Source organism: Coturnix japonica, chromosome 7 (genome assembly GCF_001577835.2).
Source record: "Coturnix japonica isolate 7356 chromosome 7, Coturnix japonica 2.1, whole genome shotgun sequence".
NCBI lineage: Eukaryota > Metazoa > Chordata > Aves > Galliformes > Phasianidae > Coturnix > Coturnix japonica.
This window is the reverse complement of record NC_029522.1, coordinates 23307634-23451254: the sequence shown is the minus strand read 5'-3', so window position 1 is coordinate 23451254 and position 143621 is coordinate 23307634. Positions and strand designations below refer to the sequence as shown.

The 143621-nt window shown below is 44.2% G+C and overlaps 3 protein-coding genes and 4 long non-coding RNA genes across 9 annotated transcripts; 1 reads left to right on the top strand and 6 right to left on the bottom strand.

Annotated features, from left to right (window-relative positions):
• Positions 1–3893: 3893 nt before the first annotated feature.
• RPL37A (ribosomal protein L37a) lies at positions 3894–5554 on the bottom strand. The gene is made up of 4 exons (XM_015868824.2): positions 5436–5554; positions 5125–5253; positions 4243–4325; positions 3894–4070 (listed from the first exon to the last, which is right to left on the bottom strand). Exons 1-4 carry the CDS (start codon positions 5436–5438, stop codon positions 4007–4009), a joined length of 279 nt encoding a protein of 92 aa, XP_015724310.1. The 5' UTR covers positions 5439–5554; the 3' UTR covers positions 3894–4006.
• Positions 5555–7586: 2032 nt separating this feature from the next.
• SMARCAL1 (SWI/SNF related, matrix associated, actin dependent regulator of chromatin, subfamily a like 1) lies at positions 7587–42174 on the bottom strand. Of its 2 annotated transcripts, none has more exons than XM_015868825.2 (17): positions 42061–42174; positions 40586–41497; positions 39893–39943; positions 38010–38270; positions 37096–37146; positions 33284–33467; positions 32039–32189; positions 29318–29476; positions 27536–27601; positions 20774–20914; positions 15360–15578; positions 14509–14579; positions 12819–12921; positions 11633–11815; positions 10757–10857; positions 9121–9217; positions 7587–8665 (listed from the first exon to the last, which is right to left on the bottom strand). In XM_015868825.2, the coding sequence occupies exons 2-17, from the start codon at positions 41409–41411 to the stop codon at positions 8465–8467; spliced, it is 2865 nt and encodes a 954-aa protein (XP_015724311.1). In that variant the 5' UTR covers positions 41412–41497; positions 42061–42174; the 3' UTR covers positions 7587–8464. The 2 variants fall into 2 exon arrangements, with proteins under 2 accessions (XP_015724311.1, XP_015724312.1); XM_015868826.2 differs by having other exon boundaries at positions 42057–42130.
• A 15534-nt stretch (positions 42175–57708) lies between these two features.
• On the bottom strand, positions 57709–58259 carry LOC116653665. The gene is made up of 2 exons (XR_004307927.1): positions 58177–58259; positions 57709–58095 (listed from the first exon to the last, which is right to left on the bottom strand). It is a non-coding gene; the product is annotated as an uncharacterized LOC116653665 (long non-coding RNA).
• Positions 58260–58526: 267 nt separating this feature from the next.
• MARCHF4 (membrane associated ring-CH-type finger 4) lies at positions 58527–135850 on the top strand. The gene is made up of 4 exons (XM_015868615.2): positions 58527–59858; positions 111357–111512; positions 118009–118201; positions 135194–135850. Exons 1-4 carry the CDS (start codon positions 59397–59399, stop codon positions 135553–135555), a joined length of 1173 nt encoding a protein of 390 aa, XP_015724101.1. The 5' UTR covers positions 58527–59396; the 3' UTR covers positions 135556–135850.
• Positions 60324–66158, bottom strand: LOC107316853. Its single transcript, XR_001556607.1, has 2 exons — positions 66116–66158; positions 60324–65908 (listed from the first exon to the last, which is right to left on the bottom strand). It is a non-coding gene; the product is annotated as an uncharacterized LOC107316853 (long non-coding RNA).
• On the bottom strand, positions 72386–78850 carry LOC107316855. 2 transcript variants are annotated; one of them, XR_001556611.2, is made up of 3 exons: positions 78785–78850; positions 76591–76670; positions 72386–74482 (listed from the first exon to the last, which is right to left on the bottom strand). It is a non-coding gene; the product is annotated as an uncharacterized LOC107316855 (long non-coding RNA). The 2 variants fall into 2 exon arrangements; XR_001556610.2 differs by lacking the exon at positions 72386–74482 and adding an exon at positions 75558–75903.
• On the bottom strand, positions 120667–133878 carry LOC107316857. Its single transcript, XR_001556614.2, has 3 exons — positions 133566–133878; positions 128844–128974; positions 120667–121670 (listed from the first exon to the last, which is right to left on the bottom strand). It is a non-coding gene; the product is annotated as an uncharacterized LOC107316857 (long non-coding RNA).
• Positions 135851–143621: the final 7771 nt, after the last annotated feature.

Sequence of the window (143621 nt, the reverse complement as noted above, 5' to 3'; positions counted from 1 at the left end):
GTTGCAACTGAACACATCACTGGTCAGCATGATGAAAAAACAGAGCTGTATGATCCAAACCATCATATAGACTCTGTTCAGATGAAGAGGAACAGCCAGTGCTCAGTCTTTGCACCGAGAATCAGAAATTCTCAGTAGTCCACACTGAAAAACATCCCTAGGGAATGTGTCCCACTGGTTAATCACCACCACTCTTAAAAATTAATAACAAAACAATAATAGTAGACAGCTGTGCCTTTCATGCCTTTTATAGCCAAGTTTCCAGAGCAGGACATTGTTTTGTGCTCACAAGTATTTTTGGGAGCCACATTTGTCCCTTCATCTCTTTTTTTCCATGGCCTACCACTCACCTGCTGGACACCACCCACCAGAAGGCAGCCAGTGTCCCATTGGCACTGCAATAAAACCAGCCAGCCAGCAGGAAATCACACGCACACAGAGCAAGATTGGTCCTAGCCTGAGTGAAGCTCAGCATTCCTTCACATTCTGGGTTGTGGAAAGAGTTGTTCAAACCGGGCTCATAGCAACCTATTAGACGCTGCAATTGGAGTTATGTAAAATATTTTCCCTGCTTTGGTAGTTGGCAAACTCTGTTTTATAAGACAAATGGAATGTATTAATGCAAAATATTTATCAAGTCTTTGTATTATTATTTTTCTTTTTCCAAGGGAGTGGAGAGGTTGACCAGGAGTCTTTCATCTTTGTTAGCTTCTGAATGTTAAAAATGCAGCTGATTTAGAGCAAGACCACAAACCAGAGTATCTTTCACTTCCACATAACCCCTTTCTCTGCAAGTGATGGCAAGTTCTCCTTTTGACAAATGTACCCTCCTCCTGCAGTTATGGCAGGGAACATTCAGGAAGCATATTCTCAAAGGCTTGGGTGATCTCTACCCTGCAGGTGAGCAACAGAGGTAAAAAGCAGCAGGCAGTTCCTCTGCGCTCAGCTCTCCACAGAGCAAAATGAGATGTTTCATACCCTGCAGACTCGCCCTCCGGGAGAGTGGAAACAAGGTGGGACCACAGGGAAAAAATGGCAGTATTTGGACAGGGAAAGAAGGTGCATTGACCAGACCAAGTAGTCTGATCCCCACTTATCAATTCTGACCACTTCAGTCAATCCTTTAGAAATAAAGTGACAATGCAACCGGCAGCTCTGCTACCATGTCTAACATCTTGGAGTCTCCACATGAACAGCGTGTAATGCCTCATCATTGCCTAAGGTCCATATTGTGAAAGCCTCCATCATCTTAAGCTGCTAAGAATGGCTTCCATGATAATCCAAGCCAAGGTGCTTAACAACAGTCACGTAGCTGATGGGCTTAGGTCACAACTGGCTTTCTTTATGCTTCCATAGCTTCCTGATGGTCTAGCTCCTTCCTCTACCTAATTTTCTGATAGGCATCAGCATGATTTTCACCTGAGCTTCATAAGGACTAATAAGACATATGTAACATTTTGTCAGGATGGATCCATGTTGGAATAAACACCCTGCCTATGGGAAGTTGTTATTCTTTCCCCCGTCTTATTCTCCATGCACAAAGAACATTACAGCTTCAGCAAGCTAAGGTTAAAAAATCAGTTTTTTAATGTCTGTCCTATTTGTTTCCCCTTCTTCCCTTTCATGACTTGGGTCTGCTCTGCATTTAAGGTTTTAAATGTTCCTTTTTATCCCAAATTCAATCCATTACAGTAAAAACAGTTCCACATCCAACAGCTTGAATGAAAACAGGATCCTATCTTTAGGCAATCAGTTCATCCTCACAGAATCAGAGAATGGCTAAAGTTGGAAGGGACCTCTGAATCCATCTATTCCAACACCAGCTCAAGCAGCGACACCCAGAGCAGAGCATGCAGGGCTGTAACCAGGCAGATCTTGAAAATCTCCAGGGAGGTCTCCAAGCACTTCACAGCCTCCCTGGGCAGCCAGTACCAGTGCTCTGCTACCAGCATAGTAACAAAGTGCTTCCTGATGCTTAGACTGAACATCTTGCATTTCAGTTTGTGCCCATATCAGGACATCAGGGACAATCTCGTTCTGTGTCTAATCTTCTCCCTTCAAAGGTGAGGCCCAGAAGTAAGCTTGGTGGCCCCATAACTCAGCCTGCTCCGCAGCAGCTCCTGTGCATCGCCTTACACCGCTCCGCTGTGAACTGCAGGTAGGACTCTGAAGATGAGGGTATCTGACATCCCCAACCTGAACAGAAACACACTCCCAAAGTACATCTGTAAGATGTCTGAAGGCTAGAAGAGGAAGTTGGAGTCTGAGCAAAGCCAAGGGAATCTTTTACAGAATTTGCATCCCAAATGTCCAACTCAAAGCCTTAGCTGGTGTAAGCTAGCAATAACATGCCTGTAATTGCACAAAAATAAGAAATAAATCCACCATTACCGTGCAAAGATATCGCCCAGATTGCTAAAAACAGAGAGCAGAGAAAGACAGGGAAAGGGATGGGAGGAAATGGATTCAGTTTTTCAGATGCATCCCAAAATCCAGACCTCCAACTCACAGGAGCCCCAGGAGGCTGAACAGAGCAGTGACTCCAGGCTGCCCAGCACCAAGCGTTTCAAAGAAACCCTTCCCTGCAGAGCTGCCACAGTTGACGTGCTTGGAGCAGCACTGCACAGAAAGGGTAAGGGCTGGGTTGAGTTTTTCTTTGGGGGGGACATTTAGAAAAAAAGAAAGAGAGAAGGAAAGAAAGAAAGGGCACAAACTCTGTGCTGGGAAAGCCACACCGATGAGCTTGTTAACATTTGAAGAGACTGCCTGGCGTGATTCCGTACACAGTTTCCTGCCAAGAATTTGCAAGAGGAAAGTATATTTAGCAATCCAAGGCATGCCAGAGCCTTGTCAGGAGAGAAAAAAAAACCCAACACTTTGAATATGTGGAACAGCAATTAGACAGTTTCTAAGCAGCCATTTTCAGAACGCATCCAGGCATCTAATAAGGGCACCTGAGGCACATCCACAACTCCACCACACTCCATGCCTTAGAAGACATCCGCTAAGGATCAAATAAGCAGAACAAGAATGTGTTACTGATGGCAGCTGCCTGCTTACAAAGCATGAGGGCTGGTTTCAAGCCTGTGGTTCCCTGCTACCCTGAGAAATACCCTGAGAAATTGGAAGCACGCGGCTTCTTACTGCATCACTTTGTAGCATCCTTTGAGGAATCATTCTGCCAAGAGCTATGATCCATGCTGGGAATTATAGAATCATTAAGGTTGGAAAAGATCATGTAGTCCAACCCCAATCCATCCCCACCAACCATGTACTCAGTGCTATTATCACCACAGTGCCTGAATGCTTACAGGTATGGTGACCCCAGCACCACCCTGACTCCCTATGAGGAGCCTTTTTCCTAATATCCAACCTGAACCAACCCTGGTGCAACTTCAACCCATTATCTCTTGTCCTGTCCGGTGTTTCTGCCTGTCCACTACATGTCTATTTTATGGACAGGCTCATGTGCCGTGAGCTCTCAGCAATGCTTTGTGTCCCCAAAGGGAACTGGGACCATCCAGGTGAGATGAGCAGCAGCTGTAAGTTGGAACAGTAAGTGAATTCAGACGGTCTTCTCTTGGAAGGAAGATCTCGGATACACAGAGCGTTCTCCTGACAGCCACCCACAGCCCCCCATCCCGGTCCCGTCCTGCAGGTCGCTGTATGGGAGCCCCCAGCAGTAATATGACGGCGCCCCCAGGCGGCTGGCCACAGAATCGCAGCGAAGAAGGTGAAGATCTCCATCCTGCCCTATATTAAAGATGTACGTCCAAGTTCCCCAGCCCATACATGAGAGCCAAACCTCAGAACCAGAAAGAGCAAACCAGTGACAGCATTTGAGAATGACAATGGCTGCTCTTTTACCATTTAAATCAATGTCTCCAAGCCAGTTTAACCCGACTCCACTCCATATCACCTTTTATTGTTGAAGGTACAGATCTTAACAGTGGAGGGAAAGGATAAAAAACCAAACACATCTCACAGGGAGAACAGGATGGAGCATCTACTGATCTTTCAATTCTTTCAGTCTTCTGATTGCAGATTTGACCGTCACCGCAGAGGTGGTACTGAAAGAAGAAGCAGAGTCATTTGCAAACTGCGGCAGCAGAACTCACACCAAAAAGCACTAATGACAGACCCACTTAATGGTTAACAGATCGTCATTAAGCCATATCTTAAAAGTTTAATTATGTTCCAGCTGTATGAACATTAACGCTGATAGGAATTTCACGGCCTTACTTGTAAGTCCAGGCACCGCCAGCAACTGTCTTCATGCAGGACCCACAGTGCCAGATACCAACTGCCTTCCTCTTCATTTTGGTCTGCAATAGAAGTAAAAAAAGAATGATTAAAACAGCAATGTGCTACTCTCAGCTGGTGTGATAAGTGACACAACACAGCAGTGCTACTATTATATGCTGGCTCTGAGCATTCTATTACTACAAGCAGGGAGCCCCTTGAACAGCATCTAAGAGTGACTGCAGGGTACTCAAATCCTTCCACATGAGGAAGCCTCCATCCTCTCACACAGACGACACCAGGTTTGCCTACACCTATAGGCAACCTACCTGTGGGACGTGAGACAACTGCTTAAATGAAGCTGCCAACAGGTATTGGCTACTGACAACACAGAATCACAGAATTGTAGGGGTTGGAAGGGACCTCTAGAGATCATCGAGTCCAACCCCCCTGCCAAAGCAGGCTCCCTACACACGTTCAACAGCAGGTCGGCGCCCAGGCGGGTCTTAAATATCTCCAGAGAAGGAGACTCCACCACCTCCATGGGCAGCCTGTTCCAGTGCTCCGTCACCCTCACCGTAAAAAGTTCTTGCACACATTCGTGCGAACTTCCTATGCTGTATTTCATCCCATTACCCCTAGTCCTGTCCCCATGCACTACTGAAAAGAGACCAGCCTCACCACTATGGCTCCCACACCTCAGGTATTTATAAACCTGGATCCAGTCCCCTCTCAGCCTTCTTTTCTCAAGACTAAACAGACCCAGTTCCCTAAGTCTCTCCTCATAGGGGAGATGCTCCAGGCCCTTCACCCAGGTCCCTCTCAGCAGAGCTCCTGTCCAGCCGCGATATTAAGGCCTCTGTATGGCACGAGCCCCCTCACCTTGCCGCAGAAGGAGCAGGTGTACTTGGCGTGTTGGCTGATCTCAATCTTCTTCACCATCTTCCTCAAGGACGCACCGTAACGTGTCCCATATTTCCCCACGATCCCAACCTTCTTGGTGCGCTTGGCCTGTTAGGAGGCAATATACACGGCTGCCATCACACACAAGGCCTCCCGTACAGCACGCAGACTCTCCCATTCCCTCCCCTCTCCGCAGCCCCCTCGCCATGCCCCACAGCCCGTGCTTGGTGCCTATGGGGCGGATGGAGGCGGATGGATGCGGACAGGCCGCAGCGCTGCCCTACGCTCACCATCTTCCTTCACGGCGCAGCTACAGAGAGAGGAAGCCGCAGTGCGCAGGCGCACTATGAGCCGTCGCGCCGGATGTGACGCTCTGCGGGCTTGTCTACCCATGGAGGTGCGGAGCTCTATGGTCGGCGGGGTCCTCCTCCGTTCCCTGCGTGGTTCCGGGGTGGGGCTCCAGGCAACAGTGTTTATATCTGTCTGTGCTGAGTCAAACTGTGATTCCACGCATCCCGGGAATATATTTGTCCTTTGCAGATCTCCATCATCACGCTGACTCACAGTATCTTCAATACCAGTGGATTAAAAACAACAAAAAGTTGCTGCTTTGAGCCTGAGTGTATCCAAACACACACCGTGATCATGATGGTTGTCCTGGAATATCCTGTTAATGACAGACTAATGGTATAACTGGGCTAAGCCATGCAGTCTTTCTCACCCACACAGAATCACAGAATGACCCGGTTGGAAGGGACTCAAGGATCATGTAGTTCCAACCCCCCTGCCCTGGCAGGGCCACCAAACATACACATTTACTAGATCAGGTTGCCCCATGGCCCCGTCCAACCTGGCCTTGAACACCTCCAAGGACGGGGCATCCACAACCTCCCTGGGCAGCCTGTTCCAGGGCCTAACCACTCTCCTAGTGAAGACTTCCCCCTAACATCCAACCTAAATCTTCCCTCTTTTAAACTTAAAACCATTTCCCCGTGTCCTGCTATTGTCAGCCCTTTCAAAGAGTTTACTCCCCTCCTGGGAGTAAGTTCCCTTCAGGTATTGAAAGGCTGCAATGAGGTCACCCCGCAACCTTCTCTTCTCCAGGCCGAACAAACCCAACTCCCTCAGCCTGTCCTCATAGGGGAGGTGCTCCAGCCCCCTGATCATCTTCGTGGCACCCCTTGATGTAATGACTGAAAGCACTTTCCTTCGAGATTCTTCTCCCCTTTTTCATCTAGTACGGATAAACCAAATCTCAAGTGTACCTGAAGAGCCTTTGTCATCCTGCCGCAATCCAGCTGAGATTTGATGGGTCCTAACAAAGAAAGAGTGAGTACACCTGGCATTCCTTTAACAGAGCTGGGACTATTCAATATGTGGGTTAGATAAATGGAGTTTACGAGCAGCAGAATTCTCCAAGGGCACTTTCAGCAGATTTCAGAAAAAAATAAATAAATACTCTTTTGAAGTAGTCGTACCTTTACAAAGAAGAGAATTACTTCTACAGGAGATGACAGTATGGTTACACAAATAATGCCTCCCATTTGTTTTTCACTAGGAAGATGGCAACATTTCTCACCACTTAACCCAGAACAAGAGGAAATCTTTTCTCTTCAAGAGGAAAGATTGCATCCTAGAAACAGATTAAACACTCCCATGTTCAAGAAGAAAGCCATTTAAAAGCATTTTAAAGTGTGTATTTGTCTCCTGGCCAGTTGTCTGAGCAAGAGAAATGATGTTTAGCATCGACTCTCAAATCTAGAGACAAAACATTTCCCACAGTTGGCCAGTTACTCAATCTTCAGTCCTACATTTCTTCACTTGCACACACATCAGAGCACCATTTCTAGTTATGAATGGAAAGCAAATCTCTACCCAGCACAACTGCAAACACAGCCAGGGTATTTCCATGACGACACTTGATGAAAATGGAATGATCAAACCCTCTGAAACAGGAAAAGAAAAATATATCCCAGATATTATCAGTCTGATCCTGTAGCACAAACCTCCTTTTCCTCCTTTGGGTCCACCATGGAAGAAAGGGCTTTTTGCCACTGCCTGGTATCTGCACAGAGCTAAGCGTGTTCCTTGCATAGCACAGTCTCATTGTAAACCATACAGAGGTGTAAGGGAGTGAATTACAAGTCTTAACCAGCCTGAATACCTTATGGAAGTAGCTGCTGATGCACCTCCAGGCAAAATAACACAGGTGATTCCCTTCTGAAAGCTCATGTGTTTTAGAAAGCCCGAAAAGAAGCATCACTAGATCACCTCTGTCCACTGTAAATACGCATACTTATTTTAAATCAACAAACAAACCAACCCCACTAATATTCTCACTGCATCATGTTTCTCAAGCTTAAGGTTCAAATGTAAGATGAAATTCTAACACAGGAAAACTTACAGCTTGGGAACCATGCTGTTCTGTTGGGAACCATGAATTAATACAACCTTTTTATTTAAGTTGCTCAGTCCAGAATCAGCTTCCTACAAAAACTGAACAGCTTCCTCATGAACCCCTCACCTCATTGATCGATGGAAATAAAGTCTTGAGCCTAAAAGAAAACATAAATGCACACTCCTTCCCCTGAGTAGCCAAGCTTAATCTCTGTCAGTAAGCACCATCTTCATTGTTCCCTGAGACAGCAAGTGCTGTGGAGCAGGTCCTAAGATTTAGAGGACAAGGCCAGAGACAACAATGCTGAGGCAAATGTGTGCCTAACAGGCAATACACGCTTGCTGGTAGGCCATAACAATGCTTGGTTTTATGGTATTATTGAGATTTCTGGGGCTCTCCTTCCTCTTTCTCACCTCCAGAAAATATCAAGAACTGTCTGTATCTCTATTTCTTTTCTGCTCACTGCCCAACTGAATAGGAGAGCTAGTTTGTGCATGACTCACAGAAGGACTTCAGTTCTGCCTGTGTGAACCAGCTCCTCATAATACACGCTAAGCTTTTTGGAGATGACTTTTGAAAGTACTCTGTTGCTGATACACTAATTCTCAGAAGAGCTCTTCTGTGCGGAGAGACAACAGTTATCTGCTTTATAAATAAAACAACCATGGAAGCTGAGCTGCCAAAACAAAGCAGCATGCTACCTTCCCATGTCCACTCAGTCATCAGCAAAGGTAAGACCGCAAGACCAGCAGGCTGCCAAGTGTGCAATGTTTATTTGATATGCTGTCATCCTTTGAGATGAAATACACTACCAGATACAGAAAATCTGAAGTATTTCATTTCTGAAAACCCAAAAATAAACTCATATTTTTAACTTTAAAAAAAAATAAAATAAAATCCATGTTAGCCATTTTCACTGTTTTACTCTTGAATAAACTCCTCAGTACGCCGCTTTTTGGGGGAACTCACTGAACACCTCTCTTCTGTGTCTCTAAAGGCACTGTCAGAGTCAAACTCACAGCAGGCATCAGCTGCTTCCAAAAGCGCAACATCAGAGTCATCTTGGCTGTCAGAGAAGGTCCTCTGGAACAGTTCATAAATGGTCTTCTGCTTTGGATCCGGCTGAGAAATTAGAACACATAAAAGCTGTATATGCACTGTCATATAAAATCGAAGTGAGAAACAACCAAAGTGTAATCTCATGTTTCTAGCTTCTTCCCAGCTTTACTACCCAATACAGAATCCAAGCCTAGAGGGGATCAGCTTTACTTGGGTGATTCAAGATCTGTCTTAACCTGAACTCTACACAAGGTCATATTCCATTACTTTCTGTCAATAAAAGGTAAATATTCAAAATACCATGATGTCCATGATGTTTTTAATGAGAAGAAAAGAAGGGTTGTGAACTCAGTGGAGAGTAAATAAAGGCATGAATTCAACAGGCATTTGACGTTCTGATCTGTGATACTGAAGGCAGAGCAGGTGTAAGGTCAGCCTACATGCCAATCTAGATGTACACAAGCCAAAACCCATCCAGCCTCTCCTGGGGACCACCGACATTCTTTCAGGTCAGTTACCTTAGGATAGTAATTAGTAGATTCAGCTGTATTGGAGAAATTGGTTTCTGAAAGCCCCGCTTCTCCCAGCACTTTTATTTTCTCTTGAATCATTGGCCTAGAAGAGAGAAACAGTTATTACTGAAGGAATAAAATGATATGCAAGACTCCATGGTCCCGTGAGAAGGATACCTGGTCACTTACTATGTGTAGATATAAAAAAGAAAGAAAGGAAGAAAGAAAAAAAAGATATAGCAGGACTGTAAAGATGGCTTTCCTATCAAAGCTTGTTAGCTTCTTAATCTCTGCTCTCTTGCTTATGATGGTTGTATGCTGTTTTGTGCTATCAATTAATCCATCAAAGTATCAGTCCAATTTAAATAAGTAACATATAAGAGGATGTGATCTCAGGCTATAAATACTTGGAGGAGTTGCATATTCAGGAGGGAAAGTAGTTGGCTATGGTGATACTGATGGTATGAAGTCAGAATAAGAAGATGCAGTTAAAGGGAACCCTAATAGCTTATGTGCTGAGTCTCCAAGGCAAGCAGTAGTAACGCCTGTCAACAGCCACATAAGCATTTCTGGGGTATCTCCCATTGTACTGCACAAGTAAGAATCCATTGCTGGGCCAAAATGTGTAGTAATATCCCAGCAGCATTTCCACAGTGAACACCAAATATCCTTTTGTTCTTTTTCTTGCCTTTAAAAACTATGCCAATATCTGTCTTTGAAGAGCCACATTTCCTTCCAGCTAAGCATTAATAACTACACAGACAGCATTTCACAATACAGGCAGAATTACTGTTGTTATATTTCTGTGAAATGTGGGCAATACATCAGTTTCCAGATCCCTGCATTGTAGGGTTATAACTATTTGCCATCGTGATATTCTAGAAACTGGACAAGTTCATTTATCCCACTCGTTCCTTTAAATGAGGTAATAAGTAATTTCGGACTTAAAATGAACCAGCTGGTGGATAATTTATTTTGGTTGTTTGCAGGTCAGTTCCCTTGCAGCAGAAAGGATTCCCCACATTCTCCACTGCCCCAGGATGTCAGATTCCCTCACCCCAAGTGCTGCAGTGACAGCTAAGACCCATTCACCCAGAGCTGGATCAATAGCATTTCTTTAGTCTCTATCAAAGGGCTTATCACAGAGCAAAACGAAAGCAACAGTGCAGTCATCCTCTACATCCCCCTGTCCAAGTGCTCCCCAACAGCCAGACTGCTCCTAACACTTGATCCACGATACTCACAACTGACTCACATCCATCTCCAGTACCTGGTGGATTCACTGGAAAGTACTCAACACTTTACAGTGTCCCTGCATCAGAACCTTTACATTATATGTGAGAAACTTTCTTGTCTTGGAAGCTGTGAAGGTTTTAGATGTATCACCCCTCCAATTTTTTCCTCAGCAGCCCCTTTCTTTGCCAGATAACTACTTTTATTCCTCCTGCTTATCACCCACTTAGTTGTAACCACTATAACACTATGCTGACTGTCACCATCTCACTGCAGCCCTGGCTAGCAATTGCTGCTTCTCCCTTGCAGAGTGTGGAGACCATCAATATTATTAAGCAACTTCTGTGTTACATGTGACACGCTGAAATTAGGCAGGAAGGCAACCAAAGAGACTCTCTCTGCTTCCTACCATAAGAAGTCGTCTGCTGTGCCTCTAGCCACCAGGTAGTGAATATTAACAGAGCTGGTCTGTCCAATTCGATGAGCCCGATCTTCTGCTTGGATCAAAACCTTTATGTAAAAACATTACAAAGAAAATCAGTTGAAAGCATCTAAGGAATAACACACACCAGAGAACTTGTGCTGTGACTACTTCTTGTCTGTATCCCATAAACATCCTCATCCTTCAACACAGACAAAAAGTCACCTACTGCATCAGGTTGACTAAAAGACAACAAGCATTTTTCGAAGTATGCCCTAAATCCTCCTACTGAAATTCAGTAATCTGGGGCTGAGGGACTCCCAGAAGACTGAGTATACAATAACAGAGATAAATGCTTGTACTGCATATGGTATGGGGTGCAACTTGTGTTGTCCACAGTCTACATACGCGCTCTGTCAAATACACTGCTAACATACTGAGATGATGCTTGAAATACAGAGCCCTTGTTCCTAGATGTTTGCTGCCAGATGGAAAGCTGTACAAATGTGGCTGAGATTAAGGGAACTGGATAAACAAGGCAGGAAAACCTGCACTCCCTGCACTTTCAAAGTGAAGTGGGGAGTCAGCATTGATGATGGACTCATTCAGATCTTGGCTGAGCTGCAGGAGCTGTGAAGAGTTGTCAAGAAACAGCAGCCTGTTTTCCTTTCATGCTATGTTCTCCAGCCAGCAAACAGTGTAACCAGACACTATGGTTCAAAGCCCAAGGTGCTTGAACAAATAGCCACTAGAGAGATAACAGAAAAGCCCTAGAAGAAAGTTCCCTTCCCTCACATCTCCCAAGAGCCAGCATTTCTGCTCTGCAGGCAGCAACCAGCACCCATCCCACTCCAGGATTTATACCCCTGGATTCCAGAAGAGCTCTGCAAACACCACCAGGTCCGCAGCAGACAGTGTCAGGCCCATGTTTGCAGCAGTGAGGGACAGAACAGCCACAGCCTGTTTCTCTGAGAACTGGAACTTCTGGCACAAAGACTGCCGTTCAGCTGACGGTGTAGAGCCATCAATGCGGATGTAGTCAAAATGCTGAGAAAAGGCAGAGAAAGATCCTACTTAGCAGCCTTTCCTGCATTCTACTTCCAAATTTCAGTGGATTCTATTTCCCTTCCCCATGCCAGAAACAGGAAAGTAAAAATTGCAACTATTGTCTTTTAAAAAGTTTTCACAAATTTTAAGACACATTAGCTCAACATATAACATACTTCTCTGCTAACAATGCCTGGCTTGCTTCTGCGTCCACTGCTCCATCAGCCCTGAGCAATAGGAAGAACATTGCCCAACTGGCAAGTATAGCAAAAAGGGAAATAGCTTAACAAAAAGATTAATGCTGTATGTGTGCATATCCTACAACAGCTACAACCTCCTTAAGTCTTCCTCTGCTTACAAAAGGAGGAGATGAGATCCTGGTATCCCAAGTATAAACTTGGATGCTAGAAGGCTATAACTTTAGGGTTCAGCCTCCTTGCTCTGCTGTGGAATGCTGTCACAAAGGCAAAGTCACCGCTGCCACTGTATTTTAAAGCCAGGAATATCATCATTCACACTGCCCCAATGTGAGCAAGAACTCTTTAGGAATACCCACAGAAATCTTTCATGAATAATTAGTGCCAACATTTTTGAATTAAGAGAAATTATCGCCCATGTACAGGGGTTCTAATACCATAAGAGTACTACAGTACAAAGGAAGGCAGCCATAGCTGGGATTGGGTTGTAACCTTTTCCCTCTCTGAGGAAAGCTTGGAGGAAAAAGCAGAGATGGCCACATGGGTTAACTACTCCAAAAATTTCTCTGGGACAGATGATGGAGGTCAGCAAAAAATAACAAAAGCCATTCAGCTAATTCAGCGTGCATCTCATGATGCTCTGCTCAGCTCTCTTGGAGAAGGGCATGCTCAGACACACAGCAAGTACAAATGATCTCTGTCGATATCTTTCGTAAGATAGCTGACTAGCCCTAACTCTGGGGAGCTCTTAAACAGCTTTGAAGCTGTAATAGTGATAAAGTTGGGAAAATTTAGGCATTACTTACTTTCCTCTCCACCTCTTCAACTATTGCATCCAGCATTATTTTGTGATGAGCAAACACCAGGAATTTATCTTTCCCACTTTCTAGTAACTCCAAGATGTATTCTCTATATTAAAGACCAGAAAAAAAAAGAACACAAGTTCTGAATTATCTGCTGAGAGAATACAGGCTTTGCTCAAAACAGATATCAAATCAACTTTTTACCTAACATTAATTAGAAACTCAGTTACCATTTGACAATCCATTTATCTCTCCATATTTCTGACTTGTGCTCCATCGCAGATGATCAAAATTCCCTACCTTCTACGGAATAGCAAGTAGTTGTTCTAGACCAAGAATGTCAAGTTCTTTGCCAAAACCAACACAATTTAGGTCAGCAGCAACTGGCAGAAAACACCAAACAAGATTTCCAGCAAGTGTATTAAGATGGATCAATGCTTTCCAGACAGCTCACTGAATTCTGGTCCCAATTATATGATAATATCATTTAAGAAAGAAATCTGGGAGTGAGATTGCTGAATTTTAAGCAAAACGAATATCAAAGTGAATTTTCAATAAAATGATTTTATACCTCATCCCCATATATCCAGTTACAAAACGTCTGCTTTTTCAATGACTGCAGAGTAGCCATGGACAACACTGTCATCTGAGGTAAGACATGGAAGGTGACAGCGATCACAGGACAGTACCATTAGCTAGATGGAACTGTACATTAGCAGCTTACACAAAGTAATAATTTAAATGCTATTAAACACCAGAAAAGGAAGTGGGCAAGCTGTTATATCTCTCAGTGTATGCAGAGTCAGGTAAGCAGCACAACACAGTTTATTTGGTTCATATTTGCAACTGAATATATAAGGAAGAAATTACTAACTGTTCACTAACACAAAAAGCAGAAAACCCTCTATAGAAACAAGAGCTGGGACTCTGAAGTGCAGTTCTGTGCCAAACAGGCAGATTTTGCAGCAAAGTCTGGGACTGTGGAATTACAGAGTGCACTTCAGCTCGTCCTTACATTCAAAGGGCTGTGGAAAAGTAAACTGTTTTCATGTTATCAGTACACTTATTAAAAAGCCTAAATGAACTACAACAACTCCTTCGCAGTCCCAGCAGAAAGACTAAGGATAAAAAGGCTTTACAAGGCACAGGACATTCAGAAGCACATCTGTGAGAGAAAACATTTGCTACTGACTTTCAACATTAGCTCTGTGAAAGAGCCAAGAACTTCAGTAGTGACTTCAACACCCTCAGAGAATGGTATAACTAAAGCTCAGTCCATCTCATAAGCTTTCTGACTCAGGGCTCCTGCTGCAGCACTACATATACTATACTACAGCAGTATTTGACCTCTCCAATTCTGTTGATGCTTTTGGTTTCATTGCTAACCTTCCCTTAAACTGAAGTAGGGTCTGGAGCAGGGAGCCTGATCCAAGTCCCAAACATCAAATAATTTTCAGTGGTTCAAATGACACAGTTTAGATCCATATCTGGAATGAAATCAGAAAACTTGTTAATCCCAGGGAAGCCAAAAGAAGAAAACCTTTAGTGCATTGTAATTAAAATCAATTTTTTAAGCTTGTCTTGAGGCTATTCTTCATGTCCCTACACTGTTATCTCTAAGGCACCATTTTCCTGTTCTCAGCAGAAAAACACATTTTACTAGTCAAGAATGTAGCAGTGACATGCAGCTTACACGACTGAGTGGATTTTAGCTTCTGCTGTTCTGCTGTAGAAGAGAAGAAGAGCTTCCTTCTCCTTTTGTTTCTGCAGAGAGAAAGAAAAACAAATGTGAGACCCAGGAATACCTTCTCTCCCACCTTGCTTACAGATTTAGGTTGGCTACTGTAGTTTGTACACACTTTGCTAGAAAAAAAAAAAAAAGAACCTAAGATATAAAACAAAAGGAGATTGGATGGGGAAGTCTGCTCATCATTGGGCATGGCACCTAGCCAAACCCATACTTCTGACACCTCCCTACCTCCTACTCAACTCCTACAAGTTGCATGACAAGCATATCACAAATGCAGTTTTAGCTGATATAGCACTTCCTGACTGAAATGACAAAGAACAACTCCCAGGTTATTACAGAACTCTGTTAGAAACTTATTTGCTAGCCAAAATAGAAAAAAAAAAAAATAAATCACAAAAACACAGTCTTCAGCGTTTTGGCTACTTCTGTGTTTTACAACTCATCTTCAGCAAGGCTGTGTTTATAGCCTGAATGGGATTACAAGGCAAGATGGAAGAGCAGACAGAGGCAAAAGAGGCACAAATGATAATTAGAAAGAACAAGAAGAAAGAGAGAAGAAATAGTATTTGATGCAGAAGGAATAAAAGTATACCACTTCAAAGGAAAAGAATAAAATCTGTTCTCAGTGGCCTTCCGCTGTGCCTTCACATGGGGTGCAGTTCTAACTTTCATTGGAACACAGGACAGATTTTTCACTGATTTTTAATTCAGTTTAACCAAAGAAGAGTTCTAATCTGAAAAATAAAGGCACCTGAAATACCAACAGCTCATCACAAAAATCACTTCTGACTTACACTTTCATATCCTCTGGCCATTTTCTCTGCTTCAGCTGCCAACATAGCTTTGGTCTTTGCATTAATGCCTTCAGGAGCCACCACAACCATTTTGCGTTGCTTTGCTGGAAGCTGGGATAGCACATCTGATTTAAGACGTCGGATCATGATGGACTCTTCCAGCAAAATTTTCAGTTCAGCTAAGTTGGATGATCCAGAGTAGTCCCAACCCCATGGCATCTATGAAAGATCAAAGCAGTTATCAGTGTCACATTTACAAAAGGCTGATGCTTCTGTTCTGCAGGTGATCCAGCAGTGGAATAAGTTTTACCAAGTTTCTCTGGAGCTAAGAACTTAATGATTACTAGGAAAAGAGATGTGGCAAATTTGGTGTTAAGACAGGATACAAACTAATCCAAGAGAAGGTTACTCATCAATTTCCCCTTTTCCAATCTACAAGTATTCAGGAAGGTACAGGAAAGAGGATTATGGAAAAATAGAGGGATCCCTCTCATAGCATTGTGCCTTGGTATACATCCTTACCCAGCCGGGCGTTTCTGCTCTTTACTTGTAGTTTTGGGAAGACCTACGCAACTCAATGCAGTTCTGTGTACATGAATTTACTTCAGCACTAAGCAGTGACAAAGAAAAACACCTCCAGCAGCATGATCACAGGCATCCTTAACCAAATGCCTTCACAGAGATGTTAGATTTGTCTGACATACCCAGTAAATGCTAAGTAAAAACTGCCTGTTTTCCACCATGACTTGTCTCTTGGCTCTGCCATTATTGTTTTTTGCTGAGACTTGAGTAAACCACAAATTCTGGTAGAAATACATCATTCAAAGTATCACCTTTTCAAAGCTTCACCACTTCAAAGATCCTCTAAATAAATCCTTCATTTAATCCACTTTTAAGCACTAGTCTCTGAACCTGCCCTATCCTCCAGCACCCTACACACAGACATCATCTATCTGTTCAATTCATCATAGCTCATAATTTCTCCTACCAGTAACCCCACAGCCACTCATTTGTTCTCTGGGGAAGCTAAGGTGCCAACCATTACCCTTTCCAAATGAAGCATCTTTCAACAACTTGTACTCAGACAGGAGACCAATAAGGTTTTTACAATGATGTAAAAGAGTTTTGTTGTTCGTTTTTAATGCTGAAGATTCACAAATACATATATGAAATAAAGCTACAGTGATCTGAAAACCAAATGCTGGTGATCTTCCTCAGCTCCAATTTCAAGTCTTGCTGACAGCGTCTCCAAAATCCACCACAAATACAAGCTCTGGTCCTCCAACAATCCAAAGCAACCCTTATATATGTATATATCCTGAACTGCCTGTAAAAGAGACATGAGGTACCTCAGCACCAACCCCTTGAATCTGCTGCTCTACTCTCATTGTATCACCTTAACTGCTAAGATAGATTTAACTTGAAAAAAAAATCCATATTCCCTTTATTTGCCTTCCCCAAGAGAAATTTGCTGCAAAGCAGTATTGGAAATGAAACAGGAAAAACCTCTGCAGCATTCACTGCACCCTCTCTATCTTCCTGCAAAATGGAGGAGACAAAAGTAGCTGTATTAGACATGAGGTTAACCACATCACTTACTGTATTAACGGATGGTGCTTTGATAGAGTAGGGACAAGAACAGGTTATGAGACAGAAAGGGGAGGAATCAAACAGGTCACGAGCAATTAAGACCTCTTTCATATATTAAAACAAGTATTCTTATTTCAGGTTGGGACATAACAGGGCAATGTGCAATTCTATTGCCATATTGCAGTGATGAGAACCATTAACTAACTACAGATTCTGGCACCTGTAGCCACCATTAAAACTCATTTGACTTAATGTATTCCTATCTAATTATGGTACTTTCTGATTATCTGTAATAGGTTCATTAAAGCTAGAAATAATTCAAACCATATATACAGAACCAGATAAACCTACTTGGATATAAGCTAACATAAGTATTAATGCTCTGCTTCCCTGAAACCAGGGGTGCAATGCAAGTCCCTCAGGACCATGAAAAGCTGGCTCAAGTCTAACTAGGTTCATTAGCTTTGGACATGCTGCAGGACAGCTAACAGCGCTCAGCCCCAAGTCTCTGCACCCTCCTTCTGCACTGCTTCAGAATTCTTACTCAGTGGAATAGATGTACAGAGCCAAGAAGGACCTGGTGCTGCATCCAGCCTGGTCATGCTGCTCAGTGCTCTGGAAGTTAATGAGCAGGGATCAGTGCTGAGTGAGCAGCTAAACAAGACCTTCCACGCAGCCTGGATGCTCTACACAGGCTGCTACATTCTATTCACACAGTACACCTTCTTCAGCTTTTTGCTGCTGTCACAGACAAGTGATGTATATATTGTAGATCCACGTAGCACAGTTCATTTCAGAAGACTAATATCATCGTGGTCAGAAGAACAAGGCAGAGACAGAGCCAATACGATATCTACTGTCATGTTAAAAAGTATATACAGGCAGAATGGTGTTTTCGGATTACTGTCTTTCTTTTACAGTAATTGTGTTGCTGGAACAACCTGCAAACAAGAAAGCATACTAGTTTTGTGTTGTACCTAGTTAATGATAGATAATTATTCTTGGAATTATTAAAGTATGTTTTATTGTATACTATTATGAAAAAAGAGAGGGGAAAAAAAGGATATTTATTTTGCCAAAATACACATCTGACTTTGATCCATCACATTCCAGAACAAATGCATCTGTGATTTTCTTACCGAAGTGTTACAACATTTTACATGAGTCAGTAACCTTAACACACCGTTAGCAGGAGCTGCCAAACTCTCACAAATTCAGAGCATGTGCTCAGATAAAAATTATTTAATATTTGCCAGCATCACCGAGTTGGAAAAATGAATTTGCAGCACGTACTTTGGGAAACAGACCTGCGCTGTTTTGTAAATACACAGGTGACATTTCACTCACTACATTTTTAAGAGTGTTGATGCTGGGAGGTTGAATTACAAAATGACAAACTTTTATATCTTTTCTAATCACACCTGCCAGGATCCTGCAATTTTCTGTTAAGTAATCTATTCTCTTCAAATGGAAAGTTGTCAGGTTTTAGTTTAAAATTGAATGGTATGCAGGTTTGTCAGTTTTTTCTTAATCAGATTTATTACTAACACCAAAACATTTTTACACAGCACCTTTCATTCTGATAGATCTCCAACAGCTCTGCAAAACCTCTCTGGTTCTATGCAATTCCATCCTCCTCCTTATAGCGCAGCCACTTTCAGGACAAAAAGAGCCACCTACTTGAATAATGGCTGTAAAGGTACTACAACAGTTCTTAGGAGAGGCTACAGCTCAACACTATCTCATGTTAGAGCTGCAAAAACAAACATGAGGGATACACTACAATCACCCTTTAAGTTCGCTCATAGCTGAGAGGATCTCATGCAACTCAATATGTGGTAGACCCATTTAACTTGGCTACTATCCACATCCCTTCATTTCCAGCAGTCCCACTTCCACTCTAAATAAGCAAATTCTTTCTAGGTTCACTCTATAACTTATTGATATTGACTGTAGCAAAACATCCCAGGAGAGCACCAAGAAGACCAGTAAGGTTCAACTGCCTAGTAGAGATGGGTCAAACGGAAATGAAATTGTACTACAAACCCTAGAGGCTTTGAAGAGGAATTGATACAGACTGTGACCCACACACTGAGTTTCACTGAGGGCTGAAAACTCATTTATACAGAATACACTGCTACAACCTGAATAGTGCAGAACAATTTTATTTCTTTAATCCAATTACACATCTTACCTGAGGTCCATACACCTTGTAATTGAAGTAACAGCAAGTCATGCAGAACTTTACTCTCAAAGGGTTTAAGAAACTCCAGACTTACTTAGACCCACAGTCCAACCTGCCTTTTTACCGCAGAAAGCCAGAAAGATTAAACTGCATCTCTTCATTTCCCTCTAGAAAGCACGCTGGACACTGTTCAGACAGGAACCTCTCAGCAAAGATAATGAAACTCAGCAGAATAGCTGCCCTCTTCCTCTCTCTGAGCTCTTCATCTATACAACTCCTACGATGGATGAAGAAATAAGAAGTTTCCATCCTCCACTAAGAAAGCAGTGCTTTGCCAACATGAATGTTGTTACTTTCTAGAACTCGTGCTCTGTGATTATGCACATTAAATGGTCTTACTTTAATCAATGATATCAGTATTATCATTACCAAATCCAATGAACTGCACATCTTTCTTGTACATCTGGACAAACACAAAATAGTGCTAAACTAGCCTCAAAAGCTGAAGTGGACACTGAAATCTAGAGAAAATGGGCTTGTCAACTTCTGATGAGACAGCATCTTCCTGATGCAAACTTCCAGCATGCACTGATGATTTTTATTCTTCTGTAAATATTTTTGAGCATACACATGGTCATTTGGCATTTCTAACCACTCTGCTGAGATTAAGTTTTTGCCCAGTCTTAGACAAGATGAAGCACAAGAATGGCTTACTTGAGAATAAAGTACAGAGAGCAATTTTATGCAACACGTCCTTTCTCACACTGCCAAGCCATTGTAACTGCTACATGCTTGACCTGTAGAAGCTAAAGAGCAAACCAGATTAGAAGGCTCTTGTTCCAAATCAGAACTCAGTTGTAAATTTGGCTCTCATCTTTGCATCTACGCAACTAACACAAAAGATTCCAGAACCTTGCTGTTCAACAGGCAGAAGCAACAGCTCTGCTTATAGCAGTGTATGTTCCAACACACACAGCAGCCTGAGAGATCACAAAGCCAAGGGCAGCTGAGTTTCCTGTATGTAAAAGATCGAGTCCCACCATCATAGCTGCATGAACTATCTGGCCACAAAGCCAAATTCCTGCAGTGGTTGCACTTAGTGACTGCTTTTTTTTTTTTTTTTTTTTTCCTTTTTTAAACTTCATCTTACCTGGAGTCATTGCACTGTTAAAATGTATGTAAAATTTAAAATGTTAAAAAGAATTCATACGTTGTTCAAACAGTCATTAAACCAGACAATAAATTGCTTTTTAACCAATTAGCTGAATCCTGCAGCTGCTTAAAATGACCATACTGTATCCACTTAGAACTCTTAGCAAGTTCTTGTCAGAACAATCTCTTTCCCACAAGCTATGGCCACTTTGGCTTTTAGCTTTTTATTTCCATGCTCTTTCACGGCAGAACTTGACAAGAAGCTTTATTGCCTCTTTACCTGAGGCCTATTTTTCATTTGCAGTACCTACAGCTTCTAAGGTTGAAAGCCTTCAAAATACCACTGCGGAGCAAGACCTCAAAAAGTAATATCAAAAAGGGGAAGGAAGGCAAGAAAGAAACACTCTGATTAAAAATAAAGTAAAACAAATAAAATGCTGTTTGGGGAGTCCCACTTTGTCATTTCCCCACCATCCCTCTGAATTACCTTTTTTGCATCACAGTAGCGGAGCGCAAAGGTGTGGAACTGTGGAAAGAAACCTGGCTGGACAGCTGCAATCTGTGTGTAGAGCTCTGCAGGCCGTGACATGGCAGGGGTTCCTGAAAGTAAGATCACTCTCCTCGCTGCCTAGAAAAGCAAAATAGGACATCCCTTATACAGGTGACAATATAGATGACAACTGCAATGAGGTTGTCCCTGGCCCCAGAAGAAAGCCCCAGGGCAATTGTCCTATCACCATAAAGAGAGAAACGTTTCACTTTTCAAAGATACTTTTATCCTTCACTTTTGGAAGGCTCTCAAGGACAGCGCTTAAAACTTCTAGGAAGCAGGACAAACCGTATCATTTCTTATTCATCATGCACATGCTGGAAGGGGACATCAATTTTTATGACAGTTCTTTTTGAATTGGCATTTACGCACAGTATGTGTTAATACCTTATGTCTGGCTCAACGTTTCATCTGGCATTAGGATGTCACAGGAGCATGACACACATTCCTCTCAGGTATATCTTACCTCCAAAATAAATTCTCTTGTAATAAACCTGCCACAACAAGCCATGAACAAACTGCCTTACTCACAAAAGCAGAAGGGGGACCTAGAGAAGTAGAGTTTTTCATGTTTTTAGGGCATTTTCTTTTTAATTCAACTAGGAAGGAGAGAGAGATGATGCCGCCTGAAGAAAGCTGCCCACCTAGCAGCCATTCTGAGTATACGCACAGCTTGCTGGATGCTAAAACATGAGGTAATCAATAAGAAATCACTTAGGAATACTGTTAAAAAAAGAACAAAAAACAACACAAAAACCTGCTTTTATGGGATACAGGAGGGAGGGTAGACAAACAAAAAGAACCCACACAGTAATCTGAAGTAGGTGCTCACAAAAAGTGAGAAAAAAAATAATTACACCATAGACATCAAAGCCTCCAAAATGCATTTCTACCCTCTTATATTCAGTGTTATCTAATTCTATTATTAGACAAGAGCGATGAATTTCTACTGCTGTAAATTCACATATAGTAGTTAAATTACAACTGCCTTGTAATTTCCTGCATAGTTTAAAGCAAGTTCATTAAAATAACAAAAAGATTCTTGAGTGACATCTGTACCAGCAGCTCATTCATATTTAAATGAAAAAGAAAATGAAATTCTTTTATCATTTCACTGAGATCTACCAGTCACCCAAATCTATTCGAGATGATTCATCCACTCATCAACCAAATGTGGTGGGGGAAAAAGAAAATAAGAGTTCACAGATCAGCTACCGGAAATTAATTTCAGGACTTTATCAGATATTTATATACAGGTTGTAACCAAGGTGAAACTTGCCTTCCCCCTCTGTTAAACAGATCAGAAGGAAGCGTGACAACCCATAGGATCGCACAATTCTCACAAACCTTAAAAAAAAAAAAAAAGCAGGATATTTATCACAGCAAGTAAGAAGAAGCGTCCAACCTTCTGACATATCAAAAAGGCATTAAGTTCACACAAGACAGAGGTCCCTACACTAAGAAGAAGGAAGGGTGACAGCCAGTGCTGGGGAAAAAAGACAACATGGAGGCATGGAGGTCACACATACTTGCAGAAGAGAGCATATCAAGGTCAAGATGAATGGGAGGGAACAACAGCTGGGACATTTGCAAGCAATGTGTACACATAACAGACCAGGAACATACTAAATGCAACATAAAACCAACTGTGTTGAGAGCTATACCACTCTCAAGGCTCTTCCTCCATGGATGGTGCTCCTCAGGAGCTACACAAGACAAGGCTGGAATGCTAATTCCCTGGTAGTTACAACACTTGGTTGGTCTCCCATCTCCTTCAATAATCCTAGAACAAGTATCAAAATGAGGAATCCAGAAGTTACAGGTCATGTGAACTCTATACATGTCCAGCTGTTGCTTCTGTGTTTGCATCGTATTTTTGTACAGAAAAGCACTTGCTGAGGATTTGTGATACATCTAACAATTAACCATTTTAAAAATCAGGAGAACTGAAAAACAACCCATATTACTTAAGCAACAGCTGTGAAGAACTAGAAGAAGTTAATTTCAGAAAGTGGTGCAGAACACAGGTGGTCTGACTCATTATCCAAGAATCCCTTTCAGTATTAAAAACCGTAATAGAAGGAGCCCAAGGGAGAGGGGAAAAAAAAGTTCTAAGGCAGACAAGGTTTCAAGCGTTGAAGACTCACTTAAATGCTGGGTGAAAGAAATGTCTTTGATTCACAGATCTGTTAGTAGTGGCAAATCATTTTCAATACATGCCCATAAAGATTTGCTCCTGCAAATCCTGCAGAGAAGTCTCTGCTGATCACTCTTTACTCTCATCTCTCAGTGAACTTTCTGTAGTGTTAAAAAGTTTAAGTTTACCCTTTTTCTTCCAAGTTCTGTAAGAACAGTATGGAATAACACACATAAAATATGATCACAGTGACAAGCATGGACTCTTCACCAAAAAACAGAATAGTTACCAATTTCTATGTATCTCCACATAGAACAAGTAACTTCAGCTACTAGTCATCATGAAGGCATGAGGAATAACCATGACCAGGAGTACTTCTTACTCTCTCTCATCTGTCCTTGAGATGATTCTCAGAGCTACTTTCCTTTGAAATTGCTTAAAGCAAATCTGACGATGACTTGACTAGTCAAGTCATTGACACTCACTCTGTAGACCTGAGTAACATAAAACAATTGTGGCATTGCAGCACACACCAGACACCAGCAGGAATGATTTCTGCAGCTGTGAAAAGATTTACGAAAATTACTTTTGAAAGTTGAATAATTTATTAAGCTTGATGGCACTTTAAAACCCAGCATCCAACTGACTGGAAGGGGGAGTGGTTATGGGGTGGTGCGGAGTGTTATGCCACAAAGCTAAACATGCAAAGAGCGTCATTAACATACAATGACTGCCTCTATTGTAAATGAATTTCACAGCATGAGCTCTGCCATATGCTAACAGACTTACACTTAAAAAAAGTTTGGCTGATTCTGACTATATAATTACTCGTGTCCCCAGATTTTGCTTACTTTGTCGTTTTGAACTGCTTAGCTAAGAACACATTATCCTGTGAAATTAGAACTCTGAGAGTGGCCATAATGTAACGGGGATAGTAAATGTAGTAGAAGATTTGATAAAGGGAAAATATTGCAGCTGTTTTGGGGAGTCTATTTCCGTACTTGGGTCAGTGTTCTGCATTTCATAAGATGATGTGGTCATTCCTAAAAATATAAATGCCTTTCTCTGTTCTTAAATGACATCCAGACACATCTTCTCCCAAATGGTGACAAACAACTCCGACTAAACCAAATTACCTCCCCACTTAGAGAATCAGCTTCTCTGATTTCAATACGACATTCTTCCTCACACAGCAGGTGACAACAAGTAAAGGTTGCTTTATCCAATCCATATAGATTTGTAATGCCTAAAGATAGCAGCTATTTATTTCCTACAGGGAGATTTTTCTGTTCCCTCCTTACTTTCTACCTTCATTGCTGACCTAATTCCCTTTATTATTTTTAAGCATCTCTTTATTGAAAGAAGCACGCAGAGTATCAGATTCCAGCTACCCAATGTATTTGGACTTATGGAATAGAAACAAAGAGCTTTAACCTTGTACATATCACAATGTGCATTATGTTATTAACGTGCATAGCAGCTCAATAAGAACAATTTCATGAGTAATATTACCCAAATGTTGTGCAAAGAAGCCCATAGAGAAAACAACAAAAATAAGCCCATTTTATGTCACCAGGATCTTGAAATACCATGTATTTCTCAGTTTCTAACTCAGTTCTTCACTAAAAAATTACTGTTGCTCCTCCAGAAACACTTATCCATATTCTACTGGGACCTTTCTCAGTTTCCATTGCTTTGCAATTATAGAACAAAGACAAAATAGCTTTTTGGATAGCTGAAGGATGTAGAATCCTTTTCACCCAAGTCCCCAAGAGATCCTTCTACAGATCACTGAAAAACTTCCATTTCATTGTTTCTTCCTCCTTTACTTCCCTTGGGACTTTGTTGTTTTACGGCTATTGGTAGCATGCCTTCTCTCTCCTCAATACTTAATGTTTCTGGGCCAGTCTAACCTCAGAAGGAGAAAACTAAAATGCGTCTGGAAGAGGTAACATCCTGGGAGGCAGATGAAGGACAGAGGAAAAGGGAACAACAGTTGTCAACAACACACCCAGGAGAGCAACTCAGTCCCAGCCATGACACCAAAGAGAACAGCAAGGCGACAAGCCCTCTGAATGATTGCTGCAGCTCTGAATAAAGGACTGGGACAAGTCAAGTCTGAAAAAAGTGACTGAATCAAAGCCCCACAGCATGAGGCTATTGTCAATTTGATATACATGAAAACTGGACAAAAGGGCCACTATGAACATAGGAACTTCTAGCCCTCACGCGTGCTACAAGAGATGCTGAAGCAGGGGACAGATCTCACACGGTTACTTGAGCAGACTGACCAGCATGGAAGTTAACTAAGCTTGAAAGCAGTGTTTTTGCCATGTGCCAAAACATCAAATAACAGTTTTCCACTATGGCTTTCAATCCATTTGCCTCCATAATTGTGCAGTGTCACACACTGTGTACAGGCTTGGCCACCAAAGTCCTTGCGGGCAGGAGAATCACACTCTCCCCCACATACAGGTCTGCACAACCAAAAGCAAGCACATCCACAATGGGAAGGGGGTAAGAAATCCAGCCTACACACTTTACTGCCACTATTTCAGCTTATTCTATTATATTGCTTACCTAATGGCAAGTTCCTCTCTCAAAGTTCTGCCTAATAGGAATCGTGTCTTTATCCTTATTCTTATGAATCTGTTCAGGTACCTCAGAAGGTAGTAAGCATGGTTATTGCATACAAGACTTTAAATGCTGTAATCAAAGGTTAAGTATTTCAGATACTAAAAATTCATCCTGGCTGTCTAACAAAGCAGATTCAAAGTTAACATCCAAGCTAAGTCATCTTTATTATGAATGTACTGATGCATAATCCTATTATTGTGCAGTTCTGTCTAAACATCCCCAGCAATCTTTATATTTCACTTAATATTCAAATGGAGAAGTCACAGAAGCAGATTCTACTGAGATAAAAAGAATCCATTAAGCACCAAATACTCCCATTTTTACCCAATGACTATTTACTACACAGATGACAATGTGAATTTTAAATACAACGTTCAGGTGATGGAATCTCCTCATATCCTGGTTGGTCTTTCAGACAAAAAATTGCTGCAATATGCAATGCCAGTAGTGGGCACAAGATCATTCACTAGCAGTCGAGGACAAAGCTGCCAAAGGGGACTAGATTTAGAGCAAAATACATGTTGGAAAGCAAGGAGGGCTAATGGGTGGCTATTACAGACAACACTGCAAAAACCACAGTCAGGGAAATAAAGTTTAAGTCTCTAAAGGTTCTGATCCTCTCTTACAGCATGCTGCTCACACATGAGAAAAGGCACGATGCAAATACGAAACTCTTAACGCTTCTAGAAGACTGAAATTCAGTTTCAAAAGCATAAGCTCTCAGTGCTTTAAAGACCAGCGATGTAATAGCATAAAACTGTAAATTCTCAGTAATTTCATATAGTCAATTAACCTCTATGTAACAGGCACCATCTTTCACATCTTACAGACTGCAAATAATTTTGACAAGCTGATCCTTACCAAGGTACAAGTAGGAAAGTAGACCAATTTTTGAGCATTCTGCAAAGAGGTAAAAATTGTCATTTTGTGCCATTTGTGATTATACACCCTTTTGGGTGTACTTCAAAATGCTCATAAAAATCACACCTCCTGCTTAGTTTCCAAACACAAAAGGACTGTGACTAAAAATAACTAAAAGTGATTTGGAAAGCTAAGAGAAGATAAGAGAGACTTTAAGGAGAATGACAAAGTTACTAAGGACAACTGCCTTTGCCCTGACATTAAAAAAATCTTGCACATAAAAGTTGGTAGCTGTAAAAGCCATCATGGGTCAAACCTTCTTTTTATATACACCTATTGATAGCTATTGAGAAAAAACTGCACATGTCTTGTTCTAATGAACAGACTTTGCAGTGTCTAGAAATTACTGCTACTTTTAATCTGTGAAAGGCTATTAGAGACAATTTGCCTCTTTGATCCCAGGACCACAGGCAGATATAAAAAGTCACATTTCTCCAGATACCAGCTTAATACTTCCTCCCTTCTGTGGACCGCCTGCCTTGTTTACCTCACACTCTACTACTTCCTACTAGTTCTTTAAATTCAACTGGCAGAAGCACTTTTGTACCCCAACAACACAAGCACATTGGAGGCTTGCAGTAACAGAGCAGAGGTTAAAACTAAAGCCAAGGAAGGTACTTCTTATATAAGGTCATTTTGATATGTCATAGTGATTTGAGAGCCAAGAAGTAAATGATTATGATAATTTACGTTAAATAAGCTGCACTGATACTACTATATTCTTTCAACTCACCATGAATACATTCAGTAAGTTTTGATGTTCTCTCTTTCCCATCACCATAAAACATACCATTGGCTGTAATGCAACTAGATCAAGGGAGGTTCTGAAGTTCTTTCATTGTATGACAATTAGTGCTTAAGTCAGAGACAAATTTTGCTCTTAAAGCAACAGTTACTTGGACTTCCACAGGCACAACAGAAGAATTCAGCTGCTGGCTTAGAGAGTAACACTGCTTGGGGAATCTGGCCTTAGCTGCAGGAGGTTTGGCATGCAGCATACGTACCTTAAGTAGAGGCATGGCAGCTCGGCACCGCGCTGTTTTTATGTTCTTTAGGTAATGAGATTCATCCTGAAACAAAACAAGCATGAAAATGAAGACAGCTCTGATCCACAGTCCAACTGCAGGCTAAAGAACAAATTCCCAATGCTCTCAGCTATCTAATATTACAAGCTGGTCATCCCAGAGGATATTTCAGGTACTGGGATAGTTGCATGAAAATCTCAGATAGAAGACAGTACGGAGAGTAGTAGGCTTCCTACATTCAAACCCACAGTTGAAATTGAATGGAAATCAAACCTTAAGGCCATGAATCTCAAATGATCACAAACAAGTGAAAAGAGGTGGACAGAGACAGGCGGAGAAAGAGGAACATTAATTCTACCATCAGTGCTTGTTTGCCCCATATTTCCACCCTGATGCCCCTTTAAATGCAGCAAACATAGGAGGCCTATACATTGCTATTTCCCTAAACAAAAAGGTTACTGAAAACAATATCAGAAAAAAAGAAATCTAATTAGGATCCAACTGCTCTGCTGATAGGGCTCACCAGGTGGAAAATAGCCTCCTACTTGGGATGTCACCCCCAAACAGCCTTCATTCCTTCTGCTGTAGCAAAGCAGACGTGGACACAAAAAGTAATTGACACCCTCCAAGGGTATATTCTCATCTTTCCACATGCGGATGAGCAAGCAACCACGTATGCTTAGAACACGCTCAGTACATCTGCTCAGTCTCCTGGGTACAGCCTTCTCCTTCCCAATTAACAAATAACCTACATGGATAGCCCCAGTCAGTGAAAGAATATTGAATGTAAAAGCAGGGAAGCTCAGCATTCAGTACAACTACATACACCTGTAAAAACTGTGTCCAAATCTGAACGCACAAACACACAAAGAATATCTGAGCTCAGGGGATTCCAGTGCAGCAGCCTTAGAGCCCGAGTTGCTCTACAGAAAGCAGCAGCCCAGACAAAGCAAAAACCTGTACTTCCACTCTGAATGCCTTGTATAGAAGGGGGCAAAATTAATTCCCTCATGAGCAGTTTGGTCTCCCAAAGCCCTCATCCACTCCCATATTCCCACATGATGCTGAGAAAGAAAGTTCCAAGTGTCATAATCATGGAGACAAGAGGATCTGTTTACTGAAAACTACGCTGAGAATGTGAAACACTTGCAAGAAGGTTTTTAGACACTTACAGTTTTTACAGTCTTTAAAGCTCACTTTGAAACATAAGGTGTTTGGAATTTTTAAAATGTGAAATCTAGAAAAATGACCTTTACCACAGCTCCTAAAAAGGCGAAAAAGCAAGTTTCAGAATCATTTACAAAAGTAGCAATACATAGTACCAGTGACAGTTTAATGCACACTGTCAGTTGTGCTCAAACACAGGAAGACTTTTTGATGCTTCACCTGCATACTTGGTGTTGAGATGTTATCTGGCCTGTTGAATAAACATTAAATTCAACACCAAGTCCAATTACCAAAAATGACAAATTCCAAAGCTACTGTATTGACACAGCACATACAACACCTTAGTCTCCTGTAAGGGACATAACCACCACAGCGGAACCAGGGAGGCACCAATGAAAGAAAAAACAAGAGCCTCAAGAACCAAAAAGGTTTCAGGGAACTCTGCTGTTTCTGCTCACAGAGATAATCACAGCCACAATTCTAAGACAATTTCAGTCCTAAAAATGGCCTGCTTTACACTTCTCTGCTGTACAATCCTAAGGATACCTCATTTGCACTATATAATCAACTTCAAAACTCTAGCATACTACTTACAATAATAACGACTTGGAAAGTGCTCTTGAGTTGCTTGTCCATCTTGCTGAGGAGATCAAAGCTGATGATGTTAATCAAGCTTGCTGTTAAGCTGTCTTTGCCAGTCACTATAACATTAGTGCTTCCTGGTCTCAAGGATGGAAGCCACCTGTGAAATGCCTGGAAGAAAGGAGAGCGATTAATTGCATTGCTGTGCTCACATCCACTGCCAAGATCACCAAACCCACCACAGGTTATAAAACAGCATCCTCACAGATGCTTAGAATAAGGAACAATTCCACTTGCCTTTAGACACCAGGGAGGGCATAGAAGGGGTTTACAGCCTTCACAAGTCAGCGCTGCTAGTAATAGGAAGATCAAAAACAGCACTCAGGATGTAAGGCCAAATCCACCTTCCACAGATAGGAAGGCTCAAAAATGATTTATTCTTGCTTCTTACTGAAAAAGAAATCTGATCTGCAGTAGAAATGTGTGTAACCTCCTGACAATGCTACCTGCTGTGTTTGTAGCCAGAAAACGCAATGAACACTGTTGACAGGAAAATTCATCATTTTCCCACTCAAAAGGAAATTTCAGACTCTGAAATACAGCATTCTGAGCAGTAAACATCTCTCACTACAGCAATGTTTACTCCACAATGAAGTATAACACATCTGTACCAACTTCCACTATTCCTCCTTCTTAAAAAGCCTACCAAAAATGAAAAATACCACCATCACCCAATCACAAAAAAAAGATCAAAATGACACCACACTAGCGGTAATAGGACAGCAGATGAACTACGTATGGGAAGTAATTCAAATCAGCTTCTCAAAATGCTCCACACACTACAGGAAGATAACCTCCTGCAAACACATCTGTTAGGTACTGAGCACCCACCATTTCCCTTCTAAATCTATCCCCAACACCACCAACCTCTCTGCGACATTTCAGTCCTGCCTACCTTGCTCTCTAGAGGACTGGCTGGTACTCTAGCAGACAGGACCTGGTCTCTATAGGAATGTATTCAAGGAGTGGTAAAGGGAAATGGCATCTCTGACTCGAGCACCTTCATCTGTGGCAGTCCCCCAAGCCTCATTCTCCTGTTTATCCAGGGAAGTGGTGGAGACACTTTCCTCAGATCAAGAGAAAAGAGTGGACGTTGCACTTAGGGAGATGGTTTAGTGAACACAGCAGTTGGACTAGATGATCTTACTGGTCTTTTCCAAACTTAGTGATTCCATGAACTACATGCAGCAGGCAGATGATTCAAATGCTGACAGCATATGAGAAATTAACAATTGCCAATACTTCACCACTTACAAGCACCACAACTAAAACAGACCAGTATGTGGGCAAGGTTAGATCACAACCCAAAAAAAAAACAACCAACAAAACCATGAGGATGATGCTATGCAAAATTGACAAAGGCAGCAGAAGTAAAAAGGATCTAGAAGCTCCCAGATGTACTGCTCTGCTCTCCCCTTTGAGAAAGTTCATTGTGCCTACTTCACAGAAATGAGAATCTGAGCCTCTAAGTGTCAACACAGACCTCCAAATGCACACCTGTAGCACTTCTCAGTCCTTCTTGCTTGCTTTCCCTTGCACTTAAAATACATAAGTACTCAATGGCATGAGCCTGGGAAACTGAAAACTAAACCCCACACTTCTGAGATGAACACAATTTCAGGCTATTCGGCTCCAGAGACATAACAAGAACTTCACATTAAATGTATCTGTACAGAATGAATCGAGGTTAAAGACCATAACTTTCACCTTTTTCTATACCTTTTGTCAAACGTTTTCCTTAGATTCACATCATTCACTTACTGAAAGCAACACAGAAAATTTCAAAGCAAATCTCCTAATAAATACCTCCCACAACAGCCTCCCAGGGAATCTGGAGAGTGTAGGATAAAGGAAATGAAGCACTCAAGGAGAAAATTCTCACATTACTAAAATCTCTTAGAGCAGGATATAGGAGTTTGGCTGTAGGTACCCAGGACTTCAGTAACACGGGCCCAAGACTCCTCCCAGTAGGTCTTCAACAGGAGCCATGGATACAGAATAGGTATTGAACCACAGGTCTGTATTATCTCACTAGCCTACGGCAACTAAAAAGCCTCAGTGTACAAGTCATAACAGCGATTTCTTTCAACCAATTACATCTCCTAACCACACAAACTTTCTTGGGCTTCTGATTAATGGCGATAAAAGACTCAAAGGAGTCATACCCTTGACAGACTGAAAGACACAGTGTGACAAACATTTAATGACAATGATAATGGGACCTCATGAAAAGAGGTGAGAATGCCATCAGCTGAATTTCTATTCCAGCAAGTCCAGCTATAAAGGGATTGAATACAATCAACAATTGCTTCAATGCAACTACCGTCTTTGACATTAACGTGCAAAACACCTCTTTAGAGCTAGCTGACTTGCAGGAACAAAGTTAAGAGGCTCAGAGGAGATATTTTCTCTAGATCTCCTTTCCAACAGCTGGACCACAAAAAGAAAACTGGCCAGTAAAATAAAATAGGCATATAACAGATGGTCAGCACCACTGTTAAGCAATTTCTCTGTTCTTAAGTTTCTAAATAAGAACAGATTTTACTTCCTTCACCTGAAAACACATCTTTTTAAAAAAAAAAAAAAAAAGTTTAACTTGTCCTGATCATAACACAGAATAACCATCACTCATGCCCTCTACTGGCCATCCACATAATCTTAAACTCACAGTACCTCTGCCCATGTAAACCTCACAGAAGAAGGAGTCACCACCAGCAAGGGCCATTCCTTTTGGTAGTACGCAGCGATGCAGATTGCCTGAACAGTCTTGCCCAAACCCATGTCATCCGCCAGAAGTAAACGTCCATTCTTTAAAACTGCAAAACTGGGGAAAATAGAGAAGGGAAAATATGAGAGTCAAGAAATGAGTTACTGTCTTTTTCCTGGTAGCCAAGATGAGTACAAGTCCTCTGTCTATATTAGATGAGGAGCATTCTGTAGAACTGAGAAGTGAAAAAATTAAATCCTTCTGCAGACCATGGATGACATTATACAGTATCAAAATTGCAGTAGTATCTTTAGCTGCACAGCACCTGATGAACTACAGATGCCTTTGCAGATTAAGCCTACAAGGTGTATTTCGTGAAAGTGACCTGAGCTTTTTATTTCAGTAAACATATATCTTCTCCATTAGTCTTAATGCAGGTGAGCAGCTCACAACAGTCTTCTCTCAAAGCTTAAATAGTTCAGCCAAGCGACCCTGGATGGTTACTTAGAGACGGTGATTTAATATATGGAGCAGACTAAAGAATTTACATTTATTTAAAGAGCACATTCCATACAATTATTCATGTTCTGTCTTACGAGTTCACTCATACTGGGCTAAGAAAATACTATTTATAACATGGTCACACAAATAGCAGTAACTATGGGCTTTCCTGGATTGCATTTAAAATTCAGCAACTAAACACTAAACATGGCAGAAATAGGGCCATGTGAAAGTTCCTCTCTACATACAATTAGCAATTTTATGCCTTTCATTGTCAGGTTTCCATTTCCTGGCACTTTCCATATGCATTACTATTTTAATACAAACAAACAACAGAGATGCACTGCACTGGGTTAGGAAAAAGATGACCTTACAAAAGCATCATATGACAATTAGGCACATACTGAATCATGGGATAGAGATGAGAAATGTATCACTTCAACAATTTTATGAGACTAACAAAATGTTATTTTTCCATCCTTACTAATGATGAAGAATTATAGCTGGAAACAAATAAGTGTGTCATACAAAACACACACACAGGCACACAAAGTCAAACAAAACAAACCAGGCAAAACATGCAAGAGTCCATAACGCATCCACAAGACTATGGAGAAACAGTAAGCCCTCCCCATGAAAAAAAAATGAGGCCTGAATCTATTGAACTGTAGGCGAGGATTAGATCTTAACAGCACACAAAAAGGACCTACTTCACACCTTCCCTCTGAAAGGGCATGAGGCTTGTCACAATTTTAGAGTCCACTACTGAAAGGTCAGCATCAGGAAAATCCATCTTCTGTGATGTAGAGTTCTGTATTTGAGCAGCAAAGGCTTGTATGACTGCCTCAGGAAGTGGCTCCACTTCTACAGACACAAGGCTCTGGAACACTTTCACTGCAAACAGAGCAGTTGATTATCAGAATGGGAAACATACGCACATTAAGGACACCAAGGTAACATCCCTTGACCTCAACATCAACAACAACATTATTTCCTACCTCTACACAGCTCAAGAAAGTACTGCATCACACACTCGTGTCAGCCTGGCCTCTTCCCTGAAATCTATTTCAGCACCAAATGATGAATCACATTCCCTCCCCTCATCTTTAGACTTGATTATAAAAAACTGAAAGTCTGATACCATCATTCAGAGATGATTGCTACTAATACAGCTGGAGCTGGATTATTCACATTGAGGGCAGTTTAGGGCACACTTTACTCAGAAATGAAAGTACGGATTGGAACAAAAGAGCTCTTGAAACCCAGAAGGCAGAGGCATCTTGGGATTCTGCATTAAATATCTCTGAGGTCTCCACCATCCCTGAGTACATGGATCAGGAGTTACGAGACAATTACCTAAGGGTCACACATCCTCAGCTTTGAAAACTCTCTTCTCTTCCTGTTACCTAAATTCACACCAGTTTGGTTCTTTCTGAAATGTAGATAATCTCCAATTCACCACACTTGGATAAGAAAATTCAGAGTCAGAACTTACTCTTGTACTGCGGTCAGTGGCACTCAGCCAGCCATCCCCCAGGGACATGACACCAACAGCAGCTCCTTGCTCAGCTGGTGCACTCTGCCTTTCACCACGACAGAAGTTCTGCAAGCCAGAACCAGCCCACAGGCTGCCACCTCAATCCCTCAACACGACTGATGTTTGACTTGTGGCCTCTCTTTCAGTCTCTCTATCCTCCCCTCCACCCAAAAAAAAAGTCTTTGTAATCTAACAATAAGTTTATAAAAAAAAATAGCAGTTTAAAACACGATTGCAAGGTCCCTGCTCACTACACGTTTAGTAATCAGTCTCTGACCACTGACAGAAATAAAAGGCACCACTGTACTATGAACACAAACATTCACACACACAGATCATTTATGGCAAGGAGGCACCTTATTTCAGTAGTTGGTTTGTATATGAAGTCAGAAAGATAGGAAACTGCTCTGTTTGCAAAAGCGACCAGAGCTATGCACACTGAAACAAATACTCATGACACCAGCAGCAAATGCACCTCCAGAACTTAGCTGAAATTAGAATATCTATCTCCAAGAGGTAAGCGGCAGAATGGATCTCTGTCATACAAAGGGGAAAAGCAATTCAAAGAAATATACATATGAAAAGATTTCCATTTGTGGTTGGGCTTTGGCCAAACTTTTTAAACTCTCCAGTTCAATTTGTACTTCAATAGCAAGAACTCTCCATTCTACAGCACAAGCTTGTTATTACACTCACAGACTGAGCTGTATGTTAGCATAATTGCTACAATTTGCTCACTGATAATTCTGTTGCTATTGTTCTGTACATGAGCTGGGAGAGTGATTAAGATGTATCTGCCACCAGCATGATTCATCCAACAGACACATTTTACTGAAGTGACCTTTATATAAAGATGACTGAGCAACTAGGCAAAGAGACATTAACCTCTACAAACAGCTCCAAACTAACAGATAGCATTGCTGGAAATGGCAACCAGCTTTTTATTTTTTTTTCCCTGGCGTAGGTAAATTAACAGGCACAAAGCGAATGCTGCTCCTCTGAAAGGCACGTGCTACAAGAAACCTCAAATGCCCTCACAAATTACTCTTTGCAAGAACATCTACAGAATCTTTTGTGGTTTAGTGTTGGGTTTGATTTATTTTTTTTTTCCTTTCTGTTTGACTTTGCTTTCCTTAAATCTGTGGGATTCTGAATTAATGCAATGTGTAAAACTGCCAGCAAGCATAGTGACAGGCTGGGAGATGATGCATTTGCTCAGACTTTTTACTACAGGATGGGCCCGTAGCAGTTACAAAAGACCCTTTTAAAAAGCAGTGTGGGCTCATCAGCTCCCACTGAACCCAGAGCATGTGAGCATCACAATCCTGGAGTTTCATAATAGTCACCACCAAAACATGCTCACTTTTTTCACAGCCTGCCATTGCTACAAGGCCCTATCACAGCTTTCAGTCCTACAACCATTACTAACATAACAGGCATGCATCACAGTCACATGTAGGTAATTATTAAGTGTGCTTAAGTATCCCATGAAAGCATCAAGCTAAGTTGGCCAAAACTATTTGGAGCAATGGCATTTCAGCTCTGAAATGCTCAGTCCTAACACAACATCATTTCAAAGGATGACTGCAGAGCATCTTGCTAATGGTCCTTCTGAATCTTACCCCAATCAAACTCCACAGCCACATATACTCACACAAGTACCAGGGCAAACACATCAGGCCAACTAGAACCATAAATCATAATACTTAGTACTTGCATAATGCTATTTACCTCAAAGCACTCTATTAGCTTCACTAAACATACAAAACTAAGAAGCAGATGCACTAGGAACATGCTGCTTAGACAGGATTATTCTGCAAAGTGGCATCCACAGAAAAGTTCTGCATTTCAGTTCAGCGAGTCAGTTTCAACAGCACAGCATGGATGCATTAATGCAGGGGCCTATTGGTCAACTTCTACCAAGAGAAGGACATTGCAACAACACTATGTGCTTTGATTCCATCTGTAAGGGATGGAGTGGTTTTTTTTTAAAGCACCTTATCAACTAGCACTGAAATGTTCTAGTAGGATATAAAATCCTTCTTCAAGATGACCTTCGCTTTAAGCAAATCTACAAATTTTTGTAACAGTAACAAGCAATTCTTGTTTAGCCAACAGCGTAGGAGTGCTTGGCCAACTCAGCTGTGGAAGAAACCTGAGTTCTAACCTGCTTCATACGTCAGCTGAAAATCTGGTGTTATTAGTAGCACCAATATATAGAGGCTGAACAACATCAGCTAGACAGTCAGCATCCAGATTGCATCTGTGGATGAGCTGGATGTTATAGAAATCATCAGTTGACTTGAAGGCCTAGTACTCTGATCTGAAAAGTCAGTATTTTCTGGGTGTGAAATGAAATAGCACAATACTAAGCACACTTCTTCTATTCTGTAATAAACTAAGAGGAAGAACTGGAAGTAGAACAGCCTGGTAAGTTTTGCTCTGATCTCTCTTCTGAGCAACGGGTGGCTGTGCAGTTTTATGAATTGATGCATGCATACCAGGAAGCAAAACATTATGGGTAGGCTGGCACTGAAGATTATGAAAATAAACCTAAAGACAGCCCATAAAACTAAGGCTCGGTAGCAACCCTGCCTACCTGTTCAAAGCCTGCAAGACAAAAGATAGGAATTCGTTCTCCTGCAGTTCCTTAGTTCAGGTATAGCTGCCGTACCTTATAAGCAGTAGCAATTTTGTAAAAGTTAATATGGGTCCTCTAAGAAGCCGCACAGAAATTCAGCAAAGAACCTTACAGAAACAGGCCAGTATGAGTAATACATATTTATACAGTTTTGAGTCTGGGTAAACACTGTAAGTGTCTGACAAAGCAGAAAGACGCTTGCTTCATGGTTCATTAGCCGCTCATTTCATTGGAATGAAAAGGCTTAATCCAAGAAATGAAGCTACAATTCACTTGCCTCCCCAGAAAATAGCCCTAGACAGAAAGAAAAAGAAAAAAAAAGAAAATAAAGGTCAGCTACTCACTCAGTTTGGGATAGTCCTCCAGTAAGAAATTCCACTTTCTGGTCTTCATATCTGCAACAGTTTAAATAAATAAATAAATATACAAAACACTATTGTAACTTTCTTAAGACTGAATTCTCTACCCATAAGAATGTGGTTATCCAGCCATATATCTTCATTTCAAAACAGGTTTAACAGAATTCCTACCTTGCCCAGCCATCAGTTTTCCTCCCCTTGTCTTCACATTAAACAAAGAAAGTTAGAAACATGGACACTGAAAAGTAACATGAGGTCCTGACTTGTTTGGCAGTTGTACATCCAAGTAGCATGTGCCTACAACCCCCAGAGAAGACAGAATCCTGAATCAGTAAGACAGAGTGAGCCAAGTAGAGCTCTGCCCAAAGAACCAGAGCTCCAGGATTTGCCCTCCACGCTGTCACTGACCTGCTGTGACAGCACAAGTCACTTTATCACACTGCACCTCATTCCCACTTAACTGGTGGGAAAACTAGAGTGTACCTTTGAAATCTAAGTGCCAACAAGAGAAGTACTCTACAACTCCACTCGCCTCATAAAATATCAGTAAAGCTGATAGTAAACACAGTCTGCTCAGACAGCTGCAGCCAGTTGACAATAAATACAAGAACTTGAGCAAGGCCTCTATGCTGGCAAACTGCCATCACATCCCACCTTGAGAGCAAACATAATGCCAAGTGCTGAAATATCATCTTGACTAATAGGCTCCGAAGAAGAGATTCTCTGGCACTGTGCAGGGCACAGATACACCACTACACCAGAAGTAAGCTCTCAAAATCCTCACCAAAGCACATCCTCTCACAATATTTCAAAGGCTGATGCCCCCACACACTCCCTCTCCTCCATATCATGCACAGCACTTCAAAAGCAGCCCCAGTAATAATAAAGTAGAGACTCACCATAAATTCTGGAATTCATCTGTTTGAACACTCCAACCGCCTCTGCAGAATACCCAATATCAACCTCAAACCGAGAGCGAGAGATCAGCACACACTTCCCTTTGATGAGGGCTGCAGGTTTCTTCCAGTTCTTGCACATTGTCAAGAGGGATACTGTATCAATCCTGCTGCTGCTGAAATCAGAGCCTGATGACAAGTCAACTGCATTTTCCCCTTCCAACGGTGCCAGAATCACTGAGGAAAGTTGACTTGCTGCTTTCACTAGTAAGAAAACATAAGATACTAAGGAAAGACTGGAGAACACTGGTAAACTACTTTGGGAAAAGAAAGGACAAGAAGATGACAAGCAAGCCAGGCACCTTCACATTTAAAGGGAATTAAGATTCCTCAGTTTATCTTAGAGGGACAAAGAATAGAGAATGGTGGTACACACTGAATGCAGCAAAGTCAGGGCAACTATGCAAGAGTACAGGAATCAGGGCTCATTCAGAACTGCTACTACATTAGGCTCCTGCTGTCAGCAATCCCAAAACATGGGTCACCAGGCCAGTCCAGGCAACCTGCAGAAGCACTTTCAGAAGTAAATTGCACACGGCCATACCATTTTCACATAAAAAGCTGCAGAGATATGGTGATCAATAGTATGTGCCTGGGAAGGTTGGAAGGTGTTTCTGCAAGTAGCAAAGGAGAAAGATCTAAAAATCTGTGCCTCTCTCTTCATACGGACATCTGATAAGCAAACCCATCAAGGATAAATGCTCAGTAAGCATAGTACTGTAGGAAGGAATCTCATCCAAAACCACAGATCCCTTCTTTGTTACAAGACCATCACCTTTTATTGTAACACAGCTTGCTGTTAGACTTGTATTTCTGCACAGCCAGGTGGCTCCTGTCTTACAGTTTGCAGCAACCACCTGTGTCACGATGCTTGGGCACGGGGAGAGAAAAGACATATTTTTACCAGTTGAAGACCACAACTAACAACACTAACATGCATTACATTTTTCCCTTCTGTCTCTTTGTCAATCTATATCCACACGGCTGTCTTTATAATTACAGCTGAAGTTACAGTTTAAGAGAAAAAGAAAAGCCTGACATAATGCAATTTCCAAAAATCATTCTTCTCATTTGAAAGTTTCTTGGTGCAGGGACTCCACTCTCATCTGTACTCAATACACTTTCAAGTAAACCAGCAGCACTTAAATAATGAATGTGTGTGGCAACCCACATGGGAAGCTAGAAAACCAGCACTCAACTGTGGGTTTTTCAAAGTGCTCAACACAGGCCTAATTCTGTTCCCACTGAAATCAATAGTGATTTATCACTAGCTTCAAGACAATGCACTTCTGAAGAGCTTACCTGGCTCGTTCACCTGTCATCCCTCAATCTTTGCAGAACAAAATGACAGTACAGAAAAAGATAAAAACCATCCTTGGTAGTTCACTTTCAGCCTCACTCAGAGCTTTAGAAAATTAGACTTTTTCCTTTCCCGACACCCAAAATTAATAGGAAAAACAGTAAAGAAAAGTTTAAAAAGAACGTACTTCAACAGATCTATAAATCAAGTATTAGCCAATAACCAGTCGTCAATACAGAATCCGCTATAATCAGGCTTGTTGATTCCTAAGCAATTCAGCAACTGCAGAAAAAGTTAAATCTAAGCCAGGCATTTAGATTGCATCAAAAAAATCGTATTTCTAATATACTACAAAATGTCAAAAAATAATATGAGCCAGAAGCCTAAAAGGTGGGCATTATGTTTGAGTAGCACCATCTTTTTTTATTACTCCAGACAATAACGAAGTAAAATCACAGAGAAAGGTTACAGTGGTGATCTTAAGTCTTAAGTGCCTTTCTTATCACTCAGCAATCCATTTACTTACTGAAACTGCTGTAATGTTCCAGGCTGAAACTCCATTTTTTCGTAGTAGGATCTAAAATAGGGCAGAATATGAGTTATATGGGGTAGAAAAAAGTGGTGCTGTTAAACATTTATGCCATTTTATACATGCAGATTTCTCGATAGAGATCTGAAAGACAGAATGCTCAGGCTTACAGCTACATGGCACCAAATAAAGCCATAGGGCACATTAATGCTAAGGCAATGAGGATGGAACAGTCATTCACAGGGAGCATCAATATATGTGGGGAAACAAAAAGAGAATACAAGAAATAAAGGCATGGAAAGAAGATCAGCAACTTGCAAACTCCACTACTTGCAATAACACAGTTAATACTCAGCCCGTCAACTCGGAAGTGGCCTATTTTCCCATACTTATTCAGTAATAACTTCCTTCATTCCCAAAACACTGACCAGCTCCCAACACTAAACTTCTTCAAGCACTGTTCATATAACTCCTGATTTCTTGGCTAAATCCAAAATCAAAATTTTATGCTCAGAATTTCTTTTCAATTTCAGCTGCCTTGACTTTTCCAGCACTCCATTAATACCATCCTATATATTTGATCCCAACATTAACTCCCCCGCTAAAAGCATAATGCTTCTACAATTCCAGCATATACTGAAACTACAATCAAACAGAGCACAGAGAAAACAGCTATCAATCAATTCTTACCATAGCTTCTGGTTGGTATTGTCTTAAACAAAGCAACCAGGTCAGCATTATACCCTATTTCAACCTGGAAACGGTCTTCCCCGTATTTCACACATTTTCCTTTTGTAACGTTATTTGCTTTCTTGCAAGAGGCAGCTTTGATAGAGTCTGCAACAGCAGGGCTGGTCAGCTTCTGCATCTTACCACTGGCCCGAAAGGCACCACTTCCACCTTGTCTGTCTGTTGATCTGTTTGTATTTATCACCATTTCTGAAGCACTCAGAGTGGCGCTGCTTGGTGATGAAACAACTTTAATACCATCAGCGTTACAGTTACCAGTTAAATTAGGGAGAGATGTTCCTGTAGGGTTTTTGGAAGCTGGGTAGCACTTGGGCTGTTGGAATGTACCAGGATTAATTAAAGCTTGTTGTCCATGTTGTCCATCTGAGTAACGTTGATGGGAATAACTCAGAGAATTTGGGATCGGTGTAGGGAACTGCTTATTGCCACTTGTTTGCTTTGAGTCCTCTGAACAATTCTTTTGTTGCTCTCCCTGTGAACCAGCCATCTGTTGGTTCGCAGTGTAATGATTATAATCTTTCCGAAGATAGCTCTTCTGCTCCACAGGACTGTCTGGATTCTGTTGGGGCAGGCTAATGAACCTGACATGATTGTTTTCTTGCTTCAAGCTTCCTCGATTGTCTGGATTCTGTTCTTTTACCCGAGGCCCATTGATCCCCAGCTGCCCACCCCGCTGGGCTGCTAGCCTCTCAGCTCTCCTAGCCAAAGCCTTCTGGCGGTTCTCTTCAATTCTTCTCTTTTGCTCCTCCGTAAGGCCAGATGACATCTTCACCAGTTCAAAACAAACCTGAGTCAGTACATCAGTTATTTCATCTCAGAAGCACCCGTTTCTTGGTAGGAACGGAGGGCAGCCTAAAAAATAAAGCAGCAGGAAGTTTCAAATTTGCCCCCAGCAACAAGCTCAACGTACTGACAACACATTACTATCAGTCATCGATTCCTAACAACTTTTCAGTCCTCAGGCATCTCACAGCACATAAGAGACACACACAGAGGTGAGTGTCAGCTCCTCCCTAGAGAAAGCCCCTCTCACTGCTGTGCTTGTTTAGAGCTTACAGAAAACAAGCAGCTGGCCCCCACCACACCTCCCTTCTCCACCTGCTCCTTGGCCTCACGTGTGAGAGGCTGCCCACCTCCTCCAACACTCAGAGATGCACTAAACTAACCGTACAAAGCCAGGCTCGCTCCTCTCGTCCCCACCCCCCTCCCAGAGGTTACGTTCCATCCCTGCCCCAACCCTACGGGATAGGGAACTTCAAGGCCCACGAGCCACCCCACACCCAACACACTTCCTACCCCCGCTGCCCACAGAGGCACCACGCCGCCGACCAGGCCCCCACGCCCTACCACTGCCCCGCTGCAACCCGCTATGGGCTCAGCCCTCACCGACCCTCCCCAAACCCCCGCGTACCCACCAGCGGGCAGAGGCCAGCCCGGCCGCCACAAGGCGCGCAACACCGCAGACTACAATACCCATCAGCCCCCGCTCTGCCGCCCGATGACGCCAAGCTGTCTGAGAGGCGCGCGGCGCACTGGGAAATTGAGTCTTCCCCGCGCGGCGCCATTTTAGGGACTCTAAGGGAATCGGGGCGGGTGGGGGCGGAAGTAGATTCAGCTGTGAGGCTTCCATTGTAAGCTATGGCGTTTCCGTTGTAAGCTATGGGGCTTCCATTGTAAGCTGTGGGCTGAGGTTTTGTCCTCTGGTGCTCAGTTACAAACAGTAGTAATGCATTATGAAAAGCTATGCTGCTGCCTTCATAATACTGTAATTATTCACGTTTTTATTAAAGTTCTGGAAAAAAAAAAAGCGCTTCCATTAGTTGTAATTATACACATCAAGTTGATCTTCCTGGACAGCTGGGATTCACCTTTACTTTATGTTGGCAGGGCAGTACTAGGGGATAAAGGCAAAGAAACAGCCCTGGGGAGCCCCATTTCCTTATCCCTATCTCATACTGTGACCATCCTGTCCAGTGGCAGCTCTGGAGCCATCTGCCCCATCCCCAAATGCCATTTTCTATCACAGGCCCCTCAGCTGGGGGTGGTGCAGCCAGCTGGTTGTTTTGCAGTTTATTTATTCATCCTCTCTGCTGGTTAATTAAAAAAGGTTATCCTTAAATTGCTTCTTGATTAAGCAGCGGTGACTGTCATTAGTCAGGAGCTCGTCAGCTTGAGAAAAACAAGGCAGGCAGTGAAAGCAAGGTGTGACCTGACATGCAGCCCTATGAGCACCCATAGGACTGTCCCCAACTCATGTGAACAATTAGAGAGTTGTTTTGCAGAGAGGAGAAGAGCTCTTGGGTCTCACGGTCAGGCAGACACCCAGACAGACGTTGAAGCACTTGCTCCATATGGCACAACTTCAGCAAGGCACAAAGAACAGACCAACCATGCAGGGAACAGAGCTACAAAGCAAGAGGCCATTTGTGAGCAGTTTGCTGGTAGCACTCCAGGTGTCCTTTCAGTCTGAACATACTTCCAGCAGTGGCTTGGACTTACCCTCTACACACCAAATCAGAGTACAGAGATGCAGTAAGAAAATCCTGGGAGGGTCGGTGGGTCAGCACACCCCAGTTGATATCTCATGTTGAATGCGTCCACTTCACCTCTTTTCCAACACACTGTCACAGTTCCCTGCGTGAGTAGAGCCGTACATCTGCATCCTGCAGTGTCTATGGATCTTGGTGAACCACGTGCAGAGTCACTATGTGCATCAAGACCATCCAGGAGATGATTGGAAATGCAAGCCTCAGCCCACACTGATGGCCCTTGGATGCTCCACCTTCTCAGGGGCATTTGGAAGCCCACACAAGTTCAGCAACACCATTTCCAGTGCTCAAACATGCTAGTCTTCAACCATATGGAGAGAACTCATAACTGCTCTCTTTAAAATAAATAAATTCCATACTCATGATGGTTTTCAGCTTCTTCCCAGTTAAAGCCAGGCAAGTGACTGGACTAGGGATATTCAGGTCAGCTCTTCAGGGAAGATTTCAGTGAAGGAGAAGCAGAGAAAAGCCTGTGGATATGCAGAGTTGTTTTTGTTTGTTTGTTTGTTTTTCCTGGTTGGGAAATCAATTTGTATGTACTTTTAGTGTCTAATGTGAATACTTTATACAGTAGCTGAGGGGCTGTGTTTGGGATCCTCAGTGGGATCTGAAGGACACTGAGCCCCAGGTTAAGAGTTCAAGAGGGTGCTTGGCCTGTCCTCAGGTTTTGGACTGGACCTGGGCATGGTAGTTGACCCTGCAGCATCCATTTCTGATTCTCTGAGGGTTTCTGTTGGTAGACAGCCAATGATTCCCTCTGCTTTCTCTTTGCCACTGCACATCACGGACCATGGCTGACCCACTGGACAGCCCAGCTGCTACCACAAGTAGACTCTGAATAAGGCCCTTTCCCTGAGCACCTCTGTAGTATCAGAGTCCAAATCTGAAGTTTGCTAAATCCAGTTGCATTTAAAAACCAGATGAAAAAAGATCTCCAGAGAGCTTTGTATGTTTTTTTCTAGAATTGAAGGGTTGTTCCCCTCCTCTGACTGACACTTAGTGATGACCACTTCTTTTTTCCTGCTCCTTGTCCACTGGGTACAAGGAAAATCAGTTGCCCTCACTCTTTTAAAGCAGCCTCTTTTATCTACACAGCTTGTTCTTCCCTGGCACACTGAAGCCTCCCCGCTCTTGTTTATAGTACAACCCCACCAACAGATTGCAGGGTCTCTTTTCTGCCTTCTGTCCTTCTTGGCTGGATTCCCCTCCACAGCTCCAGTACAGAGCAATGGTCTGCACAGCACATGGCCTCCACTTTGCTGCCAAGCCACCGCCACACTCACACGGCTGCTGCATGGCTGAGCTGGCTCTTGTTTTATGCAGCCCAGGTGTGGGGAATTGTTTATTGGCATCTGAAAGAAAGATTTAAAGGAAAAAGAGAGAGAGAAAAAATATATATAAATAAATAAAAAGGAAGAAAAATCTGCATTAGGATGCAAATAGTGTTTCCAAAGCTGCTGTATTGCCAGCATTTAACACAACAGGAGGTGTGATCCCTCTCCAGGAGGCACAGGCGATGTGGTCTCTTCAAAGTCCTGTAAGTGTGCTTGAGCTCAGGCCAGAGCACGTCCCTCTGCTCAATACAAACGTTTTTTGTTGTTTTGTTTTGTTTTGTTTCCCTTTATTTATTTTCTTTGTTTTTCTCCAGATGCTGAACAGAGCTTTATCACGATGAAACGTGGCTGAACTGGCAGAAGGGTACTAAGATAGAAGGGGACAACCATGCACACACAAAGAATTTAATTGCATAAGCTTTGCTTCCCCAGGAAACCAGGCTAAAGAAACAAAAGTTCCATTTCCAGTTCTTTTCTGGAGCTTAAATTACTGGCCTGGTTTTCGAGCTCAGAATAAACAGCTAATCCTAGTGCTGTAGTATTGATATGAAGCCAGCTTTTGAGGTCCTGTTTGTTAAAGCTACCCCCCATTCTCTGCCCTTTCTCTTCCTTGTGCACAGGAGACACAGAGATCCTTTAAGCAGGAGCATCAAAAGTGATTGATGGTAAATAATTAACCAACAATAGTAACAGTCTTCTGCCCTTGCACAGGAGTAGCATCTCTCCTTGGAAGATCTCAAAGCACACTTCAGATCAAGAGGTGCAGGCAAAGAGGCAGCAGATTTCTCTGAGACACAAAGTCTGGGTTCAGGGGGGCTTCCAAGACACAGACCCAGGGTTGTGGTGTGCCAGAGACTTTCCTAAGAGTCCCAGTCTTACACTGGATTCTGGTACAACCGTTTCTCCTTATCTTCTGTGACATAGGCCGCTACTGCTTTACTGAGGAGTGTAGACAATGTAGACTCAGGGCTCTCCTCTGCCTCAATCTTTACTTAACGAAATATGCAGGAAGGTTCTTATCTTAGAAACCTCCATGAATGCAGAACATGGTAAGTGAGCCAGAATCTAGCCTTGGCAAGCAGCACACTTAAGCACACACTTAACTTGATGTGTCCGTGCTTAAGTTTGTTATTAACATTCTTCTTTCAACAGAGATTATTTTCTTTTATGTTGGGAGTCTCATCTGCTACAGATGGGAAAAGTCACAAGGTGATTTGTTTGCTACATTTTGTGTAGCAGCCTGATCTAAAAAGCACTTGCTGTCAGCTGCAGTATTTTGCTACCAGCTTGTCTCAGTGACTTCCACTGGGCTACTTGGGATAGCAGTTACCCCACTCTTGGAGTGTCAGAGCAGCATGTTCACAAGGCACTGCTGCAGTTGCTGCCTGAGTAGTGCTATGCAACTCTCACTATAAATAGCAAGGGTTGTGTGCAATGGGAATGCATGCGCCTGTATTTATGGAGGTATTTCCTCACTTTGATAGCAGTAAGAGTCGCGATAGCTAGATCCTGAGAAACAGCTACAAAGGTTCTGCTTAAAAGTGTGTGACTACAGAAAGCAGATGCTCATCAAGTTAAATAAGGAATTTAATTAGCCTGCATTTTATCTTGTTTTCAGCAATATGATGACAAATCGCGTCTTAATAAAATAACATTAGGGAGCAGCACAATTCCAATGCTTCAGGAAATGAGAAGCAGTATAAGTTATAGGCCTGTTCCCACCAAAGAATGCATTCTCATTCAGAAATCTGACATGACGTTAAGATGGATAATGTTTTAACAAAATGGTCCTCTGGCATTTAGAAAGATCTACAGCCACTTCCAGATTCAAAAGGCTGAAGGTAGGGTGATAGAGGAGAAGAAAGTGGCATGAAGAACTCAAGGGTCTGGTAGGCAATTAATTTTTCTTTTAATCCCCCAGTGTCAAAGGCACACAGGGGTCTTTACAGATGAATAAAAAGAGTTGTCCTTTCCCCCATGGGACTATAGCTAAACGTAGACGTGATGCACTGTGCAATGAGCAGCAGTTTTAATGTTTGTTGTGTTGTCAGATATGTCCACATTCAATTACAAACTCCCATTTGATGTAGGAAATTGCTTTTGTGTAACATCATGATCACAAGTCTCACTTTCAGAAAGGTTCATGAAGGATTTTCAGCAAGTTCACTCGGGTCACAGCTTGAAGGCTGCAGAAGTTTGTCTTGACTCAGTTGTAACTTCTGGGACTCAACAAAGTAGCATGTTTTGGAATATTTCTATCCAGCAAAAAGATTATTAAAATACTCATTGCATTAACAAGAGTTATAGCAATTAAAGATGATGAGATTTCATTTCATTATACAAGAGTACAGGAACCACATGTCCCATTCAGCATGGTTGTCTATTGATTCCTTTCTTCTGCCTACCAGTGCGCAGATCCATTGTTTTAAGTGATAGTTCATGGGATTAGTACTTAATTGTCCATCACAAAATGCGTTGTCTGATCCTGAGTGATATCTTGAGACAGTTGATTTCACTTGCTGATTGTATGTTGAAACAACACTTATTCTCAGTGGTCCATTTGACATTTTCCATCTTTCAGATTCACTGGCTGCTCTATAGCTCTGGTACCAGAAAGGGAGTGTAAGAGTTGTCTGGTTAGATCTTGTCATGCAAGAGTGCACGCATACACAAACAATACACACATTAGTGCATATATAGATACATGCATGTGTATCTTTGCTGATAGGATTGTTTAATGATTTCATAATTCAATCTGTTAACCTGAAATTATATTGCTCTTACTGAGGACAGGAATCCTTCAGAGATTATCAACGAATTGGGATTATTCTGATAGTAACTTGGCCTGCATTTGGATTAAGGAAACAAGATCTGGAATCTCTGGGTCCCAGACAGCTGCTCATTGATGCATGTGAAATGAGTTTATCATTCTTTATGCACTTCCTACAAAAATAGATGTCCATGCTGCAAAACTCATCTTGGCTGTTTTAGATCTTCACTAACACTGACTGGAGGGATGATGGTGAAGCTCTGCTCATTGCTGTGGGGCAGCCCTGAATCAAACCACAGTGCAAAAGTATGGGTTGGGAGCAGATCTCCTCCTTTAACATGCACCAGCTTTCTTCTAAAAGGATCTTGCAGGACACAGATTTGAGGCTGAATGTAGAAGGGTGAGATTTTCCCTTCTCTTCATCAGTGGAAAAATTTTTGAAATGTATTGACCTAGAAAATCCAGGCTTGGGAGCAGCAGCTGGGTTTTCAGCAAGTCTTTTGCTTCTTTTCCTATTGTCCATCTGGATTAATTGTAACACAGAGAAATCAAGTGTTCCCTCTGAGGTCAAGTAAAGTTTGGAAATAGCCATCGTTTCCATGCAGTTTTGTCAGCGGTGGGTGGTGCTTCACTGTGCTTTGAAAATGGTTCTTGCCAGACATGTAGGGCTCAGGCCTGCAAGGGGTGGTACAGCTGATTTTTTCATCTGCAGAATTAGATCCCAAGTCCTCCTGGAGCAAATTGTGAGGCAATGCATGAATCAAATCAAGATGCTGACTGTGACTGCATCATGGCGCAATATCATGCGGATAGAATTTGAGGCTAAAAGCAGTGACATTCATGTCTAGTGATGTCTAATACATCATATGGTTACAAACTGACAAGTGAGTCCTGGAGGACAAAGACTCACCACCACTATCCTCCCTCCCCGAAAACACCCCACCAATATTTTCTAATCCACAGGCAAGTTAAAGATCAGGCTTTGAAAATCATTGGAGGGAGCCTGATAGGAAGCTCTTAGCAGCTGAACAAGTAGTTCCCTCTGCATTAGCAGGTGTTGTCAGGTTTTATTTATGGTCATGGCACCATGTGGTATATTAATGATCCCCATGGATGCAGCCATCTTTTTTTTTTTTTTTTCCATAGATTTTCCAAACTTCTACTAGTTTCTTAATTGGTGCACAGTAATATAAAAAATTGAGTGTATTCCTACAAGGCAGTCATACTTCACACAAGAACTAGCCTATTTGTGAACAGAATTAAGAACAAGCAGGAGAAATGTTTTCTGTTGTCCCTGCTTCATCTCTGATTTCAACAGCAAAGCTGATACATCGCTATGTAATGATCCCACTACCTGGGATTTGTCCAGACTGAAAACTTATTAGTGCTCATTTGAGGGAAGGGAGAGAGAGAGTACACAGCCTGTATAAATCAGATTAAAGTATTGACAACTCCGAGGCAGTGCTCATTCCAGGAACAAGCTCAATGTGTGTTAATGCCACTGCTATGAAAAAAGTCTATCTGGAATGCATGCCACTTTGCAAATATCTGATGGGTTATGATTTCCTGGGGCTTAGTTCCTAGAAGAAAAAAACAGCTTTTCTGGAAAAGCCAAGTACTTTAGATGATGATTATCTGAATGATTTAATAGGTGACAGACTTAACAGTGATTGGACTTTGCTTTGCCTGTAGTTGATGGTTCAAACCTACCTTGGCGTGAAGAACTGTAGATATTGCTACAACTGCTACAGAGTACATGAAAAAATCAGGGTTTTACCCCAGGCAAGGTACACAGAGGACTCCACTGCATGCCATGATTAGCCTCAGCTGGCACATTCAGCAGGAAAGGCATGGTTAAATTCAAACCTAGAAGAATAAACTTCTGTTTCTCCTCTCAGTATGGTTGCTAGATGTTTGGACCATGAAATATTAATAGCCAGTGTATGTTAAGTGTCCCCCTCTCTGCTTGATCCATAGATGACTTGCATCTGTCTCTGCTTTCATCCACAGAGTTCAGCTCAAGCTGTGGATGCTGTTGCTTTTCGCTTGGGAGCCTTCAGTGCACTCAGCAGAACAGCAGCTTTGCCACTGGTTTTTAGTCTGGGCTTGGCAGGTGGCATCAGCTTTGTGACTACCACCCTGACATCATGCATCAGCACTAAAAAACCCTTTGTTTTTTTCATTTTATACATCAGCTTATTTTTCCACAAAGCAGAAGTGTTCAAAGCAGTGTAACATGACCAGAGCAGTGATAGATATAGTAAAGCGGTAGGAAGGAGAGTGGAAAGCTACAACTCAAAGTGGAGAGATCTTCTGTGGCACTACCAGGATCACATCCCTTTTCCCCTTCCATCCTTCACAAACACACACACAGAAGCACACGCAGGCAGGGAGTTGAGCAGTGGCAGATGGGGAAAGGAAATAAATAAAAGTGTCAGAAGGATGAACTGGCTTGCACTTGGTCCCCTCTCATACCTCTGCATATGTTTACTGGTATGTAAAGATCACAAGACCAAGGGACTTAGTGCTGACCCAGAAAATGTAAACCTCTTAAAATAAAAATGAATAAAATAAATAGGTCCACTAGGTCCTCCAGTGAGGCCACAGCATGCTCAAATGCTGTCCTCTTCTCCTCCAGGGCAGGTGGGCTGCTGGGACTCCTGACCTCCATGCATGGCAGGGAGCCTTGCCCAAGACCACAAGCAGGCAGGTGCAAGCATGGGGTGACATTCAAATTTGCCCTTGTCTTCTGTGTGGAAACTTTCGCTTTTAGAACGTGCTGGAAACAATTTTTCCTATGGCACTCTCTGTCCTCCAGGGCATCCTTTCCTCCTTCTCATTGTTAGTTTCTACACAAATGCAGGATCTTTGGTGCTTAGTCACTCTACCGTTCCTGCTGTTTATTTCCTCCAGCGGGTGTAATTCTGCACTCGGGAGGCCTTTGCGAGTTGCTGCAAAGGAGCCCCGGGCCGTTGACATCCCATTTCCAGGGGCCAATAAACAGCAGCAGTCAAACTTCCATGTAACAAAGACTGCATGGTTATTCAGCCATAAAGAGAAGGAAGAAAAACAGATATGCATTGTGTGTGTGGTTATTTGCACATCACGCAAAGATGTGCAAATTGCTCTCATAGGCAAGCCTTCCCATAACATAAAATAGGTCCCTATTGTAGCACTTTGCAGCTGGCTCTGATAAGGACTTTTTCATCTCTGTGCCTCAGTTTCTCCATAGAAATCAAAGGGCTGTAGGCCTTCCCACCTAACTTAAGTGTTTGCAGAGCCAGATGGTTGTTCGTGTCCTTACGCATGGTCAGGATGGCAGGGATGTGAGTTATGGAGTGACATAGGCAGCTACGTGTTTCACAGGGTTATGACTTTGTGTTTTCCCCCTCTCATGAATGAGACTAAGTGTTTGCCTGGGAGGAAGACCCAGGGAAACAACATTAGTGTTAAGGGCTGGTATTGGAGTCAGCCCATCATCACAGTGATGAGGGATAAAAGGACATCAACAGACAGAGCTAAAGGTGGTTAGAAATGAAAAGTCCCTTCAGCAGCAGGGAACTGCTGCCTGCATGCTGAAGATGGCTCAGAAGTCACTTTTGAGGGACTGTGAATTCCTCAGTCCTTTGAAGCCAACACATTAACAGCATGACCCCAAGGACCAAAGAGGATTTCCAGCCCATCAGCAGGGTGGGTTCAGGCCACTGGGGAACCCAGCGCTCAGCATCTACCTGGAGGTGTTCTGGTAGCATCCATCCCTAAAATGCTCCCCCTGCCATGAAGTGTAATTATAAAACTCCTTAACTACATAAACTTTATTCTAAACCAATTAATTATCTCAGCAAGAACATGCATATGGTTTTGAGATCTCCCTTTAATTAACATTAAGTCCATTAGGAAGTGCTAAATCTGGGCCATCACTTGGAGGTAACAGTCTCTTACCTGACGTGCTCCTGTAGACCTGGCAATGTCCCCACTGTGCCCTAGATCCTTTTTGAATGCTCCACCTGGTCTACGTGCAAAGCCATAACCCTCCTTTCACAACAAGATTTCCATGCTGTTTTACTGCTGGGAGACCCTCTTTAGAAGTGCAAGGGTCAAAAAAATCAACTCCTGTTTTCACTGCTGCTGTAAATTCATTGACTTTCCCCACACACTGCTCTTGCATTTCTTCCTGCTTTCATCTCTAGCAGCACTCCACCTCCGACAGCCCGGCCTTTAAATCCACACGATCCTCTTATCCCTATCTTATCTATGATGGGTTAAAAATACTGAGGGCTCCCTCAGTATTTTTATCAGCAGAAACTGCACTTGTCCTTTGTGCAAAGGTGTGAGGAGAAATCACTGGGAAGAGTGATACCTGCCAGTGGAACCATTGCGCACTTATTAGCAACAGTTCTGAGCTTCCCTGCCAGAATTTCTCATGTGCATTGGAGCATACTAAGGGAAGGGGAGAGGGCATCTCAACAGGCTGTGGGTTTGCCCTGTACTTTATACCTGGCAAATGTATCTGGAAACCTACTGACTGCTCCTGCTGGGAAAATGGTGTGAAACTGCTACATGTGGTGGGTACTTGTCAGCACAGGGAGTAACTAGGATGTCCTCCTATGAGATTCTCCACTGTGTGTCTTTCTCTGACCTCCAGTGTACCCTCCCTTCTCAAGACCCTCAGTATGCAATGGTCACTTAGGAGAGACCTAAAATGGTCCTCATGTCTGGACATTTTCTTCTGCCCTCATAGAAACTCATCTCCTATTTATGAAACTAATAAGATTATCTGACTTGTAAGTGATTTCACTGCCTGCCTTGTATTTATGCAGCGTGCATACATTTGCCTGCTGATCCAGAAACAAGCTGCTCTAGCTGAGGATGTTATCTGGGCAGACTAAGATGTTAAATCCTAAGATACGGATTTGGAAGACTTTGGGGAAACAGCATCTAAAGTTCCACCTGTTCAGTGTTCTCAGGGAGAGTCACAGCTCAGGAGGGCTCTTACTTAGCACAAGATCCAGGACATCTCAGCACAACATTACTATGCATGATTCCTTTGCAAAACTGTTCCCCTTTATTGGCAGGAAGCAGGGACATCAGCAGAAGCTCCTCTGGCCAAGCAGCTCTTTGTCCTTAAGCTGATTGTGGCAATGTTGTGCCACAGTAAAGTCAAAGAATATCCCGAGTTGGTAGGGACCCACGAGGATCAAGTCCAGCTCCTGGCTCCACACAGGACCATGGAAAAATTAAATCCTATGTCTGAGAGCACTGTCCAAACACTTCTTGAGTTCCAGAGAGCTTTATTAAGATCGTATGGGGAATACTCTCAGTGTTACTGTATCCAGTTTGAATCCCAGCAGCTAAGCAAACATCTGATGATATGCCAGGTGTGCTCAACTCATCTCGACCCAGGGAGTACAGTGCATCTCTCAGTATCAGCCTCTAATACGCTTTTTAAACCCCGTTATTTTCTCTTAGTCTCATATTAGACAATTGAGAGCTGGTTCTAGGGCTGCTCTACATCACCAAAATAACCAGTGCACCTGAGAACACAACTGGAGAATTGAAACAAATTTGTCTTGACTCAGGAGAGCAGCAGAAATACCCAAATACCCAAGGGACCTGCAATTATATGCTTTCTCTCTGTTTTGTTTGTTTGTTTGTTTGTTTTAGTATCTACATTCCAGGTCCTTTTAGGTTTGTGATTTCATGACAATTAGTGCATTCCTAGATAGTTAAAACTGCTCAGCATCTGGCTAAATGCTTTCTGAATGTATGCTGAAATGCCCTACCTATTGCAATTGCTCTCTTCAAGTCACAGCTCTGATCAGTAATCCAAGGGGGCAAGAAATTCCCTCTAGGACTCGAGGGCAGGAAAGCCCCATGCTTGGTGTTGCCTCATCCTAAAGAATACTGTTCTGACTTTCCAGATTTCAATTTGAAATCCTAAAGGAGGAATGATGGGGTCTGTCCCCATCAACATTCATGTTGCATCTCTCACCTACTCATGCGCAATGACTGGCCTCAAAAGTGTTTGCAGAGGAAGCTAGATAAAACAAAGACCTGGATTTCTTTCAAAATCCAAGGAAAAAGAGATGTACAGTTGTGTTTGTGCTTGTCTGCCCGGGCTGTTATTGCAGTACATGCCTGATTTTTTGAATAAAAACAACAACAGTTCCTTCTCTTCACAGAGCAGAGAGCTGTGAAAGTAGGGGGAAAAAATGCTGTTTATCTGCTCAGAGGCAGACCACGATCCTCACAGGAAGAGAAGAAATGGAAGTTCAGCCCTGCACAGGGAGAAAGCAATAGCACAGGGACTCACTGAGAGCAGCTTGCCATGCTTTTTGCTGCAACCCAAGGCAGTAGAGATACCAAGGCACAGCACTTCAGAAATTATTTCTGATCTCCTTTGAGAAGATAATTCCAATCAATACATGGATTATTTCTTGATGCTCGGAGGATGCATAAACCCCCACCTGCTGAGCCCTGCTTCCCAGCAGTAGCATCCTTTTTGTCAGCATGTTTGCAACTGCCCAGAAAGAAAGAAAAAAACAAAGAAAATGTGACAGAGCTCCCTTTAGTCCCTGGCTGTGTCTGCCCACAAGCTTCATCAACTGAGTTATGGTAATTACATCACTTGAGATTTATTTAATATCTCCATCTAGGAAAAAGAACTGAGAAGTCTGGCTGTGACAAGCAATCACAGGGTACTCAGCTGATGAGCAGCTCCCCATCACTGAGAGAGCAGTAGGAACCTTCAATGGATTGGATTTAAGTAATGGTGTGCCAAAGGGATGGGGCCTACACCACGGCAATCAGAGCTCCTCTGTACCATTAAGGAGCTGTAAGTGGAGCAGGAAGCGCAGTGCAGCTATTGACCGAGTAGGTGGGCATGAAAATGGGTTTAGGTAACTGTTTGCTTTCTGAGAGATGGAAAACACAAAGGGATGTTTCTCTGGCAGCTTTCTGGCTCTCTGATCCTGGCTGTCTCCATCAACATTTATGTTGTTTATCTCTCACATACTCATGCACAATGACTGTTATGCTGTGTTCAAGCTGTTAGGCTGCAGTCCACACAGTTTTCCTGCTTGCATTTACCCTCTTGAGGTCTCTGCCATTTTTTTTCAATCTCTGACTTGATAACATAATAAAAAAAGAATTTAAAAAAAAAAGAGGAAATTATTTCTAATATGATTCAATATCAGACTTCCACATAGGCAGATCAAGTATCACTGCTTGCTCCAGATACCCTTTGCACCCCACTGCACTGAGTTATAGCTTGTACAGAGAAGTAAGGAGAAGCACCTGAACAGAAATACTTCATTCCTCTCTGTTGAGGTGTCAGCTAAGGGCCAACAGCCCATACTCTGCTCTAGAAGACCAGAGTTGGGGTATCTGCTGTGAGATCAATCTGCAGCCTGGCATTAGAAACCATCCTGACAAAGGACCTGCTTCAAACTTGCATACAGGGCTGTACTGAGATGCCTGGTCATTTCCTGGGAGCACCAGGTCTCTGCAGAGGCTCTCAGTGTGGCCTTAATAGCCCACGGTGTGGATAGCAGCAGAGACCTGGTGCTGAGGCCCAGCCTGGATGGGTGCTTTCTTAGGCGCGTGTCTTCTTTACACTCTCTACACTGTGCAGCTTACAGAATGAAAATACATTATGGATTATTAATGCTATTGCTGCTATTAAGAATAAATAAGTGTTATAGAGAGAGCATCATGCCAGAATCCTGGCCTTATTTCAAAGGAGGAAGAAAAGCATGGGAGTGGCCCCATTGAAGGGAAGATTTCTCAACAGCACAGAGAGCTTAAGATTTGCAAAAGCTGGGCTGGACCATGCTTCTCTATGCTCTGTAATGCCCTGAACTGGAGGGGCACACTCACACCATTGGTCCCCACTCACTCACTCTTCTTCAGTAAGTTATAGAGCACAATCATTTTCATTCCCAGATGTTGCAGAGCTCAGCATGTCCCAGTCAGTAGTCAGTACATAAACACCCAGGAGGAATGAACCAAGAGAAATCACTTCCCACTCTCAGCCCATGCACCCCTGTTTTTTTTCTGTACCCAAGTAAGGTAAAATAGTCTGCATCAGCACTGCTGCTTCCAGTATGCTTCCCTCCTGTGTTATCCTTGCAACTGTTGGTGGACTCAACAGACACAGGGCCAAAACTCTCAGAGACAGATTTTTTTCTAAGACGAGAAGGTGTTGCCCTTTATTTATTCTACATTGCTTTCCATGGAGCAAAGCTAGGCAGCCTGCATTGATCCCCTGACAACTTCCTGCCTTTGCTAAGATCTCACTGAGGCTTGGGCCAGCTCTTTCTGGTGTGCACATTTTAAGCAAGGGACCTCAATCCATATCAAGGGACCTGAATGCAGCATCCAAGTGTGAAAACATTGGCCACTGTCCCATTTACTGAAAGAGGAATAATAGTACCAGCTCACCTCTGGGAAGCATATGGAGTACCTCTGATTTATTATTTGTTTTATTTATTTTGTCACATTTATCAGCCATTCAACTCTCTGGGCACACAGCCCACACATTAAAACCCAGAGTATAATATAGAGATCTCCTCTATCGTGAGCACATCCTTTCTAAAAAACCAGGCATGGCCAGGAGAGAAGGATGAAGGATGCATCACACATGCAAAATATGACAACAATATATTTTTCTCCAGTTCTGTTATTGATGGAACCATTCTGAAAATGTTGGTGACATCAAAATAATAGGATGAGGGCAATAAAAAGCAAGAGGGTGGAAAACCATGCTGGAGGTTGGGCATCTAGACAGCCTCTAGTCAGCCTGTCTTATGCTCAGGAAGTCCCTAAAATGCTCTTTCCATTATTATTTCTCTAATGACCCCGTCAGACACATGTGAAATTCTGAGAAGCTTTATATATGTTGTAGAGATCCACAATGGCAAATTTGCCCAGCTTTTCTGAGAAACAGCAAGATGCGATGATGAATGCTTTAACATTGCAGCATTTTGATGTGCAATTTATTTGCTGGAAATTAATTGCATGTGCTAGTTTCATTTTTCTGTGGCGAATAATCAGTTTTTTTCCCTTTTTAATTAGGTAGCAACATAGATTCCTCTGCTGATCACGGCACAGCCTCTTACACATCACATCTTATTCTAAGAGAGACTATTTCGAGTGACTAGGGCCTAGCATGACTTTTGGGAGGCATTAGGTTATCTGTCAGTTCTAACTCATGACTCAGTACCAATTAAGACCCCATGTTCCCACCAGCTAGAGAACCCAATCTGGGCTTTGGTAGATATTATACACCTGTCATGTGGGAGCTGGAAGAAACTCTATGGAGAAACCAACTTAAGGATCCTGAAATTTCAATGGTGTTGACGTGATTTCAGGCCCAGGCCTCACTTTGCTTCACCAAAAAGTGTATCCCATGTGGCTGATGGGATCCTTGAGCTGAGACACTGCATTGACATTAGCAGAACTCCATAGACTAGTAGCCTCCACACCATCTGTGCCATTAATGGGTTCGGTCCACATCAAACCAGCACATTGGCGAACCAGAATGGTTGGAGCAGCAGGACAAAGTCCTAGAGCTCATAGAGCTCATAGAGCTCATAGAGCTACGAGCTTTGGCTGCTGTTGGTTACTCTTAGCAATAATTTCTATCTTAATTAATTCTAATTAAGCGATAGTGTTCAGTCATATTTACCCTTTATTGGGCTACAAGGAACCCGTATTTCTACTGAAATACGAGCTACTGAAAGCAAACAAATCCATCAGTGAAACAAACGCTGCTGGGGTGAAATGAAAAACATTGATTATCATCGCTATTAAACCATGAAATCCTCTGCAACTAATTAATCTGCCGGGGAAAAAAAAGTTTATTAGCGGCATTTCTTCTTCTTCCAGCCAACAACCTGACCAGCAGGGCTCACCAAACATTCCATGGCTGCCACCTGCCTCTCAAACTTTCCCCGTTCGGTAGCTCCCCGCAGCAGGCGGCGGGGAGGTGAAAAGCAAGCCGAAAACATGCCGGAGCGCTGAGCTTTGGTGTTCATCAGCTCAGCCCTTCCTCGCTGCCTTCCGGCTCCTTCACACCGCCGTGCCCGCCTCCCTCCACGCCCGCCCTTTCCGCAGGGCTCTCTGCGGGGTCCCGGGCGTGCCCGGTCTCGGGAGCGCGCAGCGCGGTGCCGTCGTGCCCGCGCTTGGCGGAGCTGTCCGCGGCTCGTGGTGCTGAAGCCGCAGCGGCCGCCCAGCCCCTTCCTCCGCCCCCCTCCCTTCTTCCCCGGCGTGGGCTCTTGAAGGCAGCCGGCAGCCTGGGGTAATCAAAGGTTGGGGTGGGCCGCATTCCTCCCTTTGATTCTTCCCCACACCCCACCCCGCCTTTTTGCTTCTTCTGCCTTTTTTTTTCTTTTTTTTTTTTCATTTTTTATTTTATTTTTTTTTTAAAGCCGGGGGAGGGAGGAGAGCGCAGCCACGTTACACCCCTCCCTTCCTGCAAATCCCCGCTTGCACTGCAAACAATCTGCCTTCCCTATTGCATCCAAGGGAGATAGCAACAGCAACATCATCACTGCAAGCCGGATGGGAGAGCAGAGAGAAGGCTGCTGAGGGAGAAAGGCACACACGCACACACCAGCTCGATGTTGCCAAAGCGGCAGGAGCCGCACGAAAAATAAGCCATGCTGCTCGGTGTGTGTGGCGCATTGTGCTCTATCAGAGCCCTTTAGGAGGAAGAAGAGAATTATCCACTCCGATTTTATTTTTTTTTCCTGCCTGCGAGAGTGCGACAGACTTGCGATGGTTGAATGTCAATGCCTATGAGAGAGAACAACAGTCAGAGGAGGACAGAAGGGGAGGAAAATGAAGGTGGGGATGGTGGTGAAGAGAAAGAAGCACCCTCATCCAATGCATCAAAAGGAGGTCCCTGCAATTGCTGATAGAGCCCTGGCCGCCTCGCCATCCACAATGGTCTGTACAAGCTGCCAATGCGTTTGATGACGTTCCTGTTTTGTGAAAGGAGGAAAGGAAACGTGACCATGTAAGATCCACGTTTCTCCGGTCAATTACATGCAAAGAATAGGTCTGATTTTGACGGTGTTTTGGGTTTTGTTTTTTTTTGGTCCTGGATGGAATCTGCCTAGGGAATAACACAACTGCCTTCCCTCACCAGTTTTGATCTGATTTTTTTTTCTTTTATTTTTTTACCTTTTTTTTTTTTTTTTTTTTTTTTTTGGTGTGGTCCAGACAGCTGCTGGGATAGAGAAGGTCAGAATATATAAATACATATAAAATATATATGATATATATATGCTATATATTATATATATATATATTTATCTCAGTACATCTGGGATTAAGCTCACTGAATGCTAATTATTTCTTTCAGGACTTTTAATATTTACAGTGAAATCTTTTAAAGGCAACAGTACATTCTGACGCCACCTGGGAGTACAGTGTTGGAGACGTAGGGTGTTTTCCCACAAACAATGTGAAGGTCTTTTTGTTAAAGAGGCAATTTTGATATTAACAGCAGCTACCCATTTTGATAGCCAGACAGGCTGCTATTTTGTTCGGGTACACATCAGGTCTCGTGCGACTGAGTTTTATTTTTTAATTGAAAAAAAAAAAAAATCAAGAAGAAAAGGAAAATTACTTGAGATGCCAAATACTGTCGAGAGGACCGTATTCTCCCTCTTTCCCACACCCACTGGAGACGCGGACCCTTCTTTTTTACAGGCTTAGAGTCGCCGGAGCCGAGCTGGGCTCCCTCCGGAGCGCCGCACAGCGCCGTGCCCGCGCCCCCGGACCCCGCGGCGTGTGAGATTTCTTCCCTCCTTCCGCTGATTTGCAAACAAACTTGTGGAATCCGCTCCGTCCGAGGGGGAGGGGGATAAAATCCCCCCGGGGAGCAGAGTGGGTTTGGCTTTTTTTTATATTACTGCAAGATTTCAGCGGGCTGCCGGGGATCTCCCCCCTCTCGCCCTCTTTTGTCGTTTCCCGGCCGGCAAGCGCAGCCCCCCCGCAGCACTGAGGCCTCAGCAGAGCCCCCCGGCCGCGGGGCGCCCGGCTCCTGCCCTTTCTTTCCCACCCCATCCCCGCCTGTCAAGGAAAGGCACATGTTAATACCACCCGGCGCGGTCATTTTCTGCTACTGCTGCTGCGGACTCCTCCGTCCGAGACAGATGTTGCGAAACCAAGGCCTCCTCAAGTGCCGCTGCCGCATGCTCTTCAATGACCTGAAGGTCTTCCTGCTGCGGAGACCCCCCGCTCCGCCGCCGCCCTCGCCGCCGCCGCCGCTCCCCATGCCCGGCGGCGCAGAGGCGGGGGCCGGCGGCGCCGCTCCGCTCGGGGGGCGCGGGCCCGGCTGGCGAGCGGCGGCGGCGGGCGGCGGAGCGGGCAGCCCGGGAGCCGAGGAGTGGGGGAGCCCCGCCGGGGAGCCGCCCGCCTCCCTGCCCAGCAGCACCTCCTCGGATGACTTCGGCAAGGGCAAGGCCGAGGACCGCTACTCGCTGGGAAGCAGCGTCGATAGCGGCATCCGCACCCCGCTCTGCAGGATCTGCTTCCAGGGTCCCGAGCAGGTGAGCCTGTGCGCGGCGGTGGATGGTGGGGTTGGATATTGGCTCGTCCGGAGGAAAAGGAGATGGGGATACTCTCCCCTAACCAGAATGGCCCCCAGGGGAAGAGGAGATGGGGATGCTCGCCCCTAACATGAACGGACCCAGCCCAGCGAGCTCTAGATATGGGCATGCGCTCCCCTAACCCCAGCCCAGGTGCTGGGCAGGTGTGAGAGCCAGATGTTGCTCAGCTTAACCGCAGCTGAGGTTCCTCATGGAAATGTCGGGGCCATGCCCTTGTGCAGCCCAGGAGCCTTGTCTCCAGGTGCGCATCCCCAGGCTCACAGCCACGCAGGTGTGGCACAGCAGGGACTCACAATCAAAGTGCATCTCAGTATGGGAGTCTCCGTCCCCGAGTGGGTGCTTAGTTGTGATGATGCCAAAAAGGATGCAAAGGATGGGGGCCCACTTGTGATGATCTCAGAAAGATGTCTTTAATGTGCTGTTGGTTTTTAATAATACAACTCGGGTCTGTATGAACACGTGGCAGGAGGCAACCCCACCTCATCAGCTGTGCCCAGAGTGAGAGCTCTGCAGCTTTACCAGAGCTCCTGTGCTCCCATTGCACTTGAAGGAGGGAAAAAAACTACTGGCTCCAATTGTACCTGCTGAAGCTGCAGCCTTGAAATGCACTGTGGTATAGACTGAGGTTGGGCCAATGAAGTTTCCTGTCATCAGATGGGAGAATGTAACAAACGCAACCCCGCTATAACATAAGTTGCCACCCTTGGGGCATTATTCTCCCTCTTTAATGATAATTACAAGCAATTTACATGCTTTCAAGCTGGCAACTTCCATGAAACAACATGTACAGCAACATTTGCACTTAATGTGACACAACTGCAGGCAGTGGGGAAGGCTGCAGATCTCTGCTTGTGTGATCAAACCCAGATATGGAGGTAACCTTTATTATAAAAGGTAGCTCTGCAACAATAAGGGAAACTTTCACAAGCATGAGTCAAGGTTCAGCTTAGCTGATACCCATTGCTGTTTCAGGCATAGACTGACACACCAGGCATATGTAAAACTCCTGAGCAAACCAGGTTTTGCTCTGTCTTCTTTCCCCTTCAAAGACCAGTGTGCTCTACCAAGGAAAGCCAGTGTTCACCTGAGAGTGGCCACATTCAGGCACACATTCTGCTAGTCCCAGTCCCATGTGACCATGCCTACCACTGTGTTGGTGGTAGTGTATCACAGAGAGAGCAGTGGGCTTGCATTCATTCTCTGGAGAAGCAGGACCTGCCATGGACTCATCTAAATGTGCTCAGGTTCTCCCTATCAGAGCTGGGTGCTCAGTAGGCTGTAGCCTTCTCTAACGCTTGATTGATATCCATGAGACACAGTTCTCACCATAGGATTTTAGGTGAAGGTTGGGGAAATCACTCTTTTTTGGAGTGCCTTCCTCACTTGACTGTCTCCTCCTTGTCTCTTCTAAAAGTTGGAAGCTGTGCAGCTCCCTGCCTTGGAATTTGCATTATTCCACATTTCTAGTACTCTTCTCTGGCTTACAATTCTGCCTGTGTGCACAAGGCGTAGCGCCTGCATGATCGGCGTGTGTGTGTGAGCAAATAGAACCTAAGCAGAATTAAAACAGAAGTAACCTGCTTCCTTGGCAAACATCAATGCTGGAAAATAATTGGATGCTAATTTTCATGCTTAAAGGCTGTAGGTTGCATTGTAAAAGTGGGACTGTTTGCTGACCATCTGCCAGCCTACCTGAGTGAGAAGCTAAGCAGATGTGACTGGCATTTAATAGAGTTTCTCTTTTTCTCTTCTCACAGTTTCTGACCAATATAATAAGACACTTACAGCTGGATTCTGACAGTCACCCTTCAGTAGTACCTTATTCTGCAAATAATTTCTTTAGCAGCATCTGGTAAGCACAAACCAATACGTGGGCCCACATCAGGATCTTTAAGGCATGGTCATATCCTGACACAGCTTTTGGTTCAGAATGACTGAGAACTGACTCAGTGCACTGATGTCAGAACCTGCAGTAAGGTTTGTTTGGCCCATACATCCATGAAACTCCAATGGTGCTAGAGTAGAGTAATAGAATGGCTTAAGTTGGGGGGGACCTTAAACATGATCCAGTACCAAGCCCCTGCCATGGGCAGGGCCACCAACCACTAAATAAGCTGCCTTAATTCCACACTCTTGCTTACTGAGGTGGTTGTTACTGATTTAGCATTTATTCCCCATTTGTCTCCCAGCTGAACAGCTGAGCAAAGCCTCTTCTTCAGACACTTGCAGCTATAGGTGCCATAAATGCACATTATTCCATACCACCCCTGCCAAAATAATCATGAAAATTTCCAATTGGAAAGAAAATGCAATTGCAAGTTCTTTACTGTGCAGATTAATAATAATGGTAGAAATCATTTGTTTTATCTACCTGTCAGAAACATCTGAAACTGCTGCAGCTGTGGGCAAATTTGCTGGGCTGCATCATAGTACCAAGAACAAAAGCCTTCATTATGAATTGACTGTTAGGTGCTTTAAGCTTATTTACTCATAAAATGACACCGAGTCTCCAAAAGATGTTTTAATCCTGTTTTGATTTTTCTATGTGTATGTGTATATATATATGTGTGTGTGTGCATATATACACACACACACCCCAGCCAAAAAGGTTTCTTACTAATCTGGCTTCACAAGTGGGTTTTATATAATATCTAATGCAAAGCAAAATCTGTAGGGATTTTCACTTTAAATTTATGATTGCCCACTAAGCGTAATACTGCAGGCTACTAAATTGCTTCTATCTTAAGCTCCTCATGTTTGTTTGTGGCTCTTAGGAGTAAACTGATTCTTTCATTATAAATGTGCTGAGCACTGTAGGAAGGAGTAAAGCTCATTATTGTAGAACCACTCCAATCCTTGCAGGTTACTCAGAGAAAAACAGTAATGCAGACAAGAATGAGGAGACCTGGTGCCCAGATGAGTGCAGCACCTCCCACTTTGAGGGCATGGAGAGAATGCTGCTTGGGTCTGGCAGTTGAAAGAGGCAACTGCATATACTGAAGATAGGCTTAATATCATGCAAGCCAGTGGGCCGGACTCTGCACTTGGCAATGGCATTGCCTTTCAGAGACTTACTTGGCATTTCCAAAGGTTTTATATCCTGTGCCATTATGTCAGCTAGTTCTGAAACAGCTGATTGAAAGGCAGAGCTCGAGGCAGAAAGCGAGAAAGAACGATGCTGGAGTATTTCTTTCTGTTTTAGTTAATGGTCCATGTTTTCAGAATCTTGTCTGCTTTCCTGGATCACTGGCAACGTTCTGCAAAAGAAAGAAACTAAAGCGAGCTCTGCTTTCACATATGTTTCATAGTGCTTGGTATGGATCCAAGTTGAAAGCAAGTCATGGAGAGTAGCAGGAAAGTACATGGATGAGAAGTCCCTCTGCATCTGCAGATACAGTGTTTGCTCATGTCACAAGGAGTTGGCAGTACAGTAGCATTTCGGATTTCTGAGCTGGTGCTCACTGTGCTGAAAATAAATAGAAAAGCATTCTTAGATGGAACTGAGATCATTTGGAAGTAAGTGTCTCAAGGATCGCTTGTGAGATTCTCAGTCAGCATGCATACATCTTTTCCTACCTGTCAGTTTCTGCCTGTGTTTCTCTATTTCTCTGTTCTGAGGAAGAATACTGTAATGGTGGAGATTTTAACAGCCTGGATAGGACTGGTTGACTAAGCAGGATCAGAAGGAAGAGATAGTGACTTTTGGCAGCAGGCTGACATAGCTCAGTACTCAATGGAAAAGCTTGGAAATAGATCATTCTTCCCACCAAAGTCCCTTCCAGACTTTAAGGAGATCAGGTCATTATCATACGCACATGGAGACCTCTAAGGAAACCAAAAGGGAAGACAACTTGCAGTGGATAGCAGGACATGCATTTCTATGTGGTGTGACACTGAGCTGTGGAGTTCCCTACTACAAGACATTAGCAAGCCAAAGGACTTAACTACATTTAATGATTGTGAAGCCATGTGCATACCAAATCATGTCTACAGTCATCAGAATTAAAGATAATGTATCTGAAAGCACAACAAATTCTTCAGATCTGATATCAGTCTTGAGATCAAGAAAACTGAAGAGGAGCAGATCCAAGGGCTGGTCCAGGGCTCACAGCTCCTTGCATACAAGACCTGCCTTTCCAGCGCATGTGAAGATTGAATGCATCTGTAAGGTAATACAGGCACTTGTTGTCACAGTCAGGACCCAGCTGGAGCTAAGGAGACCCTAAATGTGTAGAGGGCTCTCTCCTATATACCAGGACTGCCCCATCTGGAAATTCCTAGCTCATTCTTGCTCCTCAGTCTGGATGAACATTCCACATACCATTCTTGATGGTCCCATGTAATAGCAGTGCATGCTGAGTACCACTGATTGGCTGGTCCTTGGCATGTGCCACTGGAAATAACAGGTGAGAATCTCAGACTTGCTCCTGTTACAAACACAGGCACACCCAAAAGCTCTCATTAGCTTGCTGCTTGATAGCACCTGAAATCATGAACTAAGCCAGGAAACATTGTCACCCTACAGACTGATTCCTCCATAGCACAGAGAAATGCAGGAAATCACTGGGACGCTTGATTTCTGATTTACAGTGTTGTAAGACAAAGCAAAATTGGGTATTTCCATTCTAGAGTAAGATAAAGAGGATAAGAGGTAGCTTGTGGCTGAATTAGGGACATGAGCATGATAAGGAGCAATTACACAAGTAGCATTACAAGCAAGTAGAAAGGCAGGGAAGCTCAGGAAAGGAGATGCAGGTGTTTGGTGAGATCTGTCTGAGCTGGCTATAACATCAGCACACTGTTTTCGAACATGTTGAATCACATAATGACAGAGCAGGTGCCCCATCCGAGTACTTTTCATAGGTGTATTCCCACAGGATTCATTTACATGGTGCTAGAATGAGAATTATTCATTGGAAAACAGCCAGTCCTGCTAAATCTGAAGCCTAGGAGATGCTGGGTTGCAGCACATCAGATTTCAGTCTGTATACTGCAATTTATCTCAGAAAGGAAGGGAAGTAGCTTCCTGTGACGCTCAATCCACCTCTCTGCTTTCCTTTCCTTGACTTTGAGCACTTCTATAGATAGCACTTCTGTTTCACCTGTCCCTGGATGAAGTCTGTACTGTGCAGGCAGAACTTCTTTGGCTTCAGCAAAGGCTTTGCATGAGCTATCAACTGAACGGAGCACAGGATGTCATCTATTTTAGATTTAGACTCTGTTGCCACAGAGTTGATTGGCAAAGCTCCCATTAACTTCAACAGCAAAAGGGTAGGCATCCAGTACCAGGGACTTGACCCTTGTATTTCAGTAATGTTGTGCATACAGTGGGGACTTTATAAATAATAGTGAAGGCCGCTAATCCCATTGACTTTTAATTGCTCCAGGAGACAGGGTGTTCACCTCTTGTGCCTGCTGAAACTCTGAAGCCTGACCTATTTATTTCAGTGCCACCAGCTAGCCTGAGGAGCAGTTTTTCTTTTCTTTCACTTTCCCCCATATGAAAGGCTTCCTGAAGGAACTTGTCTGTGTTTGTGTCACTGTTTCTTAAATATACATTTCAAGCCATGATTAACAGTGCCTGATGTCAGTTAGTGACAGAACAAGCAATGCAAAACCATGTAGCTCCATTGTTTGCATCTGTAGAGTCACTGTTACTCCCACAAAGGCAACACTTACTCCTGGAAGGGCTCTATTTGTACAAAACTGAGCTGCATTCAGGTTGTCTTTCAAACAGATATTCATTCACAGTAAGGGCCTCCTCTGTGAGGGTCTTTTTCCTGCATTAGTGGTTTTTTTTTTCTATCCAAGGATGGTCCAAAGGTTAGAAATACAGTTGTGCCAGAACCTGAGTGACTGATAGAGTCTGTAATGCTACATTTCTTATTTGTCCACTGCACTCGTGGCTCCAAGTCAATGAAAGGTGATTGCCTGTGCAAAGCTTCCAACTTCATCTACATTCCCTAGGTCAGGCTTTGGTCCAAGGCTTCCTGGATGAAAGATGTCCTTGAATTACTTCCCAAGGAAGCTGCAAGTGCCCAGCAACCCTTCAAATTATACCTGCAGAAACCCACTGCCAGGGGGAGGAATACATTGGTTGGGGATTGTAGGGAAAGGCAATAGCAGATAACCAGTTCTAAATTACCCAAAAAAGGGTGATGGTCACAATCCAGTTAAAGAATGAAAGATTTGCTTACCCATCCCAAGGATCAGGGCTCACCAAATACTCCAAAAGGAAGAATCTCCAGGTAGAGATCCTTCCTTTGTGGCAGCCAGCCATTAAATGAAGTTTAGGGAAGGGTGGAACCAGGTTGCACAGGTGAATTGCTTTCACCTGTAATCTCAGGGCTGGCTGTGTCCTTTTACCTGGTGCTCAATCATTGGTTCAGGCTGTGACACAGCAATTCCCATATAGGGATCACGCTATTTTATGTAAAGCTCATGATTTTAGGCTGAATTTTTATGCTAGAAACTGCAGCAGAATTACTAGCCCCACACTTAAAATCCTCCCATTGCCTGCTAGAGAGCGAGGCTACAACAGTGTCTTGCTAAAGAGGCATTTCAGCCTCCCCATGCAGTTACACCTTAGCTCCCAGGAGAATATCAGCTGTGGAGAGGGCTGATTTAATGATATGGACTGGATTAAAATAATGTGAACTGAAAAACTGGTTATGTTTTCCTCACTCCTAGGCCTAGAGTAAAATAAAAAGTCAGACTATAATCAGGATTGGTCCATATCTGTGGCCACCCAGTCTCTGTTATTAGCTAATTACTGAAGTAATAAAGCCACACTAAGGTGTTAGCTGTTAGATTGTATGCTCATCAGCTCTCCTCTGTGCCCACTGGCTGATTTCAATCAGCTCTGGCAGGGATTGGAGATCTGAGAGGAATTAAATTCCTTGAAGTTTCATGAAAACTAGCTGGATGAAAAAGAGGAGAACTATGAATGTCCTGTTGTGCGAATGATTACAGCTTCGGCTCAGATGCACTACATACTATAGTATATGTGTGCAACCCACTACTTTTATGTTATTGTTGCCCTCTTTTTGTTACTTATATGCATTAACTATATCATGTATCTTATACGTGGCTCAAAACAATTCCTCTTCATTCAGTGTAGCCCAGGCAAGGCAAAATGTTGGACACCCATAAAGTCCTTGGAGAACAGAGCTTCAGTAGCGAGGCTTAACAGGAATGTGTACTCTGTTAGGGAAGAAAGAAAACACAAAACAATGTAACATGTTTCCCATGGAAAGGCAGGCTCAAATAATACAGAATAGCTTGTTAACTTTATATCTTTCTCCTTTTATTTTGTTAATCAGGATTACTTGCCTAAAATGAATTGCATGATGTTGAAAACTTACTTACCTTTCCCCATCCTTTAACAAGTGACCTTTATCCTTTTCTGCTTCATCAGTGGTTACAGTAGGACAGATTAAGTTGTTGGCAGTGAAGAGTGATGAGTGTTGCCTTCTCTCCAGTGAGGGAAAAAAGAGCAAGACCTAGAAGCTATGTAGGTAATAAATCTGCTGTCGCCATGCCCCCTTGTGAAAAGTTGTAAAGCAGATGGTCTCTAATGACAAGATCCAGAAGCTGAAGTTCTCACACATCATTTCTTCTGTCATAGTTTTAAACTCTTTGGTGGTTTTCTCTCAACTACTTATTTTCTTTGTGAAAGTCAACAAATACATCAAACTTTGGTCATGTCCATCCCATGGGACTCTACTCTCCATAGATCAACTTATCCAGGCACCCTCTGTCTGTAGCTCAAACATTGGTGGTGCTCTGAAAGTCATCACCCACAACAGTCACATCAGTTTAACCCACTTCCCTGGGTGCAAGTGGAGGAAAGGATGATAATGAAGAATTATAACACAAAATATGTTTCACAGATTGTTTTCTTCTTCCCTTTGGAGAGCAAAGACTGACAAGGATTGATTGGTTGACATTGTGTTTGCATTTGTCACCTAAGCATAAAATACTCGTCATTTGGAAACATCTTCAAATAAGTTTTTAGTGCATTGGTGGTGTCTGCTATCATCTGATGTAGGCATGCTGTAGCTACAGCTTCTGTGAAGCTTTTTCCTGTGGCTACCATCATAACCTCTGCTACTGTATGTATTTACCTTGTTACTTAAACCATGCACTGATATGCACTGATCCTGTCCAAGCAGTAGGCGGTGCACAGGTCTCAAGAGATCAATTAGTCCACCCATCCTAAAACCTAACACAGGCTGATCTAACCAGTTCTTGAGGGTGAGCGTGGCTGAAGACTCTACTTGTCCCTAGACACCCTGTTATAGGACTTCATCATCCTTCTTCCCTCTTGTTAGCAAGTTTTATATAATGTCTGACCTGAATCTTTCCTGCCGCAGCCCATTTCTTTTTGCCCTGCCCATTAGGAGGACATCAAATTATTTTTGCCTTTTTCTTCTTCTTCTTTTATTTTTTTTTTTTAAGTAGTAAGTAATTGAGAGCCCTATGCAGTAGCTGAATGTAAATATAGCAAAAATTGATCCTCTGAGGATTCACAAGTTGAAGTGACACCTAAAGTCGTAACACTCCTTGCTCTTTTGTAGTCCAAACAATCCCAAATTTACCTTTGCTCTTATGACATAATTTCTAGAACTCTAATAATCCTTCAGTGTTCTCCTCTGGATTTTCACTAGATGGTCCATATTCTGCTTTAAAAGCACTTTCTAAAGTAGAAACAATTATCCAGTTGAGTCTTTGTTAATGCTGAGCAGTGCAGAAAGATTTTTAGCCCTCTTCAGGAGATAACAGATGCCAGACATTTCAAAGTGATGTTTGCCCTCTCTTTCATTTATTTGTATATTTTTGGAGCAGAAAAGGTTATTAATTTTATTCAACTCTCAGTCCCATGTAATCTCAGTGTCCTCCAGAACTGCTCTCTAGTTCGTCCTCCTTCATCCTAGATCTGTGTAGTTCAAATGACTGCCTTGGTGAAGAAGCTGTACTTGGCCCTATTTAGTTGCCTCATTTTTTAAATTAATTTATTTTTTTAAACCGGTCTTCCCCTTTCAGATAAGCCTGCAGATGTAGTAAGTGTTCCCTCTATTGAATCTTTCATGCTGTTACTGATTTAAGTTCTTCTGCCTTGATTCTTTGAGAGAGCTCAGAGAAAAGTGCTGCAAGAGCAGCTTTAAGGCTGTCTCTGATGAGACTTAGGGCTAGGACTATCCCTTCTCACATATAACCACATACAGGCTGGGAGAAGAAATCCCCATCATTTCATTGCAGGTGCCTGCACTCTGTTCCCAACTAAAGATATTCTCAGCAAGGCTGAATGTGACCTTTCCTGACAGATCCAGGCCTCCAGCCAGTCCTACCTGAAACATTGCCATAGCCTCCCCTTTTTCTCCTGCTTCTCTGATCTAACATTGATGTGGCCGCTCACATTTCCTCCACATTCCTCCCTAATGGAGTCCCACAAACCTCCTTTCTCTTTGTCCTTCCCATCTTCTTTTTCCAGCTTGGATACTTCCTCCATTATGGCCCTTAAGGCCAGCTCTGCAGGTTTTGTTTGTTTCAGTTCAATCCCAGATCTCCTTGTGCTTCCTAGACTTACTGAATGGTTTAGCATCAGTAAAAGTAGCTCAGACTTCTTGTATTCAGCATTTTCCTCCATGTTCATCTCTTTTCTGCCTTTCTCTTGTACCGACAATATGGGGCATTAACCCTACCCTTAGCTTGAGCTTCTTTCCTCTCATTTTCCATCTATGTATTGAGATCATGCCCAGGTTGTTTGTTGCTTTCTTTTGAGTCACATACATGTTCAGATTCTTGTCTCTTGCTTTCATTTCTGTGATCTTTTTTTCTCCAACCTTCCTGGCACAGACATGGCCTTACTTCAGCTGAGTCAAAATGAAAATGTGAAGAACATTTACTCTGATGGATGCCTTAAGAACAGGTTGCCCTGAGAACTTTTGTGTGCATCTTCCCTCCTATCAGTGTTCCCTGTCAATACCCAGGTGGATCCTGACCAGTTTTTACTCCAATTCCCAGTCTTTGGGAGAGCTAAGAAAGCCTCGTGGATGGATCTGATGAAGACACATACAGCATTGGCACGCAGGGAGCCTGCTGACACTTTACCCACATCACGTCAGTGTCTACCCTGATAATTTCGTGTGGGCATTGAACTAAAGCTCAGAGGATTATTTGCATTTTCCACAAGTACAGTGCCATGAGCTAAACCCACCCCTCCAAAGACCCCAGCACTTCTTGATGTGTCAGATCTTCTCAGTCTGTCTGGTATCTTGTATGACCTTGCCCTGTCTGGGAAATGAAGCACTTTCCCTCCTCTCCTTCTCTCCTTGTTAAGTGCACTAGGACCTGTCAGGATTAAAGGTACTGGGAAAGTACAAGCTGATTATTATCCCATTCGAAGTGATATTAAAAGAACATTAAGACGGATCAGATGAGCATTGAAGAAAAGTAGGTAATAATAAAGTATTATATCAGCAAAGAAATAGCAGTTAAGTAATTAAAGAGAGGGTTTGCACAAGAGGAAGAAGTAAAGTTATAGGTGCTCCTGGCCTCTAGACCATTCTTTATTTTAATATGGTGGTAACCTTTAGAGGATGTCAGTATGTCAAGCACAGCACCAAGAAGTAAAGCAGAGGCTTTTCCTGCCCCAGAGAGTTCACATTTTTGGACATAAAAAAACCAATATTTCCTTAACATTGAAGAGAGGTGAATTCTGACAAGATTTAGAGCTTGAGGGAGGTTATTGGGCTAGTGTAGTCTGAACCTTTTTATAATAGCAGTGAAATAAGTTCAGTCAATGAAATTCCTGCTTGAAGGTTAACAGCTGTGCAAGGACTGGAGAAGAAATACCCCATCTTGATTTTAAATCTTTGACAGTGGGAAATTGTTGCAGTGCCCAAGGAAAAAATCTGGGGAAAGAAAGAGCTGAAATTGTCTTTGCATAAAAACTTCTGTCTTTTCTGTCACAGGAAGAACTGTGTACTTCATGTATCTTTAGAAATGAGCTTCTGTAACCCTTAGGCTGCCTGGCAAAGGTTTCCCTCGAGGAAAATGTTCTATAGTTGAAGACAGGTTTATTCCTCATCAGATTAAAAGCAAGAAACTTTAAGACTGGGCAAACATGCCTGAGATTCTGCAAGTTAGGAAAAAATAGTCCATAGCCTCCTCCGGCATACGAGGGCAGAAGTGTTGTCACCTACATTTAACCCACATTTGGAAAATGTTCTTCATAGACAGGATGGCCACATCATTTCTAAGAAAAGCATTTCTGCAGCCCCCATAGCCTGCAGGGAGGACTCCTACATAAAACTGAGCATACTAAACTGCCATGACCTGATCCAGCTGCCATCAGCATTCTCACTGCCAGTTCTCATGGGTTTATTTCTTGCCCTTCTTGCAGATGTGAAAATCTGCAGGAGAGTTGTTGGCCTTCCCATACTGCAGCTATACATGAGATTTCCTCTCTCAGCTTTTTCTTGATGTTGCTTCATTTCTTTGGAGGTGTGCTCAGGCATGTGAAGCAAATATAAGGGGAAGGCAGTAATTCTGAGTGTTTGGATCAGATTAGATATTAGGAAAAAATTATTCTTCAAAAGAGTGATGAGGCCCAAGCACAGGCTGCCCAGGGAGGTGGTAAAGTCACCAGCCTTGGAGATGTTCAAGAACCGTGGAGATGTGGCACTGAGGGACACTATTAGTGGGAACAGTGGGGATGAGTTGATGGTTGGACTAGATGATCTGAGAGATCTTTTCCAACCCTGATGATTCTATGATTTGATGACCTCAGCTTGAACAAAATCACATGACCATAAGGAAGATGGGACCTCTGGAGGTCATCTTCATCTCCTTGCTTAAGTAGGTTGGTCTGACTGAGCCTGGGCAGGGCCTTGTCAAGTTGGGAGATGCATCTCTCAAAGGATGGTTATTCTAATTGCTTCTCTGTTCCAATATTGGGCACCTGGTCCAATATTTGAATGGTGAAAATGTTTTGGTTTTTTTTTCAGATTTCCAATCTGAATTTCTGCTGTTCCAAATTGTGTCTGTTTTCTCATCTAACCTGGTACCTTCGAGAAGAGTCTAGCTCTTTCTTCGCTCTAGCTATCCATGAGATGGCTGAAGACAGCAATAAGATCTCCTCTTAGCCTTAACAGTGATTTTAGCAGGAGGTGTACAAAAGATAGGATTAAATGTCTGCTTTAGCTCCCCAGGGTGGATTTGGACAGTGGTTGAGATTTCTGTAGTGGTAGTCAGATAAATATCAAGGGAAAGTAGCTGCCCAACCACAGGTTGAATAATGAGCGCAAACACTGCTAATAATAGCAAAGGCTCAGATATTTCTGTTTGTCATAGCCAAGACATTTCTTGATCCAATAATCACCTCCAAGAGATGAAACTATTTTAAATCCAAGTCACAGGAAAACTGACTGTAGAAAAGCTTGATTGTGCAAGAATTATTTCCGTTTACATTAAACAGGAGGAAAAGCAAAAAGAGATCTGTAAGGTTTTCAATTTTGCAAATGAAGATTTTTAAAAACCAGGAATCTTTAAAACTATGCAATATGTTATTAATATACCTTGACTAATGGCTACTAAAATAGCCAATAGTCTCTTTATAACAAACAAAAGCATTCTGTTACAAGTGCTGGAAGCTCACTGTCATTCTACAGGCTATTTTTGCTTTCTGCTTTCACTTAATTTGGCTGGAAAGCTGGAAGGCTTCAAACCCTGTCCCAAAATGTATTTCAACAATGAAAAAATCTTCTTCTCCCTTTCTAGCTTGCTTTCCTAAACTACAGTGCTTATCTATGCAAGATCTGTTTAAAAGTCTATGAGATGCGCTGAATAACATAACAAAGCCAGCCGCCTTTGTCAAAAAGAGGATGCAGAATTCTTAAGCTCTTATGAGCTGTATGAAAACAAATGACCAAGTGATAACATTGGAATTGTCCTAAGAAGTCCACTCTTAGCAGGCATCAAAGAAGCCAGCTTAGCAAGTTTGAATACCTACATTTTTTAGGAAATCACATGTTTAGGAAAACCAAGGAACCATGCAGTATAAGTTTTGGAGTCCTCTCCACTGACCACAGTACAGGATCAGCTAGTTTTGTTGGCCTCTTCCAACAGTGCAGTAGCACCCAGCCAAGATACTTTCCCCTAAGACAGCACAAGCACAGAGAATGTTAATAGGAAGCCCTGAAAACCTGAGCCAACATCTCTGGAAGTTGGCTAGTGGAAAAAACCCAATTGGAGTGAAGAGTGGTAGGGGCAATTGCAGGCCAGTTAAATGAGCATATATGGTGGGGATAATATCAGAAGTAATTATTTGCTGTTTAAGGAAAGGAGGAACTTTGATAAGAGGTGGCCAAAGCACCTCTGTTACTGGGAAAGGGAACTAAGCTGCTGGTACCCTTCAGAAACTGTCGTGGTCTTGGTAAACCAAAGGCAATGCAGTGAGGGCTGCAGGCTTATGTATTTCCTCAGAGCAGTCTGAAAGGCTCCAACATCAGAGATTATTTGCAAATGCAAGACATACAAATGTGCGTGTGTATATAACTGAGCTGCTGTCTGCGTGTTTAGGAGGATCAAAAACACACAGGGTGAATGTTGCAGTCTCCTCTGAAGCTGGCAAGAGGCTTACTACCATGTCAGGGCTCTGTTTTCTGTTTGGGTTGGATCCAGTTATTTTTCTTTTTAATGGATTTGAGGAGGCCACTGAGATGGGGTTCCTCTGGTGAAATAGTGCAGGCGGATGATCTTGGGAAAGTAGAGATTGGAAGACGTGCACTCTGATCAACACCAGGCTGTGTTCCTGCAGGTGATCCCACCATACACAGGAGAGCCCAGGAACATTCACCTTCCATAATCATCAGTCCTTCGCATCACTCCCAGTTCTGCCCTTCCATTTGTGTAACTCCTTCTATGGGATCTATCACTTCCTACAACAAGGGAGGCTTTCGCCTTCACTAACTATGTCCCAAGTGTTCCCAGTTTTTCAGCATGCTCTGCATTTCAGTCTGATTAGGCTATTTGTTCTGTTGTATTGTGCAGACAAGGAGTGGCACTTAGACGCAAGAGAACATGTTCTCTCTTTATGCAGGAAAATAAGGGAAAATGTGCTCAGCTGGAAATGAAACAGCCTGGAGTTCAAAACTCACTTCTATGGATAGCTGTTCTGCATTTTCATACCCTTAGCAGCCATCAGCACTAGCCAAGTTCTCTACCCCAGAGTAAACGCCCCTGTGGCACTTAACAGTTTATACTGCAGATACTGATGAGACACTGAGTAGCCACACAAACACATGGAGTTTGGGAAAGCCATCCAAATCTCTGCCATTCAGCCTGCCTTAACTTCATCTGTTGCAAGCTTGGACCCCTTGAGTCTCTTTTCTCAGGCTGAACTCAACTCCCGGAGATGGGGTAAAACCCAGTAGCCTCCTTGTTAACACTCAGTTGCTAGAGTTTGGAAACCCTGTGTGTCAGAATAATCTCGGATGATGTGTTGGGCCCCTCATAATGGGTGGGTGGCAGCATGAATAGCACTCCACAAGATTTATATCCTGCAAGAAAGGAGAGGGAGGGATATTTGCCATATATATCTACCTATAAATGCATATGGCATAAGTGCTAGAACCCAGCTGCACTCACATGACTGTCTTTAATCTGTTCCCTTTTAAACCACTGTGCCTACATTGCCTTGAGCTGGTTTTGGTTTTCAACTCCTGAAACGCACACACAGCATTCCAGGTAGATATCTCCAGTGCCTTGCTCCACTTGTGGACTATACACCCTCTAGGGTTTTAACAGCAAGCTCTAAGGGATGCTATAGGCTAGGGATGTGGGTTCTCACTAACACACCCTCCAAGCCTCCTGCATTTCAATGCACTTCTGTGATTTCCAAGCAGCAGACAGCCACCTTGCATCATCACAACATGTGCTGAGCCCAGCACTCATTATTAGGCAGGGATTTGCTGTGTGCGTATCTATGGCAGTGCAGTGGAAGGCAGATGCCACGTGGCTGAGCCAAATTGGATAGAGAAGGAGCTTAAGTGGTCACTTGGGGGTCATCTTTTCCTATTGAGGGTGGCTCAGGGCCGCGGTGCACATGTGGAAGGCTGAACAGAAGTAGCAGTTTCAGGCTACTGCAAGGCATTTTCCTGGAGGTCTCTCCACAGTGTTGGAGACACAACACACAACAAAGAGCTTCCCATTCAGGGACATACCTCTGAAGGAAGCAGTCCTTTGGAAGGTGACTGCTCCTTGCTGTTGCCTGTACATTTGTACACATAGATCAGTACCTTGCTTGTCCCTTCCAGTAGCACATACATTGCATGCCCAGCACAGTGTGGTGATCTGCAGTTCACCACAACAGGCCTGAATCACACCAGCCCAAAGACCAGTTTTGGATTCTGGGACAGTCCTAGTAGTGGTAATTCCTACTTTATTTCCTTTAAGCCCACCTTCCCTATCTTGTCAAACCTTTTTTCAAACATTTGCTCAGATGTCTCTGTGCCTGCAGAGCTGTATGAGCTTGGAAAGCTAAGTAGTCCTCGTGAGTGCCTGGAGAAGGGCACCTCCTCTTTCTAAGGAACCAAGATTTGCCATTTTGCAGGAGAAAAAACAAAGTACAATAAAGGATGGGAGAAGCTGAGCAGCAAACAGATTTCCAAGATGAGCAGCATTAGCAAAGACCAGGCATTAGGATCAAGGTGGCAACTTCGTAACTGGTTACCAAACAGGATCTCAACTGAGGTTCAGGAGAGACATTTAGAGTAAATCATCCACAGGGACAGCTTTGCTAGATGTTACACTTCCAGTTCAAGTGAATGCAGATAGAAGAGCAGCAACCCAAAGGTTTTAACATTTCTTGAGCTTTGTAAACAAGCCATGATCTTGGGCACATCATTAAGGTGGGATGCAGCTCTGGATTGCAGACATCTCAGCGTGTCGCCTTGTAGGTGTTTGCATGTGGACTGAGTGTCTAGGCAGCAAAAATCAAAAGCTTGATTCATACCCACGCAGTGATTACTTAATGGAAAACTTCTCGAGCTAGGTAATTGAATCGTGCCCTCAGCCAATACAGTCAGTGGAGCTGGAGAGCTAGACACCTACATCTACTCAGCTGACTCACTCTTGGGGCTCCACTGTCAGCAGTGACTAGACCCTCCATTGATTATATGGGAAGACAGATACCCACTGTGCATATAGCTACTACATCCAGATATAATCTGTCTGGACCCAGATTCTCATATGGTGATATGAACAGCCTTTTCATCCCACCATAAAGTAAATCTAGAAACCTTCACTTCCTCCTAGGAAAGCTGTAAGGGATTGGTTCCTGATCTGTACAACACTTCAAAGCTAGCTGCTCTTTGAATGCTGAGTATTCATATTATTATAAACACACCGTGATTTGGAAATGCATGTAAGACATTGAAGAGTAGTAAACAGATGGGAGACGGTGCCAAGTAAGGCCACGCTGAAGTAGCGAGCAAAAATAAGTGTAAGAGACAGTCTGACATCTTCATAAAGAGAAAGACACAGCCAGAATTTGAAGCATGTAGCAATGAAATGGGGTCAGGGAGGTGAACTGCCTTTTCTTGGCCAAGTTATTCTCTTATGGGGGCATCCCCTTCTGCAATCAGACCAAAAAATCCTCACTTCTTACCTGGCTTGGAGACTTCAAGATGATCACAGCACAGCTCCAGTGGACAAGGCAGGAAAAATGATAGTGTTTATGATGAGCTGCTGCGTGGGAGAGAAGAGGTTTTAAACATATCCTTGAAGTCACTGGGTTACACCAGCTCTGGGCTAGCTGAACTGACAGGTACTAATTACTAAGAGAAAAGTGACTCATTGAAAACCAATAATAATTGTCTTATATCTAATTAAAACGGATGATTTACAGCCAAATAGAAGACTACAGTCTAAGCTTGAGGGACATACAGGATGTGATGGACAGCCTGCAACCCCACATATCTCATACAGAAATAAAAGTTCAAAAGTTGAGTGAGTTGTGCTCTATTTTAATTAGCTACAGCCCAGAAAAGCTGTTCTGTAAACGAGGCAGAAACTGTACGTGGCAGGACCTTCTCCCAGTAAAACCACTGACAGTGCAGTTAGTGCTGCTAACAGCAAAACTCCAGCTTCTGAGGAGTCAGTATATTCCCCTTCTTTCAGTATCTTACCAATACTGCTGCTGGAAACTACTCCATTGGGAAGGAATGACACTTGCAGGACACTTGCATCTCATAAAGAAGTGAGAAGGAAGACTATATTCAGGGACAGACGTAGCAAGCACGTAACACACGCTTCTGAAAATTCATGTATCCATTAAAGGCATTAGAACTATCTCCTGTTAGTGCGATAAGAACGTATGAAATATTTGTAGGGATTTACACATGCGTGGATTATAAGGAAAGCTCTTGTATTTTAAAGGATTACAAACTCTAATAGAGTACATGCTACATAAGTAGTATGGAGAACAGTTCATGTGCCATGAAAGAACAGAAAGCAAAAGACAAATAATTGGCCATAGTCTTAGGTGTATTTTGGATGAATAAGCAGACTTGTCCTTTTTTGGACATCCAAAGTTATATTCTAGCCTCCATAGAGTGACCTGCAGTCCATATGGAAACCAAGCTGGCAGTGTTGAAATTGTCCTTATTTCAGTGACAGTGGCTTCACTGTACTTTGTGGGTATCAAAACTCAGGATGTTTCTGGATCCCAGTTCACTATTTAACCTCAGCCAGCTCAGCACTAACTCCTGTTTTGGGAGGGGCAGCCCAGCAGATGTCAGCTCTGACTGTCCAGCTGCTGGCCCCTCTCAGCAGCCAGAGACATTTGCTGGGGAGCATCTCTGGGATGCACTGTCAGTTCAGCATCATTTACTTCTAGTAGAAGGTAGCTTGGCCTTTCAGTTACCATTCCCTTTTCATGGGTACATCGATAATTCCCTGCTTTTGGATTATTTCTGTTGGTAAAGCACTTAAAGGCCCCACTATACAGTTCAAGAGCAGTGTGGGACACTCTTTCCTAACACAGATGTGTCTTCTGTTTGCCTTCCCTTCTCTCATAATTTTCTGAAAGTTCCATTGAACCCCTGGTTTCCTGGTTTGCCTTGGACTCAGAATAGTAACAGTCTTAATCTAGGGGACTTCTGTGATCCCGGGGTCTGAACGGGAGGCGTGAGTGATTGCACTAAGCAGCAAACCCATTTATGCTAACTGTTTCACTCTCTGAGTGGCATCACTGAGGAAGGATGAGATTAGAAGGATATCACTGGCAGTGACTAAGAGATTTATCCTATTCATAGGCTTGGCTCGTACTTAAGGAATTTGCATTATTGGGATTTTTCAAAATCTGAGCTGCCTGAATCTGCCCTTCTTCCAGCAGCATCACAGGCATTCAAGGCCTACTTTTTCTTCTCAAGCTTTTACCTTCCCACACAGATACATTGCTTCCATTGCATTCTCTGTTTTTACACGCTTATTTCCAAGTGCCAAGAGTTGCACAGCCTCCTCCAAGTCATTAAAGCAATTCAGCATCAAGATATCTTCTCCAGTGTTCAGCACGTTTGGGTTTTTTTTCTGCTTTTGCTTAATTTCTTCCTGATTTGTCTAGTTAATACTGTTGGGAAGAACTAAGAGGTGTACATCACCCTCTGACACATACATACAGATACGTAGACTTTGAAGAGTTACATCTCCTTGAAACATCTAGGTTGGAGAACAATTCTTAAAAGAAAGAAAAAAATCATGCTAGACCATAACATATAGCAAAAGAAGGCAGTAACAGTACATTCAAATGGAACACAAGCACTACAGAGTGTTAGCAGGTAATGAAGGAAAAATTAGCTCACCTCTTCCAACAACCAAGAATAGCCTCAAAGAAGCACAGCATCTACCCAGAAAGCTCCTACTCCTTGGCTGCCAACACTTAAATGAGGGTGAGGAGGAGTGGATCCTGGCTTTACCCCTTCCAGTCATTCAGGTGCACTGCTTGCACCTGAGCTTCCTTTGTTAGCCACACCTTCTCACCTGGTGCTCAACCATTGGTTCAGGCTGTGACCTGGCAATTCCACTCCACCATATGATGAATAAAGATGTTTCACTGCATCTGTTCTGAGGGAAAACCCTCAAGAGTACAGATCTCAGGGGGTCCTGCAGTAAAGGATGCAAGCACTGGCCCCCAGCTCACAATACCAAAGGAAATCCGGCAGTGCCTTTTCTCTGCTAGGACTCTGCATTCAGCCTGCCTACTTCAGAAATTCTATCAGCCAGAAAACATACTTATCAGCTAATTGCGGCTGACACCTTTCTGGTGTCTTCAGAGAGGTGGATGAGGGATGGGAATGGCTGGGCTGGGCTGACAATGAGAGGCTCTGGGTAAAGTCTGCACAGTGAGACACGTGGTGCTGGAAGGCAAAATGTCTGTGGTGAACAAAGTCAGACTAATGTCAGTTCAGAAACTGTGTGTCCTCCCAGTGTGTTATCTCCCTGCTCAGTAACTGAGCCAGGAGCCGCAGGGATGTACCGAGGAAAACAAAAGGTGTCAGTGAAAGTTGGATGTTAGGAAAAATTTCATCTCAGAAAGAGTGGTGAGGTAGAACAGGCTGCCCAGGGAGGTGGTGGGGAGGTGTTCAAGGAATGTGTGGATGTGGTACTGAGGGACATGGTTAGTGGGCACAGTGGGGATAAGTAGACAGTTGGACTAGGTGATCTTAGAGGTCTTTTCTGGCCTTGGTGATTCTGTGATTCTATGAAAGAAAGCAAAACCTCATCTACAGCTCTTTCCTTGGTGTGTCAGTGACTTTGTGATCTCTTGGCGGTGCTTGTTCATGAGCAAGCTGAGCTCATCTAAGCCCACGCTGCTACAGTGAGCAGCCACCTCAGCTTTGCATTTCCATCTTTTAAATTGCTATTCATTTCCTCTTTTTAAATTTCAACCCATTCTCCTGCACTGTCTCTCTGGGATCAGGTCCCACCACCAGAGTGTAAGGATGGCATCAAGTCCTTGACTCATGCAGGAACCTGCTCCTGGGCACAGGGCTGGGCTTGTCCTTAAGCTGCCATGAAAGGAAAGGCAGGAGTGAAGGGACATGAGGTCTCCAGAGATCTAGACCCAGGCAGAAGTGTGAAATGCCGCTGTGCTGGCGGGGAAGAAGGAAGAAAGTGTGTTAATGCTTCCCTGAAGCACGGTCAGGCCACAGCTTTCATTTCTCAGCCATCCACCTCGCTGTGCTATTCGGCAAACTGCAAATAGTAACACCTCCCTCCCGCCCTCCGGAGAGCAGGGAAGCAAAATTAACTATTGCAAAGCCCGCCAGGCACAAGAAACAAAGAGTGCGCAATGTAAATTCTCACCCGCGATGTATTTTAGGCTTTCATTTAAAAAATATTAAAGCACAAAGAGGGATGAGCCGCCTCCCAGTGCGCAGAGCTGGGTGTGCGAACAAGGCTCAAAGCAGGCTCTGCTCCTCGAGTGGAAGAAGCGAGCCCAGCCTCACATTGTGCTTTAAGAGCCGTAGCACAAAAAGACGGGTTCTGAGGCTGGGAAGCAGCGCTGCCTTTCACTGCCACCATTGTTCCACCTTTGTTACAGCAGCTTGCTGCCGGCGGCAGTTAGTTTTATTCTCGCTGAGAGAATGGGCGTTAAGCACGGATCTTGTGGATAGGTTGCTTTTTTTTTTGCTGCGAAAACGTGGCTTGGCTCGGGAAATTTGCTTTTTGAAGGGGTGCTGCCATGCAGGGTGGGACCAGCTGGTTTTGTTAGAGGAGCAACGGATGCAAAGCATGGAGGGGATATGGGCTAGTTAGAATGCGTCATGGTGGGAAAGCAGGATGCTGGTACTTGGAAGTCCGTGGCTTAAATCCCTGATCCACCAGAGCCCTCCCACGTGTCCTCCCCTGCATCCCTGCCCATGCACTGGCATCCGGGGACATCGCGCTGTCCCTTCTCCCTGAGGACCCCACGAAGGTAAAGGCACGAACCATTACACATCCTCCACACAGTCAGAAAAAAGGAGCCACACATGCCTGAGATAGCTGCTATTAACCTTGCCTTATTTTATATATTTTTACAGCTGCAGCAGATGTCTGTGAGCCTCCCTGGGGGGACGTTAGGTACTTACAGCCTTTTCAGAGTTGCCATAGAGGAGCTGATGGCTTCAGACCTGGCTCTGCAAGGCTCCCTGCTCACGGGCAGGCTGGCTGAAGCTGCTTTGATAGGGAATCGCCTGCGAGAGCACGGCGTGATTGCAGCAGCCAGGTCAGCTCCACTCGCCCAGCTCTAATTGCAAGCTGGGGACATAAATAAGACAAAGGATAAATAATAAAGGATGCACTGGGAAGCCCCACAAGAGGAAATAAGGATATTATTATTGATTAATAAAGATAATAACAATAGTTGTTATCGACTCGGTCTTGCAGTGTAGGGCACACCAGCCATGTTGTGCTAATGCAGAAGCAGGAGGTGCCGCCACCCCTGCATGCCTATCATGCAGCTCACTTGCTCTCACTAAGCAGAGCTGGAGGGAGCACATTTGTAAGATACAGCCTGAATATCACAAGATAAGTGACCTATAGGACTTTCCCACTGCAGTTGGCAGCAGTAGTCCAGACATATTTTTCCATAGCATCAGAGTAGTGAGAACCAGCAAAACTGCCACTGTGCATGCACGCACCCCACACTGGCCTTCCCTATGCAAAGTACAGATGGTGTCCACACCTGAACATTGCTCCCCTGGGCACCCTGAGTGGGAGCACAACTTTGAGCTGGGACAAAGAGCAGCCAGGAGTGGGACAGCCCTGATGGGCAGCTTTGCCTCCCCTCAGCCCTGCACCCCATCCCGTGCATGGCCCCAGCATGGATTGCTCCAGTCACTTCTGCTTTGCCTCCTGCTTTACTCCAGTAACTACATGGAGATCCCCTTGTCAAAATAAAGGGATTTCTCAGCCTCTGCAATTGCTTTATAGGGCAGGTTTGGGTGCTGGAGAGCCAAAGCCCTGGCATATCCTATCCTGCAGTTTGCAGCTGCTCCCTCTGCCTTGCTTGTGCATCATTTTGTACCATATGTGAAGTACAAATGAGAGCAGCAAGCTCTGAGAGGTGCTTGGATGTTTAATATATTAAAGATCACACAGCACTTGGGTAGCCTTGATTGAAGGCAAATGGGAAACAGCTCCATGTCACTATTAACACCTGCATTTCTCACCACTCATTGAGTGCTGCCTCTGAGTCTCTTGCAGATCCAGTGTAGATCTTGCACCAAGCAGCACAGGGATGCTGTGATACACAGCTGGGGCTTTGCTTTGGACCTGGGGGGCTTACCATGCCCTCCCCTTACCTTCCTCCCCCCCCCCCCCCATGCTTGGAGCTGACACAGCTACTCCTGGAGATGCTGTATTTCTCTGCTTTGCTTTGTTTTCTCACCCCTAAACCTGATAAAGGGTTGCATTATCTAATAGAAAAAAAGTGCTGATTTCCCATTTCTTCTGTGTTTTGGATCATCCTGATGTTCATCCTGCTAGCACGTGGGTGTGAGTGCACAGGGAGTGGGATGCCATTTGGAGCAAGAAATGTCTTAGCCCTCCCTCTATGCAATGAATCTGCTTTGCAAAGGGAGGTTGAGTTAATTGGCCTCCAGGATCAGGAACGATGGCAGCTGGAGTTGTTCTTACCATGTCATATGTGGTACTAACCATACTCTGTCTTCTGACCCTCTACCCCACTGCAAGAGTCATTATCAAACAACACCATGAACCCTGGGACTTCACAAAATGTTCCGGTTCCTCAGTGTCTGCAGCCTGGAGTCTGTCCCTCCCCAGTGGTGCTGTGGAGAGATTTTGTTGCAAGCATTGGTGATGTGATCTCTCGAGGTTATACCATCATGATAAATCACCCCATGGCTGTGCCTTTTTTTGCCGGGCTATCGCCACCTTGCCCATGACATAGGCATGAATCATTTTGCCCAGCGTTAGCAAATAGCCTCCTCCAGAACTGCTGCTGGTTACTCATGCACAGCAATGCTACATGCTGGCTTAGCACTCCAGGCCTGTCCTTTCCAGCTTCAGAATACAAGATGAGGGGATGTAGACCTGTCTCTTGCCATAGTGGACTGGGGCTGAGCCTCTTCATGAACAGACAGAGGGGTAACAAATTTCCCCCATCTCTCTATGGAGAGCAAAGCTGCAGCAGGACCCTTAGCCCAGCATTGAGCTTAGAGCTGCTCCATTGCCTGACATAGGAACATGGACTTGTCGTCATCAGAGACCTTCCCCCACATTAATCTGGCCTGGCAGGGGAGGCAGAGTGAGGTGCCAGAATGCTATTTTCTTTTCCTTTTCATCCTCTTTTTAAATGGCAGTTCAGCTGATGGGCAAAACATGATCTAGAGCAGCATTTCAGGCAGCAGAAAATTAGTTCAGCTTTTACCCTCATTAGCTGATTGCCAGTAATTAACATTTTGTCATTAACTACAGATGTTTATGGCCTGGAAGAGAAGTTTGGGTGTCTCCACATTAGCTCTCAGAAATGCACTGATTATCTCCATTTAATTGGCTGACTGTGCCTCAGTTTCCTTATCTGCTAAGGGGAAAAAAGATTATCATGACTCATCCCCATCCGCTACTTCACATCCCAGCCTACTAGGGCTGTCAAAGAAGAACTTGCTGCTTTTGGATATGGGTCTTTTTAGGAGGTTCACCTTCAGGAAATGCAATTTTTCACTCTCTCTAGCTTGCCAGCCTTTGCCTTTAATTAGCCTCATTGTCCAATAGATCATCATCTCCTTGGCATTAAGTGACTTTCCATTGAGTCCTGGGGCTTTATTCTAACTATTATCTTCAAATGAGTGTAGATGCTCACAGATTCATTAATGCCTGTTTTTTTTCATGGCACCTGTTTTTTTTTGCTGCTGGTAATGCTGAGGTGTGTTAATGAACCATAGCTGTGGACTATCCAACTCCAAAGACCCCACCTCTGAACTGGAAATATGTGCACAGCCCTGCACTTGGATCTCAGTCAGGTGGTGCTGGTTTGGGGAAGCTTGGCAAGACAGTGTATTGCCCCAGCCTCACAAACCAACCTTTCCACAAAGCTTGGGCTGTGCGGACGTTGTTTATATCACAGTGGCACCCAAACTGTGCTGTTAATATCATGATCCCTAGGGTTAGCCTGTCTGATAGATCAAGACGTGAGGGCATGAGTAGTGTTTGGATTGAGGCTATTCAAAGCAGGATGGAACTACTGAGGTGGGAGACCAGGCACAAGTTGTTGCGTGCGCATGGAGAGGGAATTTCAGAGGAGTGTGGAAAATATGCTCTTCTTACCAGCTAGATGTCTTCAAAGTGGCTGAATCCTCCACCCAATGTGAACACGGTCTCCAGCACCGGTGCCCTACTCCTAGCCCTGCTGTATTAGGGCTGTACAGGCTGGTGCATGTACTTCTGCACATACTACTGCACAAACACTTTGTGCTCTGGGGAAGGGCTTCAGGGTTGGGCTGCCAAAGCATCTCAGAGGGTTTGGACAGGAAGGTCTCTGGCAGCTGCTCAGTGTGCCAGTGAGAATGGAAAATGCCTGTGGGACATCTCATTGCATAACTATGAGATAAATTCCTTCATTCTCTCAACAGTACAGTGATGTTCCTTTGGTCACCAGATAGATAGGAACAAGGCCATTTTGCTTGTGAGAAGCTTTTCATTCAGAGCATAACAGCTTATGCAAAACAACCGCTTCCAGGTGGGGCTGGAGAGTTATCTGGGACCCAGCCATGGCCCGGTACAGTATGCAGAGACCCTCCCCATGCTCCAGCATGCATGATAACAGGGAGAAACACCCTGCAAACTGGGTGCCAGATATTCAACCTAGCTCAAGACATGTTCACCAGCTCTGAGAGGATCCAAGGGGAAAATAGGAATGTAAGTAACAAAGAGATTTGGGGAGAAAATAGCGTGAGAGTAGTGTGGGAACTGACTGCAAGAGGAGGCAGGTTATTCCAGTCATGTAAAGGTGTGAAGCAGAGGTCACAGCTACCATAGGGCCCTTGAAAACCAGAGCAGGAGAGGAGAAGTGTGTGCAGGTGATTAAGAGCCTGATTAACGTTCTCCCATGGAGAATATGTGTAGCCATGCGATGCACAACTTGTGTCTGGAAGGCAAGAGCTGTTAAAGAGAAATTCAGAAGCCTGTAGGAAGCAAAAGTAAATTTGAAGATTTTTAAGTGGGTCTTTTACAAACCAGCTTTCCTGCTTTCTGCATGAAGGGAAGCTCTAGCACATGCCTTAACTTCCGACCCACTGATACATATTGTTTCTAACTTAACGAGGTTTTGTTTAAGACTTATGGCGCTGGGAGACCTGATGCACCTCTTCATAGGTACTTTTAATAGCTAATTGCTTTCACTGTTTTAAACAAAAATATACCTTATTTCTGGACTGCATCTGCTTTCCTTCAGCTTCCATCCACTGGATCTCATTCTGCTTGTCTAGTGAATTAAAAAGCCCTCCACAGTTAAAGCCTTCTCCCAGTGGTAGTACTTAGCAGATTGCAGTGGCGTCACGTCTTCACCTTCTCTTCATTAAGCTAAGCAGATTAAGCTTCTCCCTCTGCTCATCAGAGAGTCAGGCTTTCCCAAACACGGCCACGCGGCTCAGCTTTCCACTGCTGAAATTGCAGCAAGGTTGTAGGGAGTCAGGGCACTCTCCAGATGGTCCAGATGTCCAGACTAACCTTAGGACTTGAGGATACGTTTCTGGATGTCTTTGACAGGCTTTGGGCTGCTGATTTTGTGGAATCATAGAATCATAGAATAGTTTGGGTTGGAAAGAACTTTAAAGATCATCCAGCTCCAACCCTCCTGCCAGGGACAGGGTTGCCAACTACTAGATCAGGCATCAGGCCAGGCTGCCCAGGGCCCCATCCAGCCTGGCCATGAACACCTCCAGGGACTGGGCACCTGCAGCCTCTCTGGTCAGCCTGTACCAGTCCCTCACTGCCCTCCTGGAGGAAAACCTCCTCCTGACAGTGCAAGAGTGTTGTGCATGGAGATGAGGTACTGTGAAGTATGGCCATGGAGACCTCTACAGTGCATCTCCTTCCAGGATGTATTTACAGAAATTGGAAGTCCAAGAGCATTTCTTAACTTTCCTAACTTGTAGTGGGTCCTCTTCATGTCTGGCAGACTTTGGGTTAATCTTGCACTTGGAAGTTTAGTGATTTGCAGAAATCTGTTTATTTCATATGGACACTTTGTTAAGGAAAGGTCCATATGTCTTGTCTGCTCCTCTAGAGAGAGTAGGATTGACACAAATGAATGATGCCATCCACAGCCTGATCATACTTGGCATCCTTGCATTTGGCAGAGGCTGTAGAGCTAGTTTTAAAAAAGAAGGAAGAAGAAAAAAACTGTAAGATGCTGTCAGCTCTGCTTTCCTAAAGGGCTTATTAGAAGGTACGCCGTAAAAATCTGCTCAGCATTTTTGTGATTTGATCAAGAGTACCCAGGAGGGATGAGCAAAGCAATCTGGAAGGAATAAGAATTGATCTGAAGCTCAGCCCTAAGATTATTGGAAGTTTGTAAGTTTGAACAAACTCACGTTCCCACTACTAGTTTCAGGAGCTCCTACCTTTTTTACACTGGGGCCAGTGTCCCAAACTGCTTTAAAACTAGGATGTGTCCTGCCTGACCAGACATGTCAAGTATTGAGAAGGATTTCAGCCTCTGGGACCACATATTCCTCCCTTGGTGTAAATGTAGTTTCTCATCCTGGCAGTATGAGAACATGTTGTCACTACTACCACTCAGGTTTGTGAGCTAGGGACTGAAAGATGTTCAGTCCTGTATCTTTGCATGTTTTATACGATACTGTGTTTGAATCTGTTACTATCTAATTTGGTTTAATGCACTCAAATCACTTTGTCTGAGGTCCCTAAAAGCCTTTGTGGCCCTGTTAATCCCAGGAAAGTGATGGTCAACAGTCCAAGCTTTACCAGGGACAGTAGAGTCCTCAAGAGGGATGATGACACAGAAGGATGTAGTGAGGGAGAAGACTAAGAAGCAAACAACTCCACACTTCAGGGGGAGGAAGGTATTAGGTATGTTACCCGCTGAGCTGGAGCATAGATACACTCAGTTACAGACAATATGCAGACTAAAAATAATTAATCCTTATGAATGCTAAGAAGGAGTTTAAGGTGCTGCCTGTCTGTTTGGTTATAAATCCCAAGTAAATGCATTTACTGCGGTCAATCAACCGTGTAACTTAATTCTTGCTAAATTTTTTCACAAGCAATGGGATAATTAGCTATTTGGGCAGGAAGAGTGGATCAGAGTGTTGGCTCTTAGAAGTCAGGACTCCTGTGGTGGTTAAAATGTCCCCTCCATGCCCTGCTGGGCTTCCACAGAGCACACAGGGCAGGAGGTACAACCACTCTTTAAGTCATGGGTGAAATCTTCAAGCCTCAGGAGTCTTGGGGTTACCAAACCCACCAAGGCTTTGTTAGCATCAAGGAAATGTTCTAACACTGTGTTTTCCATGGAAAGATCATGTGTTTTTAACACGTATATCTGTATGGATTCCCATTCCTTTTTGCACCTTAAAGAACATGACAAGGTTGAGAAAACACAAGGTATAAAAATAAAAGATAAAAAAAAATAAAAATGAAGACAAAATAAGTATGTATCACACTGAGAGATAGCATCTCTCCAGCTTTCTCCACCTCTGGACATGTCCAGAGTAAGTACCAGACCTACAGTCTTTGCACAGCTAGCACAGCTCCATTCATGGCTGCTTGTGTGATGCATTTAGCAGGGGAAGGAAAAGCCTGACTGAAGGGTAGAGAGACTCGGTGGGATATTACATGAATGCCCTAAGAAAATCTGCTCATTCTATGAGGTTCAGAGGCACTGGCCAGGGATAGGAGAATGAGAGTGTCAATTTTAGATTATTTAGGGTAATAGAAATTACATGCAGTGGAGTAAACTTACAGGGATCAACTGCCTGGGCTTCCAGTCTAGTTCCAGGACCTGACTCCTTTATCTGGATTTGAGGCCTGCATTGGAGGTTGTCTCACATAAATTAGGCACTCAGATTATATTCCGGACCGTAATCCTATTGTTCTTCACACAGGCAGCACCCATTTGCCAAACAGTATACATAAGGCAGCTACAGGTAAGAGGAATCATAGAATCATTAAGGTTGGAAAAGACCACCACAATAATCTAGTCCAACCATTGACCTACTGCCAGTATTGCCCACTAACCACAGCCCTCAGTGCCACATCTCCACAGTTCTTGAACACCTCCAGGGATGGTGACTTCACCACCTCCCTGGGCAGCCTGTGCCAATACCTAACCACTCTTACGGGGTAGTTTCCTAATATCCAACCAGAACCATGCCTGACACAGCTTGAGGCCAACTTGAGGAAGGTGAGATGAGGTTTTACTTGAGAGAAGACGGTTTGAGATTCCAGCATTAAGTAAGCTGATAAATTCCATCTGGGTTTGTTTTAGTCATTCAAGTCATCCACTAGCAAAAATAAAAATAACTTAGAACTTATGACTATTTCATCATCTCTGATCAAAATCTGGAGCTATAAATCAGTTCATCTTTGGAATCTACAATAAAGAAATGCTACCACAGATTGTAATCAGAATAAGGCTTCCTCTGGACACAGAGTATTCAATATGGGTAAGGTCTAGGTCTCCACACATGCTCTTCATCACATCAAAGTCACCCAGTCTGCTGTCATAGAGAAGAGCTGAGAGTTGTTCTAGTACAGCAAGCAGACACCAGTCTGTCAAGATACGGCTATCTGAGGACAACCCCAGCTGATCAGCAAAGAATTGGGTTTTGCATTAGCTGTAGCCAATTACCTCTAACTAGTGCAGGCACTTCAGAGGTATCCTCAGGTGGTGGTCATGTTGTCCCTCAGCCATCTGTCCAAACTCCCCTCCATCCCCAACACAAAGTGGGCCTGGGAAAGAGCCTTCAGTTCTTCCCAGCTGAACACCTAATGGGTTTGAGTGCACCCTCCCCAAGCACCCTGCCCTGAGACTGTACTGTAGTGAGATATAAATTACCCAGCTCCTGCCAGCTGTGCAGAGAGCATTAAATGACTCACTAGGCTTTTCTACCAATTTGGGTTATTTTTTAAAAATCTTTTTTTATTATTATTATTTAGCCTGCAAAAGCATTTTCTATATCCTCTTGTCTGCTTTTAATGGAATGCATTTAGATTTCCTTCTTTTTAACCTAAGATTAAGGCAGAATTTTCTGTTTTTAGACGTGGGATGGATGGCCATTATCTCTTAAGTTTTTGGTGTGTCGAGGGTTTACTGTGCCTGCCACGAAAACAGTTTCTTATTGAAATGAAGATGCGTCTTAGTTCTGCAGTGGCAACTGCCAGAGAAAAAGCATTACACTTCCAGAATATGCAGTGTGGTTGTGATGCCATGTGAAGGAAGGAGGAGTATATTTGTGAAAGAACCTTTTACCCAGGTGCAGATGCCCTTCCAGCAAAAAGGAAGCAGCTTGCAGCTGGGCTGAGGAACACCATGAGGAATAGTTTTCTCCTCAGGAAAACATGGGGAAGAGCCGCTGAGGTGAATGGCATGATAGTGTTGCATTTTTAGGAAGCCTTTGCTTGCACTGTGCACTGGCTAAGGCTGACTTGCCTTTCTGGTAGAGCTGAGGGCCTCTCAGACACCTCCAAGAGGAGCAGCACAGCACTTACTGCCCACCTACACAGTGGCACATCAAGGTCTCATTCACAGCCTCTCCTGAAGTCTATGCCAGCCGTGGAGATGGAGGCGTGTGTATGAGATGGTGCCTCTCAGAGCAGCTCTCCAAATTACGTCATTGGAACAAAACAAGGAATACAGGGGAGGAGGAGGGAGGCAAATCAGGATGAAGCCAGGAGCAGGCAGGGGAGAGGAGATCAGCAGGATGCCAGGAGAGATGCCAAAATATTGCTTGATGTTACTGAGTCCTGCACGCAGCCCAGAAGGATCAGACATAGAGTATGGGGGTCCCGAGAACTGTGTATGGCTGCGCTGGGACATGTGGGTGTATTTGTTATCTGCCAGAGATTGCACAGCATCATCATCATCCCTATCTAAAATTTTGACTGTGATTAATGCTATTACACGGTGTATCCAATTAATTAACAATGGCTTCCCACTTGTGGCTGCTCATAGCCCAGCAAGTACATCAGCTCTCTCCTGGGCAGTGATGTTGCTGGTCCCAACAACAGAGCTCCCCAGTGTGGTAGCACAGTGGCTGGGGCACTAACAAAAGGGCCGGAGAAGATGTGCAAATGGCCCACACTGGTGGCAGACCGAGCTTTGTCCCAGCACAGGGTGGCCCATTGTAGGAGCAGAAGCAGTAACAAAGGTGGGTGTTATCTGGCTGGAAGGAGCAGAAGGTGTGGAGGATTGGGAGCTGCCCATAGGTATTAGGAGCCTGCATGCCTTCATCTCCCCTCTTCTGCTCTCAAAAGCCAGGTTAGTGCTCTGTCATTGGGTGCTCATATGGCAGCCAGAGGTGAGTGGCAGCCCTTCTCCTGCCTTCCCCCTCACCCAGGGACAAAAACTCATTGACACCCCTATCCCTGCTACCTCCCCACTGCCACCACTTTCACGTGATGTCTTTTTTTGTATTTTGTAGATAGTTTTTGATAGCTGATAACCTGTTGCCGTGACAACCAGCCTCTGTTGTGACATTGGTCTTGAAGCAAGCTCAGTTTTCAAAGTTCCCACATGTCTCAGGCAGTCAGAGGGCTGCCTTTGTGCCCTCACAAATCCTGGCACGCCTCTGAGGCTGAGGAAGAGGCTGGAGTTTCCTTTTAATGAGGGCAGGGGGTGCCTGGCTACATTTTTATGTATTAGTGACTCAGAGAGATTAAAAGTGGTGCTCCACTGAAGGATTAGCAGATTTGGGTATTCAACTATCTCTTTAAATTATTATCTCCTAATTATGAGTATGATGAAAGTCCACTTGGTGAGGGATTAAAAAAGAGTCAGATGCAGCACTTTGGGGAGCTCTTGCACTGGTGCATGACTCTAGGGAAGGTCTCCATGTTGTGCTTTTGTGTGCTCCACTCTGCTCTACCTGGAGATCAACTCATTTAAATGTGGTGCTGAGGGCCTGGAGTTGCCTGTTGTCTGTTCTTAACCCAGTGTGTAGGAGAAAACAAAGGTGAGGAGGACCCGTCACCTTCCTGGCTCCCAGTGGCTTCTTTTTACATTTGTATATGGTTTCTTTGTGTCCCCACATCAAGACATGATCAGAGCTTCACTGTTATTTGCAAAACCCCTTGGAGTCCTCATGTATTTGCCAGACACAAAATCTGGTATTTTAAGGCCATTCTCTCTTTGATACTTGTAGATCTTTTGCATCTGCTGTGCTATTTTCCAATTAAAGGGCTTCAGGGACAAGACTATCCTGCAGCTGATGGTACTGGTGGTTGTAGGGAAGAAGAAGGTGACTGCCACACAACAGTTCAGCCAGGGCTGGAGACAGGGACTAACCCACATATGCCTGCAGAGAGCATGCAGAGAGGTTGTAGGTCCCTTTGGAATGCTGTTGCCAGGTTTCCTGGTAAGATAACATACCCCTTCCTTGTGGTCTGTATGGTCAGTCTCAAGGCAAATCTGAGTGACCTTACAGTCCCATGGGAATTGTGCCTTCCTCAAAAGACTCAGGGCAGCAGATCAGAAGCCCCAAACCTGCTGCAATATGGACTCTCATGTGCCATGCTGCATTAATATTATTATTTTTACTGAATCATTTCTTTTATTTAATATTGGGTGTTTGGGGGTGGGGGAGGAAAGGGTAAATAACTGGCAAGAAATGGAAACATGGCAATTAAAAGGATTAAAGTGTCATGTTTTACAGGGCTGCGTACATGATTTACTATAATGGGAGTTGTAATTATAAGTGCTCCCAACTGATGGCAAAGACACAGCTCTGCAAGTCAGAGTACCTTAGCCAGCATGTGGCAGCATCTCTTTGGGATGGGAAACAAATGAGCAGCCCTGGCTGAGAGCAGCATCGTTTTGGGGGAGGAGTTGGTACATCAACTTGTATGGGAAAACAGAGTGGTCCCAGGCAGGGAGTAGAAACTGCATCCAAACCACTGTGGGCTGGTGAACATCAGCATAGTTCTTAGGGCTGCTGGCTATTACAGTATTGTTTCCAAGCAGGTATAACCATGGCTTTGCTGAGATTTTTGCTGAGAAGACCAGAGAAAAGGTGGAAAATCATATTTAGATCACTACCTTGGCTCAGTAGGAATAAATGTTCTACAGATTTCTCTATAATTAACTTAGGTTTGGTGGAATAAGAGTGGATGGTACAGAAGGAGCACTGCATTTACAGGGAAGGTCAGTGGGGTGAGTTGAAAGGGCTCCTTGGTCAGGACTAAGTTGCAGTGCTTTGTCCTACAGATAACTGCCCTTTTAGGTCAGTCTTCTCTGTAGGGCAAAGCAGCTCCATCTTCTGCGTCTAAAAGAGGGAAGGTATCACAGCAATTTACACCTGCTTCCACATCATGGGAGGAAGCACACTGAGGCAGGATCTGCCCTTTTCTTTATGTTCCAGAAAGCAGGGCAGTGTCCCACAAATGGTTCTCTCAGCACTATGTGGGTATACTCCATAACAGTCTCATATCTCTAGAAGCCAGAATTGCGCTTCTAAAGATCAGCTTGGGCATTACCAGGTCTCCAGGTGCAAACAGGAACAAACTGGTCTATGTTTTGTCTAGTATACCAGAGTCCAGCACAAATTAGAGCAATTCCAAACTCCCAGTATCTTTACGTGAAGGTTTTTCAGTTGTGTTTCAGTAGCAGTGTTCATAGTCATCCTCCATGTGAATTTCATGCCACCCTCTCACTGATTTAAATGTTTCATAGCTTGCAGGGCCTTAAATGAGTTGTGTATTATGAACAACAAATTACATCACAGCATGTGCAGTCAGGCTAAGCTTAAAAATGAAACACTCTTTTCCCTTAGCCAGCAAATTTTCCTGGATAACTTTTAAGAGCATTTGTGTTTATAGGTAATCTTCACTGAGGATTTGGGCCCCATCTTTTCAAATGCTGAGTCCAGTGACTTTCTGCTGAATGCCAGCAAGAGTAAAATGGATGCTAGATATCCCCACTCCTTTTGCCCATGAGCTTATTACTTTGTTCACAGAATTTCCATGTGATGGGGAATACAATATTCTACTCTATTCTATTCCTTTTCACTCTATTCTACACTGCAAAACATGATAGGCAGTTTCAGTGTTTGATGTCTGGACTGGGTCTTGAGTTTGACTCTACAGTCCATATTTATTCTCCCAAGCCCATCCCATGACTGTTTCCTCACTGGGGAAATTAGAGATAATGATGCACCCTCCATATAAACTGCTACGAAGCAGTTCTGCAAAACATCTCAAAAGAGAGGGGTTATAGTCTTCAACACAGTGTTAATAAATACTGCAGTACAAATCTTTCAGTAGCTTTACATATAATTATATACCCTCCTTAATTATTGAACAGATGCTTTAATAAAACATACAACAAATAAAAATCTATTCAAGGAAAAAAAAGATGTAAAAAAATCTTCCCTTAAATATGTACAAAAAATAATCTTTGTATTATTTAAAAATCAAAGAAGTCCTTCGCTCTATCTATGGAGATTTGAACAGAAAAATATTGAAGTTAGTAAACAGCAACTTAATTATTCACATAGTATTTACAGTCATCCTACACAATATTTTCTACCAAGTGTGTGTTCCCTTTTCACTAATCAACAGAAGAGATGCTGCAGTCAAAGGCACTGGTGGCTGGGCACTTTTATGAGCTTTATTGTGACTGAGGAATGCAGCCGTGAGAGACATATCGAGTTGTCCAGCTGCCACTGTGGCCAGTGAAAACTTGCCAAGATGGAAAGCCAGCTTCTGTTTAAAGGTCTGCATTGTTTCCACACCAATATTTAGAGCATAGAAACATGAAATCTGAAAACAGCCACCAAGATCATTCAGTCCCCAACCCATCACATTCACTGTGTCCATTAGTACCACATCAAGGTTTCTTGAACACCTCTAGGAATAGGAATGGTGACTCCACCACCTCCTTGGGCAGCCTGTGCCAATACCTGACCACTCTTTCTGAGAATAAATTCTTCCTGAACCTCCATCCGTACAACTTGAGGCCAATCTCTCTTATCCTAAAGCATTATACAAGCTTTGCTTCATGTGAAGACTAGTGATCTCAGGGCCTATTCTGCACGCTGGTACCACTGTCACAGGCTGAATCATTTATGGTACACACAGAATATGTTTTTAAATTATTTGCTTTGTTTCTACCTCTGCAATGGTCAATTTTGGAGACAACTGTTGCATGTTAACATTTACTATTTTCTTGAATTGTCTCAAAATCCATTACTTGACCCACACCAAAGCCCATGTATCACTCGGGAAGAATAAGACAGCTTACAATGCTTTATTTAAAGAGAAAATGAGGGTAGAAACCAAACTTTCTCAAAGCCTCCCATGGTATCTTGTTGAGTCTCTCAGAGCCAGACTGAAACTGTCAGTAAAACATGCAAATTCAGAGGAAAAAGGACCGATTTGGATCACCTGCTCCTCCAAGGGGTGTGCACCATTCTGTACCTTGATATTGAGTGCTCAGGACTCATAGAATAGAATCATAGACTGGCTTAGGTTAGAAAGAGCCTCAAAGACCATCCAGTTTCAACCCCCCACTGTGGGCACAGTTGCCCCCAGTAGATCAGGCTGCCACCGGCCCTATCCACCTTAGTCTTGAATACCTCCAGGGATGGGGCATCCCCATCCCTGTCCCTTGGTTTTGAATCAGGCCTGTAAACGGAGTAGTTTGAAACCATTCTCAAAAGAAGGAAACATGCAAGGAGGCACCAGAAGGTCTCAGATGCAGTGGAGGTTTCAATCCACACCCTACTGAATCAGTCCCAGGCAGAGTATTCTGCGGATGTGCACTGTTTTAGGCTCTGGAGTCTACAGCAGGCTGAAGTCAAAACCCCAGTCAGACAGACTTAATGCGGGCAGCTCTCTGGGGAGGGCTTCAGACTTGGATTTAGCAGCTTTGGATCACTTCTGATAGGATCAGCTTGACTTTTTCATTCTTTTTTTTTTTTTTTTTTCTAATAACATTACCCAGGGCAGGTCTCTAGAGTTCAATGTGTTTAAAAGCCATTCTTTTTAGTGCTAAATCTTGGGGGAGAAAGCCTTATCAGAGGTTCTTTGAACAATATTTTCTAAGGTCTAAGTTTCTATTGTGTCCCTCCCCTTTCTTCAAAACTGAAAATTGAGAGCCACCTGACTTTTCCAGGAACTTATTTCCAGAGTTCTCAGATTTTGCTTCCTTATTGAAAATCAGGGACACTCATAGCATCAGAGTACTGAAATTGGGAAAAATGAAGGTTTTCATTTTTGGTTTACCAGGCTAAATCGTGGTCAGCCACTGTCCACATGAAAGGGTCCTTCCAAAGGAGCTGAACCTCCAAGCAGGAGTTAGAAGAGTTCAACCCAGAGGTTGAGCAAGGAGAGATAGACCCATGCTCCTGGTTGCATGACTCCAGGACATGAGACCTCAGCAGGAGTGTCTGGCTCCACTGATGAGGATGAGAACCACCAGAGACCTGCCTCCAGGGTTATTTCTTCAATCAGCCTCCTCTCTGTTTCCTCCAGAGAGCCCCAGAGTGACAGCTCTCCAGCAGGGATTCACACAGTGCAGTCAGTCATTCATTACTGCCAGAGACATTGCATGCTGACAGAAGCCACCAATAGCGCTGCATAGGAGCGCGGGGTGTCTGAGGGACAGGAGGTAAATTTTACTCCATCTATCATTTCCCCTCCTTGCTGGGGTTTGTGTGACTTTGTATCCGCCTTACAAAGACAGGGCTATTATCTTCAGCTCTGTGACTAGATTTTAATGAGGCAATTCTTTTATTTCTGTTTTACATTCACTGAATGCCTGGATGCAGAGAGGAGGCATGGCACGAGGATTAAACCATTATCAAACCTACCAGATGTTTCAAGCCAGAGCTACCATCTGCACCTCCCATCCCAGATCTCCTAGAGGGGCTGCAAGGGACCCCTTGCTTCAACCTGTAGCCCAGAATTTCATCAGGGAATGTCAGGTGGCTTGGGGCAAGAGTTGCCTGTAAAAAAACAAACAAACAACTTCTTGCCCTTCAAGGTTATGGCTGTAGGATCACCAGGCATAATGGGCTTCCCTGGGTTTCACAAATGAAAGTGCAGCATGGGCATGCATTGGGGACATCCTGGGGAAAAGGAGGCCTTTGGTTCATCTCACCTCGTGCATTTTCTTGGACATGGAGAGCCACATTAAATAGAGAAAAGTGAAATTATGTGAGCTAGGGAGGTGGTGGGCTCACTATCCCTAGAGATATTCAGGAAAAGGTTAGATGTGGCATTGAGGGACATGGTTATTGGGCATGGTGGTCCCTTGTTTTGGCCTCACATTGACAGGTACCTAAGCTCAGGGTTTGGCTGTTCCTGGCAACAATAATTTCTCTACCATCCAGGTGGGACCTTCTGGATTTTTTATTTTATTTTATTCCCCTCCCCAGGCCCCCCAAAAAGGATGCTCTAATTCTCTATAGATTTATTACTGCAGATAATTCCCAGTGCTGCCATGAGGGAGAACCCTCTTTTGGGCCTTTGGCATGCATTTAATGTACTTAGCATCTGTTTCATGCTAATGTCACTGTTTTCTTTTGCTCGCGTAAGAGCACCAAAAGAACTGAAGCGAGATAGAGAAGATTTTCTTCTTTGTTCTCACAAAAATATAAAAGGCATTATTCACAGTAAAGATATATTTAAATCAACCACAAGAGAAAAGTCCACCTCCCCCTTTATACACACATAATGTAATTTTAACTACAACTTAAGAATGAAGAAAGTTATCCCTATAAAAGCTAATTATACTCAAAGAAGATTAGTACAAACGAGATGTCAACTGATCAAAAATATTTTTGCATTTATAAAAATTTAAATTCTACTGAGCCTGATTGTGCAGGGAAAAAAAAAATGTCTAAAAATATCACATTGCTGATTTCCTAAGACAGAATTTCTGCCACTGAGATCCAAGAAGAGAAATTTGAAGGTGCTCAGGGAATGTGAGCACAATGCACCCTGTAAGCCTCCAAAAACAGCCAAAAAACAACAGAGCTGACCCAAGACACTGTCCTCATGGATAAGTAATGGATACAGCACAGTTAGGAAGTGCCATACTCAAGACTGACTTGTTGAACATGGCTGCCTGGTGGTTATTGCTATGGTTCCCGACTCAGAGTCTTGCTTACTGTGGGTCTCATCACATCAGAAAGCAGGTGCCCACACCTGTCTCAGCCTCCCTCAAGATCAGCGGGTTTGAGGGTGTGAATCATCTCACAAAAAAACATAAAACAAAAATAAAAATCAAATGAGCCTTGTTCTCATCTGTCTCAGCCAGCCTGTACATCAGGGGAACAGGGTAACAACCTCACATGGAACATCTGCACAGGAACACTGCATGTTACATGTGATAAATCCCACTCTGTCTCCCAGTTGAAGCGCTTATCTTGCTGTCAGTGCCTTTCTCAATGCTCATCTCCATTTCAGATTTATTTTTTTAAAGGCTGGTGTTGCTGCTATCTATAGGTTATGCAAATGAAACAGTTCCCCCCAAAATATGCCACCTTCCTTTGCTGTGCTACTAGATAGGAAGAAGCTGAGTAATCACCTTGGTTTGGTAAAGGAACGATGATGAGGAAGTTAAAGGGTAGAAAAATAAAATGAAAGGTGAAATGGAATAAAAGGACTGGGAATGATTACTCATTGCTCATTCCAGTCTAGCCCTAAAGATGACCAGGTACCAGATAACAGGTCTGAAGGCAGCAAAAGGGAAACATTCCCATACAGTGCACGAGCAACTCATTTCCTCAAGATGTTGCAGGAGGAAAAAGTAATAAAGAACCTGAAAGACAGATTATGAGTTATTAAACTCAGTATTCCATAGGTGACCTATCTCAGTGAACTTCTAGTCTGGCCTTGATTTTATGACAATTGCCGCTGTGAAACATTAACACCAGCCACTGCCGTAACCCCAAGAGGAACACTGATTAAAACACAGTTGTCTATCGAGTGCCTGGTGGTAATGGGAGGCAACATAGTCTTCTGTTAAAAAAAAAAAAAAAAAAAGACAAGGAGATCAGCTGGGCTCCAGGAAATGAGAAGTTGATTTGCTGCATAGCCTTCAGCAAACCATTTCTGCAGTACAGCTCCTGACCCTAGTTTGTCTTATTAATATGATGGTCACCCTATAGGGCAGGGGCAATCTTTCACTATTTGCCTGTTCATTTCTTTGGAGAAATTAATCCATCTCTCAGGCAGGGCCTCTCTCTATGCTTGCTATGGGGACTAAAATTTGTAATAGTTATGAAAAAAAATCCATTCCACTGTGTGTTTTACTCCGAATATCTGAAGCTGCTCCACTTACAGATACCCTCCATGTGTCACTCCACTCACTGACTCTGATGCAGATGGTCCAATTATTTATTAATTTGGTTTTAAAATATCTTCAGTGTGTTTCAGCAGGAGACACTTTCATCAAGGTCCCATTTCCAGCAGTCACTAAGAGTTATGCTGTTGACTTTGATGGCAAGCAGGATCAAGAATTCTTTCATCTTTTCTGACCTTCTCTTTCACACATAGCCATCTTGGACCTGGGAGGGGCAGTGTCTCTTATGATGCATTCATATCTTTAAGACTTCTGAAACAGCAGGGATTACGTCTTCAATCTGTCTCCATCCCTAGAGTGTCTTCACACTCTCACAAGCCATGGCAGCATGGATAAGAAAAGTATAGGATATGAATTACGTGCTAAGACCTGTTTCTTTCAGCAGTGCATTCCAGAAGACTCAGGACCCCTGGGATGTCAGCCCCAGGCCCTGGTATGCACTGGTTTTAGTGGCAACTCCTTGGATTTTGTCCCACTCTTTGCCAGTGGGTGAAGCTGACCAAGCAGTTCATCCAACTGCAGCTGAATTGAGCATGTCCATGACTCAGGGTTTCATGTCACAGCTAGAGAAAACCTCTCACTGCAGAACAGGCACTGTCAGTCTCCATTAGCTAGTCATTGAGCTGGCCACCAGCTACACTGATGAGCTGAAACTTGCAGACAGCACTGAAAGATAGAGGACAAAATCACCTAAATCAGGTATTAACTTGGGGACTGTGCTCTCCCTTTTAAAAGAAAGAAAAAAAGTGCTTGGAAGCATTTCACGAGGCTGTTTTTTCCCAGCACTGCTGGCTGAGCACCTTTACTGATGTGTTCAGGGAATTGATGCACCAAAGGGGCTCAGAAGGCACTCAGGGATCTGTCCTGCAACCTCCCACTGAACTCACAGGGTGAGGTCTGAAAATAACCACAACCTTCAAAAGTTCACTGTGGAAAACACCACACTGATGATGACTTGTGCATCCTATGAGCCTGAGGCCATAATATGACACCAGTAGAACCATAGCCACCCTGAGCTCATGTGGGAGAAGCATTGCCTTGTACCAGTGGCACTTAGTATAACCTTGGTCTGAGCTTCTGCCTCCAGCTCAGCTCTCTGCCTCGCACGTAAGGGCAGCTGGAGAGATGCAGAGGACCAGGGAAACCACAAACCTTGTGTCCTTGTTTGGCCTCGTGTCATGAGCCCCCCTTTCTCCAAAGAGATTGGCATTCAAATTCAGTCACAGCCAGGTTAAGCTCCCTTTGGTTGCAGCAAGTCAATTTAGAAGCAGTTAGTTAATTGGTACATTTGTTACACGCACACTGAATTGCAGTGCAGCAGAAAAGGTTTACCAGGAATAAAACAATTACAGTAGAAAATGAAAGGAGCTGTTTAATTCCATTTCACAATTAATTGCTTGGACAATGCAACATTTGAACCAATGAACAGGAAACAAAGAAATTCTGCCTTTTAGGAACAGAGGATGTGCTCCCACTGCTGATCCCTGACCTTCCCAGCTAGGAGCATCACTGTATCTTGGGAGGAGGCACAGTCAAGCAGCATCCCCAGGGCTTCAGCTTTGCTGAAAAAACCGATATCTTCAGCTCATCTGGGATTTTGCTTTTGTGCCACTTCATGCATGTCCTTGTTTTGGCCTTTTAGTAACTAAAGCTTTCTGTCATATAAAGATACTTCAGGCTTTAGGAATACCTCAGATCCTTACCCTGGGACTAAAGAACACATCTAGTGATAAGACAAGAGGTAATGACCTTAAATTGAGCCAGAGGAGGTTCAAGTCAGATTTAGGAAAAATTAATTCTCCAAAAGAACAGTGAGGCATTGGCACAGGCTGCCCAGGGAGGTGGTACAGTCACCATCCCTGGAGTATTCAAGAAAAGGGTAGATGTGTTGTTTCTTCCCACATGTCTTATATTTCTCCCTCCAGAATATTAAGAGCATAGAAAAGGCAACTAAGCTCCTTGAGTAAGCCTGGTATCAGTTTGCTTATAGTAGAAAAAGATCTTGGAGGTGTAGTTGAACTTTAGGGTTACTTTGAGCAGCTATGGTAACGATGGGTTGAGAAGTACAACTGCCATCCTGCAACAAGATGGAAAACAAGGAATCCCTACTGCAGTTGTGTAGCATTAACACTTCTGGCTGGCAACTGGGAGGGCTGACTGAGGAGCACAACATCCAGAAACAGGCTATGAAGAAATACAGTGCTTGAAGACCATTGGAAAGTAACAGCTGACAAGAGGTGCAATTTCTCTCTAGAAATACACAGAAGGGAACTCTGGGGAAGGAAAATGACTGCTCAAGCCTCCCCAGAAATTTTGTAAGTGGAATAAAGTGGGTATAACTGTAGCTATAATGTGTTTAAGAGGAAGACTGTAAACAAATTTAAGTAACCAAGTCAGTAGATTATAAATGAGCTTCACAGAAGGTAGGGCATCTCTAATACAGAAACAGCCCCCAGAAGGCATCCACAAATAGAAAAGCATTATGGCTCACGACACATGAAGTATGAGCCATAACCAGTGCAAGGGAACCTTTACTAAATAATTGCTCTTCTTCATTGCCCCTGCAGCTCTCAGCAGGCCACACATACATCAGGGATGTCTGTTCCTCTCCAGCCTTCTAAGGGACTTCTAGTACAGGTGCTCCCCTTTGCTAAACCCACTGAGTTTTGTAAGTCTCAATCAGGGTAAGCAATCCTCATGATCCTTGAAAGCAACCAGCTCCAAACCTGCACACACGTGAGGGAGCAAGTAAACCTCAAACTGGTAAACAGTTTATTACTCATTTAATTTGATCACTCAGCAAAGCTCCCAGTTTGCTAATACACCTGGGTGTTTTTGTTACAGTTACCACTGAACTGCAGAAAAACATCCTCCAAGACCTTCCCTTGTAGACAGTATCTGTCTGACAGACAGGTCTGAGGATCCCCCACCTAAAGAGTTCTATTTCCACCTATGTAGAATCTAACAAGCCATTTGGGAGGAGAAACTCATTGCTCCGAGGAAAAGCATCCCAAAGAACAAAACAGCCTTCTGCTAGCAGTATTTTTCCTTTGCATAATATTAAGAAGCAGCTTTATGGAATTAACCCTTTCTCTACGCCCATCAAACCATTAATGCATACCCCACCTGGTTTACAGCCAGCCTAGCAAAGAGGGAGGACCCAACTTACAACCACTCAAATATAAGAAAGAACATAAGAGGACCAACCAAACCTCCCCAGATTCGGGAGATGATATCCCTCCAGAGCCTTCACACTTCTAAGTTAAAGAAGCCCAACTCCCTCAACCTTTCTTTGTAGTAGAGATGTTCCATCCTTTTAATCATCTATTTACCCTTCCTCTAGACCTGCTCCAACAGTGAACTAACTGCAGAGCTTCCTTACAGCAGTCTCTCATGTTTCTAAAGAATATCTTAAACAACATACCTGCTGTAGATTGACCCTATTCTCCAGCAGCTGAACAGCAGAGCCTCAAGACAAGAAGGAAGAAAATGCTTCATCCAAAACTTAATGCATCCTTGCTTTCTGCTCTTAAAGGGAGTACATGAGATGCTCAGCTGCATCTGATAATGAAGAAGAGAACTGTGGAGAATAGCTTAGATCCTTACCACAGGTGACTTTAATCACCAAATTAAGGAGAGGGCTTGGGCAGGTATCCTGGGGCACATTTTGGGGTGTTTGTAGTGTTTCTCAGTGGTCTGCATTGAGGTGATATGAGCCTGAGAAGCTCTATGTTCCCCTCAGACCGTTAGGCACCTGGGTATGTTTTCCAGTTTGTCCAGAATACCCTTAGAGTTAAATCAATATTAATACTTCAGAAGGAAGGCTGTGATAGGACTACTTCATATTCTGGGTTTTTTCAGGACCTTTCCTGTTCATGAGAACAGGAAAGATTTTCTACGTGTGACTGTTTTTATTACTGAGTAGCAAAGGGCAAGACCTGTGTGCACCCTTAATGGTGCCACATTGCAGCCTATAGGATGGAAAACCTGCTAACAAACCTGCCAGGGCTGCCATTGGTACAGAGTTGACTGTTACAGGCTGTGTGAAGCACCTGCTGTTGCCTCTATTCCTCACACCACAGCTCCTGCCTTGCAGTTTAACACCTCACTCTCTTCTATGCCATTGCCCCAAGGTGACTGTTTCCTTCTCTTCCTTACCCAAACATTGACTGTATGTGCCCATGTCACCTGCGGGCTCTGCAAATAAAATCATTTCTGCAGTGACAAGTGGGCCTGTATTTCTGGCTCACCTTGGGGGAAACTCTCACTCAGCTCGTGTCCCGGCTTCCTTGCAATATGATTACGTAACAAGGAGGAGATCTCCTATAACCATGGGCAGATAGTTGCAGATCTTTTTCCTATTATCAGTGAATATAACCAGTCCAGGAGAAACCTGGGCTCCCCACTCTGTAATGCAGATGGCCCTCAAGCACGTGGCAGTGCAGCATGGCACATTTCAACATCTAACCCCAGTGTATTCATGCTGATTGGCCCTGTTAGCAGGCAGACTTTGAACTCTAGTATTTCCAAATAAAGAGATATGGGGTATTTTTTGCCCTCCTCCTAGGAGCAGGGGGGCAAAACTGCTGGAGATTCTTCATGGTAACTACAGAGATTAACTGAAGGATGCAAAGGAGCACTTCTATCTGAAGGCACTGAGGCTGTCAAAAGTCCCTTGAGTTCTCAAGATGAATCATAGAATCATTAAGGTTGGAAAAGATCTCCAAGATCATCCAGTCCACCTACCACCAATAATTCGCACTAAACCATTAGTACAGCATCAAAACATTTCTTGAACGCCTCCAGGGATGGTGACTCAGCCACCTCCATGGACCATTCCAGCTCTTGACCACTTTTTTGGAGAATAATTTTTTCCAACCTGAAATTCTCCTTGCTTGCAGATACCAGAATTTTCGTGCTCTTTGATGGTCCCATGGAGGCAGGATGTAGGTGGTAGAGACAGGGAGAATGTTGCTCTCAGCCAAAGTGGCAGCACAGGGTCAAGCTGATATGCAGAGCTGGGGATTCATGAGGCCCAACAAACCTTTTCGGCCATTTCAATTTAACTGAAGCTTTGTAAGGATGGAGACTGGTGCATTCAGCAGATGCTAGCGTGTGGGATGCACTGTGTCCCAGGCCATTGTCACTGGCTGAGATTGCCCAAAAGCCAATGGTATAGTGTGGCTGGAGCTGCAGGAGGGGCTGGGGCTCACTCTGCTCATGCTGACCTAAGGGCACCTCAGGCAGTGAGGAGCGCTCCTGGCTGCCACAGCTCTTTCCCATTTTCAGAGCATCACTGCAGAGGGTGATGGCTGTGTAATGAGTTTCTTTAGTCTTGCCTGAATGCTTTCAGCTCTGCAGACAAAACGTCTCAGTGTTTGGCACCAAGGAGCAGATGAGTAGGTGATTACACACTACCCTGCCCCAACACATAAATCTTCTCAATTAGTGGGATTTCTTCCAGGTAATGCACTTCTATGAATAGTGATAATTTTTGAGCTCATCTCTTTACCAGCTGGGGAAAAAAAAAAACAACAGTGAGAACTTGCAAAAACCTCTTCAGACTTTTCTAGCATAAAAAAGCCCAGGAGTGCTGCAGTGGAAGATCTCAGGGCCCCATCAGTGCCCATGCAATGTGCTCGAGAGGTGGGTTTGTAGGTATTTCATGGAGTTAAACAGTGCCAAGTGCAAGGGCCTACACTTGGGTGGGGGTTATCTCAAACATGAGGAGATTGAGAGCAAACCTGGGAGTAGAATCTGGGTGTGCTGATTGTTGAGATGAGACTTTTGGGTAAGGGTGTTAAATGTAGGAAGAAAGGAAAATTAGAGAAACTAGAGGTTTTCCTTCTTGAATTGGACTTGAGTGCAATAGATGTCTTCTTCAATTGTTTAGGTGCTCAGTTATCCATCCCAGAAAATGATAGTGAAGGAGTATCTGGCTTTACCAGAAGACAGCAGGTCGTCATCAGGGAAGGGAGCTGGTTACATGACACACTGCCATGGTGCTCTTAATTCAGTGCTCAGAGAAGCAACATAGGGTGGCTGTGTTGGTGTGAAGGATGATGCTGGACATTGCCAGGGGAAAATAAAAGCCCAGCCAGGACCAGGCACTTGGACATTGCCTGTGCAGAGATGCAGCTTGCTAAGGGAACAGCATGATGTTATGGAGCAGATGTGTTGATTTGGATGAAAGCAGCCTATTCTTCAGCTAAGGAGGACGTGGGAAGGCCAATCTGATTGAATTAAATTATCTAATCCCGGTGTGGTAAGGGAAACATCATGTAACAGAAACAGGTTCTGTATCTGATAGTGCAAATCTTGGGAAGGGAACAGCAGAAGCAGTTTGATTGCGCACAAAAATAACCAACAACAGAGAGGCTAATAATTCATATTTCAGAAGAGCATCTTTCATGCTGAAGGATACAAACAAGTTTTTCCTACTGGCCACTTTGAAATTCGGCCACCTCGAGAGCGGAACACAGCCGTGCATAACATCTGACACCACTTCCATGTTGATGTATTTGTTAATATGCAAATTGCCCATCAGTGTATCTTCAAAAGGTTGTTGCAGTCAGATAACAAATCAGCCCCATGTACCTATACGTCGACAGTGCCCAAACCTCAGAGCCCTGGTGTTGTTTTTGTGTACATGCATCTCAGTGTGGAGTTCAGTGCACCTGGTGCTGTTTTTTCTGCAATAGGAAGATCAAAAGAAAGAAACAGAAAATGGCCTTTGTGGTCCCTTTCGCTGGTGTTACGGCTGTTCCACTCTTTTCTGACTTTTCTGCTCTCTGTTTTGTATTCTGCTTGGAAAAGGAAGGCTGCTTGCATTCCTCTGCTGGAGGAGGAAAACACAAGACTTTTCACCAGGAGGCATATGCAGGCAAAGGCAGAAACACATGGATTCATGCAGCTTCAGATACAGGAGGTCTTTGGCCAGGGCAGCAGAAAATCAGAATTAATGTTGTGCAGCTTCTCCAGGCACGGTGCAGCCGGTGCCTTTGCTCTGTCCTCTTGAGCTTCTCTCAGCTGGAGAGTTGTCAGGTGAGGCAAGGGAATTTGGGGATTAAGCCACCTGCACTACTTTCACATGGTTTGTTTTTGCTACCAGCTCCACAGACATGCTGTCCTACAGGTCCTTCTTCAGGCTCCACTGAGAGATGTGACTGTTGTGGGTTGATTTGCCCCACTCAGGTCCTCCCAGAGCATCCATGACCACTATATGTATGCATCCTGCAGGCAGCAGCCTCACTGCCACACCACCAACCACATTGTTGGGTACCTGATAGAGAAACCCTTGGTGCTGCTGGCTGATTTCTGCCAGGTGAGGCAGCTCTGCCTCAGCTCTTAGCCACAGCATTTCCAATGAGCTACCTCTGCTTCTGGTGCACATTCATGCCAGTAAGGGTTTTAACTTTCCTCCAAACATTTAAGAGACCTTCCATCAGGATTTGATGCCTGGGCTGTTGAGCTGCAGCACCCGTGGTTCCCAAGGGCTGGGATTCTCCCTCTGCTGCCTCCTCAGTATAGTTTTGTTCAGCATCTCTGCTTGCAGGGCTGTCTTGGACTTCAGAAAGAAATGGTCAGGCTAGACCAGGTCAAGTTCAGTCTGGATGGGACTCTCAGCAACCTGATCAAGCTGTAGGTGTCTCTGTTCATTGCAGGGGAGATGGACCAGGTGGTCTTAAAGGGTCCCTTCCATCTCAGATGATTCTGTGATTCTATGAAATGCCTTTCCTACAAAGATGTTCTGTAGTCATAAGGAACTTACCCAAATTGGGATGTTCTGAGAACCGTTTTAATTTCTTCTAATCGGCAGATGAAAAATGAATTACTTCAGATGTCATGTCCTGCCACATGGACCTTGTAACATTTGGAAAAACCGCAATGGAGTTACCCAGTAATTGAAGGGCTCTACATGAGTGAACTTTGTAATTGCATATTCTTCTCCTTGGGTCTGGGAGGCAGAAAGGAAAAGCGGATCAGGGCCATGTCTTAATGAAATGGTTGAGACATGCTGAGCTACTGAAGATAAAATTAACCAAACGGCTCACATTATTTCTTACTGCAATTCCTTATACCTGTGGGTGTAACCCAGGCCAGTTTCCAGATGAAAGATGCTGGCAACACTGGGAAGATGCTCTGTACTTCTGTCTTCACATTGTTACTGGATTCCAATCAAAGTGCATGCAGGCCCACAGGTTCCCTGCTAATGTTGCCCTCTGTCTGCCTGGGAGCCACTCAAGGTTGCTAACGGCAAACAGGGGCAAATACTGCAGAATAGAGATTCTCTCAGCTGTCATGCTAGAGGCTTTTCTTTGGGGGAAAAAAAAGGAAAAAAAAAAAAAAGGAAAAAAAGAAGAAAAGTCTACTGTTGTTTGTTTCACTGCCTTTGAAAACGGGATCTATCATCTGGTGAATCTAACCAGCATCCATTTCTGCTGATTTTCCATGGCTGCTCCTTAGCGGTTGATGGCATAATGTTGTCTGAAATGGCCATTAGCCGGGTATCTTTATGAACAGCTTCCCAGGGAAAGTTCAATTTGCTGAATGATGAGCACGTCTCTGAGAAGAATTGCATTATATGGTGCTCGCGTGCTGAAAGCATTAACTTTATACTTTTAAAATACGCATTGATGGATACGATGAGGATTGAAGAAGTAGAAAGGTGAAGGTCCCGATGGATTAGATATAATATGTTATAATTGGTAGCTTTTTTTTTTTTTTCTGAGAAAAATAAACGGTAAATTTAGAAAAATTCTATGTAGCTGAGGCTTTTTCACTAGGAAAAATGGAAAAAAAGAGAGAGAATCGTATAAAAAAATGTAATGGAAAGCCTCTTCAATTGGTACAAGCCATAACTTAAGGGCACTGGATTTGTGCTAAAGAACTGTTTGGCTCCTTGGAGTCACATCAAATTAACCCCAGCATCCGAACAGAGCTTAGCTCACTCTTCTATCTCATGCAGGATAAATCTAAGTATTGTCTAAAATACTGTTTTTTTAATTAAGAAGAAGCAGAGTGAAACAACAGTGAATTTCTCCTTCAGAAGAGACAAGATCATTCTGTCTCACAAATCCTCAGTAGGCATTGGGTGAAAGCCCAGGAGCTATAGACTAGGACACCTCTTCTCCTTGATGCTGAGACAGCTCCCACTCTGTATTCAGCTCAAGTCTAGAGCTGAACTCACTCTCACACCCAAGAGAGCTCAGAGGTATTCAGGTATCTTGATTTCACATGCACAGCACTGTGATTTCTATGCACTGAAGGCACTTCACTTAATCGGTGCTATTATCACACCTGATGAGGCACAGCAGGTGATATTTGAGATGCTTGCCTTTTGATTCCTTGCAACTGAGCAACATTTAGTAAGAATTACTTAAATCAGCTAATCAAAAACAAGTTCAATGACATTAGGATGAAGTGGGCTCCAGAACACCTAGGCAAAGTTCTTTATCTTGTGGAAATCCTTCTTTAGAGGGAGCAAATATTTCCCAATGTGATCTATAAGCTCTCTGTTTCTTCGGCTGTGGATGTGTAGAAGTCGTTCCTGAAAATCCTTTGTTATTCCCTATTTCAGGCGATGTTTGAGATTGTTCTTGTGCAACAGATTTCCGTGACCCTTTGCCTGCCTCCTGGTGCTGGGAAAGCAGGATGGTGGGGCTGCTTGCAGGTGGGAACTGGATGGAGGTGTGTGCATGAGGCCTTGGGCATGACAATGTCTTCTCAAAAATTCACATCTGACTTCAATTCCCAGCAATGGAGTTGGCACAGTTTTTCCTTTCTTCAACAGGGATTGTCCCAAAGCAGAACCAGCTCTTAGCATTCCCACTGCTCCCCTTTCACGGCTGACTGGGGCTTGTATCATTCTCTACCTTAACTGAGGTGCTAACATCCTCCAGAGCCCATTGCACAAAAAATAACCTGCAGTCCTCTGCATCTTGGGAAAATTTATGTTTTCTGCTCCTTTAAACTACTTCTCCTTAAATGAAATTGATGATAAGAGGCACCTGCTCTGCCTTTAGGGCAAGTCACCCATAGCTTATGGAGCTAGTGAAGGTGCTAGGGACCATTTGGAACATATGGACCCAACTGTGGGGTTGAGGACCATTTCTGGGGCCTGGGCAGATGCCACCCATCTGTGACTGTTCCCAGTGATGTCCCAGTACCATGGGATACATAATACTCGCAGAATCCATGCTTAGCATCAGTGTCCCACAGTGCTGGAGAATTTCATGCAGCACACACAATAATGGCTGAGAGAAAAAACACGATGGAAACACGTGGCTTCAGTTCTTCAGCGGTAGCTATTAAGTGTCCCCTGTTGTCTGTTGCTGGCTGGCACAGCACTCGCACTCAGGAGGGGACACACGGAAAGCATTTGAGTTGCTGGTAGCAACGCGTGTGTTTAGGCTTAAAAGGATGGAGGGGCAGTTCTTATAAGTGAGTGTGAAGACAGAAAGATCATTAGCACATATTTATTGGAGTTTACCAGCTCTGTAACAATGGGTTTCTCTTTGCCATTGAAGTTAATTCCTCTGTAATTATGTTCCTAATATAGAAATCATTTGGCATTTATTTGCCATAATAAAACTTCCCATTGCATTTAAATTCGATGTGAAGTTAAGTGTATTTAGAAGACTCAGTTGAAGACCCGAAATTAAATATTCCTGGTTTCCTTTTCCAAATAAGACAAACTCAGACAAATGCTAGCAGTGAGATCCATATGTGCAGCTGCTCCTGTGAGCACCGGATGCTACATGTGCTTATCCAAAGGGACAAGCTCTGTCCTGGTGCACTGATGATGCAGGCAATACCAACAATTGGTTCTGCTTGTTGCACCTGAGCAAGGAAAATGCGGAGCTGAGGAAGCATTACTACCCAGCCATCCTGGTTAGTAAGCTGTTTCCAAAATAGGAAAATACTCCAGCAGCTGGGGTGGCAGGATGTGTGCATGTGGCTCTACCCAGCTCTCAGGAGCAGCTTGGGCACAGCTGGGGCTAAGAGAGCCCAGAGACCTCATCCTGGCCAAACAACACAACTGTCCCCAGCCCTGTGCCCTCCAGCTGATGTGTGAGCCACCACAGCTTTGGAAGCAGCCTGTGGATGTGGATGGGCTCCCAGCACTGGTAAATGATAAACAAAATGGCCAGGGCAACACAGTGACATCAATATGCAGGAGGGCTGATGCTGATCCTGATATAGAATTGTAGAATCATTAAGGTTGGAAAAGACCACTAAGATCAACCCTGCCTTAGCAGGGAGATTGGTAATAGATGATCTTTGAGGTCCCTTCCAACCCAAACCTGTCTACGATTCTGTGATTGTATGATTCTGTGATCTATGCAGTCCAACCCTCAACCCACCCCCACCATCCCCCTGGGCAGCCTGTACCAGTGCCTCACCACTCTAAAGCTTTTCCTCCCTCTGGAGTGTCTTTGTAGAGCAGTGACAAAGGGTGTTGGTGATGTTCCTTGGAGGTGTTCAAGACCAGGTTGGACGGGGCCCTGGGCAACCTGATCTAGTAAAGGTGTATGTTTGGTGGCCCTGCTAGGCAGGGGGGTTGGAACTACATGATCCTTGAGGTCCCTTCCAACCCGGGTCATTCTGTGATTCTGTGATTCTGTGATTCTGTGGTGGTAATGCCACTCTTGGAGGCACTTCAGTTGTGCAGAGCTATCTTCTTCAAACCTACAGAATGTAACTTCCACTTCTCAGGGCACAGCTGAGGGACCGTTCCTGAGCAAACTGCACAGCCAGTGACAAAGCTCCTTCTCCTTTACATACAAAGGATTTATGCCTTTAATATGCCCCCGGTGTTTATTTTGTCTGTTGGTACACGAGCACGTGTGCACAAGTGTGCGTGTGGCAGTGTTTTATGAAGCCCTGCTGTGGACAGAATTGGGCTTCACAGTATGCAAAAATAGCTGTGTGCCACATGCGAGGATATAATACTTCACATGGCTGGAGGAAATGCAAGAAGTCAGGGTTTTGCTGGATTTGTAAAAGCCCCAAAACTAGGCGTTTCATCTCTGTGTTCCAGCCCTGAGCTCTAGCGAGGGGCAGCAGGGCTATCTGGGTTGGAGCAGTGTGATGTTAGAGGACCAGGTCCCCACTGCTGTGTAGTATGTCTGTGGACATCTCTTGGCTCTGAGCAGCTGGGATTTCATAGACCCATTTACTATGGAGACCAAGGAGACCCAATGGAGGTTGTCACTAATGGCCTCTGCTCCATCCCTCCCATCCGTGTTGTCTCCAGCTGCTTGTTAAGCCAAACCCTCATCACGCTGTAGAGCCCGGCAGAGATCCTGATGTGTAGGATGCCACCCTGATGCTTGCCCTGTAAAGTTTGGGGAACCTAAAGCCTTTCTTGCTCCCATCTCATTGCGTCCCCTCCAGTGTGTAATGGAAATGACTGGCAGGTAGGGCTGAGCCTGGTTTGTAGCATAAACAGTTATTTACAGTTGTGCTGAAATTTCATGGAAGATGACATTTTTAGGTCACCTAGCTGAAGCAAATGAAATGATTAATGTGTTTGCATTAGATTTCATAAAAAAAAGTATCACTCTTGCCCAGCATGGCTCTCACTTCCTCAGGCTTTTAGATCAGATGTGGTGCCCTGAAACCTAAGGCAGTTTTCCCCCAGGTTTAGGAGGAGCGGGATCTGGCCTTTCGACCCAAGGTAGGTAGGATGTGGATGTCTTCTGCTGTGTCCAGCATTCTCAGGGTGGTAACACTTACCTAAGACAAACCAGGTGAAAAGGGGCAAAGAGCAAAGGGGTGGTGGAAGGAGCACTTAGGCGAGCACCAGGTCTGTGCACGGCCTCCTTGCTGTGCCCTGTGGGAGGAGGGAGCTTCATGGTGCCATCTCTCTTTTCCAGGGGGAGTTGCTGAGCCCGTGTCGATGCGACGGATCGGTGAAATGCACGCACCAGCCATGTCTGATCAAATGGATAAGCGAGAGAGGCTGCTGGAGCTGTGAGCTGTGTTACTACAAGTACCACGTCATTGCCATAAGCACAAAGAACCCTCTGCAGGTAAAGGTACTAGAGACATTTCAAAGTCTATTTATTCTCGGTCATCTTTTTGTTTCTGGGAGCAAATAGATTTTACTGGCTTGGGTTTTGCCTCCCTGTACGGTGGTCCCTAGGAAGGGCTGTTGGTCTCATTTAGTGAGCCCCATGCCCTCACTGGTGGTGCTGGGGCATCCCTCAGGCCATGCTCTTTCTACCTCTCCTCTCTGACCTTGATACCTTTTTCATGTCACTGCTCCCTATGTCCCAGTATAGCCTGGATCAGCACTGGAGGTGGTTACTCTGGTGCTCTGGTCTCTCTGGGCTTAATTCTCAGTGTGTAGGTGTGCACATAACAGGTAGAGCACATCCAAATGTAAGTACCTGTGGAAGGCAGCAGAGGACCTTCCTTTTTCCTCTTGGGAGTTCAAAAGCGCTGCAGCTTATTAGACCCCACTGCAGGCTAGTAATTCAAAATCAAGATTTAGAATGGGGAAAGCTGCGTGACTGTTAAAAATGGGATGATTTATCCTTAATAGCTATTGATTTATTGCTGGAGCAACACCTGAAGATGGACTAATTGCTGAGCACCATTAGTGCCTCAGACATAAGGAAGCACATTAGACCCAGGCACTACTGCTTAATTAGCACCATGTGGAGGGAGAGACATTGCAGCAGCCTGCTGTGCTCAGACACCAGGACAATGCCTGTGCAAATGTTGATCTGTCCAGAACTTGGTTACATTGGCTTTCTGTTAATCTCTCTGTCTCTAACAGGAATCAGACCCTTTGCCAGTGATGGTACCCACTTGTTCAGGACTGCGGGGTGCAAATCCCTGTTCTCTCCTCCAAATGGCTGCCTGTATTCGAGGCCAGATTGGATGGGACCCTGAACATCCTGGTCTGGTGGGTGGTAACCTTGCCCATGGCAGGAGGTTGGAACTGGATGGTCTTTAAGATCCCTTCCAGCCTCAGGCATTCTGTGATTCTAGGATTCTGTGATTTTATGTGTCCTTCTCCAGGCCTGAGGTCACTAAAAACAGTGGAGAAAGAGGCACAGCCCTTAGGACTCCACACTGAAATGAAGTAGCAACATTAGTGGGGCATCATGAGGAAATTTTGCTGGGGGGAAGGAAAAAGCATCCCTGCTCTCTTCAAATCCCTGCAGCTTCTAATTCAATTTTCCCTATTCCATGGCCTGGAGAGAACAGTAGTTCCATCCCAAGCCTCAGACCCAGAATGTTTGAGTTTCTTGGCTCCTGTAAATCAGTCCAGATTGAAACACAGCAGGGGAGCTGTGGACAGAGCAGCATTTGTTTATTTCTGGAAAGCTGGTCCATAAGTGCCCGAATACTTCATGAGCCTCAGGTTGATGGAACGATGCTGGGCAGTGTCAAAGGCTTGTGGGTCCAGATTTGCGATGTGTGTGCAGCCAGCCTTTAATGAATGACCTCCAAGTATTCTACATCCCCATACGGCTCAGGGCAACTCAGGACATTCTTATGGCTCCTCACTTGGCTAAAATTTGTTGAAGCAATTCACAGATGAGCGCTCATCCCGCAACCACACTTGAAAAGCCTGCCCAAAGGATCACTTCTTTTGTCTCCCCTGTTAGAAAGTGACCTTTGCCACAAGCATGAAAACTGACTGCCAGGAGCAGCCAAGCCAGAGAAGCTGGATAGACATCTCTGCTCTGTGAGCAAGGTTCCTGGGCAACTGTGTTCTGAGGGCTTCTCGCTGCTGGCGGGGACTTCACAGTGCCTCTCACAGAAATGTGGGAGATATGGCTCAGCAGAGGGTGGGAAGAAGCAACTGGAGTGAAAAGCCACTTGGTCTGGAGCAAATGCTGCACATAAGGAGCTGCAGCTGTGTGCCCCGGTGCCCTGCCTGGTGTCAGCAGAAAGGCACGTCTGGGAAGCTGGTGTTACACCAGCACCAGCATGTGAAATCCTGAGGGATGTGGCTCACATATGAAGCCTGGAGTTCCCAAGAGAAATAAGGGATGTGGGACCCGTAGCCTATCACCATGTGCATCTCTGTGCTCCTTGGTGGTTCTTGCCATCCTCCAGTGTTGGAAAAGGGAGGCAGTGATGCTCTGGTACTCTGTGCCATAACAACGTGCCACAGTGTGGCCGAGTGGAAATTGTGTCTTTTCTGCTCAGTCTTCACCCCACATGTGGTCAGCAGGGACCCCTGGACATAGTGGTATGTCCCTTAGCAAAGCCATCTATCCCTGGCCTGTCTTCTCAAGGTCTATTGGAATTTCTACACAGCTTTCCTCTTCTTAGAAAGCTCTGAATTTCTCAAGCACAGGCTTTGAAAGGCAGGGACATCCATTTATTCCAGGCCAACCATTGTATGGGCAAAGACCACATAGAACTCACCTCCTTGTAAAGTGAAGCATGTTTAGATGAAGCTTGGAGCATGGCTGTACTCCAGGTGGTCAGAGCCAGGCAGTACATCCAACACCCACATGCTCCCCGGGATCTGCCTATTTCTCTGCCCATTTGGACACATGCTGCACATTTTCTAGCAAGCCTAGGAGCATGGCATGGGCCAGATGTGCATGGCGTGGGCAGAGAAGTTGCAGTCAGGGGAACGTGGTTCATTCATAATTAACACAGATTCCTTCAAGCCTCCAGGCTGTTATGAGATGTCTCATAGCAGAGAGGAGCCTCCAGTCTGGCATTTTGATACAAAGAATTTCTATAAATTAACCTGTCAGCCCTGGATGGCTGAAATTTAAGAGCAAAAGACTTAAAGCAGGCAACACTGCTGAGACTGGAGGATTAAAGTTGTTGGAGAACATGGCAAGTGTCCTGGCAAGCAGCAGCAAATGAGCAAAAATCTCCTACCCACTATGAGCAATCAGGAAGTGCACAGGCTTTGTCCATCCATCCCCCACTGTAATTCTGCTGGTCCCTGAGGCAGGAGATATGGGCACGGAGAGTCTAAAAGCTCCTCTCTGCTGCAGTATTTGTGCAAAGCCCATGATTTTAATGAGGCCCTGAAAACACAGTTTTGGAAGCATGCGATAGCACTTGCTATGACAGGGCTCTGCAGTGGGTTTCATCTATACAGCTTTGTAGCCACTCATGCCACATTCATTCTGATGCTCTGATTTTAGCAAATACCAGTTCAGTTCGAACCAGCCTTCCCAGACCTGCTGCTCTCTGCAGTCTCCAGGGGTCCAACTCTGCATCACATTTTTTTTCCTGCCTCTTCCTGACCTATGGGTTAGTTCATATCCAAAGGCCCTCAGTTATGGAATGCTGATGTTGGGATCTGGTCCCAGTTCTCTCCAGTGCTTTGGGAATGGACCCTGCTTCTCCTTCCTCTCTTTGTTACATCTGAATAAACAAAAAGCATCTGTAAGTGTGCAGCAGGGAAGCTACCACAGCTTTAGGACAAATTGGTTTGGTGAGTGTACTCTCCTAAAGTTAATCAAGGTGGATAGCCTGGGCCTCAGGACAACACTGAGGAGAGAGCCAGACCCAAGAAGTGATGGGAATGCTCTACTGCATCCTTCCAGGATAAACCTCCACTTGTTTGGGATGCTGGGTCTGAAACAAAATCGCTGAGTAGCGCACTCAGGATGTTAATGATACGTACTAAGGGGACGTGTCAGATATAGCAATAAAAATAAACTGAACTGCCTGAGGCAGGAATGGGGGAGCTCTCAGAGGAGTGTAGGAAGGCTTTTCTAGCAAGCAAGGCTTCTTAGCAAGCTGCTGCACTAAGACAGAGATATCTTCCGCAGGCAAATACATGCCTTGGATCTGCTCATGGTCGTGCTTGTGAATCTTTGGAGACTGTTGATGTTAAAAAAAGGGGAATATGGATCAGACCCTAAATCCTACACTGATGACGTGATTGACTTTCGTTATATTAGCAGCAAGGGCTTTGGTTACAAGGTTCTGCGTGAAGCACTGAAGCACAGGGGAATGATCTTGCTCCGGGTACAAACCACAGATCACATCAAGTGGGATATGATGGGCAAGCACCAGTCCTAGATTCATGTCTACCTATGATCATTGCAGGCATCAGACCTGGGCTCCTAAGAACCTTTTTTCTGAGGCATCTGAGGCACAGAACATTAGGGAAATTGAGAAAAGTTGGGAGAAATTCATCCAAGAGAGTATGTTGTTTTGCACATGAACATCTGTGTGTTGTGCCAAAGTGGTCAGACGGGGAAGATGGTGGCAGAGGACAAACAGTTCCTGAATGAATTAGGACATGTAACGTGATGAGGCACTGGCACAGGCTGCCCAGTGAAGCTGTGGATGCCCCATCACTGGAGGTGCTCAAGACCAGGTTGGATGGGGCCCTGGGCAGCCTAATCTGGTGGGAGGCACCCAGCCCACAGCAGGGGGTTGGAACTGGATAATCACTGAGGTTCCTTCCAACCCAAGGCATTCTGTGATTCAATGAGTCTTCAAAGCAGTCTGCAGGAGAAGAGCCTTTTTTCCAGTGTGGTTGGCAAAGCCATTGCAGAGCTGCTTCAGCACTCTTTGAAGCCACTGTGAGACCAGCACTCACAAAGCTGCTTCTGTTACCCACAGAAGCTTGTAATGCTTTCTGGTACCTCCAAGTTCCACCCTCTTCAATGGTGACACACCATCTATAGGGCTTTCTACCTGCCCAAAGTCAGTCTCAATAGACAATGTGAGTGAGCTGCCTGTTGTTAAAGGTACGCTGCAGTACAGCCCACCAGCTCAGTGCACTCAACAGTCCGCATGTGACAGTTAGTTCACCCACTAAATCCCAGGTTTGCTGGCCTTACTGATGGTGGAGGGAGATTAGGAAAATATTCAGTTTTCTTGTGAGTTGGTTGTTCTCCCCAGTGTTCAGCTCTGGCCTGTGGGTAGTTGCACCCCAGTGCCACTCCCTGAACAGTCAAGGCTGCTTTGTTACCACCAGCAGCCCTGTCGGTGTTGAAGCATCTCTGCTCTCATCCAAAGGCAGGTTTGAAGCTGGTGCTCAGGTGTAGCTTCTCTGCCTTGAGCCATATCCCCTTTGAAAGTAGAATGTATTTAAAATCACACTGATGCCTCCCTGTCTCTGTAAAGCAGTTGCACACAGCTGCTAGCTGTAGGAAACATCTCTTCCTTTTTCTCTCTTTAATTGCTACCTTGGAAGAACCTGTTGCTGCCACAAGCCTTGCAGTATGCCAGACAGATGGTGAGGAGCCAGCCCATTACCTCCTTGAGAGAGAGAAATGATGCAGAATGATTTTGCTGGCACAAGCGGGTCAACGTGAGGAACCTGCAGCAAAACCATAGCAGGCAGCTCTAGGAAAGGCTCCCTGCATCCCCATCCCTTCAGCATTTGCCAGGCTTAGTGGAAGGTGAGAGGACTGCCTCAGCAGGGAACAGCCTCTGTCTCTTCTCAGGAGCTTTACAGCCTTCTCCATGGTCAGGCTGGTATCAGCACCTCAGTGAAGCTGCACATCCCTAACACACAACTTGAGGGCTGTCTGCCCTTGGAGGACAGGAGGCTGGCAGAGGCAGATACTTCAGCTCAGCTCTGTCCCAGGATGTGTTTGACAAAGAGGCAGGGTGCTCGGGGCTCTCCAGAGCTGACACCTCACTTAGATATTGAATTTGGCGTGAATCCAGGCTAAAGTGTTCAAACCCTCTGAATCCTCTTTACTTGGAGGAGGTTGAAGTCCCTCTTTATTTATCCTTCTCCCGGCCCTACTGAGATTTCAAGGGCATGTATATCACAGCTAAAGGTGGCCTATATATTTCCATCTCTCCCGGCCTGTTTATGCATTTGATTTCTGATTTGCACGAGGCACTGTGGGCCATGTCCCCCCAAGTCTTGTCAGAGAAAGCAATTTCTGCTCGTGGTTTTTACAGGACCGTTCTCTCAGCAGCATAAATCTGAGTAAGGAGGTTTTATTCTGGATGACAGAGAGGAGTTCAGGCTTTGGATATTTATAATGTAGCTTATGCAAAGCTTTTTGACAAAGCAAATGGATTTGAGGGAGTTAGTACTATTTTTTTGATTCTTCTGAGGGAGCAGCATTGCCGTTTACCTTAGGAAACAGCCTGAACGTGTCATCACCTAAAGGCAGGGAGTCCTGGCAGCAATAACCTGCATTGTTGGTAACATTCTGTGGGGTGTGCATTGCTTCCATGAGATCTTACCTACTGCTGTGACCCTGTCACATCTCACCAAGCAGCACAGAGCCTGCTCACAGGAGACCTCCAAGGCAAAGCATGGCTGACTGAGACAAATCTTGTGGTAAAAGGATGCCTTCACCAAGGCTGCTGCCTGGCCTTTATGTGAGGCAGTGTCCTGGCTTGTGATGGCCAGGTTGATCTCCAGCCAAGAGGTGGACCAGGTAAAAGCATCTATGTGTAGGGTGCAAATATGAAGCACAGGTGATCTTTGGGATCTCCACAAACCACCACACTGAAGCAAAACAGCAATGTCCATCATGTAATTACTTTCTCCTCTTTTTCTCTCCTCCCTTCCCTCGTCTCCCCTCCTCTCCCTCCTGCCATCCCTCACAGTGGCAGGCCATCTCCTTGACAGTCATTGAGAAGGTTCAGATAGCAGCAGCCATCCTGGGTTCCCTCTTCCTCATCGCCAGTATCTCGTGGCTCATCTGGTCGACCTTCAGTCCTTCAGCCAAATGGCAGCGCCAGGACCTGCTCTTCCAGATCTGCTATGGAATGTATGGCTTCATGGACATTGTCTGTATAGGTGGGTGAACACATCTCACAGCACACAGCCGGGGTTGCCCACTGCTCACTCACCTGCAGAGGAGAGTGGGAGATGGTGTGGAGAGCCCTGTTCTCAGATTGAACCTTCCTCTGTTTTTCCCCTTCTTTGCTTTTTTGACACCTTTTCTACAGTGCTCTCTGCCAGTCTCTGCAGCCCTGGAGAATCTCCTTGGCTGGGCTGGCAGAGGGATCTGCAGCAAGCCCAGAGAGAAACAAATCTCTCTTCAAAGCAAGAAGAGGGCAGGGAGGTCTGGGGGAGGCTGGCAAGTATTGATTAACACCGGGAAGGAAACACCTGCCTTTCTGGAACAGCTAATACAGGGACTGCCCTGTGTTTGACTATGGCATGCTCTGGTTTGCACCTTGCAGCAACATGCTCTCTCCACGTGCATGGCTGTGCAGGGAGCTGTGGGAGGGTGGTGGGTTCGGGGCAAGGTCTCTGCCCCCGCAGGCAGCTGGAGTGGGGGGATCTGGCTGACAATACCTGTGGGCAGAGGCACTTACGAGCCAGGCCATGAAACAGTGGTAGTTAATAAAACAGTCAAGTAAATGCCAACCATCTCCAAGCACGCTCCTGATCAATTCCCACCCAAGCACAGGGCATCAGATAACATGAATGCAAGAGACCTTGCCAGAAAGCAGAAAGCAGAGAGCATTCCAGAAAGTTCCTCATGCCTGTTTTCTTCCATTATTGGTATAAATGCAGAATGAGTTTCCCAGAAAAAAAAACAACAATCGTACAAGGCAGTACTCTTGGCTTGGTGGATTAATGCTAGTATGAGTAGAACCATCCCTGAGGAAAGGAGCACAGCCCTCAGGTCAGCCCTTAGGAACAGCAGTACATCTGTTTTGCTGCTGGTGAAACTGGGATAGGGAAGTAACACAAACCTGGCCTCAGGGAGAGAGGTATGGGCAGCATGCCCTGGTCTGGGTTCAGATTGGCATCAGCATCCTTCCAGGATGGGACAGCTGAAACCCAGACCAGTTCTTCCCACTGTGCTGACAAGACATGAGCCTGGTCTGCTCCACCGTGAGCTGCCGCAGATCTACAGCACCAAGAAGTGGCCAAGGGAGGTGAAAGAGAGACAAGCAGCCCCCTCGTGCTGGCACAGGAGCCCTGGTGATATTCTCTTGTTGGTGTGATTGGGAGTGGAAAAAAGTGATCTCTCTGTGCATGTGGCATGCGCGCGTGTCACCTTGTTGTCAAGAGGACAGAAGTGGAGAGCCTTGGCATGGACAGACGTCAGTAATATGATTAACTGGCTTTGATAAAGCTTCAAGAGCTGAGGGGAACTGATTAGCTCATCTGTCAATAGATGCTAAATCCTCCCACAAGGCAGAGAACAAGCTATGCCAGCTAGGAACTGAAAGGGAGCTGGGCAGACGGATTCAGATCTTCAGGTTTTGCTTTTTTAAGGATCTTGCCTTTATTTCTCCTCTCCACCTTCTCTTGGGGGGAAAAAAATATCCCTTTGCACATCTACTGATGTCACCACTAAGCACACTGCCCCAAGCTGTGAGCCTTGATTTTTCCAGCCAGAGAGCAAGGGGCCATCCCATTCCCAGGAATACTTCAGAGCTGCAGCTGAGAGCAGCCCCCCCTTGCCTTGCAGTCCTCCCTGCACATCTGGCAGCGCTGGTGGGCCAGACATGCTGTTTTTCCCACAAAGTCAAAAGCAAGTGGGAAGCACTACAATGCAGTGCCTTGATGTGTATGTTTTTTCTTGCCCAGCACCTCAGAGCAGTGCCCACCCACAGCTGACTGCAGTTGTGTGGTGTGCAGCATGTCTGCTGCACTTTCAGGCAGCCCACCCATGATCAGCCAGGAGAGATGATGTTTTGTACCATGAGAGCCTTTTGTATACATTTCATACATTTCTCTAGAAAAGCTGATATGTGCATGCAGTCAGCATCAGCATTAAAATGTGCTTGTGTTTTGGCCTTTGCATTCCCAGCTGTTTAATTGATTTACATTGGATATAAGGAATATTTTTTTTTAATAATAAGGGTAGTGAAGCACTGGTCTGGCTTGCCCAGAGAGGTGGTAGGTGCCCCATCCTTGCAGACACTCAAGGTCAGGCTGGAGGGGCTCTGAGCACTGATGGAGCTGTAGGTGTCCCTAATCATTGCAGGAAGATTGGACCAGATGGCTGTTAAAGGTCCCTTCCAACTCAAACAATTCTATGACTCTGTGAACTCCTCATTCATTGCAGCTTTCCTTGACTGTGATGGATGATGCAGCAATGGCAGCTCTCCCTCTTAAAGACTCACAGTGTGTTCCTCAGTGCAGACCAGCTACTTCCCATCTTTTATCCTTCTCCCAGGCCTCATAGCCCCACACAATGTCTTTGATCACAGCTGAAATACCAGGGTGCAGTCTGTGCATTCTTGTAACTCCTCCTCCATAGCCCAGCCCTCTTCTCTTTTTGCTTTCCAGTCCATGGACGAGTATGAAAAAAAATAAGGTACTAAGAAATGCTCAGTGATGGGGAAAGAGCAGGACATTGGATGCACTCAGTCCTATTAGATTTGTTTGTTTGGTTTTCAGCTAACATAACGCTCACGTTGTGCACTGTTTGGTAATGGGCTGCACAGCCTTACCTTGCAGATGCTATTCTGTAGGGACTACGCTAATTGTGTGTATTCCAATTGCTCCTTCTGTCAGTTTGATCCTGAGTTTTGCTTCCACTGGCAGAGAAGCAGAGCAGCCTAATCCTGTAGGTGTCTCTGGTCGTTGCAGGGAAGTTGGGTTAGATGGCCTTCAACCGTCCCTTCCAACTCAAACAATTGTGATTCTTTGATTTCCACATGAGCAGATGTGCTGAAGCAGAGTTCCTTGGCACTTCCCACCTGCATCCACTTTGGTTGTTCTTCCATCTCTCAAGTCCATTGAGTAGTCATTGAGTGACTTTTGTCCAGGAGAACAATAGGCACATGGAAACTGGGATTCACACCCGATCACTTGGTGCTTAGTATCCTCACTTGAGCTGCATGCAGGTGCTCTGAAACTGTCTGATCTGCTCCAAACTGCCCTTTCAAAAGGAAGCATTAACCCAGAGACTAATGAACCATGCATCCAAATTCACAGGGTTTGATTCAGGCACTCACATGCAGTAATACACAAGCTTTCTTTGAACTCTGCTAGATCCCAGCATGCTCAGCAAAGACAGATTAATGGACAAACACCATTTGCTGCCCCTGCACCCACCAATAGAAACAAAAACACAACCAAAATAAAATGAATCTCCTCCTCAAAACCAGCAAGACAGAAGGCATGGCCCTGTGTACCAGAAGTTGTATCCATCTGGGCAAGATGTGCAAGATGGTCTTTCAGCATTGTTCTCCCCTTTGTTCTCAGACATCTAACAGGAGGGCAGGGCGCTCTGGAAAGGGTTGCTTGGATTGCTTGGGATTTGCAGGAGTCTTCAATACTGGAAATTTTAAAGAACCTGTTAGAAAAACATATGTCAAGAACAGGTTGCAGAGAGATGATCCCAGTTTGTGAAGGAGGAACAGACTAAATGCTTCTTGATATCCAGCCAGCCCTAATGTCTTTCAGTCTCATCTCTTTCTCTCTTTTATGTATGCTACATCTTGTCATGTCTACAGGACAGACATGAGAGCTGAATTAAACCAGAAACAGGCAACGGTGCCAGTGTAGGTATTGCTCTGCTATGAAGCCATCTACAACATAAGAGCCTTGAGATCCGTGGCCAGGAGGTAAATGAGAAGTGAGGTGGGGACAGTTCATTTGATTAACTGCTCTCCGCATAGGTCTCTGCAAGGTAAAACCAGAAATCTGGCCTAAAGATGGATTAGCAGAAATGCAGGTATTGAAATGTAAAGATAAGTGGAGTGAGCCTGAGCTACCCAGTAGAGAGATTGGCAGCTTAGAGCTGGGCTGTAAATCCTGAGAGATACCTGCCTGTTAATTAAATGACAGTCCTTGGAGGGGGAAGGAGGGGTTTGTCTCTCTTTCTGTCAAGGTGCAATTAGAGAAAGTCGGTGTTTGTAGATTAAAGTGTCATTTGGGGTCAGGAGGACAGGAAACAATCTCCTGTTAAACAAGGAGTAACTCTGCCAGCTAATGAGAGCATGTCACAGCCTAGGCTTAGGAAATCACCAAGTCTGCTCCAAGGGAGAAATGCAGCTCAGAAAGGACATAAGCAGGCTGTTGTGTGCAGCACAGTCACTGTGTATGTGTGCAGTCCCACTTGGTTTTGCACACATCGTATCCCCATGATTGACACATCAGGGGCTTATCCCTGGCGATGTGGAAGCAACCTGATCTGCCTTTCCTTGGGTGGTTGCCTGGTGGGGCTGATGCTTTGTCCATGCTCAACCACTCCTTGCACTCTGACTCACCCTGCCTCGCTGCTGACGGTTGCTCACTTTTGTAGGCACTAAATCCTCATGTTCTTTGAAGCTTTTCCCTCGCTTTCCTTGGCAGCCAGTCCCTGAGGGTATTTGCCTTCACTACATAGCTGCACTGCAGCTCAATAGCACAAGAGACAGGCAGAGCAGGACCATTCATCCTGCCAACGATTTTTGTTGGCACACCAGGGCAATCCATTACAAATCAGGAAGTGTGTGCCCGCTGTTTTTAATCCCAGCTGCCAGCAAGAATAATCAAAAGCATCCAATATGTCTGACGGCATCTCAGCACAACTGTAGGTAATAACATAAGAAATCAATAGCCAATTAAAACTGATCCGCAGCATTTGATCTTTCATAGAGCAATGGGAGCAGTAATTAATGGAGCTTCCTTGAAATGGTCACAATTCAAGCTTCCTGCCAAGACTAATGTGGTTTTGTTTTAAATGAGCTTTGCTTCCTAAAGGAAATACCAGGCTGATGAAACCTTGGGGTGTTTGCTAGCCAGGTTACTTGTGCCCTGAGCATTCAAAGGATTTAGAAGCCTAAGTCCCAACAAAATAAAGAGAAACTGAGAAGCTAAGTGCCTTCAGAGTCTTAAGTCTTCATCTGTATACAGTGATCCGATTCATTGCAGGGACTTGGACTAGGTGACCTTTAAGGGTCCCTTCCAACCCAAATGATGCTATGATTCTATGAAATGTCTTCAGAGGATAAGTCTGAGGCCAACCCAGAAAGGAAACGTATACCATCAACACACCTGTAAGAATCCCATAAGAGTATTCTGAAGTCTTCCATGCCCATCAGCTTGGTGCGCAGTTTGCCATGCTGTTCATGTGCTTTTTGACCAGTGTGCCTGCAAACAGGTGCAGGACAATCTGGGAGCATGGTCCCAGATTAGTCAGTCCCAAGAGGTCTCTTTAGAAGCAGATGTAGCTAAAAAGTCCCTGAAGGCCTCTCTCAACTAACATTCAAAATGGAGCCAGCAAGCCAGGAGAGACGAGGACAGTCTCAAGAGGGGGACAGGATGAACAGTCCAGCTTTGCATGTTAATCTGTCTGAAGGGGGATGTTGGGCTGTTAGACACTGTTAGACTCCCTGCTCACTGTAAAGCAGTTTTCCATGAGCTACAAGGAGCTAAGTGGAGTGACCAGAGCCGTGCCCTGTCAACAGAGAAGGCAGTACGGAAAAAGACAGGCTCATTTTTTTATACTGTGAATCTGGTTTGCATACATTTGGCCAAAACGTGCATGCCCTAAAAGTCTCTCAGTAAATGATTGATTTATCAGCTGTGGAGACAGAATCATTCCCTGCAGGATGTGTTGTGGGGCTCTCAATCCAGATGGGCAGGGACTGTCCCTTGCCTTCACTCAGGGCCCTGTACCTGGGCCAGCAGCATGAGCAGCAAGGCTGCACAGCTGAGCTGCCCACTGGCTTCTTGGCCACTATCCAGGAACAGTGGATGCTTAGCAAAGCCAAGCCGTGCCACCCCTCTGTTCCTGAAAGATGGGACCTATTTTTATCTAATGCTGCATTGATTATTCAATAAGAGCAGAGTGGGCCAGCCAGTGTGCGTGTGTGTGTGTGCTGCTCTCACCAGCGGGCATTGCTGCAGGAGCTCAACTTGCATTCTGAATTCCAGCACAGCAATGGCAGCTTTTTTCTCCCTTTTCACCCTCTCTCTCTCCCTACTTACAGGGCGGCTCTTGGCTTCCAGCACCACCAGAAAAGAACCTGGGTCTTTTACATATGTTCTTTCAGCCCCCAAATCCATATCCAGCTCCTTACAGTTACCCACTGTTGCAACAGGGCTCTGGAGATGTTTTTTTGTCATGAATAACCATATGGTGCTCTCTGCTCCAGTGGATCAATGTGTTTAGCATTTAGTGAGGGCAACGTAATTAACATTTTCTAAGAGGGAGAAGAGATCCTTCTGCCTTGTGAACTGCATCTTCTGATACGTTATAATCAGAAGGTGGCTTCCCTGTGTCATTGGATCCTCTGTTGGAAAGGAGCGCCTTTGTCACTGGGTTCAGCTCCCATCCACAGGCAGAGGCAGGAACACTTGCCTGCCTGTCAAAGCAGGAGATTCCCTCATAAGCAGCTGGCACAACCTCCACACCAGCTGCATAAATTGCGGTGTATGGTTACAATGAAGAAAGCCAGAGAAAGAGGTAAGAAGAGATCAACATGAAGACACATTAGTCCAGCCCTGGAATCACTTCTTATAGCAGTGACCGATAAGTTCTTCTCCTAAGGACAGCCATCTTTCAGACCCATACACAGCAATTCTGTGGGCAAGAATTGAAACAGAAGCACGGGTGGTCTCAGGTCAAGATCCGATCCTAGACACTGATGGATCAGAAATGACAAACATGGCCCTTGGCCTCTTAGTTCTGATTTCCTTCCTTAGTTCTGCACAGTTAGCGGAAGAGTGCTTTGGTGGCAGAAGCAATCTCAAGGGGTGAGGCTCAGACAGGACCTGCAGCTCTCAGAGAATGAAAAATTCTGTGAAGCTATCCCCGTTTTCCCTTACAGAATTTCATTTCCTAATAAGAACAGAGAGACGTTAGCTCTACCTTCAATAAGCAAATGTCATATTTTGATCATTACCAAACAAAGCATTTTGATTTAGCATTTAGAGATGACTGCTCACACTGAGTATTTTAAATTCGGCATCAGAATTGGAATACATTAAGAAAAAAACAAGTCCAAATGAAACATTCTCATCTGTCTGAAAACATATATATACACTTCCATCCTGGGGGACAGCATGACTTTTCAAGTTTAGCTTCAAGCTGGTATGGATGCCAGATTTCAAAGCTCTACACAAAACAGTGCTGTTGCCCAGCTTTGCCTTTAGAGAAATGTCCCAGGAATATCTGAGGATATAGCATGACTACATAAGCAGCACCTTAGTCAAAATAGTATTTGTTATAGGATAGGGAGGTTTAGAACCCTTACCAGGAATGCTGTGATCTTCTGTTCCCTTCTTTTAAAGATCCAGTAGCATCTGCCATATACACAGCTGGTGCCATGCACCTCTTGTACACAATGTCCTATCAAGGTGTGGGGTGCTACTGTCCTCTCCGTTGTAAATGTGGAAGGAAAAAGCACACCAAAAGGATTCCTACAATCCTCACTATGAAGCAAGGAGGAGAATCTCAAAGAGAGCAAGGAGCAATGCCTCTAAGTCCTTCCTTTACCTGCACAGTTTCAGGTAGACTCATACGTGGAGAATAGAGGAGGCACATGATTCAGAACCAAGAACATTCTGCCCGTGAAGTTCTGTTCCTTATTTATTTGCCTTTTCCAAGAAGTCTCCATTTTTTTGCTGCCTGTACAGCTAGAGACTGCCCTTTAATCTTCTGCTTTATCGTGTGCTACGAATTAAATACCACAGGAGTACAAGGGCCCTTAAGGGCACAACATCCATTTTGCTGTAGCTGTCTGCATCCAGCTGAGCTTGCAAGAGTGCTTTTGTTTATGGCTTGACTGTTTCCTGAGCGAGGATTACTTAGAGGTTTATTTTACCCATTTTTGCTGTTAGTTCTTGTTTTGTTTGTTTTGTCCAGGTTCTGAGGCAGTGAGTGCAAGTGGGCAGGGTAGGAGAAAGTCATGGCTGGTAGATTGTATATGTAGAGCTGCAAAAAATGTCATTTCTAGAGCACTGGTACTGATCTATGTGGTTCCCAGGGCCAGCTCAGTTCTTCTATCACAAGTGGCATCCTGCAGACAACTGATGCTGTTTTCCACTGCAAACAAACCATGTGGGAGTGCTGAATGGAATTTCCTGTCCCTCAGACACTTGATATCAGCTTATTACATTTCCTCATTTGGGGCCTTACCCAATGAGTGGTAACCCGGCTCAGCCCAATAGGGCTATGCCCATGTGTTGTGGAGGAACACGTGGCTGGGCAGAGGACGTGACTGCAGATGGAGGCAGCAGCTCTCAGAGAAGTTGGCATCTGCCTGGAAGCCATAAAAGCTCTACATTGCATTTATATCATATTGATCCCAGCTCCTATCAGCCCTATGACAGAAGGTCTCTAGCTGTCCGCTCCATTCATCCCAGTGAATTCAGTGATCCACCTCTTACCAATGCCATAGCAACTGTGGTGACCTTATGAGACACTGGCACATTGATCCCTCTTCCAGCCAGCAGGAATCCTGCTGAGTCCAAGCGTGGGTGCTAATGGCTGTGCAGAGCTTGGGGCGTAGCTCAGATGGGGCTGCTGCTCTTGTTGCTCTGCCAGATGGAGCAGAGTAGGGAAGCAGAAGGGCCCCTGCTACCATTGCAGGGGATTGTGGCCCACCTGGGGCTGAGGAAGTATTAAGGCAGAGCTGTCCTTCAAGCCCAGCTTGCATGACAGGAGCCAAGCTGTACTAAGCCAAGGTTTGCTGGTTCATCAGCAACAGACGGCTTGGGGGCCTGCTTGTGCTGTTATTGGTCTGAAAGGGAATAGTCCACACCTTCACAAAGAGAGCTGGGAGCAGCTTATCTGCATACACTGGAGGGGCTCAGCTTCAGTTTTGCTGGAGTCACAGCCTGTGTGACCTGAGGAGAGCCAAGCATGAGACACAGAATGATGTCAGTGCAATCCCATTACAGAAAATACACCTAAGGGTGATGGAGAGAAGAAAGAGTGTTTTGTCTTCCCCAGACCCATGGGCTCCAAGATGGCACACATCACCCACTGATTCCAAGGTCATGCTGGACCAAGCTCTGAGTGCCTGTGCACTGCATAGGTGTTGAACTAGGTGGCCTTTAAAGGTCCCTTCCAACTCAAGTGATTTGGTGATCAACAGCAGTGAACAGGGCCCAGCCACACAGCCATCCCAGTTCTGCTTGGCCAAAGCACAGCTCAGCCTTGCACATATTTAATCGTCTCTTGAGGTATTAAAAAATGTGCATGGAGAATGATTGATAAGAAAACGCCTGATTATAATCAGCTAATTATTTTTTCCTTATGCTAAGCATTCACTTGAGCTCTAATCTTTATGAATAAGTTTTCAGTGTATGCTGTGTATTGTTCAGTGCTGGACATTTCCCAGCTTGCACAGTCTCCTTGTATCAGCATTCAGGGCAGACCTTTGCCAGATATCCTGTGGACTAAAAGCATTCTGCTCAATGCTCTGGTGCCTCACAACAATTAGAAATGTCTTAAGGATGGCACAGAGGTCCCAGATCATCCATTACCCTCATGTATGCAGGGCAGACTACCCACTAAGCACTGGAAACATGGTGTAGAAAATAAATTATACTTTGGAAAACAGAGATGAGAGTTAGGAAAGAGTCTGTCCATCATATTTGAGTTTTCCTGAGAGCAAAGAATCCCTGAAAATCTGAACATTGCAGTAGTTTGTATGAAAAGGGAGTGTGCGATGAAAGCATTCCTGAACTCAAGAAATGTATGATGTGAGGATAATGGACTCCAGAAAAGCAGCAGCAGCAGCAGCCTCAGGGGAGCAGAGCAGGGAGTAACTCTTGGGAAGAGAATCAGAAGGATAAAAGAGCTGCGAACAGCTCGCGGTTGCCAAAAGGGATGATACTAAAGGCACAACAGCAAACTGTGCCTGTGCAGGGGAAAGCTCAGAAGCGTGGGAAGAGAGCACTGAGGCTGCATCAGGAGCTCTTTGAGGACTCAGAATCAGAAGCTGCAATCACAGAAAGGCAGAAGGAAGAACCTGCAACTAATGAAAGGTCTCCGAGAATCACACAGGCGTGGGGGACCAGTCTGACCCAAGCCCTAGGATGACCAGAGAGGGAGAGAGAAGACAACAAGAAATGGGTCTATAAGGTTATGTTAAAGCAAGTGTAAGAGCTCAAATAATACTTGATGGGAGAGGAAAAAAAATAAGAAAAAATGCCAAACATTAAATGCTGCCTTTGTTTCAGTCTTCAAAACGTAACTAAAATAATTTTAATGAGGAGAAAGGAGCCCAGGGCAGAATCAGAGAAGAACAGACTCAAAAATATTTAGACAAGTTAGCTGTGTCCTTGTCAGCACATTTTAATGAACTTCAGAGGAAGCCGCAGGAGCAATCCCTGACCCGTGAGCATTTTATCATTGCGAACTCAGGGAGGACACAGGAGGTGCCAGGCAGCTGGGGAAATGCAGGCAGAGTACCTTGCTTTGAATATAATCTCTGTCATTGCAGAGGGTTTGAGCAGCAGATCAAGGAAATGAAGGGCAAAGCAGTTTAACTGATTCATAGAAAGATATGAGAAAAAGTCATTAACTGACCAGTTGATGAGCATGAGAGTATAACCACCTCTGATTTGGGAGGGTCGCTATCCGAGTGGCTGAGGAGGAAGCAATCTGTTTGACATCCCATGGCTTGAGCAATGCTTTTGATGCTTTGCCTTCAGGTTCCCCTAAACAAAACAGTGAAATGTGGTTTAGATTATGTAACTAAAAAGCAGACGATTTCAAACCAATTGAAAAACTGCTTTTGTAGTTGTTGTCAGTGATGTACTGGAAACACGTTTCAAATAGGAATGTTTTGGACTCTGCTCTCTTCATTATTTCTATTAGTGGCCTTGATAATGAAATGGGAAGTGCTGTTACAAAATCTGTGTAGGACACCAAGCTTGGAAAGGCTACAAGCACTCTGGAGGATCAGATCAGACTCTGAAATCATCTTGCCAAATTGGAGAGATCAACAAGGTGGAATTTGATAAAGAGAAGTTCAAAGTGCTATCCTTGGGATGGAGAAAACAAAACCCTTAACACAAGCTGGGCCAGGCAGTCACAGTGCCAGAAACAGTGATGCTGTGACAACACATCAAGGTGTTTCATCGGGTTACTGCAAGGAGGGCAGTGTTGTAGTTCTGACACTGCACCTCTGCTCTGGGGATTGCACTCTTTGGGACCTTGCTTGCAGAAAGAGGGTGTCAAATTGAAGAAACTCTGGGGATGATGAATAGGAATGAGGAGAGGGAGAGAATTTCCTGATTCCCCACTTGATAGTCACTTCTTCCCTCCCAAATTAGCCCAAGTGCAGCGTCCCACTGATGCCATGACATTACTTTCAGTTATCAATCTACCCACTCCCTGCTTCATCCACTTCACTAGTGCCTGTTGAGCACAGCTCTGCAGCCCTGAGTCTCAGCCCTGGAGGATTTAAAGATGTTGTATTGTTTAAAGAACTTGTCAGATTCAGCTAGAAGGGACCTTGAGGAGGTGCCAGACACCAGATGCCCCTTTCCTACCACATATTTCCAGGGAAAGGTCCCTCTGGCTTTTGTTTATTTTTCCAGGTTTTTATCACCAAGGACTCTCTTGCATCACTGATGAGGGCTAAAGCACAGGGGAATGCACTGAAAAGTGCTATGGACTGGAGGGAACGCTGAGAGCTTGGTGACTCATCTCTTTTGTATTATGGGATATGAGGTGGACATGAGGCAGAGGTTCATGGTTATTTCTAAATTGTCTTTCAGAATGGGGAGATCTCAGAGAGACTACAAGAATTTGGGGTGTGTAGGGTCAGTCTTACCTGAGCAAAAGCAGAGTTCAGAGCAGAAGTCAGTACATGTCACAGTAGTACACTAGAAACCTATGGTCTATTGTGATAGGACAAGGGAAAATGGTTTCAGAAGAGGGGAGATGTAGGCAGTGTGCAGAACCCATCAGGGAAAAATCCTTCTCCTTGCTGTTTTGCTGTCCTGGCTTCTTGTACTACTGGCTACTGCTGGAGGTGGGATGCCATGACAGGCAGACCTCCTCTCTGAACTAGTACAGCCACTTTTCTGCTATTAGATTAAGATAAAAGGAAGGTAAGGATAGAGCATATAGGATGAGATTAATGCAAGGAAATAAATGAAGTGCGGGAATTTGAAATTGCCACAAAAGATGAAAGAATTCACAGGAAGGGAAAGAAGGGTCTGTGTATGCAATGATGTCAAAAGGGGGAAAGTCCAGCAATGAAAGTCCTATCTCCCAGGAGGATTGGCTGGCCTTGGCCTGAGCCATCACTGCTATGGATGCAAATATTTAACTTTGATCACAGCTGCCATAATCTTCCTCTGACACTCAGCAAGGAAAGCATCAGAAACAGGCAGAAGCGTGGCAGCTGTCTGGCTGAGTAGAAACTGCATTTGGAAAGGAAACTGAAGGGTGGAAGAGTTGCTGAAGGTGGGAACAAGAGATGACAGTTCAGATAACAGGGCAGGGGCTTTGTGAGAAGCAGGACAGAGTAACTGGCTAGGACAGACTGTGATTTTTGCTTCTGCAGATAATGTGAGTGACAGCACAAGGGCAAAGTACCACTCACTGTCAGCAAAGGCCTTGTTTTCATGGTTTCTTTAGTGGCAAATGGGAGAAGCCATTTCTGCCCCAAGAATTTACCTGTCTGTTTCAAGAAAATGCATGGCAAGTGTTGGAATGAGAGAAAGGTTAATTAGAGGCTGGAGGTCCTGGAGAAAAGTTCGCTTGGTGGTAGAGCTGATAATGTGCACAGGGTGATTGCTTGTCATTTCTGGGAATCTGCTGCTCCAAGGCTGCTGTAAATTGAGGACTTGCAGCCTCTTGGGTTAATCTCACAGGATGGTGGTACCTCAGCTGATCACTTCTTGCCCATCTGGAGGCTCAAATTTGGGTCCCTTTACATCTGTTTTTTGCCTATGCTCTGCCAACAGCTGTTCTGGCTATTGAGGGCCCCTCTTCTCACAGGCCCACCAATGGCAATGCACCTCTGTCCCAACTAAACCCAAAAGACAAAGGGCTCCTTGGATACAGCTTCTGCATCCTCTCTCAGCTCTAAGAGGAGCCTGGACACCTGCCTAGACACTACAGAGCTACCCATGGTCTGACTCTGCATGGACTCATGAATAATCAAGTCATAAAAGAAAGAGAAAAGAAAGTCTAATATATAAGAGAGTGAATATAGCAAAAAGAGATATTCTTAGCATGCTGTCAAGTTTAGCATGTTTTAAGCATGACCAAAGCTCAACCTGGCACACTACCATGCCTCCATCACAGAAACAAACAGACATATGAGTGAAATCATATGAGCAAGACAAGCATATATGATAGGTTCCCTGATTATTTCCCCTGACATTCAACCATTTTCAGTTCAAGGAATCTCCTCTGATACTGGTCCAGTCAGATCTCTGCATGAGTAAACAAAATGAGAAGAACTCATCCTCAGCGCCCACGTTCTCTAGGAGCTTCACTTCACCAACACTGCAAAAAGGGATTTCATGGACCTGGCAACAATCTGGAGCAATGCAGATTTGTGTGAAACTCACACAGATTTTCTTTCTGAAGACAATGTCTTTCACGTAGGATATGTTGAGAACAGATTTTGTGGAGCAGAAGCGGGAAAGATAAACTTGGGAAGAGTAGAAAAGGATTAGGCCACTGCTGGAAAGTTGAAAGGAGACAAGTTCACAGAGAGGAGTTAACACCAACTTGCTATCTGCCCCACATATAGAGGATTTGGCTAACAGAATGATTGCTTCCAGCTGGATGCCTCCAGTTGAACACAGTTCTTCCTGAAGGCTTTTCCACTTTTCTCTGGCCTTTAATTGTGAAGATTCAGCTCTCTTAACCAGAATGAATCTCCAGGGAGGAGTGTTTCTGGAAGGGGGTTACACACAGCTGAACGTAGGAATCCCAAACCTAATTTAACTCAGGCAGACCAAATTTGTTTCAAGTGTTAAGCATCCTGAAAGTTGATATGAAGTGATGGACTCTTGCTTAATCTTGGCATTCACTGTTGCAAATGAATCACCGTTACTTCCGCCTCCCTGCCCACCCCTCTGCTTGGTTCCTTTTTAATTTTACAGCTTCCTGAGCTTGACACTGGGAAATCAATAAGTAATTTAGAGCCCCGCAAATACGGAGGAAAACAAGTTATTTTGTACTTTCATAAATATTTGGAAACCAAAATTATCTAAGAAAACAGGTGCTCAGTTGACTCAGCAACCCATCCATCAGCATCACACAGCTAATTGCATAAGATCATAAACATTTATAATTAGAAGGCAAACAAACAAGAATTTTATAAACAGCCCTCTTGAATCAGCCTGCGCATTAAATATTTGTGATAAGGTAATTAAGAATAGATTTACAGTCCTGGCTCAGTGTTTCATACTTTGGAGAATGGATTTGATTCTATGGAGGATGTTCTACAGCCAAGGAGAAAATATTTGATTCTGGTTCTTTTATCCAAGGCTAAAAGTGGACTCAGAGAAATATTGGCTCTGTCACTGATCAGAGTGGAATTTCATTCATTACACATCAGACAGCTCATTTAAATATGCGTCTAATGTCCCTTGTCATGGACCAATCCACTTTAGCCCTGCTTCAAAGCTGTCTCCTTGGCTGGGTCTGCAGGCTTTCCCTAAGTCTTGCTTCTTATGGTTATGCTTTGATCAGAAGATGTCAGAATTCTCAACCATGTTCCGAAGTAGAGGGGAAAAAAAACATTTGTTTGTTTGTTATGACATCCTATTATTTCATTCTGGAAAACTGGCATCATTACAGGATTACACCTGTACAATTTCAATGGCTTTTGAGAACCAGAATAAGAATCTCTCCCATATTTTTAGCCCATTTTACTTCCCATCTATTTTCCATGTCCCAAAATAGCTAGATTTGAATATTTAAATTAACTCATGTAATTACTTCAACAGCCAGTAAACATGCTCAGCACTACATTAAGATGAACGTGAGTCCCCCTGAAGCTAATTTGTGATCAAGTCAGTAGGGCTTCTAGTTGTGTTCAGAATCAGAAAGGCTAGAAATTAAGATGGTAGTAAACCTAGAATTTAAAGTTTGTAAAGTCAGATGCATGCCCTGAGAAATTAGGTATCAGCACACTATCAGTGGGTAAAAGGGAGGTCAAGTATGGAACTGCTTTAGTTAGCTGTAGCTAGCTGTCATCAGAAGCAGTCTGGGAAAGCTGGATGAAGGGTAAAGCCCCAACATTCAATTCATCGGGGATAACAGTAAACCACTTACTGTATTCTGTCATGAACATCATCACCCCTTGCTGGACAAGTCAGCCTCCTCATTTTGGCATGGTTTTGCTTCTTGCATCTTGTAGGTCTTTTGTTCTTTGATCTCGTAATTGTACTCCTGGAACAGGTGGGCAGAAGAGCTGCTCTTAATATAAACGTTTCTGATGATGTTGATGGTGACCAAGAATAGTGAAGCCATCACTGTTGAGAAGAATGAAGTTATCCATGTGCTAACTCAACTAGTACCATGCCCTACCTGCTGATCTGGCTTCACTTACATAAGGGCGCTTTTCTATCAGACAGATGGCTGCAAATCAAGGACACAGGGACCCTCTCATATAGCATAAATCCCACTCTCCAGTAAAAGCTTATTAACTATATTACAGTGCAACAACTAAGCCAGTCTACATGAGAAGCTTTGTTCAGCCTCAGTGGGTAAGAACACCACTGTTGTAGGCACTGCTGCTTGCACTGCATTCAAAGGGTATAGCCAAAGCTTGGTAACTTGAATGATATCAATGCCTAATAGTCACGTAATGGCATCTTCTAAACAACTTCTATCATTATCTCATCCTTCCAGCCCTCTTGCTGTGGGGAGGATGGCAGAGCTCTGGGAGATGAGCAAACGCCTGGTGGAAGGGTCTGAGCTGCTTTTTCTCTTTCAAATGCAGAGAAGTCAAGCGTCCTAAAGCCCACTTGCCATCCCCCAGATATCAGTTCTGGTGCATACAGATGGGTAGCAGGACATATGCATTCTCTGCATACTCACAGCAGAAACTACGTAAGCTATTTATTTTCCCAAGTGTGTTGTTTACTCCTCTCGGAAGCGATGAGGTCTGATAAGGTACCCGCTTTGCCAATGAGCAAATGTTTGCAGAGGATGACAAACCACTTACAGGTGTAGCCAACCCCTTCTTGTGTTTGACTGCTGTCCCTGGCCTCTGTGCGCGTGTCTGCTCCGCTGCAATGCGTGTGGGGAGATGTGCTCTGAGCTCGCAGTGACGCTGGTACAGCAGACGTCACCAGCACGTCAGCTGCAGTTACATACCCTCCAAACACATGGTGAATCATGCCTATGCAGCATGCAAAACCAGCTTGGTAATAGATAAACCTCAGGCATTTATTGGTAAACAGATACTGTTCTGCTGTAAGAGCATAACTCACTCCGCTGCATTTAAGACCTGTTTATTGATTGCTGAGATGAAGCTGTAATCCTTTTAATTCAGGAGGAAAGGGATCCAGCAGAGCACAAGGGGAAATGTTTTCAAACTGAAAGAGAGGAGATTTAGACTGAATGTAAGTTTTTTTTGCAATAAGGGTGGTGAGGCACTAACACAGGTTGCCCAGAGATGTGGTAGAAACCCCATCCCTGCAGACACTCCAGGTCAGGCTGGAAGGGCTCCGAGCACTGATGGAGCTGTAGGTGTCCCTGTTCATTGCAGGGGGTTAGACCAGATGGCCTTAAAGGATCCCTTCCAGCTTGATTCTATGATTCCATGATTTATCACTGAATAAGCTGAGGGAGAGCTGAGCAGACCAGCCAGCTGGAGGGCTCAATGTGGGGTAGCTTACAGTTCTTCTAAAGTTTTGTCTCTATTTTATGTTTAATTCTTTCCCCCTTCCCTCCAGGTCTAATAATACACGAAGGGCCCTCGGTTTACCGGATTTTTAAACGGTGGCAGGCGGTCAATCAGCAGTGGAAAGTGCTGAACTATGACAAAACAAAGGACATGGAGGAACAAAAAACAGGGACCAGGACAAATCAGCGTCCCTCCTCCCAAACCACCCACTCATCCTCCACTGGTGGTACAGCCACTAACTCCGCTCCGGCCGACAGCGGGGCCCGGGCCGCTGGCCATGCCACAGGCACCCTCTCTGACCACCACTGTGCTTACACCATCCTGCATATACTCAGCCACCTGAGGCCTCACGAACAGAGGAGTCAGTCTAGTAGTAACAGAGAGCTCGTCATGAGGGTCACGACGGTCTGAGCCGAGGAATTCAGGAGGCCTTAACGCAGAGCGGAGGAGACGCAGAACTCGTAACGCAGAGGAGCATGGTGTGCCTTTTTCTTTCTCTTCCCATTTATTCTTTCTTTTTTCTTTTTCTGTCCCTTCTTTTGGTTTCTTTTTCGGTAACTGCACAAGATATAAGAGGCGGCACCTGGCCAGCTGAGGAGAAAGCAGGTGGAGGGAGAGCTGCACACTCATGCTAAAGAGGTTAATGTTTTCCAGCCAGTTTAAGGAAAAAAAAAAAAAAAAAAAAGGAAAAAAAAAAAAAAAAAAAAAAAAAAGGAAAAAAAAAAACAACAACCAAACAACCACACAAATCACAAAAAGAAAAAAAAACAAAAACCAACAAAACAAGTGCAATACAGACTAAAAACTGAGTAGGCAGAGTTCTGGGGAAGCAGAGGAACAGACGGTTTAGCATGTCTTACAGATCCTATTACCTGGAATAGGTGATGCTCTGTACACACCCGCCCTACACACACACACACACACACAAGTGTGAGATTTATATAAACAAGGAAGGGAATGAAATATTCGGAGTATTTTAATTTCTTTTTCTTTTTTTTCCCAGACTGTGATTAACCAGGGCTATGAGTCGTTTTGTTCATGAGTCATTCTGGAACCTTGTTTGATTTACCATAGGATATCTGAAGTGAAATGGCTGGGGATTTTTTCAGTTGAAAAACCGTTGAATCATCTCACCAAGAAAATGCAACAAAGCCCAGGTGTACCCAAAATTCACCCAAACAAAAATCGTGATTTTTCATAACATTCCTGAATAAGGGTTTGTGAGGGTGGAGTTGGGAGGGGGGGAGGGAGGGTGTTCCATCACCTTTATCTGACATACAGGCATTTTTGGCAGATTTTGTATAAACGCTCCGCAGGTGTTTCAAGCACAAGTACTGGTGTGATTTATGCCTTCATAACCCCAAATCCAGCATCCAGATCTTCCCCATTCGCACACATCATTTTTCCACGCAGGCATCCCAGGTTAATTTCCTTCCCATTTTACTCCAGTCACAAAAGCTGACCCATCTCCGTGGGTTTCTGCTACCTGTGCTGACTCACAGACTCATACATTTGAGAAGTATGTGGGTTTCTGGTTTTCTTTTTCAGTGTCCTTATCCCTGCTGCACAATTTGTAATGGTCTCAGTCTTGTAGGCTGAACCTTTCACATCCAGTTTGTTTGTTACAGAGTCTATTCCATTCAATCGTTCAACAGAGAGTTAGCTGAAGAGGGAGCACAGTTGCTGAGCGAATATATAACACTTCTAATAAGTCTCCTTCTCTGGGATATATCCACGAAGGTACTTGTTGCTCTTCAGGAACATTCTTTCAATGCACAATGGCTGAATCATTTGTGGATATTAAAGGGACACTGTCAAGTACTTTTTAAATAGTTTTTAGAGTTTGGGCTTTTTTTACTCTCCATTGTTTGTAATATTCTCTTACAATCTTGGAAATAAAATTGCTTTCCCTACTGATATTGTTCTTTTCCATTTGGCATGTAGTGTTCTCTACTCACCTCATTCCATTCACCATCCCTGTCCTCCACCTTTCATCCGCAACAGGAAGATATCCATGTTTCCAATTTCCTGCTCACTGTCCTCGCTCCATGGAGTGTATCATCTCCCAGCTCTGTGAGGTCGAGCTCTTTTGCAGCTGCCACAAAACAAGCATAAGAGTAGAAAGCCTAAAAACAGAGAGACTGGCTCCAGCAGCTCAGGAGTCCATAAACAATGAGCCTGCAGTGATCAGGCCTGAACCAAGCCCTTCCAAAAATTACTATGACTTCAGCCAAACTGTGCCCATTCTGCAGGAGTGCTGAGCAGCAGTGGCTGTGTCTGACTGCCCGTTGTCATTGCACCAACACCTCCCACAGTTTTGAATGTAGCCATGGCAAATGCAAGCCACCAGCCCCTGCAGCAGTGAGGCTGTCATTGTTTGAGTGTATCTGCATTGGGGGAAGCGTCAAATTTAGCCCCCAGGTTTGAACTACCAGCCATTCTGCAATGCTGGAGATGGAGGATAGTGTCTTAAGGCAGGGTCATGTTTTTCATCCAGATTACTTGACAGTGTCCCTTTGAATATCAGAAGGCAACTGAGCAGGTACTGCGCTAGCAGTGAATTTGAGAGGTTATACTCCAGCCAAGAAAGCTGACGTGGTGAGGACAGATGTGAACAGCATGATTTCTGAGGCCACTGTACCTTTATCTGACCAACCTTACTGTCCACCAAAGAGTGCTTTTGGCTGAAGTGAGGGAAAGGACATTAGTGGGAGGAAGGGGCGATTCTGATCATCTCTAAAAGCAGCTACCCCAGAATGACAGTATTGCAGTGAACAGTCTCTGGAAGAAGTACTTCTGATCCACAGTAGAGAGAAACTTGGTCAAAGGAAGCAAACACAGCAGCCTCACCCCCATGCCTGTCCTAGAAACTGTGCTCATCTCAAGAGATGGGTAATGGTGGTGGTTTTGGGAAGGGGAAGGCGCACACCAATGAACAAAAGGCTGTCAGACAGCATGTTGTTTCCCTCCCTGTCCTCCCCTCATTTAAAATGGAGAATTCCAATTCCTTTAATTTGGTAAAAGGCTAAAAGCTTATCAGGTCAGAAGCACAATCTGCCGTGCGAGAGTGGTGTGACTTAGCGATCCGAGCACACAGGACTCTGCGTTACTCTCACTCCAGCTCTGCCACCGACTCTGTAGCCTTGGGCTGTTCGGCTCAGTCCCCCATCCACACAGAGGGGGAATAACAATACGTACCTACCTCACAGGGGTGTTGTGAGAATCCACGTTGGTAAAGCCTGCTGAAGTGCCACAGGGAGTCGCGAGGTGCGTGGTGGGGGTGAGCAGCGCTGCCTGTTTGCCGGTTACAGTCCGAATTGCTCAGCAGGAGAACCACAGGCCCTCTCCTGCTTGGAGATCTGCCTCGATCTGAAGCAGAGGGTGTCCTCTGAGTGCCCTCTCCTCCATTGCATGACATTTTAAACAGCTGTGAGGTGCAGGGTAGTGACCGACATGAAGTCCTACTTGACCAGGGATTTGCTACAACCTTTTCTATATCTGTGGGGTTTGTTGGTTTGGTTTTTCCATATATTGTGCTTAGAAATAAACTTTCCACTTAGGGCTGGCGGTTCGGGGTCTCTTCTGTTGCATGGCAATGTATACAAGTCTTACTGTCTGTCTTACTGTGCAAATGATCCCGCAGCCCAATTTCAAAGATGGGTATGGTCTGAGCCTTTTCCTAGCGGCATAAGACTCAAAAGCCTGTCTAGATTGTTTAATATTTAAACACCACTATGAACTTGTCAATTGTATGTGTTCTGTGCAATACAAAGCATGTCATTACCTGGCTTGATGGGCAAAAGGAAGGTCAAAACTTGTTCAAAGAGCTTCATACATGTGCCAGCTTGGAGCCGAAGGGCTGCCACCAGCAAAGCAAACTCGGTGAAGCCATTGGAAATTATTTCAGAACAGTATATTCCAAAACAAGGTAATTCCGAGTTTATGAACTTCAAGGATGTTGACCTGAGAGAACAAGTACATATTTAGTGTGGGGCTTGGGGTTTGGGATTTTCTCTTTTCTTTCCTCCCCAAATTATTGATGGCAGAAATACAGATGAGGGTCTCTTCCTTCCATAGCACAGTTCTCTTGACTCCTACAACCTCCTCATGCCATCCCATTTGTGCTACTATGCAGGACTTTAAAATGTGCAAATATAGAGATACAACGCTCCTGAGACATGCAAAATGCATTGTGTATTGGAGCCAGACCTATGTTACAGAAAGTCTCTCTTTTTCCCCACATCATTTCTCCAGTTCCTAAAGAAAAGTTATCCGTATTTTCTTAAAGAACAGCCACATCAGCTCCACCAACAAAGTTTGCTGAATTTGGCAGCTGTTTCTCCCACTGGAGAAAAATTCCAGGTCCTATCACTATGGACACCCCTCAGTTCTTGGGCTCTGTGGTCCTCCAGTGCTGTCTGGTGGTGGTCAGTGTTGGGGACTGTGTTCAGCCATCATCAAAAATTGTGTGTGTGGTCCTGCTCATTCTTGTGATTTCTGCTAGTTCCCCAATTTTACATCAGTTTTGGCAGGTCTTTCTGGTAACGCTTTTCTGGTTATAGTTTTCAGAGGTGTTTCGCTCTGTGTCAGTTGTCACTGCTATTCTCGCCTGCTACATCAGTGCTGGCCTCCAACTTCCACAGCTCTCCTGTTCCTGCCATTGTCTTTCTTGCTAAATATCCACTGCCAAATTCAGATTCTTATCATCTGTGCCTGCAATGGCTCAAGCACATGGACCAAGGTGATCAGAAAACACGGTGTTCGTTAAGACTCTATATCAATAGATTCTATCAAAGCCAGTTGGTTCTCTTCAGTGTATATTTGCCAATTTCAGAGCCTGCTGTTAATTGGTTGCCACAGAAGACTATAATACTATCTAAACTCTTACACTCAGCTAACACTTGGTTTCTGACTTCAAGTGTCAGAAGTAATGAGATGTTTTCTGAGTAAATCAGTTGTCCTCCCTGATGTGGTTTCCCAAGCAAGGTGCTGAAGTTCTTGTCCTACCTTACCACGATGGGTGACGCAAGGAAAAAGTCAGCAGCAGAGATGTGATTCATTGGATGCTGGCATTTTTAGCTGGGGAGACAGGCAAATTCTGCTTACTTCTGCCGATTCCGTAACAGTGCTCAAAGTCCTTGCATCTGGCAGCAGTAAAACATCAGAGCCAAGACCTGTAAATGGTAGACAATTCTGAAGACTTTCCAGTTTGGAAGACCATTCCCCACCCACATCCAGTGATCAGTCATTCAAGCTGCTTCTCTTTGTCTTCCTCTAAGGAAAAATGTTTATTTTGACTAAGCATCGCGCTGCTACTCATCAGTGTGGGAGCAACCATCTTCCATCCCGTGGCTTATCCACCAAGACTCCTGCACATCTTCTTGTGAGAACTCAAAGCAAAAAAGACCTACTCCTTTCCCTTGTTTTCAGTCAAGGACTTAGAGGCAAAATTGCTGCAGTAATTGATGTGAATCAGCAGTACTATTGCCTTAGGACATCCTAACCTGCTCCTCCTCATTCTTGTGCTAACAGATTCTCCATCCTCTTTGCCACCCCTGATCTCCATCACCGCAGATCTCCTGAGCAGACACTGGCACAGAATTCCTCACTGACCAGTTTCAGTCTTGCTACATCCTTTTTGTATTCAGATAGGCAAATTCATTTAGTTGACAGACAATGACGCATTTGAATCTCAAGAGAAGAAACAAGTGAAGGAACTCATTGCATTGACCTTCACCTCCCTTTCCACATGGAGGGGGGTATAGTGAAGATATCAACTGGTTTTCGTGTGACAGCAGAGCTGATAGCTCTAGGAAGATTTCCCTCAATAACATGAGTCTGACATGCTGACGTTACTGAAGGCACTTTGATCTCACATCTATCATTTTAGATGTAAGGAGAACTGAATCTGACACTTCTGTGCTGTTGATACAAACATCAAAACTAGCTTAGTTCATTATTCAAATTACCTCCAGGTCAGTGGGTGAACTTCTCCTTTGATGAAAGAATGATGTTTTCTCTTTCAGATTCGGAATCACAAGATAAAATATATGTACATATATACATATATATTTATAAATGTTTTCCTGAAGAAAAAAAGAAAAAAAAAATGAAGGGAAAACAAACAAACCTGAAAGAATGCATAACTGCATTGAATAAGTCTTGACAGGAGCTAGGGAGTTACTGTGCGGAAAGTACTACATATGATTTGACTTCAGGCAAAAAGAAGACAGAAGAGTGAAATGCTTTTATGAGATCTCTGGCCTGCCTCTCTGGTTCATACTCATTACTGCAAAGCATTTAATTAATGCAGAAGCATGTGGAAAACAGACGCTTAGCTCCAGCAATGGGAAACAGACTGAAGCCTCCTCAAACTAATCTGAGCCATACTCAAACAAGCACAATGATGCAAAAGCACAAGGACTTACCATCAAAAAATGTTTGGCAAGAGATGGATATCCAAACAGGTACAAGAACAGGCACTATTTTCCAAGCCAAATTCTTACTTGCTTACTTACTTCCTGTTATTATCTTTTTCTTTTTTTCCCCCAAGCATCCTGGGTTTAAAAAATAAAATAAAAAGTACCCAAGACTTAAACAATTAAATAACAGAAAAAAAGCTTCTTCATGTTATGCATCAAGATGTGGCTTTGACATACACAATTCATTACAATTAATTCCTTACTTGCTAAATGAAAGTCTAGATGATTGGGTCTGCTCATCATCAAGAAGGAGCCTTCCTAGATTGCAGCCTTCTACAGAGAACCACATGTTCCCTGTTCAAGATAGCCAGCTTCTTGCACCTCTCTAAGATAAGATGACACCCTGTTTGCTACTATATCACATCTGCACTGTGTGAGCTGATGACCATAGGCTCAAATGTGAGATGAAGTTCAAGCATTTGTGTAGTTACCAACGCGATCAATAGCAAGTGGTCAAGAAGAAGGCTTTCCCCAACAAGGAGAAGGCTGCTGTTAGCAAGTGTCTGTGGGGCAGCAGGAGCATCTGTCAGTTTATAAAAGCTTTGAAATCAGTAATCACATGAATTGCACCTGCCCAGTGCACCCCACTAGTGACATCATAGTTCAAGATTGATGAGCAGAGTAGCTCTGTCACCATCTTCCTTACAACACAGCTTTCCTTTAACATCCATCCAGCTACATTCCTCTGGAAATTTTTGCACTGTATGTTACAAAGGTTCAGTTTAGTCCTCTTTGCAAGAAGGACAAACAGACTTTTACCTAGTCCACCCTAACTTCTAACTCAACTACAGATAAAAAAAAAATAATCAGTGTTCTCTGAACAGTTCAATACCCGTGTTTCCCTTCTCTTTCACGCAGTATTCCCTAATCTCTTTGCTTTCGCTTAGAAAGGGGTGATTCCTTGCTACAACAAGGCACAGCATCTTTCCAGGATAGAAGTACGGGCAGCCCTTCTCCTCCTTTTAAGAGGCACACAAGCCCTTCTCCACAGCCCTCTGGACTTGCATGGCCAGCAGAATCCTTATCCACAGTTTATTTTCTTAATTCAGAAAAGCAAACACCTTTCAAGCATTTCCTTCACTTCTACAGAATCCTGGGATGATGGCACTGGGAATCTTTTGTATCTTAGCCTCAGGGTAGCTATAGTGGCTGACATACCTGAGCCCAACACACAGTGAAGGCAAAGTATTTTAGAAGGTGGTGAAACTGGATGAGGTTTGCCTAGATAGAAGGGAGAAAAAAAAAAACCTTTATCAGGTTTATATGGCAGCAAAACAAAACTGTCTTTTCCCTTGCATTTTTAGCTTGTACAAGTCAACTCTCCATTTTGAACAAACCTTCTGTAGGCAAAGTAGGCCCAGCTTGAGGAGAAAATCTTCCTCATAGCAGAAGCACAACCAGCCCATAGCTATGCATCAGCCCCTTCAGGACTTCTGCCACAGTGAGGCTGAGAGTAAGAAGAGAGGTAACCAGTGGGGGATGGCAACAACACTTCCCTTAATCTACATCCCCAATAGGCTTGGTCCCCAGCAGGCTAATTCCACATCTCCTCACATGAGCCCCCCTTTGAATTCACTCCCAAGGACTATGGATAGATCCTTCATTACTACAGGGTCTGCCCAGGAGAGAGAACAGCTTCTGCATGGATCTCCATGGTCTTGGAAGGGTCCTGAGGTGGGCCTGGAACCAGCCTGCACCCACTGAGGGATGAGTCAATGGTACATCCATGCAGAAATGCACTCTTGGAGACTTTCTACAGAGATGTCTGTGGGGTTTGGGGAGGGTGTGGGGGTGGGGGTGGGGGGGTTGGTTTTGTTCAGAGCAGGAAGCAAGGGGGAAAGTAAAAGATACAATGCAAGAAAATCAGCCACAAGGGAGGGGTTGACTAAGAGGAATGACCATGTCAACTGTGTTACTGTCCCGTCATTCTCCTGAACCCAGAATGGAAACTTCCAAGTGCTCTTCACGAGCTTACGTTTATTAGAAAACTATTCC

Excerpts from the sequence above, each read along its gene's own strand:
- RPL37A (XM_015868824.2), bottom strand. Across the intron at positions 4,326-5,124 it reads CCTGCTCCTTCTGCGGCAAG|ACCAAAATGAAGAGGAAGGC; the intron begins GTGAGGGGGCTC and ends CTTCTATTGCAG. Across the intron at positions 4,071-4,242 it reads GGCGGTGCCTGGACTTACAA|TACCACCTCTGCGGTGACGG; the intron begins GTAAGGCCGTGA and ends TTCTTCTTTCAG.
- SMARCAL1 (XM_015868825.2), bottom strand. The coding sequence starts at position 41,411 with ATGTCATCTGGCCTTACGGAGGAGCAAAAGAGAAGAATTGAAGAGAAC. Across the intron at positions 15,579-20,773 it reads GCTACTGTGATGCAAAAAAG|ATGCCATGGGGTTGGGACTA; the intron begins GTAATTCAGAGG and ends GATCTTTCATAG. Across the intron at positions 11,816-12,818 it reads TTGAAGAGGTGGAGAGGAAA|CATTTTGACTACATCCGCAT; the intron begins GTAAGTAATGCC and ends GCCTTTTCTCAG.
- MARCHF4 (XM_015868615.2), top strand. The coding sequence starts at position 59,397 with ATGTTAATACCACCCGGCGCGGTCATTTTCTGCTACTGCTGCTGCGGA. Across the intron at positions 59,859-111,356 it reads GCTTCCAGGGTCCCGAGCAG|GGGGAGTTGCTGAGCCCGTG; the intron begins GTGAGCCTGTGC and ends TCTCTTTTCCAG. Across the intron at positions 118,202-135,193 it reads CATGGACATTGTCTGTATAG|GTCTAATAATACACGAAGGG; the intron begins GTGGGTGAACAC and ends CCTTCCCTCCAG.